Source organism: Cervus canadensis, chromosome 23 (assembly GCF_019320065.1).
Source record: "Cervus canadensis isolate Bull #8, Minnesota chromosome 23, ASM1932006v1, whole genome shotgun sequence".
In the NCBI taxonomy this organism is placed as follows: Eukaryota; Metazoa; Chordata; class Mammalia; order Artiodactyla; family Cervidae; genus Cervus; species Cervus canadensis.
In genome coordinates, this window is record NC_057408.1 from 10,545,473 (window position 1) to 10,667,368 (window position 121,896).

A 121,896-nucleotide genomic window follows, 5' to 3' on the forward strand; every position below is an offset into this window, starting at 1 on the left:
ATCTTCATAGCAGTAGTTCAAGGAATATTCTAAGTGTAGATTGCTAATAGACATAGGGTGGTTTAATGTTCTTATGAATTATTTAGTATTCATAAAATATATTTATTAGGAACCAAATTTCTGTATTTCAAATATATAGTCATTCAGTTAGCATGGACTCCTTTGCGTGAAGGCAAGCTCAGTCACTCAGTCATGTCCGACTCCTTGTGACCCTATGGACTGCAACTCACCAAGCTCCTTTGTCCATGGAATTTTCCAGGCAGGAATATTGGAGTGGGTACTCATTTCCTTCTCCAGGGGATCTTCCTGACTCAGGCATTGAACCTGCGTCTCCTGTGTCTCCTGTGTTGGCAGATGTATTCTTTACCACTGCGCCACCTGGGAAATCCATTGACTCCTTTAGGATCTTTAAAAAATATGTTTTTACTGTGCCAACACTTTTGCCTTTTTTTAGGTTTCTTTTGTCAACTTTTCAAACAATATGCTCCAATGCCTTTTTAGTTTATTTTTTAATTTTTAAAGTTTGGATTTTGTTTGTTTGTTTTACACATTGTTTAACACTTTTTGGGTTTTAAAGCATACTTTTAGTGTTTTTTTTGTTAATTCTACAATCATTAATGTGTATCAAAATTTGAAATAATATTATATGAATCTTTATAGTAAAAGGGGCTTCAATTCCTTTGAACAGATTCAATTTTCTTTCAAGTCGTATTTCCTTACATATTCTTAGAAGGTCATTGTATCCCAACTATTCCTTATTAGAGACCATTTTTTTTTGCATTTTATAAAATTCAAGAAAATCACAGGATTTGGTGGAATTTTTAAAAAATGTTTTATTTTTATTTATTTATTTGGCTGCCCCAGGACTTAGTTGAGGCCAGCAGCATCTTCAGTTGCAGCACGCAGGATCTGGTTCCCAGACTGGGGACTGAATCGGGCCCCCTTCACTGAGAGCCCAGACTCTTAGCCGCTGGACCACCAGGGAAGTCTCTGATGGGATTTTGTTCTTTAAGCTTTAGGTTTAATTTGGCTTATTTTGGATTGAGTTTAAGTTCAGCATAATAATTTTACCAAGTGATTTTACCATAGATTTTTCAGACACCTTAGCAAATTTCAGACATAGGCCATTCCTCAAATGCTTGAAATACATGCAAAATATCCACTTCCTTAAGCAGATTTATGTAACTGTAAATTTTAAAAGGCACAACAGGCAATGTGCCACGCATTACTTTGTAAAATAACTTGACTCCTGAATACCTCAAATTTGTTGTTCCTTGGTTGCTAAGTCCAGCTGTTTGCAACCCTGTGGCCTGTAGCCTGCTAGGCTCCTCTGTCCATGGGATTTTCCAGGCAAGAAGACTAGAGTGGGTTGCCATGTCCTCCTCCAGGGGATAGACCCGACCCAGGGATCAAACCTGCAATCTCCTGCATTGCAGGTGGATTCTTTACCACTGAGCCATCTAGGAAGCCTCAATACTTCAAATAGTTAAGAGTTAATGATTAAGTGTCTAGCCTATGAATTGCCTCCAGTCTATTAAGAAAAATAGTAAACATTTTTGAAGAAAATTATAACTCGATGTATGGTACTGTAGGGGCTTCCCAGGCAGTAAAGGATCTGCCAGCAATTCAGGAGATACAGGAGACATGGGTTGGATTCTTGTGTCAGGAAGTTCTCCTGGAGGAGGGCATGGCAACCCACTCTGGTATTCTTGCCTGGAGAATCCCATGGACAGAGGAGCTTGGTGGGCTACAGTCTATAGGGTCACAAAGAGTCGGACACGACTAAGCACACATGCATGCATCTCCTCATTTAGCACATCTTTCTTTGGGATCTAGTCTCCCCAGATTCTTTTTCTGACTTTTCACCTTTGTTTCCTTATACATCTTTTTGGCCCTTTCTCTGCATTGTTTTCTTTCTTCCGAATCTAGAACTAGCTATGTTTTTCCAGCTCTGACCTCAGCACAAACATCTGACTTGGGGTCTGCCGAAATCAGAATGTTTCAGAGCCTGTCTGAACAAATGAAATCCCCTATGCTTCTAACTTAGAGGAAGATGACACTCATATAAAGAAATAACAGCACTTTACGGGTTATTTCAAAAACTAAAATATAATAAATCTGTAATTCTGAGCTTCAAGTGGATGGTACCCACATCTCATCCAAGGTAGCTGATGTGTTTGCCTTGAGTTCATGGCAATTGCCAGACTGGATCTTTGATATCCAGGTTATTTCTGGTTGATTCAGGAGTCTTATATCTTTTCAGAGACTGCAGGAAAGATTTCAGTCATTCCATGAGTGCAAGTGGCCAGGCTTAGGGACAGAAAGGTTGGGAGTATCAGCTTTCAGCCTTTTTCTTTATGAAGAATGTAGAAAATCAACAAACCTCACACCATCAGTTTTCCCCCACATCTCTTACCCTGAGTGAGACTGCAGTGACCAGAACCCTGCCGTACCATCAACACTCATGACATTCCAACTGCAGGGCTCGGTCCTAAGGGAAGAGCCAGCAGCTGGGAATGTTTGGAGTACCTGGAATTTTGCCTCCGCATCAGCACTGTGCCTCTTGTCTAGGTGGTTGCTGTCCTCTGGAATTGTGCAGTGTGCAACCTACACAACCATACATAGCAGCTGTCCTCCACCTGCAGTTTCTGTACCCCAGATGCTCTCTGAGCATCTTCCACTGACTTCCTCAGCCCTCCTCTTGCTTCCTGGTGGCCCAGACCCTGTCTTAGGGAACTTCCCATGGCTTCTTGGCCCTCTGGGCAGGGATTGGAAATCAGCTCTTTGTGTGATCCTTAACCTTGTCTTGTTTCATACATCCTTATCTGTCCTTTACATGTTGGCTTTATAAAAGTTTGAACTATCATGAAAAATCATTTTCTCTGAAGTGGGAAATTCCAGTGACTGACATTTTATTTGTTATATATTTATTTGTTTTTTGTTATATATGTGTGTGTGTATATATATACATGTATATATGTATATGTGTGTGTGTGTGTGTGTGTGTATATATATATATATATATATACTATATATATATATAATATCCATTGTGTGTGGTCTGGGTCTTTTTTTTTTTTTTTTTTAATTTGGACTTGTTGAGTCTCAGTTACAGCATGAGGGATCTTTACTTACAGCATGTGAACTCTTAGTTGGGGAATGCAGGATCTAGTTCCCTGACCAAGGATCGATCCCAGGCCCCTTGCATTGGGAATATGGAATCTCAACCACTGAGCCACCAGGGAAGTCCCTGGCCTGGCTCTTGCTAAGAATTCAGTAACAGTTGTTATTTTTATTTTATTGATTCTCAAATTAAAATTTTTTACTGTTTACTGCCTTACTAATGACTTTAAACAGAAAATTTTAGAGTAACCTATTTTAACTAAAGAAATTATTCTCTAAGTGTAGAAATCCCAGTGTCAAAGAAATTAGTGTTGCGGGAAATTTTTAACATAAGGATGATATTAAAAGAATTGCTTAAGCTAAAAAAATCACGTCTGTTTGGTCAGTTACAGTATCAGGAATTCCATTATCAGGCAGTCGGTTCTTTAAAGAGTGGGAAGCTTATGCAATGCAGTCATTCTTAAACTGGAGGAAGCATCAGGATGAATCCTGGGCTGCACCCCTAAGTTTTTGCTGAAGGGCATTTGAGATGGGGGGAGAATTTGCATTTCTAACACTTTCCCAGGGGACATTGATGGTACTGGTCTGGGGGCCGCTTTGAGGACCTCAGGCTGGGGCAATAATAGTGAGTCAGGCAGAAGAGATATGGTTTCGCTGGTCTTGGACTCCCGAACATGTGAGATCTTGAGCAAGTTTCTTAAATGTCCTGGCCTGGGTCTTCTCACCTGTAAAACAGGGGGGTGGCCTGGACAGTCTCTAAAGTTTCCCTCCAGCTCAAATGCCTTTCGAGCCGAATTCTAAGCTGATCACATCAGATGCCTGGTGTCTCTCCAAAAGGGAGTGGGGACCAGTCATGGCCTCGCTGGGGGTCGGCTTTCTCTCTTTGCAGGGACCCCTGCTTCATCCTCAGACACAGCTCCCACTTTTTGGTTCAGAGGAGACGTTTCTCAAACCCTCAGACTGAATGGGTCCTGGGAGCACAGAGACGAGAACTCAGGAGCACTAGATGCCTCACTGCCAGCTTCTCAGCTCGCCCTGCTCATGAGTCCTGTCCTGTCCCTTCTTTACGGCAGAAGGAGTGCCCCCCTACCCGAAGGCAGGGTGGGGACCCCCACCCCCACCCCAGCACATTGCTTGCAAAACAGAAAAGATGCAGAGCCTGGAATCTTCCCTCCTGAGAGTGATGCGGCCACTCTGCTTTCTCCAGCTGATTCACATGTTCCTGTACAGATTGAATTTGAGAATCTTTTGCTTTATTCCAGGAACTTTGCTTCTCTGCTCCGAAATGGAACCAGGTTTTCAGGGGACCTGAAGCTTACAGAAAGTTGGGAGCACTTTCTAGAAAAATAATACAAAGTATGAATATCATGTAGGTTATAGGATCTTAGAAGGAATTGCTACAAGTGAGAGACCTTGAAGTTTATCTACTTTGCTGTAAATCCTCCCTTTTGAGGGTGCTATTGCTTTGTCCAGCTGATTCAAATATTCTCATATAGATTGATTTTGAGAATCTTTTGCTTTATTGCAGAAATTTTGTTCATCTACCTGGCACCGGGACCAGGTTTTAGGGGACCTGAGACTTACAGAAAGTTGCGAGCACCTTCTATTAGAAAAATAACCCAAAGTGCAAACATAATGTAGGTTATAGGACCTTAGAAGGAATTGCTCCAAGTGAGAGACCTTGAAGTTTTAAGCTTCATCTGCTCTGCTGTAAGTCCACTGCTACCTTCACCCACTCATTTATTTTCCTTCACTCTGTCCAAGCACTTACTGGGCGTCTACTCCATGCCATGCTGTGCTGTTGCTGCAGAACCCTTGGTCCTTCTCAGCAGTGAGGAGCGTGGGAACGAGAAAGACGGCTCAAGGGCATTGACAGTGAACTCAGTGGGCAGACTGCAACAAAATGGAGACATCTGAGATGTAAAAGGGGGAAGGAAACGGAAAACAACAAGAATGGGCTTAGATCAGATAAGAGTATCAGTTTGGTTCAGTTCAGTCACTCAGTCGTGTCCGACTCTTTGCGAGCCCATGGACTGCAGCACCCCAGGCCTCCCTGTCCATCACCAACTCCTGGAGTTTACTCAAACCCATGTCCATCGAGTCCGTGATGCCATCCAGCCGTCTCATCCTCTGTTGTCCCCTTCTCCTCCTGCATTCAATCTTTCCCAGCATCAGGGTCTTTTCCAATAAGTCAACTCTTCGCATGAGGTAGCCCAAGTATTGGAGTTTCAGCTTCAGCATCAGTCCTTCCAATGAACACCCAGGACTGATCTCCTTTAGGATGGACTGGTTGGATCTCCTTGCAGTCCAAGGGACTCTCAAGAGTCTTCTCCAACACCACAGTTCAAAAGCATCAATTCTTCAGTGCTCAGCTTTATAGTCCAGTTCTCACATCCACACATGACTACTGGAAAAACCATAGCTTTGACTAGACAGAACTTTGTTGGCAAAGTCATGTCTCTGTTTTTTAATATGCTGTCTAGGTTGGTCATAACTTTCCTTCCAAGGAGCAAGCATCTTTTAATTTCATGGCTGCAGTCAACATCTGCAGTGATTTTGGAGTCCCCCAAAATAAAGTCTGTCACTATTTCTACTGTTTCCCCATCTATTTCCCATGAAGTGATGGGACCAGATGCCATGATCTTAGTTTTCTGAATGTTGAGTTTTAAGCCAACTTTTTCACTCTCCTCTTTCACTTTTATCAAGAGGCTCTTTAGTTCTTCTTCACTTTCTGAAGATAAGAGTATAGTGTTGGATAATGTTTTTAGTTTTGCCTGTGATCTATATCAGGAAATAATTTTTGCACCATTAAGGCACAGCCCACAACCTGCATGTAAGTAACTAAAACAGTCTTCCATGGGATGGTATTTACCTCTTGTGACATACTCTGATGCTTTCTTTTTCATTTCTATTCCTTTATATTATATGCTACTTTTTTTTAAATTTGAAGTGATGCTGGTTGAGACAAACTGAATTGATTTTGCCTCCCATTTGTAACAAGTACAGGATGGAGGGTATCTGGGCGCGGGGTGGATTGCCTGTTATCGTGGGGTCCGAGAGGAGAGGGCGATAGGAATGAGAACAGGACAACTCGTCCCACAGATTGGAAGCTAGAGGGCCAAGGGGAGAAGGAAAGATAGAAAAACCAGGTGTGGATAGCATTGTATTGGCTTTTTGCCTTTAATGGCCTATTTTGGAACTGTGACAAAAACTGCCAAAATTCAGATCAGAATCAGAAATGTGAGCAAGAGGAGGTGGGAGAAAGGTTAAATGCAAAGAAGCAATATGTAGACAGCCGGATATCCTCTGACTGGGGACTGAGTAAATAAACACATGGGTGGTCTTGGTGGTTTAGTCGCTAAGTTGTCGTCCAACTCTTGCGACTCCATAGACTGTAGCCCGCCAGGCTCCTCTGTCCATGGGATTTTCCAAGTAAGATAACTGGAGTGGGTTGTCATTTCCTATTGCAGAGGATCTTCCCCATGCAGGGACTGAACCTGTGTCTCTTGTCTCCTGCATTGGCAGCCAGATTCTTCACCACTGCGCCACCTGGGAAGCCCAAAGTCCCTATACCTTTTCTTAACTTTAGACTTTTGAGCAATATGAATGCATTACCCCCTGAAAAAATTTAAGTTGAATTGTAACTGGACATTGTTTTCTCTATGAATTATTTAAAAATAAACCTCTTTATACCATGAAAAAAAAAAAGAAGTAACATGTGCCAGGAAATAACATTTTTTAGATTACTTTTGGCAGGGTCAGGGATAAATGAGGGAAGGAAAAATTACTGTTTCTTAAAAAGAAAACTGAAACATAAGAGATGTGGCAGAAATCACGGAGTAGAGAGAGTGTGGAAGAGAATGAGCACCAGTCAGAGGGAATGGATATGGTTGCAGGAAAACACTGGTTCTCAAGGCAGATTTCTGCCAACCATGGATGATGGAGGTAAGGAGAACACAGATGACGAGTCTTGTCTTTTGCATAAACATGTGGGTGCATGAAGAGAAAATGCATGAACCTGGAACGTCACAGCAGGAGGCCATCTGTTGTTAGGGTGCATGCAGATAAATAGCGAGAGGGAGTTTACAGAGGAGAAGAGAGGCCTAACGCACAGGGACCGTCACATGCACACAGCATAGACAATCTACAAATCAAAGGTAAGAATTAAGCAGAAGAAAACAAAAAAAATCAGAGAGCAAAGAAAAGCTGAGGGAAGACGCCCTGTTCTTGCCCTTCTTTCTTTCTCTCTTCTTTAACTCCTTTCCTCTCCTCTTTCCCTATGTTCATTATACACTCCTTCCTTCTTTCACTTTCTTTTTTAGAGCAGTTTTAGGTTCACAGCAAAATTGAGAGGAAAGTACAGAGTTATGGGAACTCCTCCCCTGCCCCCCTACCTACAAACACAGGCTCCCCCATTAGCCACACCCCCACTAGAGTGGTACATCTGTGATAGTGGACCCACATTGTCACATCAGAATCACTCCAAGTCCATCCTTTACATGAGAATCCACTCTTGTCGTACATCCTGTGGGTTTGGAAAAAGGTGTAATGACATGTCTCCACCTGTATCATATCATGCAGGGTGGTTTCACTGTCTGAAAAAATCATCTGTGTTCTACTTTATTTTGGGCTTCCCTGGTGGCTCAGCTGGTAAAGACTCCGCCTGCAATGCGGGAGACCTGGGTTAGATCCCTGGGTTGGGAAGATCCCCTGAAGAAAGGAAAGGCTACCCACTCCAGTACTCTGGCCTGGAGAATTCCATGGACTATATAGTCCATGGGGGTCTCAAAGAGTTGGACAGGACTGAGCGGCTTTCACTTCACTTCTGCTTATTTATCTCTCTCCCCTTCCTCCATCCCTGGAAACCATTCATCTTTTTATCATCTCCATAGTTTTGCCTTTTCCAGAATGCCACGGCATTAGAATCAAACCATGTGTGGCGTTTTCAGATAGGCTCCTTTCACATTTAAAGTCCCTCTGTGTCTTTTCATGGCTTCTTGGCTCGTTTCTTTTTAGTGCTGAATAATATTCCCCTGTCTGGATGTTCCAGGGATTACTTACCCATTCACCTACTCTGGGAGATCTTGGTGGCTTCCTAGTTTGGGTAATGATGACTAAAGCTGCTGTCAACTTCCATGGGCAGGTTCTTATGTGGACGTAAGTTGTCAGTTTCTGTGGATCAATACCAAGGAGCACAGGTACTAGATCATAAAGGAAGAGTATGTGGAGTTTTGTGAGAAACTGCCAGACTGTCTTCCAGGTTGGCTGTACCATTTTGCACTCCCACTCAGCTGTGTGAGAGTTCCGGTCAGTCTGGACCTTTGCCAGAATTTGCTGTTTTTAGTATTCCATATTTTGGCCATTCTGACAGGTGTGAAGTTAGCATCTCATCCTTGGATTTACGTATTCTTAGTGAACCCAGCTTAGCCCCAGTAATTACTGCTCTTTAAAATTATTCTCTTCAAATCAACTTTTAATAAATTCATGGCTGTGGTTTAGTTGCTAAGTGGTGTCTGACTTTTGCGGCCCCATAGTCTGTAGCCTGCCAGCCTCCTCTGATCATGGGATTTCCCAGGCAAGAATACTGGAGTGTTGGGGTTGCCATTTCCTTCTCCAGCAGATTTTCCTGGCCTGGGGATTGAAAACAAATCCCTTGCATTGGCAGGTGGAGTCTTTACCCCTGAGCCACCAGGCAAGCCCATTAGATAGTATTCAGTTCAGTTCAGTTCAGTTCAGTTCAGTTCAGTTCAGTTGCTCAGTCGTGTCCGACTCTTTTCGACCCCATGAATCGCAGCATGCCAGGCCTCCCTGTCCATCACAAACTCCCAGAGTTGGCTCAAACTCATGCCCATCGAGTCCGTGATGCCATCCAGCCATCTCATCCTCTGTCGTCCCCTTCTCCTCCTGCCCCCAATCCCTCCCAGCATCAGGATCTTTTCCAATGAGTCAACTCTTCTCATGAGGTGGCCCAAGTATTGGAGTTTCAGCTTCAGCATCAGTCCTTCCAATGAACACCCAGGACTTATCTCCTTTAGGATGGACTGGTTGGATCTCCTTGCAGTCCAAGGGACTCTCAAGAGTCTTCTCCAACACCACAGTTCAAAAGCATCAAATTTTCGGCACTCAGCTTTCTTCACAGTCCAACTCTCACATCCATACATGACCCCTGGAAAAACCATAGCCTTGACCAGATGGACTTTTGTTGGCAAAGTAATGTTTCTGCTTTTTAATATGCTATCTAGGTTGGTCATAATTTCCTTCCAAGGAGTAAGTGTCTTTTAATTTCATGGCGTGCAGTCACCATCGAAAGTGATTTTGGAGCCCCAAAATAAATCTGACACTGTTTCCACTGTCTCCCCATCTATTCCCATGAGGTGATGGGAGCAGATGCCATGATCTTAGTTTTCTGAATGTTGAGCTTTAAGCCAACTTTTTCACTCTCCTCTTTCACTTTCATCAAGAGGCTTTTTAGTTCCTCTTCACTTTCTGCCATAAGGGTGGAGTCATCTGCATAACTGAGGTTAGTGATATTTCTTCCAGCAATCTTAATTTCAGCTTGTGCTTCTTCCAGCCCAGCGTTTTCTTCATGATGTACTCTGCCATATGAAGTTAATAAGCAGGGTGACAATATACAGCCTTGACGTACTCCTTTTCCTATTTGGAACCAGTCTGTTGTTCCATGTCCAGTTCTAACTGTTGCTTCCTGACCTGCATACAGGTTTCTCAAGAGGCAGTCAGGTGGTCTGGTATTCCCATCTCTTTCAGAATTTTCCACAGTTTATTGTGATCCACACAGTCAAAGGCTTTGGCATAGTCAATAAAGCAGAAATAGATGTTTTTCTGGGACTCTCTTGCTTTTTCGATGATCCAGCAGATGTTGGCAATTTGATCTCTGGTTCCCCTGCCTTTTCTAAAAACAGCTTGAACATCTGGAAGTTCATGGTTCACATACTGCTGAAGCCTTGCTTGGAGAATTTTGAGCATTACTTTACCAGCGTGTGAGATAGGTGCAATTGTGCGGTAGTTTGAGCATTCTTTCGGATTGCCTTTCTTAGGGACTGGAATGAAAACAGACCTTTTCCAGTCCTGTGGCCACTGCTGAGTTTTCCAAATCTGCTGGCATATTGAGTGCAGCACTTTCACAGCATCATCTTTCAGGATTTGAAATAGCTCAACTGGAATTCCATCACGTCCACTAGCTTTGTTCGTAGTGATGCTTTCTAAGGCCCATGACTTCACATTCCAGGATGTCTGGCTCTAGGTGAGTGATCACACCATTGTGATTACCTGGGTCATGAAGATCTTTTTTGTACAGTTCTTCTGTGTATTCTTGCCACCTCTTCTTAATATCTTCTGCTTCTGTTAGGTCCATACCATTTCTGTCCTTTATTGAGCCCATTTTTGCATGAAATATTCCCTTGGTATCTCTAATTTTCTTGAAGAGATCTCTAGTCTTTCCCATTCTGTTGTTTTCCTCTATTTCTTTGCATTGATCGCTGAGAAAGGCTTTCTTATCTCTCCTGGCTATTCTTTGGAACTCTGCATTCAAATGGAATATCTTTCCTTTTCTCCCTTGCTTTTCACTTCTCTTCGTTTCACAACTATTTGTAAGGCCTCCTCAGACAACCATTTTGCCTTTTTGCATTTCTTTTCCATGGGGATGGTCTTGATCCCTGTCTCCTGTACAATGTCACAAACCTCCGTCCATAGTTCATCAGGCTCTCTGTCTATCAGATCTAGTCCCTTAAATCTATTTCTCACTTCTACTGCATAGTCATAAGGGATTTGATTTAGGTCATACCTGAATGGTCGAGTGGTTTTCCCTACTTTCTTCAGTTTAAATCTGAATTTGGCAATAAGGAGTTCATGATCTGAGCCACAGTCAACTCCCGGTCTTGTTTTTTGCTGACTGTATAGAGCTTCTGCATCTTGGGTGCCAAAAGATATAATCAATCTGATTTCAGTGTTGACCATCTGGTGATGTCCATGTGGTAGATCTTCTCTTGTGTTGTTGGAAGAGGGTGTTTACTCTGACCAGGGCGTTCTCTTAGCAAAACTCTATTAGCTTTGCCCTGCCTCATTTCGTACTCCAAGGCCAAATTTTCCTGTTACTCCAGGTGTTTCTTGACTTCCTACTTTTGCATTCTAGTCCCCTATAATGAAAAGGACATATTTTTTGGGTGTTAGTTCTAAAAGGTCTTGTAGGTCTCCATAGAACCGTTCAACTTTGGCTTCTTCAGCATTACTGGTTGGGGCATAGGCTTGGATTACTGTGATTTGGAATGGTTTGGCTTGTGGAAACGAACAGAGTCATTCTGTCATTTTTGAGATTGCATCCAAGTACTGCATTTTGGACTCTTTTGTTGACTATGATGGCTACTCCATTTCTTCTAAGGGATTCCTGCCCACAGTAGTAGATAAAATGGTCATCTGAGTTAAATTCACCCATTCCAGTCCATTTTTAGTTTGCTGATTCCTAGAATGTCGACATTTACTCTTGCCATCTCCTGTTTGACCACTTCCAATTTGCCTTGATTCATGGACCTAACATTCCAGGTTCCTATGCAATATTGCTCTTTACAGCATCGGACCTTGCTTCTATCACCAGTCCCATCCACAACTGGGTCTTGTTTTTGCTTTGGCTCCATCCCTTCATTCTTTCTGGAGTTATTTCTCCACTGATCTCCAGCAGCATATTGGGCACCTACCAACCTGGGGAGTTCCTCTTTCAGTATCCTATCATTTTGCCTTCTCATACTGTTCATGGGGTTCTCAAGGCAAGAATACTGAAGTGGTTTGCCATTCCCTTCTCCAGTGGACCACATTCTGTAGACCTCTCCACCATGACCCGTCCGTCTTGCGTGGCCCCACACGGCATGGCTTAGTTTCATTGAGTTAGACAAGACTGTGATCCTGTGATCAGATTGGCTAGTTTTCTGTGATTATGGTTTTAATGTGTCTGCCCTCTGATGCCCTCTCGCAACACCTACCATCTTACTTGGGTTTCTCTTACCTTGGACGTGGGGTATCTCTTCACGGCTGCTCCAGCAGTGACAATAAACATTAAACTTAGCAGTCTGGCAGTTCCTGAAATTTGCCTTTTTATTCTCCCTCTCCTGTGTCTTCCTTCTTTCCCTGAAAGACAGGACAGTATTTTCTTGTACTGATTTGGTATCTCTCCTCCTCCTCCTCTTGGCTATTTTTCAAAGCCTTTTGACCTTTGCAATTACACTTGCAAGTACTGTGGGCATCCAGGAGAGAATTCACTTGGGCCTGGAGATCTGAGTACAGTCAGCATGGCTGCTTGCAATCATTGCTCCAAGCTTGGGTACTCTTCTCTCTTAATCAGATGAATTCTGTCTTTTTAATGATGATCATGGTCCTATAATGAGCACAGGAGTAAAGCAGGAGTTAAATAGTGTTGCTTTTATTAAACTCTTTTATCCAGGAGTATCAGTTAACCTATTCTCAAGCATGTGGCAGGAAAATGAACAATAATTAGAATGGATGCTGGTGATAGGAACTTTCCAGGGGTGCTAGTGGTAAAGAACCCACCTGCCAAGGCAGGAGACGTAAGAGACGTGGGGTTTGATGCCTAGGTCAGGAAGATCCCCTGGAGGAGGGCACGGCAACCCCCTCCAGTGTTCTTGCCTGGAGAATCCCATGGACAGAGGAGCCTGGTGGGCTACAGTCCGTGGGGTCGCAAAGCGTTGGACACGACCGAAGCAGCTGAGCACTCAGGCGTGCACGATGGTGACACAAGCCCGGGAGACCTATTTAGGTCTGCCTGGTTGGACAGCACACTACTTTTATCTCCCAGCAGATCTCAGAGGCCACAGCTCTCTCTGGTTCTCATAGAGCTGCGGGCCTCAGCCTTATGAGTGTTGCCCTGTAGTTAGTTCCACTAACAACGCTGATAGGAACCTGTTGGAGCTCTGGCTTATCTTTTTCTGTATTTGTTTTTAATTCTGCAGTCACATTGTGAGCTCATTGAAAACAGACTCTTTCTTGTATCACTTTGTGTCACAGGTCACCTTAGTTCCCAGCAGCCTGTTTGTTATTGAGAATGGACATGCCTGTAACATTTCTATTGGATTATTCTTTAGGGCTCACATGGTAAAGATTCTCCCTGCAATGAGGGAGACCTGGGTTCGACCCCTGGGTCGGGAAGATCCCCTGGAAAAGGGAATGCCAACCCACTCCAGTGTTCTTATCTGGAGAATTCCATGGACAAGAGGAGCCTGGCCAGCTATAGTTCATGGGGTCGCAAAGAGCTGTACACCTCTGAGCAACTAACACTTTCAGTTTCTTTCATTCTTTAAAGAAAAAAGAACTAAGAATAAAAATAAAAAGGCATTAGGGGTTTGGCCTAAACTTCTGTTTATATAGAAGCACATCATTAAATGTTGCCATTTTTCTCCATTTCCCCAACAACCTCCACCCTCAAACATCTGCAATTTCTTCCTGGTCAAATAATATTTTAAGAGCTTAAGTGAAAGTCCAATATCCTGTCTCTGTTACTTCTCTGGAAACTTGTGCAAGGGAAAAGTCTGCATCGGGAGGTCACAATTAGTCTCTGACGGGCACTTAATTCTCAGAAAGATTTACCAAACATTCAATACTTCAGATACAGTTATAAAATTGCAGCTGAAAGAAAGATAGGGGGTCAAAGAATCAAAGTGGAAAGGAAAAAGCAACAACCTTTGAGATAAGCAGCTCAGCCTGTTGTGTTATCACATTTGTCTTGCAGAAATGAATGGTTTAATGGGTCCTACATCTCAGGTCAGCAAGCTTGGCTGGTTGATGGGGCTCTGGCTGTTTTTAGGGTAAGCCAGCTCACAAGCAACCTGCTAGTTTAAGTTCTAAAGGTCTCGTGAGTCATATTCCTAATACATTCCTGGGGAATTTCATTGCGCGGCTTTAAAAGCAGTTTATGTGCGCTGCAGTAATGGATAAACTAGCTATTTTGACACATTGCGAAAGAATGTTTTTGAAAAGAGAAACACTCAGTAGTAAAAACAGACAAATGATTGAGGGACATTTCACTGTAGCTCAACCCCGTGTTGATGTAGGTGTTTAAACAGCCAGTTCCCAGCTCGCTATTTAAATACCTATATCCTGAATTAGTTATTCACCAGGGGGAGATGCTGAAGAGAAGCAAAAATGATACAATTAAGTTACAAATATAGGAGATCCAGGCCCAAATATCCCAACCGTCCTCTTTTTCTTCTTTAACGAGTGTCATTATATTTTGATGTGTTTAATAATACAGCAGAGGTTAAATGAAACATGAAAAAGGGATGTACATTAAAATTGAGATAACTCTTCCTTCAGTGAAGTGGAACCCAGCAGATGTAGCCGCACACTGTAATTGCTGCCTGCTTCCTGTCAGTCTGATTAAGTTGCATTGTCCCAGCTCCAAGTGTAGGAATCAGTGGCTTCCCATAGGGCCCAGCATGGGACGACGGGCTGCAGCCGCGGTATAACTACACGCACCTCCTGCTTCTCCCGGTAATGGTGTAGACATACAATATACATTGATGACATATAAAATCAATAGGCTGTGGAGTGTATTAAGGGCACACTGTCCTCCATCTTCCCAGTTACATCCTAGGAAAGCCAAAAAAGCACTCACATCCTGGATTCTGAGGCTCAGCAGAACCATCTCCTGGCTCCAGGGCCAGACACTGGGGTGCTCATTAAAAAAAAAAAAAAAATTTGTTTGGCTGCGTTGGGTCTTCGTGTTGGCACAGGAGATCACTCGTGGACTGCCTAGTTATGGCGCACAGGCTCAGTCATGGGCGCAGGCTTAGTCACTCCACGGCATATGGGATCTTTAGTTTCCCAATCAGGGATCGGACTGGAGTCCCTCTCTTAACCACTGGACCACCAAGGAAGAGCCCCTGGGGTGCTCAGTTTTAAAGAAACGTAAAGGTTTAGATTGAATTTGCATTTGACCAGCTCTGAGGTCTGCCTGCTGCTTTTCAGTCTTCTCCTGAGTCAGCTGTGTACTGGTGGCTTGTGAACTCCCCAGTCAACGGACAGACATTTGGGGGGCACTGAAGGGAGTCCGGCAACCCACTCGGGTATTCTTGCCTGGAAAGTCCCACGGACAAAGAAGCCCGTCTGGCTACAAGTCCATGGGGTCGCAAGAGTCGGACACGGCTTAGGGACTAAACCACCACCACCACCAAAGGAAGTCCGGTGTTTTGCTAGGATGTGCAGCAGATTGGTACCAGAAAGTTTTATGATCCATTTGGGGAGACAACATCAGCCATGCTCACACTCAATTGCTCAGTTGTATCCAACTCTTGGCGACCCTATGGACTGTAGCCCATCAGACTCCTCTGTCCGTGGGATTTTCCAGGTAAGAATACTGGAGTGGGTTGCCATTTCCTACTCCAGCATCAACCATAGCATGGAACAGTAAGAGAACTGATCAAGATTTCAGGGAAGGGACAACTTAGTGTAGTCTGGAGTAGGGGGAGAGGGGTTTCATGTAGGTGGAACTTGAAATTGGTCTCGGAGGGTGGGAAGACATACCATGCTGTGGAATCCTGGTGACCACAATGCCCAGGTCAAAAAGAGCTTGGCGGGGACTTCCCTGGTGGTCCAGTGGTTAAGACTTTGCCTTCCAGTGCAGGGGGTGTAGGTTTGATCCCTGGTTGGGGAGTTAAGATCCCACATGCCTTGTGGCCTCAAAAAACCAAAACATAAAACAGAACCAATATAGTAACAAATTCAATAAAGACTTTAAAAATGGCCCACATTTAAAAAAATCTTATAAAACAAACAAAAAAACAAAAGGAGCTTGGGAGACCTTGAATGGCTATGTTTAACCAGATGGATGATATAGAAATAAAGTTAAAGTTATTTTGTGAATAGCCCAATAAAGCCACCGTCCTGCAGCGATCTTTCCCCTTCTATAAAAATAGAATAATGACCACTATCAATAAAAGCATAGAATAGTGATCGCTATCAATAAAAGCTCTCAAACTGATTTACTATCACTGAGAAAGTCTGATGTGCATTTTAAAGAATCCAGTTTAATAAAAGCCTAGTCACAATAGAAATAGTTGATAAGTGAAAGAAACGACATCGTTTGAGTTGGATATGTGGTCCATATAAAATGATTAGACTTAATTTTTTTGCTGACTGTGTTGAGAGATGTGTTGATCTCATATAAACATGGCCAACACTGATAAATGTCCAGTGAACCAAAAGATGCTATATTCTGTTGGTTGTAAACAATTTGGACTCCTCACCTGAAAGGGGATACAAGGACATTCAGTTCAGGGATCTGCCCTTAATGTGCTCCCTTAATAAGGCATGAGTGAGGAGATGAGAACGAGGGGTGGGATGGAGTTGGAGGTGGGAGAGAGGTTCAAAAGGGAGGGGACATATGTACATCTGTGGCTGATTCATGTTGATGTAATGCCGGAGACCTGGGTTCAGTCCCTGGGTTGGGAAGATTCCCTGGAGAAGGGAACGGCTACCCACTCCAGTGTTCTGTCCTGGAAAATTCCATGGACTTTATAGTCCATGGGGTCGCAAAGAGTCGGATCAGAACTGAGCGACTTTCACTTTCATAGAAGAAACCAACACAATATTGTAAAGCAATTATCCTCTAATTTACAAAGAATGAATTATAATTCAAATACCACCTAGACAGGGCTAGGAGGATATAGTCTAAGGAAATTCTCAGGAGAGAGAGATGACTTAATAGCTGCCAGCAATCAATGCTTTGATTTCTAACCATTTCCTGTTTGTAGGTTAAACTGCAGCTTGACTTCAAGTTCACGTCATTAGGTAGTATGTTTCACTTGGGGGCCCTGCAATTAATTCCTGGATGTCAACAGAGGTTTGACTTAATAACTTGCAATCTTGTGTGAAAATTTCAGACCTTGCAAAGGGAAAAAAAAAAAAAAAAGAAAAGAAAAATCATCCAGTTAATTACTGGTATGTGTGTGAATCCTTGAATTAACTTTGGAATAATTGTCGTCTTTTATATGTTCATAAAAAGAATATTTCCTTTGAGCTGCTGTAGGCTCCATTGACTGATTGAGATGGAGTTGACTGGATTCTTCTGTACAGTAGCTCAGATGGAGGGAAGCCCAGCTGTTTTAGATACTCTTAACAACTGCAACCTGTTTCCCTGGGTCTCACTGTTTCCCCAGCTCGTCCTCCTGTGTGACTGGAGGAATTCCGGAGATCCTTCAGAAATGTCAAACTCCCCCCTCTTAGGAGAGCTCACCGTGCTTACAAATACAACCCTGAAAGCAAAAGTGTTAGTCGCTCAGTGGTGTCCGACTGTTTGCAACCCCACGGACTGTCGCCTCCCAGCCTCCTCTGTCCGGGATTCTCCAGGCAAGAAGACTGGAGTGGGTTGACATGCCCTTCTCCAGGGGATCCTCCTGACCCAGGGATCAAATCCAGGCTTCCTGCATTGCAGCCGGATTCTTTACCAATTGAGCCACACCGGCTTCCTTGGGGACTTGCCTTTTCCTTTTCCATGACTCCAGGGACTGGCCTGGTGGTTCTCTGTCTTCAGCAGACTGCTCTGCAGTGGACGGATCTGATGGTCGTGGTCAGGGGACATGGGTCAGCTGCAAGCTCTTAGCCTCTGGGATGTTCTCTGCTCCTTCCTCAGTCTCAGTGCTTCCACTGAGATCTGATGGTTACCTCCTCCGCCAACACCAGCTTTCTAGAAAGCTCGTTTAGATTTGTGGTTACCGTCTTTATTCCTTGGCAGTCTGACAGAGGTCCTTGGTGAGACTGGTGGAACAAAAGGACGCCACCATCAGCGAGTTCTGAAATAGCTCTTCCCCTCACACAGCCAGGAACGCTTGGGTGAAGGAGACCAGCTCCACCCTTTCCTCCGCAGGCTGTACTTTCGGTGGTATCTTGGTCCTTCCTAAAAATATGTGTGTGTGACATAACAACGTACTCTGCTGCCCATAGAATCATCCCCACTCTTTTTAACATAATGCTATCTTCTTAAATTAAGTGAGGATAGCGTGTGTTAGAAGAATCTCCCTCTTAAACCCCAAAGCACAAAAAAGGCCAGTTGTGTGGTCAGTCTTTCTGGTGACCCGCCCTCATCCTGAAGCTATCTGGAGGTCTGCTGAGTTGACCTCATTAGCATAACAAGGACACTCCTGTGGCTCAAGAGATTCCAAGGGCTTTGACAATGCCCAGAAAAATTCCTTATTATACTGTGGGTAGACAGGGAGAGTTTCACTAATGGGCTTTCCAGGAGATTCAAGGGTAAAAAGGGTAAAAAAATCCACCTGCCAAGCGGAGACTTGAGTTCCCTGGGTCTGGAAGATCCCCTGGAGAAGGAAATGACCACCCACTCCAGTATTCTTGCCTGGGAAATCCCACGGAGAGAGTAGCCTGGTGGGCTACAGTCCATGGGGTCGTCAAGAGTCGGATTTGACTTAGTGACTAAACAACAAAAAGAAGAAGGTACCTTTACTTTTTTAGCAAGACAGTTGGCAGACTATCTTTCCATCTTGGTGGAAAATATATAGAAATGTTGGATGGGTAATGATATAATCAATGGAATTAATAGTTAAATAATTATATCCAAAGGATATTATGTAATGGATTAACCTGGAGAAATAAAAATTAAACTGGGCCACAGAAGATATGCCTATCAAATTTCCAGACGACATAAGACAGAGAGAGAGAGTGAACATTATAGAAAGCCAAACAAAAGCTCAGAAGCATTGCACCTGTGCAAGAAGTACTAAGACGTGTCTCCACAGTCATCGAGGACTGGGGCTCCCTTCTATTTTTCTGTGTCCATAGGGCCGGTCACACAGAGTCGGACACGACTGAAGTGACTTTGCACGTACACACGGACCATTTTGCTTTCCATTCTCAAGGTGACGGCTGGAGCTTCAACCACAACGTTCATGTTTTAGGCAAGCGGAAGAAAGACAAATAAAGGGAAAATGAGTATACCTCCCAGCTGCTTTAGTTTCCTTTAAAAAGTCATCCTAGAAGCTTCTACACACTTTCACTTTTAACTCATGGGCTTTAACTTAGTCACTTAGCTGAAAGAGAAGCTGGGGAATATTAATTTTTTGGAGGGGCTAAGCGCAGTGCTGTTTTACCTCCAACACCAATCGAGCAACCACCCACCCAAACAATAAACTTTGCCATCTTAACAGGCTGAAATAGGACAAAAACTAACAAAGTGAAATCACCAAAATGAATGTCATCTTGATTTTCTATTAAAACAAGTCTAAAAATGATAACCAATCTCAGTTTTAAGTACAGGTGAGGAAGTTTACCAAATAAAATACCAACAAATTTAATCCAGTAGTTTAGTAAAGGAATATTGACCAGAATAGGAATTATTGAAAATGCAAAGATGGTTTAATATCATAGTCCAGTTTGTCTTCTCTCTTGACTCAGGCTTTTTTTTTTTCCTTGGTTTTCATTCTTCAAAATGAAAAGCAGTGCTGCAGTAAGTTTACAGACAGTAGTGCAGTAAACATCTTTGTACATCTCTGAGGACAGTTCCTACTTATAATTTTTAAAAATGGGATTGGTAGATCCACATGCACTCACACGCTTATTCCATTTGGTTAAATCTGACCATTTGTCCAACCAGAAGGCAGTGTCAATTCACATCTCCTGGCAGTGTGTGGAAGTGCCTGTTTTTTCATAAGTTTGCCTGATCCTGGTGATTATGATTTAAAAAAACAAAGCCTTTAATAATGAGATGATAGAAGGGAAGTAGTTTTTAATTGTAGTTTTAATAGTATTTCTTTATAAGTAAAATTATCTTTCAAATGCCTTTTGGCTATTTTCCACCCCTTTTTCCATTGTTGCATTTTCTTGTCCTGTTTTGTCCTATCTTGCTGATTTGCAGAAATACTTTCCACATTAAAGATAATTGCCTCAGTTTGCTATTTACCTGTTACTATTGTTTTTAGTGTGTTTTCTCTTAGTTTTAAAAATTTGTAGGTTTAAAATTTATTCCAGTTTTTCTACTCTGTGATTTGTAACCTTTGTGTCATGTTATAAAAAGTCTTCCCTACAATCAGATTAAAATACCTCTTCATATATTTTCTTGTAGTATCCTTTCCTTCTTCTTCATTTTTTTCGTTTAATGCTAAATTCATTTGAGTTTTGCATTCATGAGTGGTATGAGATGAATACATGTTTTTCCCTACCTCAGTGTTTAGGCATTTTTCTGATACTTATAGAAATGCCCGTTTTATAATGTGTTAAAGTTTCATATATCTAGAAGTAAATTTTATTATAAACTTATAGGACATATATGAAGAAAATTATAAAACAACTGAAAAGCAATTCATGAAATTGGAGTAAATGGAGAGTTCTATTTCTAAACTGGAAGGATAAATATCATATAGATTCCCATTATTTCCAAGTTCATATATAGAGTTGCATGCCAGTGTGCTCGGTCGTGACTGTTTGCCACCACCTGTAGCCCGCCTGGCTTCTCTGTCCATGGAATTTCCCAGGCAAGAATATGGGAGTGGGTTGCTATTTTCTTCTCTAAGGGATCTTCCTGGCCCAAGGATAGAACCTGCATCTCTGTGTCTCCTGCATTTACCACTGCTTGACCTGGGAAGCCCAAATATATAATTAATGCCCTTCAAACAAAAATAGACTATTTTGGAAATGTACAAAATGATTTGAAATTTCATGTGAAAGATTTGAAATCTGAAATTTAACCAAGGAAAATTGGAAAAAGGAGGATTTTGAAAGGGACTTGACCTACAAGAGATCAAAATACATCATAAAGGTAGAATAAATAAAGTAGCAGGGTGAGGTCTTCAAAGAGAGACAGATAAGTATATGGAACAAAAAGCCAAGAAATAGTCTCTAGTGGTTAGTAACTGATAAAAGGGCACTTCACACCAATGAGGAAAATATACATTATTTTAAAAACGGGATGGGGGACTGGAATATTTTGATCCAGTTATTTTGGTAAAAATTTAGTTAGAGCTTTGCACCATACTCATGGATAGCACAGAGAGGTAAATAAGAGTAAGTTAAATAAGAGTAAAACGTAAGAAAACAATAAACTAGAAAAAAATTGTAAATAAGTGTGTATTTGACTTTATAGAAGATAGAGCCACTCTAAATATTTAGGTAAAGGAAAAAAATCACAAAAGAAAATTTTATATAATTTATATTATATAAAAAGTAAAAATTCCAAACATCAAAATACCATAAGCACAAATAAAAAGCAGATTACCAGCTTGGAAAAATATTCTTACTATATAAAGGTTAATTATTAGGTGCCTAGCCAAAATTAAAATGGGCAAGACAATATATTTGAAAACGAAAGACAAATGACCAATTAAGGTGAAAATGTTTTTCTCTTTGCCAATCAAAAGAACTCAAGCTAATACAATAGGGAGATACAACCTGTTTTTACCTAATTTTGCAAAGATTTAAAAAATGCTGATGGCATTGTTGGCAAGGGCAAGGTGAAACAATTACTTGTATGCTTCTAGTGGGAAAATAAATTGTTTCAGACTTCCTGGAGGACAGTAAAGCAGTATATATCAAAAAATTTAAATATGTTTTCTCATTTATACCTAGGAGTTCTATTTTTAGCAAATCATTCCAAAGAAAGAATCAAATATATATGAATGTATGAATTGCTTACTGTAGTATTATTTTTAAAATTTATTATGAAGCATTTAAAAGATACAGAAGGCATGAAGATTAATGCAGTGAACACCCATGTACCCAACATCCATTCTTTATCTGCTGATGAAGAAATAAATTGCTATCAGTACAGTCATTTGGCTGAGTCCCTTTGCCGTTCACCTGAAACTATCACAACATTAACTGGCTATCGCTGTTCAGTGGCTGAGCTACGTCCGACTCTTTGCAACCCCATGTATTGCAGCACTCCAGGCTTCACTATCTTCCAGAATTTGCTCAAAGTCATGTCCACTGAGTTGGTGATGCCATCCAATCATCTCATCCCTTATTGCCCCCTTCTCTTCCTGCCCTCAGTCTTTCCCAGCATCAAGGTCTTTTCCAATGAGTCGGCTCTTTGCATCAGGTGGCCAGAGTATTTCAGCTTCCGCATCAGTCTTTCCAGTGACTCTTCAGGGTTGATTTCATTTAGAATTAACTATACTCCAATGCAAAATAAAAAGTTAAAAAAAAAAGAGGTGAAACTCTCTGTATATCCTTCTCCTCATGCCTTTGCCCTCCTTCATCTCCAGAGGTGAAGGTGGTATTTTTAATTCAATATGGCATTATTCAATTATAAACTTCCTGTATGAACAAGCTTGAGGGAATTAAATAAATTACGATACCTTACTGGTGAAATATTATGTTAAAATAGTGAATACAAATTTATTTTTAATATTATATGTATGATACATACACATCATTTGACATTTGAAAAATAGCCTCAAAATTAAACAAAACTAAAATCACCCATAATTCCATCAGCCAGATACAACCATTATAACTTCTGTTGTAGTATCTGTTGTGTCATTTAATCTTTTTAAATAGAATTTCATTTTGTTTAAAAATTAAATCATGCTATACATACAGCCATATAGTTTGCTTTTCCTCTTAGGAATCCTTAAGAAAACTTTTCCATTTTATAGAATATCCTTTTAAAAATAATAGCTCTGTGGTATAGATGGATATTTACTCAGTCTTTTTTAATATTTTGTGTTATTCCAATTTTTCCTTATTATAAATGACACTGCAGTAAATTTCTTTGTTGCTAAATCTTTGCTATACAATAGTTATCTATTAGGTAATTTCCTAGAAAGGGAATTTTTGGCCTAAAATTCTAAACAAACACAGTGATTCTTTAGGAGAATATGTACTAATGTGATATATTGTTAATTGAAGAAGTAGACTACCCCGTAATATATGCAGTATATTTGAAAATGTTAAAAAGATGTATGCAAGTGAAGATGTTGAAAGGAAATATAGTATATTAAAATGTGAACAAGGTATCTCTGGACAGATGGATGACTTATTTTTATTTTTCTCTTTATGTTTTTCTGTTGCTAGTTTTTCTACAGTAAGCATATATGGCCTTATGATCAGAGACAAAATAATAGTTTTTGAAATAATTGAATAAATATTGGAAAGTTTACAGAAGTACAAGGTCCAGGAAATAAAACTTCACAACTCTTCTTGTGAGAAAGACCCGGGGTTCATAGTGAACCACAAGCTCAAAGTCAACAAATGCTAAAGCTGCTTAAGGATAAAATGTAATATTACATTGTGTGGAACAGAGCACAATAACAGTCCTTCCACAGTCTATATCTGTGGGACTAAAGATGCCACACTATACTCTGTAGAGAGGATGTGGTGTGTTTTCACAAGTGGCATGAGGTTGTTAAAAGGGGTCGGAAGCTGGTACAAATGACTGGGCCCAGTCATCCAGAAAGGCACCAGGGGCTGACTATATTGTATATCAACACAAATCCACCGTCGCTGGGGATGCCTGAAAACAATTTTTTTTTAACATTAGGGTTCTAACCCCCTTCTTGGCAGCTTTCTCTTTTGAAAGTGAAAGTAGCTAGAAGTCTGAACCATGGTGTTGAATGAAGAATGGTACACTCAAGTTGAATCAAGGCCAGTGTTTAACTCCAAAGGAATCCAGTCTGGGGAAGGGGGCATTCAGACTTTCAAGGGGATGATTAGAGAGAGGCAAGTGACTGCTCCGTGACTGTAGCTGACATGCTATTTTTGGAATAAGCTTTGGGAAAGGGCTCAGTCTCTGGCAAGAGCAGGTTCCCTGCTCAGGGCATGGCAGGAGTCCAGTCCTGGAGACACGCTATGGAACACAGGAAGGCTTACACTCCACAAGAATGCCCATGCCCAGGGCCTGTCCTCGTGTCTCTGTCATAACCAGGATGGTAAGAAGTGTCCAACGTCTATGTCTCTGGTGGTGGTGCTTTAGTTGCTAAGTCGTGTCCGACTCTCAGCGACCCCATGGACAGAGGAGCCTTGTAGGCTACAGTCCATGGGATTCTCCAGGCAAGAATGCTGGAGTGGGTTGCCATCTATTTCTCTACTAAATTAAAATTTTTACCTTGAATCACCATTTTATCTAGTGGCAGAAGATGCAGTCTGGTTAATCTTTGTTTACTGGATCACTTTTTTAAAAAAAAACTCATTTTGGGTCTATTTTCAGACACTTCAGGGACTGTTTCTCTCCCATGCCCCATGGTGAGGATACTTGATTCTGTCCTATCCTTCTTTCTGAGAGAGTCTTGCCCTGTTGGCAGCCTCATGGTTGGCATTCACTTGCCAAACCCTGTGGTCCTAACTGCCCCTTGAATTCCTCCCCACTTGTTCTATCCTGTGATGCTCTGGACGCCTCTCCAAAGTCAGGCCTTTGTCCTCCTCCAGGGAGCACGTCATCCCAGATGTCAGATCCTGGCTGGATCATGATTCCCTCACCTCCTTGTCTCCTCTGTGTGGGCTTGAGTAAAGCAACAAGTCTTCCTTTATGACAACAACTGTCCTATTGCCGTCTCATTCTTACGCAGTAATGGAGTTTAATAGACGGTAAAGAATCTGCCTGCAATGCAGAAGACCTGGTTTCAATCCCCAGTTGGGAAGATCCCCTGGAGGAGGGCATGGCAACCCACTCCAGTCTTCTTGCCTAGAGAATCCCCGTGGACAGAGGAGCCTGGTGAGCTACATACAGTCCACAGGGTTGCCAAGAGTCAGACACGACTGAGTGACTGAGCACAGGGTATGTTGGGGGAAATCACAAAATCTGGTTTCCTTCCTTAATTTCAGAAAGTTCAATAGCCCTAACTGCACAGAAAGTTTGATAAAAATCAAATTTCTGCATCAGTTTCTCTGGAAGCTATTTAAATTATTTTAAAGCAAAAGGAAAGGTAGAATATAAAACTGGGACAGTCTTCCGTTAGAGTTATCATGAAAAAGAAAATCCAGACAAGAAATGTGAATCCACTTCAAAAGTGGCAAATATCAAATTCTTTAAGGAGCGAACTGTGGGAACAGATGGGCAAAGGAACGACCCAAGTTTGTCAACCTTTTAAATAAGCTAACCAAATGACTGGCAAATGTGATTTGTGTCATATTAGAAGAGAGTGAGCTGACCAAGATCATATCTCAAAAAACAGTGACAGTTATTTTGATGGAGGGAGAAAGATCTGTCATTAAAAAAAAAAAAAAAAACAACCCAGGAAATTGATACTACTACTGATGAATTTCACTGAGTTCAGGGCATTTTTTGACAATAATAGACTAGAGAGAGAGACATTCTAAAATAGTGTCTGCCATAGTAGAGGCTGTGTTGAATGAACACAGTGGGGTTAGGTTAGTTTAAACTACAAGCATTCCAAATGAAAGTCACACAACAGTCTTAAACCTGTTAAACAAAGAGGGGAGGGATATTTTGGGAGCTTGGGATGGACATGTACACACCGCTATATTTACAGTAAATTACCAACAAGGACTTCCTGTATTTAAAAAAAAAAAATGGACAAGGGGCAAGAGAATGATAATACGTGAGACCAGATTGGCCATGTGTTGATAATTCTTGAAACTAACAGATGGATTCACGGGGATTTTATTACACTACTCCTTTCACTTTTGTGTGTGTTTGAAATTTTCCATAATAAAAAAGTTAAAAAGAGAAAAGTTAAAGAAGATCAATTCAATTCTTTGAAAGGAAACTTTTTGCTGTTGTTGTTCATGTGGGAGTTTCAAAGGTCTTTTTTGTAGGGCTGGTCCTCCGCTGGGATACATCACTGGCCAAACCTGAAGCTCATGATAATTGGTGTCTGTTCCCATTGATTGGTGCCCCTGGAGTCCTGGCAGTTTACTACTCTATTCTGACTAGCATCTCCGTATCTGTATTAATCAAAAGAGGTCTTTGACGCAGACTCACAGTGAATCAAAGGGAAAGGGATGGATGTTGAACTGATGGTACTGGAAAATCGGCCTAATATTAGGGGGAAAACATCATATATTCATCTCCCAGCACAATAAATTACAGAAGCAGTAAAGTATTAAATATTTTTAAAAATATATAAAAATAGAAGTAGAAAGAAAATAGGTGATGACCTGATTTTCTGTACAGCAACAGAAAACAAAGGAAATAACCATCAAGAAATGCATGATACATTTATCTAAATAAAAATGTAAATTTTTATGTCTCAAAAATCATAAAATTAAGATGCAAAGAGTAAAATGGGGAGGAGACTGTTCCCCACAATTACAATAAAGGACTGGTATAAAGGGTTTATATAAAGAGGTTATAAAAGCATTAAGGTCTCAATAGAAAAATGGGCAAAGGACATTAATAGGCAATTCACAGAAGAGGAAATGGCTGGGGAAATCTGAAAAAGCTCTTTAATGACAGTAGTCCCAAATAAATGAAAATAGAACAACAAACTTATCACATTAGAAAAGATTTTTTGGGCAATGATACTAGTCGTTACTAGGGACATTTTCAGGAGGCAGCATTCCTCAGGTGTTGCTGCTGAGACTGAAAATTTCTGTAACTGCTCCTAAAAATCAATTTGATCATATATTTTAAGAGCCTTAAAAAAGATTTATATATATGGATCTAGTAGTTCTAAATATAGAAGTCTACCCTACAAAATAGTCTTCAACTCAAAGATTTATGCACACAGATTTTCATTTTAGCATAATTTACAATAGCAGAAACCAGAATCTACAAACATTCAGCAAGAGAGGTAGGTTACACTGGTAGGATGCAAAATTAGCAGTCATTAAAAATGAAGTAAATTAGGAGTTTGGGATTAACATATACACACTATTCTGTATGAAAGAGATAACCAACAAGAACCTACTGTATAACACAGGGAACTATACTTAATATTTTGTAATACCCGAGAAAAAGAAAGACTCTGAAAAAGAAGTGTGTGTATATATATGTATATGTATACATGTATACATATATATGTGTATATACATGTGTATATATATTATATTTTGTGTATATGATCACTTTGCTGTGAAACTAACCTGAAACTAACACAACATTGTAAATCTATTTCAATAAATAATAATAAGAAATAAAAACAACTAAAAAATGAAGTAACAAATGATTTTCAGTGACATGGGGAAAATAAGTAGAAAAAGCAGAATGTAAAATTTTATAAACAATAGTCCCAGCTAAGGTTATTAAAAAAAGGTAACAAGACTGGCAGGAAAACACCAAAGTATCAACAGTGGTTAACTCTCTTATTGGTGGGAATAAATACTTATTTTCTTCTTTATAGTGTATTCTCTCATTTTATACTGTCTACAATGAGCATGTGTTACTTTCATAATCAGAAAAGACATCATTATTTTAAAAGAAAAATCTCTAGAATTATAGATTTTACCTGGCAGAAAATATCAGAGGAAACCATATTGATGAATTGTTTTGTAACATTCTTTAAAGAAGAATTTCACAGTTCTATTCAAACCCAAAGTAATACCCCCCCCTTTTTTTTGCAGAGCAGTAGTAAATAATAACTAGGCAAAAACTGTATATAATTAGTTTTTACAAAAATGTTTAAAATATCTCTGTTAAAAAACTGAAGAATAAAATGTCCTTAACTGCTCAAGGTTTAAGTAAGAACACAAACATTTTTCCCTTATGCCATCATTACTAACTAGTGTAAAAATTTCACAGTGGCATTTTGTTTCAGTCTTCATTTCTTGCAGTTTCTGAAAGTATTGTTTGATCTCAAGATCAAGACGATTTACGACGTGGAAAAAACTTGCTCCAAGCTTTTCATAATCAGTCTCCACCTTCTCAGACCTCCCTGGCTTGCTTTTATAGTTATCTGTCCCCTTCCCAGAGTCTCAGTAGATTCACACAGGAGTGACAACCCAAGTCTTTCCCCCAGAGCCAGCCCCAGGCAGATTTGTCAAGGAGCTGAAGTTAGTGGCACTTCCTTTCCGCAGCCCCACGTCTGGTGTGTTCCCACCCTCTCAAAATCTGCTCTCACATGCTTTAATCACACTAAGCTACGCTAACGCTTCTGAGCATCTACTCTATACCAGGCATCCTGTTAAAGGCTTTCGCCCATAATACTTTATTTTAGCCTCACGATAACCTTGCAAAGGTTTATTTGCCTCATTTTACGGAGGAGGATGCTGATGCCCAGAGAGGCTAAGAAAACCGCTTGTGGTTCACAGCTAGCCAGAGCTCACGTTCACACACAGCTTAGGTTGATTCAAGAGCCGTGCCGATCCGCAGTTGGGGCCAGCACTCTGGACTCTCAGGACCCTTTTCTAAGCTTTTAAAATTCGATTTTACAGATAGTTTTATCTGTTTCCCAACTAAAATTCCAATTGTTCTTAAATTAGAAAGAGTCTAACGCTTTACAGTTTGCTCCTCGGAATAGTAGGAATTTCCTAAAGAAGGAGGACATGTGCTTAATTATAGCTAATAGATCCATTAGTTGAAAAGAACCTTACTATGGATTTGGGCAGCACTGAGTTGTCTCAAATTGTCACACCTTCCCTGAAGCCACATAATGGGGAAACAAGAACATTCATGGGCTTGTCTTTCTTAACATCATTTCCCCCCTGGAATCTAAAGGTCATCCCAGAAGGTTATTAATGTCCCATTTCTCTCTGTAACTAATCAAGATTTGAAAACACTAATTCTCAAGAAATTCTTCCTTACCCCTTAATCAACTGTAATTCTGCTCCTCACTAGCTATAGGCCCTCAGGCAACTTACCTTGGGTCACTGCTACAGATTTCTCCTCTGGAAAAGGAGGATTGGATTAAAACTCATACCCTTCTCCTAAAGCTGTGGAAAGAATTAAATGAGATAATGCCAGTGAAGTTCTGGATAGATAGGTGGCCCAGGAAGGTTCACTTCCTCACTCCACTCCCCCCTCTCCTTTGTATCTTGATATTTTCTCTGTGTAACAGTCACTGTGTCCTCCTGAAGGTTTTCTTAACCTTTTTTTTTTTCCTCCAGGATACTAAATTCCTACCCCTTAATTCTTTTCCAAGAGACCTTCTTTTCCAATCGTGTACTTACTGCAACCTCTCCATTCCACATCACGTGAAATACAAGACCTAACAGGGTTTGGATAAAGCCAGACACAAATCTCTTTTCCAGTTCCCTTTTCACTTTAGCCCCTCTTTGTCTCCCCCCCAAAACCCTCCCCACCAAGCAACAACAACCAAAAAACCCAGAGTGGCAGAGAAAGGAGGCCTTCAAAGTTATCAATTAAATGATCTTCTTTTGGTGGCCAAAGAAAGAATGTTTGGCAAAAGGGTAGCTTGAAAGGAAGAAAAAAGAAAAACATGCTTTTCCTAACCAACTTCCTAGTCATCCTCTGTCAGCAGCAGCTGTAGGAATCCCTTCTCTGCACAAGGGCAAGGTGCTGTGGGGCCGTTTAACACCTGGCCCCAGCTCCGCGGAAAGCAGGCCCAGTATTAAACATCGAGGATCACAGAAATGTTTATGGTGATTATGATACAGTGAGCCGGGGGAACGAAATATTTCCCACCCAGTAATATTTAATGGAAATGCTTTTGCTGACTTGATGATAAGGAATCTCTTCCTGGTGGTCGAAACCAAGGAATAAGGAACCTAAGATTTTATAGCTGGAAGAGAGATGGAACTCCCACTTCCCGCGCTTAAGGAATATGAATTGTGTTCAGAAATCTTCCCACACTTCCTGGTTAGTACATCCACTGATTTAGAAAGTCCCAGGGGCTCTGGAAGTTTCTGATGATGGATCATCTTTTTTTTTTTTTCTTTCTCCCTTTCCTTCAGGGCTCTAGACAGTTGGTGCTTAAGTGTCTACAATTTAACGTTTCACATATCTTCCTTGGGCCGTCATATGTCTACCTATCCCGCCCAGGACATCTCCCTAAATAATCTCTGAGTGGAGAGGAACGATCGTCTCCCACGAGATTTATCTGAGAAGGGAGGTGCGCGGGGCCGGTCGAGTTCCGAGGCTCGGATTTCGTTCCGGGCAGGTCAGATGGTGCGGTCGGCGGGCCGAGGGATGCGCGCAGCTGTCCCCGCGAGAGGCGCGGCGCACAGGTGCTCGGCCTCCCGCCCCGAAGTCGCAGGGAAGCTGCCGCACCGACACGTGAGTCGCAGGCAATTAAATCTCGGGTGTTTCGACCCTGGTGGACAGAAAAAAAAAAAAAAAAAGAAGTCAACCACACCCGGGGCGACTGTGGCGATTAAAGCCCCGGCCCCTCTGTCGCCAGCCCTCCGTCCAAACCGACGGAGGGCCTCGGACTGGCACCTCGCGGCCCGAGCCTTCCTCCGCGGGCTGCGTCTGCGCCATCTGCTCGCGTGGTCTGCACCGGCTCGGCGGCGGGGGCCGGGCGGGTTCCGCCGGCCGTGGGGGTCGGGGCGGGCGCGGGGGCGGGCACCCCTGACCCCACCCGGCCGACGGTGTCCGCAGCCCCGCGCCGCGGCGGGTGCGTCCCTTACGTGCGCCCCGCGCGCTCCCGGGGCGCCGGCCTAGCGCCACGCGGTCTTCGCGCAAGTCGGGCTCGGAGCGCGGTCCTCGCGGCCGCCGGTCGCCCCGCCCGGTCCTCGCGGCCGCCGGTCGCCCCGCCCGGTTCCCGCCGCCGGCCTCGCCCCGCTGTGCCTCCGCCCGGGCGCTCCGTGCGACTGCCTGGCCGGGCCTTGTCCGCCGATCGCGCTGCGGCGCAACTCGCGGGGCACCCGGAAGGCGCCGGCTCCTCCGCTGGTCCCGCGCTTTCCGCGCGGTTCCGCCGCCTCCCACCCGCGAGACATCTCCAATTTGATAGGATCTTTGATCAATCGCAGCGTTTCCCCCAGGTGTTAGCTGCCTCAGTTTGTAACTTTTCTGCATTCCGTATGATTCCTTCTTTTCTTTCCTCTTTAAGGTTGTGGATGGTTCCAAGTTTGGACCTGGCATGTTAAAAAAAAATGTTAACTTACAGTTTTACAGGGGGATGCTGAGTGGGTTTTTAATTTACTGACAAAAGTCGTTCCACTGCATGACCCCAGGCTCTTCATTTTCTTCTCTGAATCTCAACTATACTTCATCTGTAAAGTAAAATTTAAATCATTTTTATCTCACCTGCCTTCAAGTAGAGGGTTGGTGAGATGACCTCGTGAAGGATCTTGCAGGGATCGCTAATGCTTTTGCGATCTGTAGATTTGAAATGTAGGATTAGAAAGATATCATTTTCTTTTAAGCGGTGAGTAAAGAGCATTTTCTGTGCAGTTAAGTGTCAGAAGCAGGGCGTCTTTCTCTCTCCCTCTCACCAGCTGGGGCATGGGGCTCTCCACACTCAGTGTCTGCCTGTGTCACAAACACGGAATCGGGGAGTCAGACCTGAGGATGACAGGTCTGTCCTGCAAGGATTACAGGTTAGTCCTGTAAGATCCTTTGTGCCATTGATTCTCTCCGCTCATACTGATAGTAGAATATTTAATTGTGTCTTTTGTGTATTTTGAACTTCTCCTCCTTTCATGTTTTCAGTCCTGGAGGGAGGGAGACTGAAAAAGAGAGAGAGGGGGAGAGAAAGGCAACTAGTTCTCATCTTTAAAATACCAAAAAAAAAAAAAAAAAAATCAATCGCATTGATCAATGTGGAAAACCAAAGGCCCAAATCCGTTCCATTACCCTCCACTGTGATTAAAATTGAAGTGTTCTTTAAAAAAAAATGTCATTTCAGATTGCAAGGAAGCAGAATCTCTTTCTCTCCTTCTCCCCCACCTTCTTTGCCTCTTTCTCTCTCTCTCTCTTTTAAGGGAGACATGGGAGCAGCTTAGGGATGTTTTTCTGACTGGAGAGTTTTTAAGAAGCCACCTCTCAAAGGCAGCTGAGACAACTGAACGCTGACTTTAGGGGAGCCAGTATGAGGAATGGACTGCAGAGCCCTCCGAAAGAAGCTAGACTATTTTCTACAGGATAAATCACCTGTGTGTGTGCGTGACTGAATTATTTCGTATATGTTGTTCCGACCCACCGTTTCCCTAGGATGCCAGGGCAACCTTCTGAGAGGGGGAGGAAAAGAAGGAAGATGTGTGAGCTCCCCCTGGTGCTCGTCTGTATTCAGGCGGATTGAAAAGAATTGTCAGGAGCACCCGTCTACACAAGCAGAAGGAAAAGTCAATGATCTGGGTTATTTCTTTGTAAGTGGCCCGCTTCCCCGCTCACTGGCCGAACATTTCAGAGTCTACATCAAGGTCTCCAGGCTTGGATTCTCTTAGACCCTTTATGTCACACTGTCCTTGTAGACCTGCCTTTGTTAGGTAATGTCATTTCTGTCAAGAGTTGGAAGAGAATCCATGCCTTGTCATAGCACAACTTGAAGTGGGAATTTGGCAGCTGTAGATGGGATTGCTCTTGGAATCAAATTGGATTACTTTTTTGTCCAGGATTGTTCTCTTTTTGGATGAATAATTTTCACACACTAATTTGTGTGTGTGTTTGTGCACGCAAGTAGATATCACAAAGATATCATGGGGCTCTGGTGCAAACCACCTTGATCAGTAAGTCCTTTAATTCTAGACCATGTCTCCAATCCCAGTAATGTCCTTACTTTTAAGAACTTTTTAAGCACCTGAAGTCAGAGACCTCCGAGGGCTCTGGTTGCCAGTAAAGGTGGTGGAGGCAGTTCCATGCGGTCTACTGGATAAATCCATCACAGTGGCCTTCAACAATTTGTCAACGTGTGTTTAATTAGTCCTGCATTTGGTCCACACTATGGGGAGTATGAGAAACACTGGGCTGGAAGAAGCACAAGCTGGAATCAAGATTTCGGGGAGAAATATCAATAACCTCAGATACGCCGATGACACCACCCTTATGGCAGAAAGTGAAGAGAAACTAAAAAGCCTCTTGATGAAAGTGAAAGAGGAGAGTGGAAAAGTTGGCTTGAAGCTCAACATTCAGAAAACTAAGATCATGGCATCTGGTCCCATCACCTCATGGGAAATAGATGGGGAAACAGTGGAAACAGTGGCAGACTTAATTTTGGGGGGCTCCAAAATCACTGCAGATGGTGATTGCAGCCAAGAAATTTAAAGACACTTACTCCTTGGAAGGAAAGTTATGACCAACCTAGACAGCATATTAAAAAGCAGAGACATTACTTTGCCAACAAAGTGCATCTAGTCAAGGCTATGGTTTTTCCAGTGGTCACGTATGGATGTGAGAGTTGGACTGTGAAGAAAGCTGAGCGCCTAAGAATTGATGCTTTTGAACTATGGTGCTGGAGAAGACTCTTGAGAGTCCCTTGGACTGCAAGGAGATCCAACCAGTCCGTCCTAAGGGAAATCAGTCGTGGGTGTTCATTGGAAGGACTGATGCTGAGGCTGAAACTCCAATATTTTGGCCACCTCATGTGAAGAGTTGACTCACTGGAAAAGACCCTGATGCTGGGAGGGATTGGGGGCAAGAGGAGAAGGGGACGACAGAGGATGAGATGGCTGGATGGCATCACCGACTCAATGGACGTGAGTCTGAGTAGACTCTGGGAGTTGGGAATGGACAGGGAGGCCTGGCGTGCTTCGATTCATGGGGTTGCAGAGTCAGACACGACTGAGCGACTGAACTGACTGACTGAACTGATGGGGAGTATAAGGCTTCCCTGCTGGCTCAGATGGTAAAGAATCCACCTGCAATGCGGGAGACCTGGGTTCAATCCCTGGGTTGGGAAGATCCCCTGGAGAAGGGAATGACTGCCTACTTTGGTATTCTTGCCTGGAGAATTCCATGGACAGAGGAGCCTGGCAGGCTATATAGTCCAGGGGTTCGCAAAGAATCAAACACAACTGAGCGACTAACACTTCTACTTATGGGGAGTATAAAAGATGTAGGAATATAATCCCTACTGAGAACTGGTTAGATTAGCTAAGGGACAAACTTCAGTGTTCATGAAAATAGATTATTAAGATTCATTGACCTCGTAAGTCAAGGCAGAGCTTTGGGTGCATTTAGTTTTCTGTGTGTGATTCTGGCTGCATGAGGGTCTTACCAAGCCGAAAATGGACCTGAAGACCCCAGCTCTCCTGGCGGCTCCTGGGCTTCTCCTTTATTCCGAGCTTAATCACGGAGCCCTGAAGCCCAACTCAGAAGACGGTGGCAAGCTTTTATTGATCTATCAATTCTTTATGATCTTAAATGCATTCTCCTCTCTGGCTTTTATTTCTCCCAACGCACCAGGCTCACTCCCCTTTGCTGGGCTCTTCCTCTTGTTTGGCTGCTTTCCTCCTCCCTGCCTCCAAGCCATCCAGTGCCTGCATTTTAAAAAGTACTTATTTATCTGTTTGGCTGTGCTGGTCTCAGTTGCAGCATGCAGGATCTTTAGATGCTGTATGCGAATGCTTAGTTTCGGCTTGTGGGATCTAGTTCCCCAGCCAGGGATTGAACTGGGGCCCCCTGAGTTGGGAGCACGGAGTCTTAGCCACTGGACCTCCAGCGGAATTCCCAGTGTCTACTTTAGAGTGAGGCGCACCTCTTTCCTGACAGTTCTCACCTGCACAAATTGCTCTCCTAACTCTTTCTGCACTTTTTGTTTGCACCCCGAAATGAGCTCCTCTTGCGGACAGCCCCTTCCCTGGTCTCCAAAACCTCCGGTGTATGTTACTCCTGGCCCTGAACCGGATGGTAATGGCTCTTGTTTCTTCTGTATCATCACGCTACCCAAGTGCGCCGATTTATTTAAGGAGTGCTCTGTTCAATGAGTAAAGTGAAATAATAATCCTGAGGGATTTTTTTTAATCTTAAAAAATTCTTAAATCCCATGTCTCTTACATGAAAAATTGTCAAATTAAGGAGCCATTTCCAGGATTTTAATTTATGTATTAGTTGTGCTTTGCCTCCACCCCAAAAGGATTTAAGGTGGGCTTAAAATATTAGGAAAACTAGACAAGATTATTAATTCTGTCCCTGCAAGCTCTAAAATCACATAGTCCTGGGTCCCAATTTAAACAATGGAGAAATTTTTTTTTTTAAGGTAAAAGGTGCACTTTCTAATATCTCTCATTTTCATGTTAAGGAAAAAAAAATCACAGATACAACATTTCAGAAATATTTTTGCGTCTTCTTTGCATAGCACACACACACACATACACACTCACACGAGAACTGTACTGGCAGTGAACATGGGTTGTTTAAAGTATAGCTATTCAACTGTCATATAAAGTGAAATCTATATTTTCTCTCCCTATATGACTATATATTTAACATCTCTATGCATATGTGTGTGCATACATATGTATATGTTATATACACACACTCCACATTATTATTTCAAGGGGGATTTTGCTCCTTCTGGCTACCAGCAATAACTAGTCAATATTTACACTCTTGAATATCGATGATGTCGTGCATACACGGAAAAGCTGTGGCAAACATCTCCATTTTCAAACAGAGTTTTAATTATTTGTGAAGACTTTGATTGTTCACTATCTAATGCCATGGATTGGTCCTCACAGTGTCAAGCGCACTGTCCAGATCTCCCACAGTATTATAAATAGGCTTCTAAAGCCGGGTTGATTGATGTTTGGCATAAAACGCTATTCCTCTGAGCACATATATTCCTTCTGTTCACCATTTTCATAGAAAAATACCAGGGCTGATTTTTTATTCAAATCTCCAATTTATGCAGGGTTTAAACTACTAAATACCTAAAGCCTTTTTTTCAGATCTTTTTTTTCCCCCTTTTCTATTAGGTAGGTAACTAAATCTTTTGCTTCAACACAAGTAAGAATTGGAGATTTAGCAGATTCCTGTGGGGGAGAGAAAGAGTTTATTAATTATATTGAGAATCAAATAATATGCTTCTTTGACACTAATGTTCCATCTTTCTCCACCCTGAGTACCCAGAGGGACAACTTTAAAGCCTTTATCAGGGTCTAGATTACCGCATTTATGGTTCCTTAGAAGAAGAAATTTAATGAATGGCATTCTGAGTTGAAGAGAGAATTCGAGATGTTTTAAGATTTAAGCTGCAACAATGGAATGAGTTTTTTCCAAGTATGTTCCAGAGATTGTAACATAAAACATCACTCAAAAAGTACAATAATGTACATTTTCATGAGTTTTAATAAATTGTTAATACCGATGAAATGTAAATTATTCCTTCACGGCCCTTATCTGGATGTAACAGAGTCCTACAGGATCCTTTAAGTACCCGTTTAAAGCAATTTACAAGATATTGTAGAGATTCCCAGCAATAAAGAATGATTAGTGATCTTGTTAAAAATTTTTATATTGACAATATTAAACCAAGTGCCTTATCCGGATTGAGCTGGTTTTGGCTGGTGTCTGTACTGGTACCTTTATCAAGAGTGCCCTTTTACTTTATAGGCTCTGTATTAGAAACAAATTTTACTTGAATACAGTTCTCTTACTTGATGGACAGCATAATATTTCAGTTCAGTTCAGTTGCTCAGTCGTGTCTGACTCTTTGCAACCCCATGGACTGCAGCACGCCAGGCCTCCCTGTCCATCACCAACTCCAGGAGTTTACTCAAACCCATGTCCATCAAGTCGGTGACGCCATCCAGCCATCTCACCCTCTGTCGTCCCCTTCTCCTCCTGCCCCCAACCCCTCCCAGCATCAGGGTCTTTTCCAATAAGTCACTTGAGGTGGCCCGAGAATTGGAGTTTCAGCTTCAGCATCAGTCCTTCCAATGAACACCCAGGACTGATCTCCTTTAGGATGGACTGGTTGGATCTCCTTGCAGTCCAAGGGACTCTCAAGAGTCTTCTCCAACACACACAGCTCAAAAGCATCAATTTTTCGGCGCTCAGCATTCTTCACAGTCCAGCTTTTCACATCCGTACATGACCACTGCATGATTATTACGTACCAGACACTGCACTGGGTTTATTCCATTGATCATTACACTAGAATTTTATAGCTACTATATGAGGAAGATACATGATTACCACTCTTCTGGTGGCTCAGAAGGTGAAGAATCTGCCTGCAATGTAGGCGACTTGGGTTCAGTCCCTGGGTTGGGAAGATCCCCTGGAGAAGGAAGTGGCTACCCACTCCAGTATTCTTGCCTGGAGAATCCCATGCACAGAGGGAGCCTGGCGGGCTACAGTCCATGGGGTTGCAAAGAGTCAGACACGACTGAGCGACTAACACTAAGCATCACTAAAAAAAAAAAAAAAAAAAAAAGGATGAAGAAAGTTGAGGCATACAGAGTTAAAAGTGATTTTCCCAAAGTTTCCTGCTGTCTTAATCTCTTCGGACTGCTGTCACAAAATACCATAGACTGGACAGCTTGTAAACAACAGAAGTTTATTCCTCACAGTTCTGGAGGCTGGGAAGTCCAAGATCAAGGCGCCGACAGATTCCGTGTCTGGTGAGAGCCCTCATTCTGGTTTGCAAACAGTATTTGCTGGTTATAACATCACATGGTGGAATTTACAACGAAGGGTACTGTCTCAGCTGCTTTTATAAGGGCACTAATCTCATTGTTGAGGGCTCCACCCTCATGACCTGTCCCCTTCCAAAGATCCTCACCTCCTGATACCATCACATTGGGGTTAGGTTTCAACATATGAATTCTGGAACATCAGACCACAGCACCTGCTTGGTAAATAGTGAAGGTAGGGACTGAATTGCAGTAGTACAACCCTGCTATCCACTATCTTTAAGGGGCCAATTAATGGACCTTAGGCTTTGCAGGGCATACATTGTCTATCACAGCTACTCACATCTGCTGTTGTGCAGAAGCAGTTCTACATAATATGTAAATGAATTGTGTGGCTCCATTCCGATAAAGCTTTGTTTGAAAAAAACAGGTGGTAGGCCAGATTTCTCCTATGTCTGTAATTTGCTGACTCCTGCACTGAGCTATTCTGCCAGCCTCCTCAGTGCAAAGAAAACCCACTAAGTGCAGCTAGCTTTAGGTCTCCATCCTCGGTGAATCCTCTGAGAAGGCAAAACCAGTGTGAACTAAGGGCCTTAGAAACTACCTCCAACCTTGGCACTTGACCCTAAACATCGTTGTTGGAGATTTTGGAAGGCTCCTCTTAGAACGTAATATACTTGTGGAGTGGAGTCTTGAATTAACTCTTAAGTCCCTATTATTGTTTCAGTGTGAATTAGAAATACCTAGAGTGAAGCTGGAGTCCGTATCTGCCTGGATTTCTGAAGGCCCCTTAGCCTTATCTACAGGACAGCCTTGCTTCATCTTCCAGGGATTATTGGAGCCCCAAATTACTCTTCATGCAGTCCTTGTTTTGTTTAATTGGACTTTTTTAGCATGTTCCTGTGGGTCAGTCTCGGCTGATCTGGTGACTCACTGGTTTTCCAGACCACTTAGGACTGAAGGTGTGTCTTATACTTCCAAGTCTTTAAACCAGTAGCCCAGGGACTAGGTCCTGCCCACCAACTGGCCAGATACCTCTCTGAAATTCTATTTTCATCAGTTCCTAGACCATCTATTAGTTCAGTTCATCCGTGACTGTGTGTTAGAAAGTAGATACTGTCTCTTCCTGCCAGTGTGGGATTCATTGTCTTCCCCATCAGATCTGTATTCTGCAGGACGTATTGAGCTTCTCAGTCACTCAGCTTATCACTGGCTGCCTCCCTGCCCCGGTGGACAGGCACCGGTCTAGTCCTGGGTCTTCTCAGTCGGCTCCGTTTACTGCATGTTGATGATTCATGTTTGGCCATGTGGCAGGAAAAACTACCTCCCTACTCTACAGCCTTGCCAAAAGTGAGACACTTCCTTTCTTTCATACTCAAAAGGTAAGTAATATGACCATAGAATATAGTTTTATAAGAGAGTTGCACAAGGGTTTGGCCTTACATTTCTCGAAAGTAGCAAGATAATGGGAACACAATCTTGGCCTGATTGGCAAAATGACAGATGCAACTGGGTGAAAGAAAAATAAAAATGATAGCTGATGATTAAGAAGAGCCGAGATTAAACTTCAGATGCCGTGTGACTAAAGATGTTTTCTCTCCTCTTTCCACTCACACATCTTTCTTAAAACTCAATTTTTATCATTAATCTCAGTGATGATTTTTGTATTAAAGAGCTAAGTGGAATTTTTAACTAAGAGGAAAATTCTCTGGTGTTGGATTTAATCCTTGAAATCAATCAACAAGTCATTTAAAGTCCTTTAAATCATCACAAGATGAAAGACCTCTTTGAATTTAAAGCCTAAGAAGTAATCCCATGTCTCGGGGGTGACCAAAAAGAGTGATTGTGAGCAGTGATCCCTGCTCTTAAGTAGATTATAGTGTCATTGCCAAGATAAAATGAAGACGTAAGAGACCATTAGACCAACTAAACAATATGGCGCTTCTAGTCTGTAAGCTTACAGTAGAGAAAGATGATGGAGCATCAGAGTAAGTGCTGTGTGGAGAAGGTTGGTTTTGAGCTGTGTGTGTGCGTGTGTGCTAAGTTACTTTAGTCATGTCCGACTCTTTGCAACCCCAGGCTCCTGTGTCCATGGGATTCTCCAGGCAAGAATACTGGAGTGGGTTGCATACCTTCCTCCAGGGAATCTTCCCAAGCCAAGCATCCAACCTGTGTCTCCTGTGTCTTCTGTATCGTAGGCAGGTTCTTTACTGCTGAGCCACGGATGAGCCTTGGGTTTGAAATAGGTTTATATCCGGTAGCCAGTGATGGTTTTTATACCAGGGAACAAGTTGAATGTGAGTTCCTTGAGGTTAGAGGTGGCTAACTGTCTTTGCTAGCTCAAGTCTAGGTCACACATCACGGCACACAGTAGGTGCATAAAAAAGTTTATTTAATATAAAAATCAAATTTTAGTGGTGCAGACTATGTGTTGGAGAGCTTGGAATCAGGAAAAAGATGATAATCTCTTTGATGACTAGAGGTATGCTAGATTATTTTTGCCAGCTAGGACCTGTAATCGCTAACAATACTGGGTAAGTGCTCAAAACATTTCCACTAAAATTGCAAGTTAGTCTTGGACATCAATCAGCAAGTTTTCAAACTCTTTTAATTATTTAAAAAAAATGTGAGCTTTGAATTTAAGGCAAAGAAATAGATCCCATTTTTTGAGTGAAAACCAAGAAAGGATCTTAAGCTTAATTTGCAAGGGAAGTAGCATGGTGGAAAATTTTGTGGGTAAGGGAGTCAGATCGCATCACATCCCAGTCACATCCCAGGGAGTAATATGGCCACACAGGTTCTTCGTACATGATTAGCTGGGGGATCTTTGGTAAGGTCATTGTTCTGTGCCTCAGTTCTGTCACTTGAAAAATGGGGATGAGGATGTCTTTCCAGATGGATTGTGGCGAGGATTAGCATATGTGAACATCAGCACAGGCTCTGGTCCAGGGCAGACCATTTCCTGACGCTCCTTTCCGTTTCCTTCCTCCTCCTACGGAGCTGAATTAAATGAGAGCCTCGACTCAAGTGAAGTCATGGAGTCCTGAATGTCCTGGGCTCCAAAGACTGGGGTGTCATTGGGTGATAAGGGTGAGTGTCTTGGATGCCTCCCCCGCCCCCAACATTGTGCAGGTCGGACCACAAGTTCTGAGCAGGAGGGGACTGCACTGCTGAGCACAGACAGGAAAACTCTGAGCACTGAATTAGACTTGTGGGATATTCTTGTTACAGCTCAGGAGGCAAAATGAGAAGTGGTAGTCAAGAAAGAAAAAATTTATATGCAATGGAAGGCAAACGAGTTGACATTTGTTGGTTATTAGGAACATCTAAGTGCTTTTGGTGGGCTTCCCTGGTGGCTCAGTTGGTAAAGAATCTGTCTGTAATGCAGGAGACCCTGGTTCGATTCCTGGGTCAGGAAGATCCCCTGGAGAAGTGATAGGCCACCCACTCCAGTATTCTTGGGCTTCCCTGGTGGCTCAGCTGGTAAAGAATCCACCTGCAATATGGGAGACCTGGGTTCGATCCCTCAGTTGGGAAGATCCGCTGGAGATGGAAATGGCTACCCACTCCAGTATTCTGGCCTGGAGAATTCCATGGACTGTATTGTCCATGGGGTCGCAAAGTTGGACACAACTGGGAGACTTTCACTTTCAAGTGCTTTGGATTTTTGTGAAATTATTTCCTCATATGTTCACTGATGGGTTAATACAAAAAATGAATCCCAATGGAAGCTTTCAGTGAGTCAGCTGTGTTCAGCTCAGAAGGAGTCCTTTTTCTTCTTGGTGAGCCAGAGGAGTGGGTCTGTTTAATTAAGGAGAAAAGTATTGGGAAAAATCGGGCCATGCCGTGATTTCTGCAGTGGTGGAAGCGAGTTTACCCAAGAATTGAAAGTGAAGCCTCTGTCCTGCCAGTGGAGGTTTCTCAAGCCTTCATGTGGGGAACCTGTATCGTCCCGGGGACCATAGACGCTGCCCTTTCACGCTGCCAGCTCGCTCTCACAGACCGCAGTGGATGTCACAGGAGACTGAAGTCTCCGTGGAGGGTGCTGCCCCACCAGGCCTGCCTCTTCATTTCCGGCTTCTCCTTTTGTTCCGATCGCCAGCCTTTCCTTGGGTGCCTCGTGGTATCCAGTGAAGAGTCATCATCGCGGCCCCTAAGGCACTCGGGCGTGCCGTGTGTTGGTTTGTCCTTGGCTGGTGTGGCTTATCCCGGAGACGGTTGTTGGGCTCCCCCTAGTCCAGATGCCCTGGTGCAGTGCATGGGTGCGTCAGGCCTGCTGAGCACCACCCACGTAGGCTCCATCTATTCATCTCCATGAACACCTCTTTCTTAAAAATGAAACCGCTGAGTAATTTGCCCAGGCTTTGTGGACTAGCAGATAAGAGATCCAAGATTAGAATACAGGTCTTCAGGCTCCAGGAATTTTTTTTCGGCAGACCACTGATCCTCAGATAGGGAAGCAACTTTCCCATCCCTCTGCCCCCACCAGAATGGCAGATCATAACGAGGGGGATGAGAACATAGCTTGAAAAGTCATAGTTAGATCATTCTAAGTACCTATTGTTTTCATGATCAAACTGCCAAACAGAATTTTCAAAGAAAATTCTTTGAAATTTTCTTTGAAAATTCTGTTGAGAATTTTCTCAGTTAGTGAGTAAACAACTGTGGTGGGTGGTACCAGTGCCCATGTGACATAGTGATTAGAGCTTCAGAGACACAAAGGAAAGTGAGGACTGTTGAATGTTCCTTGGATTTGCCGGCTAGAAAGGAATGGTGATCTTGCCAAGAGCGTTGCTCCAGTTCCACAGTGAATATGGAAGCTGAGTTGCAGGGATTAAGGAAGGAATGGGTAAGGAGAGAGTGCCGACAATGCAGGCAATGCAGAAGTGGGACTATGGAAAGAAATGGAAGTAGAACTTTTGGCAGGATCGAGGCACCTTCTCCCACTAGACTGGACCAAAGGTTCAACCTCTGTGTCTTCCAACCCCAGTTCCTCTCTCTCTTATTTAACGCAGTATGTTACTTGGCAGTTTATGTTAAAAAGCTAGAGGCATTGTATTTTAATATATTAATATATTTAACACATTGAAGATGTTTCTGGGTCCCGAGGTAAGTACATTTTCTCACTTGTTCTCTGAGGATGCCGCCCCCATCTCCTGCTCTCTGCAGCCTTCCTCTCCTCGTCCCCACCGCCACCCTCCCACGGAAATAGACAGCCAGACAGTGAATCACCCCAAACAAAGGCTGAACATACTTGAAAATCCTCCGGTCTTAGTGTAAGTCAGAAAGATTTGGATACGTGCTTGTTGAGCAAGTTTTTCTGTCTTCAGAGACTTAATCTAGTTCAGAACTTTGATTCTAGATTCCCAAGGGCAGGTCAGGGCAGGGGGAGAAGGTACCAGGGAAAAGGAGAGCAGGAGGTGAAGAAGCCCCAGGTCTCCACTGGGGCAGGAGCTCTCTGTCCCCCCTCTCCGCTGGGGGGCACGGAGGTCCACTCAGCACCCAGTGGTCCTCACTGCCAACCGGGGAGGGCCTCTTTGGGAAGGTACTGCTGCAGAGTTGGTTGGTGTGTTCCTCAAAGTTTTTTCCAGGCCTCATCTGATTGATTATAAGCCTAAGTGGTGGGACCTCAAGTGGCAGTAACAGGCAGAGGGACCTCCTCCTTCTTTCCCGGTGCCATTAGTTGGAACTGGATGGACATCTTCCACAAAATGAAAGACGTGTAGAGCCCACTGCCCTGCAGTGTAGGTGTTCATGAACTCGTCTTCTCCGCTCTACTGGTAAATCCTTGAGGGCAAAGATCGTCTCTCTTTTTTTTAACCTCTGCATACTTGATACGTGAAATAATTCTTGGCACAGAGCTTGATTCATGTTTGTTGAATGAGTAAATGAGTGAATGGCTGATTGATGGATAAAATAAGAGAAAAATGTTTAGAAGTAGACATCAAAAGAAATCAGAGAGACAGAGAAAGAGAGAGGGGAGACTGGTGTGTGTGTTAGTTGCTCAGTCCTGTCTGACTCTTTGAAGATGCTTAAAGAGGCAAGGATGATTATTTGAACAGAGCTGAGAGTGACTGGGAGAAGAAGGATTATAGATAAATCCAAGTTCTTTTGGAGCCTGGTAAAAGGGATGAGATGATAAATGGTGAGCCTCTGATACGTTGGGTTTAACATTTTTTTTTTCTTTAATAGCCATAGGTAACACTAAACTTATCTGCTTCATAGTTCTAGTTCTGGCCATAATGTTTGTCTAGTAGCGTTGACAGTTAAGAATTATCAAGATGGTCTAAGAGTCTATAAAAGATAAAGTCGTGGGGTCATATTTTAAGTGTTTCTGTATTCATATTTATAAAAGCATGTTACTGGCATCCTCATATCATTCTGTTTATCCTCTGAGAACAGAATTTGCTGTGAGAGCATGTTCCAAATGCCAGGTATAATTGTGTGTTCCTAGCCTGGCAGGGTACAGTCCACAGGGTCGCAAAGAGTCGGACACGACTGAAGCGACATAGCACACAGATGCTGGTAGAGAATCTGCCTGCGGTACAGGAGACCCAAGTGTGATCCCTGGAGAAGGGAATGTCAGTCCACTGCGATACTCTTCCCTGGTAAATCCCATGGACAGAGAAGCCTAGCGGGCTACAGTCCATGGGGTTGCAGAGTTGAACATGACTAACACACACACACACACCTTCAAGCAAGTTCCCATTTATTCATTCACTAATTTTTCACTCTGGTTCGTTCATTCACTCATTCAGAGGCATAAATTAAGCCCTCAAAGAGATGCTTTGTGGGTACCGAAGATCGATAAAAAAGGAGTTCTCAGCCTAGCAGGGGAACCAAACTCCTGAATGTATATTTAGGGGCCATGTGGCCGTGTCAATGTTGACACATGAGACATAGCATTTCTGACCCCTTCCTACCCTCTCCTGAGCCATCTCAACCCAAGACATTGGATTGACTGCCTCCTTTTCCACCTAGGCTGCCCTTGTCTGGGCCCTTCAGTGGAACCCCAAACTCTAGGAAGGAGGGGAGCTCTGAAGCTCTCCTTGGTTTTTTCCAGTCTCCCATGAGCTTCAATCTTGCCTCCGCCCCAGCAGCCATAGCTAGACCCCGTTTCCTCCTCTGGCCTTTGGCCCATTACCACGTGGTTCCCACGGCTGCCCCAGCCACACCTCTTCTCGCCATGGCCTTTGCACACACCTTGAACTAGCTGACCCCTTCCTTGGGGGCTGCTCTTGGTGTTGGCTCAGATCTTCTTCTCCCTTCCTCCTGGCAGCTACCCCCTTTCGTGTAATATCTTGTTTCAAGGTCTGCTGGCAAGATTCAGGTCAAAAGGGGCTCAAGACAGCCCCTCCCGCCATGCTCTACCACAGGCCCTGTACTGCCATGATGCTCGTGAATACCTCTTTCGGCAGAAAAACTTCCTTTGGATGCACTTCAGAAGGGAGGAAGGAGTTCCTGCTTCTGCTGGGGCTAGCCCAGATCCTGGACCTACTATACGGCCATTTGCAGGTTTCACCCTGAGGACTAAAGGAAGTCCAGTGGGATAAGACTCGACATGGACCAATTCATTAAAGAAGCCGAAAGCTCTGTGCCCGCTTCACAGGAAAGTGTAAAACTGTGGGTTCAATGACTTGATAGAATATGTATATATATAGTGTTAGTGGATGAGTTGGAAAAGGAAATCAGTATTTCTCCATCTCTTACGTTAATCCCCAGATCACATTAATAAATTCTGACATAGTAGACTTTCTGGTGTGAGAAGATATTTCACTTGAAATATGACAAGGTTTAAAAAATGTTCTTTATATAATATCACTCCTTAATTTAACGAAACATTTTAGATGACTTTGTTGTTAAACTGATTTGTCAATTTGCCTCATAAGGTTGTATTTCTCTCTGCAAGAATAACTAAAATATATAGAGATATCACAGATAAGGAGGGGAAACCCTTCAAACTTATATTTTGGAGAAAAATGGTCAGCTTTTTTGAAATCAGAGTACTGCAGTCTTTATTTCCAGCCTTCAAGTCTGTTAAAAAAAATTCGAATATATACATATATATTTTTTAAAGTAGGCAAAAATAACTTATTTATCGTCAACAGAGCATCATTGAAAATGCAAATTTTTGAGCTGATAGAAAAAAAGAATTGCAAATCATCAGTTTGTCAAACATCAACATCAGCTCAAACAAACCTGGGTTGACTTTTCAATAGGTTTCTGAAAGCTGGAGCGGTGGAAATTGCTAAAAGGGGAGGAGTCGGCAAAGATGCGTTCCCAGTCCAGGATAGCGGCATCTCGCTGCTGAAACAAGCTTCACACGTTAGCCGGCAATCATTAGGTTGGTGACTTTCCTGATACCCAGGAGATGCTTGCTCGAGGAATAAATTTCTATGTTGAAACATTTGACAAGCCTCCGTTCCTGATGTCTCACACTCAAGCCTTACTTTATAGTCACATCTGTTAGTTTAAAGCATTTTTAGTTTATTGAAGAAGGCTTCACAAAGAAAAAACAGATGATGAAAATCTCATCTGTCAAAACTGTTATTAAAACCAGTAACAGTGTGAAATTTTGTTTAAATTGAAAGCATCATTTATTTTTATCAAACATTTTATAAACAATCACATTTGAGAAAGATTTTAGGGGACCTGGAGAGCCCTCAACAAGACGCAGCTCATTATGTTGCTTTGTTGCTCAGAGATAGACAAAGCCTGCTTTCCTTTAACTAAGGGAGAGACCACAGGGGTCAAGACATTACCCAGAGTGGGGCTCTGCCATCTCGAGGAAGAAGAGTGAGCAGGAAAGAGGATGCACCCAAGTGGGAACTGGAGACCTATATCAAGCGGCAGACATAGGGGCCACCTTCCTTGTCCTTTTCGGATGGATTAATTTGGAGCAACGTGGCCTGTGCCTCACAGTCTCTGAGAGGGCTTAGATGAAGAAAGGAAAGGAAAGAAGAAAGGATATTCATGGAAAGAATGAGCAAAGCTTCCTTTCTGTTCTTCTGTGCAGACCGTTGATTTCATGCTCAGATCTGCTCCTAATATCAAAGGGTGCTTTCACAGCCAGGAGGAGTCCCAGCCAACCTCAAGACAGGGAACAAGACGAACATCAAGTCCGTTTAGCTGAATCTTCATTCAATCCATATGTCTGGCAACGTGGAGACAAAACATCCGACACTTCGCTCTTGTGTAGACTCAATCTTAGAATATACAAAAGATCCAGTTTCATGTTCTGAGCTGTGTCTCATGCTTCTTTAGCTATTTGGTGTTAGCAGCTTTGACAAAGAAGTCATGTCTGAGGCAAAGTAGAACCGTGTCAATCTGAATGATTTGTTCAAGGGGTGACCTTTCTCTCCTTTCTCCGACAATACTGTGCTTAATTTTGTCACACTTTGAGATCTCTTCCTGGGAGCCAGCAAAGGTTTGTCAGGGGGCCTGGGGCGCAGGAATTGGGGCTTACAGAGTGGGAAGGGCCCTGCAGATCATCAGCTTTCAATATCCATTCTTTTCTGAAGCTGACTGTTCTAAGAACGGGTCTGGTTCTCCTTGGATATCACTCCATTCTTAAGCCCTCCTTCCATTTGTAAAAGAAAATCTTACCTCTTACTCATCATTACCTCACTGAAGAACGCAGCTGCAGGGCATGAAGACCGCCCGCCCCCCACCCCCCAGCACTTTAAAGAAAAGGATTGTTGGGATCTTGCAGTGCTAAGTAGCTTCAGTCATTTCCGAGTCTTTGGGACCCCACAGACTGCAGTGCAGCAGGCTCCTCTGTCCATGGGATTCTACAGACAAGAGTACTGGAGTGGGCTGCCATGCCCACCCAGGGGTTGAACCCACAACTCTTACATCTCCTGCATTAGCAGGCCGGTTCTGTTAGCGCCACCTTGGAAGCCCACTAAAACCAGGCCTTCCCTCTGTGTCCCAGCTGCCTGTTTCACACATTTTCCAAGAGGTGAAAACTTCATGTTTACTTCCATAATAGCAGTATTACATTTTCTGGAAATGAACCTGGTATTTAGTGTTGTATTTTAGCTAAGTTAGTGTTTATATTCCTTGACCATTTATTCAGAGTTGCAGAAAAAAAAATTTTCATTAACTTTTGCCAGATGATTATATATTGTCTGTGTTAAACGTAAACACAAATGTCTTGCTCACTGGTAAACTCTTTTCTGCTCATTTATTTTTGCCGTGTGCTTATTACAGGAATGGCTTGTAAGTGCCACTCTTAAGAAAATTAACAACAGGAATTAATGCACCTTTTGTAAGCTCTGAACGTCCTGTGGCCCCAATCATTTTTTATTTTTTCCTCTGAGCTCTGTATTATGATGTCCTCTGAACCCAATATCATTCTAGCCATAAATTATATTCATCCATGGAAATATAAGCTAATTGGGAGAAAAACTCTATTGTCATTAAAAGATGCATTTCCAATGAGAAGTTTATTTGTTACATTCAGTAATTTTAACATCAAAATGTAAGATATAGTTACATTATTTGAACAATTGTGGCTTACTAACTCTAATGATAATTAATTCAATCCAGAAAAAATTTTGGTAATAATCTGAGATTTGGACTATAAGGAAGGCTGGATGCCAAAGAATTGATGTTTTCAAACTGTGGTGTTGGAGAAGACTCTTGAGAGTTCCTTGGAAAGCAAGGAGATCAAACCAGTCAGTTCTAAAGGAAATCAGTCCTGAATATTCAATTGGAAAGACTGATGCTGAAACTGAAGCTCCAATACTTTGGCCCCCTGATGCGAAGAACTGACTCATTGGAAAAGGCCCTGATGCTGGGAAAGATTGAAGGCGGGAGGAGAAGGGGATGACAGAGGATGAGATGGTTGGATGGCATCACTGACTCGATGGACATGAGTTTGTGCCAACTCCAGGAGATGGTGAAGAACAGGGACACCTGGCAAGTTGCAGTCCCTGGGGTTGCAACCAAACAGCAACAACAATTTTTCTTTCATGAAACAAGAACAATTTAAATTTTTCATATTCATATGAAATATGTATTCATAAATGCATATTCTTGTTGCAGAGAAGTGTGAGTCAACGACCAGTAAAAGACTTTCAAGCATCTTCGTTAAGATACAATTCCAGGAGAAATTAAATAAAATGTAAAAATAAGGTCAAAGTGAAAGTGATATAAACTTTCTGTTAAAGAAGAGTTTGTTTAATATGGTGGTGGATGTCAAGTGAGGACGTGGGTCATTCAAGGGCTTGGTGGGAGCTGGATGGCACGCTTCCACCCAGGAAATTGACCTGAGTTTATCAAAGGAGTTTACAGATATTTCGGTGGTATTATGTGAAACCTAACTGGGGGTGAAGGGGCACGGAGGAGCCTCGTCCTAAGGGAGTAAAGGGTGAACAGTCACTAGCCAGCGGAAGTGACTTTATCTCAGGAAGGAGCTGCTCTGGAGCAGCTGTGGTCTTGGGTAGAAGATGGAGCAGACCCGTGTTCTAGAAGGATGGAAACTAGGACGAGGCAATGCCCTGACCTTACTCTTTTCCTGTTGTCCAGTCTTTTGCCAATGCCTCCCATCGGTCAAGGGCTTCCCTGGTGGCTCAGATGATAGAGCATCTGCCTACAATGCGGGAGACCTGGGTTCAATCCCTGGGTCGGGAAGATCCTCTGGAGAAGGAAATGGCAACCCACTCCAGTACTCTTGCCTGGAAAATCCCATGGACGGAGGAGTGTGGTAGGCTACAGTCCATGGGGTCGCAGAGAGTCGGACACGACTGAGCGACTTCACTTCACTTCTGCCATTGGTCAAACCCCACACATGTTGGGTTCTAACACTAGAAGTGAAGACAGCCCTTAATCTTTCGTTGTTAATGATGTTATGATATTCGCTTCAGGTTTTGTGTGGATGTCTATCATCAGATCAAGGAGCTTCTTTTTTTTCCTTTTCTTTTTAAAAAAAAAATATTATTTATATTTATTTATTTATTTGGCTGTGCCAGTCTTAGTTGCAACACGAGGGACTTTAGTTGCCACATGCAAACTCTTTAGTTGCAGCACGTGGGATCTAGTTCCCCAACGAGGGATCAAACCTGGGTGCCCTGCTTTGGGAGCATGGAGTCTTAGCCACTGGACCACCAGGCAAGTCCTGAGGAGCTTCTTTTGTATTTATAGTTTTTGAAAGTATTTGTCATGAATTTTGTGAAAAACTTAACTGCATCTACTGAAATAGCTATGTTTTCATTTTTATCCTATAAATAATAATATTGATTATTATATTATACTATATATAATATAGTATATATTATATAACCTTATATTTGTTTTTAAAAAATTTTTTTATGTATTTTTTAATTGGTGGAGAATTACTTTACAGTTTTGTGTTGGCTTCTGCCTTACAGCAGCGTGAATCAGTCATAGTTATATATATTTATTCCTTCTCTCCTGAGCCTCTCTCCACTCCCCACCACCCTACCCCTGTAGGTCTTCACAGATCACCAGGCTGGGCTCCCAGTGTTATTTAGCAACTTCCCGCTATTTTACACGTGAGAGTGTGTATATGTCAGTGCCACTTTCTCAATTTGTCCCACCCTCACCTTCCCACACTGTGTCCACAAGTTCAGTCTCTACTAGGTTCATCATATAATGCAACGATTTTACAACGATATATTTCTGTCCCCTATCACTTATCCTTTGTGCTACTGTTATCATACTTAATATTTCTTCATTGTTATAAACTCCATCATGAGTTTTTGTTGTTTCTGCTTTAAAGTTTTTTTAATTTTTTTTTAAATCAGGAAAAAATAGTTCTTTATATTTCCCAACAAATTTATCATTTTCATTGTGGGTGGTGGTGGTTTAGTTGCTAAGTTGTGTCTGACTCTTACGACCCCACGGACTGTAGCCTTCAGGCTCCTCTGTCTGAGGGATTCTCCAGGCAAGAATACTGGAGTGGGTTGCCATGCTCTCCTTCAGGAAATCTTCCTGACCCAGGGATTGAACCCACGTCTCTTGCATCTCCTGCATTAGCAGGTAGGTTCTTTACCACTAGTGCCACCTAGGACACCCTTCTTGAGTCTTTACTGATATTCAATGACATGTTTCCACTGTAACCAATGAGGGGAAAAATTAGTCCTGGCCCTTTGTGAGCACTGGGAATTTTTTAATCTTACAACTCCCTGGTAACTGTTTATTTCTCCACATGTTGTTCCTCCCCCAAATTGTGGAGTTTTATCATATATACAAATGGTTAGCATTCAGCTAAAGGCTCAAGACACCTATTCATATGTCTGGAGCCCTTTCTCTGTGTAGCTTTCTTTTCTCTGATTTCCTCCCTTGAAAATTTTAGCTGATCTGTGACTCTGAACTCTCTCTCTCCAACTCAGCAATGCTACGAAGCTCTTCTTGAGCTCTCACTCTCTGGACTTCAGGGTTACAAATTACCTCCAGGTGCCCACTCCAGTGTTCCTGGGCTTCCCTTGTGGCTCAGCCGGTAAAGAATCCGCCTGCAATGCGGGAGACCTGGGTTCAAAAGATCCCCTGGAGAAGGGAAAGGCTACCCACTCCAGTATTCTGGCCTGGAGAATTCCATGGAATGAATAGTCCATGGGGTCTCAAAGAGTCAGACACGACTGAGCGACTTTCACACTTTCCGAGTAGTTGAAAGACCCACCTTATTTTCTCTCCCCCCTGCCCCCAGGGGTCACAGTCCTCTGCTGCCACTTAGCTGGTGTCCTCAGACAGCTGTCTCATATTTTTTTCAATTTTCTGGTTGTTTATGGCAGGACAGTAAATCTGGACCCTCTGACCTTCTTATGATTGGAACTTAAAAGTTCTGTGTCATCTTTGATTTTTTTTTTCTCTTACCTCCACATCTGTGTTGTTTGTATTCCCTCCCAAGTCATATCACTGCAATTCCTCCCACCAGCCACCTCCTTCCTATTGCTTCAGTCCACAGGTACTTGCTTCCTCAGTAATCAAAAAAATCTTTACCTCGTCTTCCTACTTCTGGACTCCATCTCCCAATCCCACCGTCACTCCCTTTGCCAGAATGATCTTCTTGGAATTCTTCTAATTGTGATTTTTAAATCTCATTTAAAATCTTCAGTGACTCTACTTGGTAGCAGAGTAATTAAGCAGTTTTTTTTTTTAATGTTGGTGTTAAAGCGACTTTATGCTCTGCTCTTTTGCTTTCATCTGCCATTACTTCCCTTCGTTTACCTCTTTATATAACTTTTTCTACTAGATTTTCTCTAGTTACATAGTAACAATCTTCCTATCTTTGTGATCAAGACAAAACTGAATGTCTTTCCTGATGCCCTGCTGGATCTCGTTTTATAAAGTATCCCCATCCTTCTCTGAATTCTGAGAGTAATTTGTTCATACCTCTCATGAAACTTTTGACTTTGTCCACCTCTATCATAGCTCTTTATGACTTAGTGCTGTGGGCATCAAGTATTGTTTACTGTGATTCCCCCCTTCCCCCCTGCCATTTTCTCTCTTATAACAAGTGATAAAAGTGAATTTCCTTGACTTAATGCCAAATAAAGTGTTGCTGAAGATATTACTGCCTGACTTAACATCTTGTCATTGAAAAGTCCTCTTTCCTTCCAGCTGGGTTCTTCGACTTCAGAACCAAAGTCTAGTGTTGACCTTTCAGCTAAGATTGAAAACAAGCCTTATGTGGCATAGTCTGTGTTATCTCTATATTACCATTTGGTGTCACATATCACGTATCACATCACTAATTTGATATGTTGTTGTTCTTTCCACCTCTTTTGTGTCCTAAGTTGTGTCCACCTCTTTTGTGACCCCATGGACTGTAGCCCACCAGGCTCTTCTGTCCATGGGATTTCCCAGGCAAGAATACTGGAGTGAGTTGCCATTACCTTCTCCAGGGGATCTTTCTGACCTGTGGATTGAACTCACATCTCCTACATTGCAAGTGGATTCTTTACCAATTGAGCCATCAGGGAAACTCCTTCCTTACTTTTATTTCTGTCCATATTTATGCTGTGAGATGTGTGTATTTCTCACTAGATTGTCAGCTCTACAGAAGTAAGGCTTTTATTAGCCCTTTAGTACAGTGTTTTGTATATACAATTAGAAATAATATAATAGGATTATAAGAACTCTATTTTCTGAGACATGCACGCTTTCACACTTTGGTTTACTGAGTGAGCATGGACCATCACATATTAACAATGTGATGTGTATATGATTTTAGTTAGTGCTCAATATATGTGAAATTATATACAAAATTTGAATGTAAAAATGCTAAGGTCTCACTGACTGTTACCTGCTTCATGTTAGAAAATAATATCAGAATATTAGTTCTAATACGTATAGCCTACATCTGATAGAGATCCTTTAATTTCTGTTTCTCGAATTAAAAGAATTCAGTTTTCTCTAGAAAATGCTTGTTTCTCTCAACCTCATTATGAAAACATTTTCTGCATACTTTGCCTAAAATTACCTTGTTTTTCGTTTTAATTACACAACTCCAAATCACTTTTCCTCATTAGTATTTGATAATTATAAGCAAAGAAGCAAATATAAGAACAAGAAGTACATGAGCAATGCAGTCATGCATTTTTTCCTTCTCTCTGTTGATAGCACTGATGAAGTGTATTTAATTTCAATCTGCTGAATGACCACATTCATAATTCGTGTTCATTTCCATTTCAGGATGATTTCTTTCCAATTTGAATCAATATACATAATTTTTCCTTAAGCATACATGTCCACATTCCTTTAAACTTGTTTTTGTCTAGGGAAGGAGAAAAGAAATTAACACTCATTTTGTATCTCCTTTTGACACAGACTGTTTTTGGCACTTGACACATATTATCTCATTTGATTCTGTGTCTAATATTGGGAAGCTGGAGTTATTATTCTTATTCTAAAGATGAAAAACTGATGGCGATAAACCAACATGCCCAAGATTGTTTAATTAGGAAATGGCAGAGCCAGAATTCAATAAAACCATCCTCTTTTGGTTATTGATTTTAATGATACTCTGTTGTTTATTTTCAAGCAAAGATTTTGCAAGAAATTCACAGGAATCTAGAAAGTTGTGAACTTAAAAAAAAATTGGTTTATTTAGTAGTGTGGGTGAAGTCCATGTGTTAAAATGCTTCTCAGAACATGACACTTGAACACGCTCCATGCTAGAGTTTCGTGATGTCTCCAGATTTGCTGACATGTAAAGATAGACTTCAAAGGGAAGCATTCTGAAATCACGTTGTGAAATTATTTCTCTCTATGTGGGCTCTTGATTTTTTTTTAAAGACAGTGATCAGTTCAGTCAGTTCAGTCGCTCAGTTGTGTCCGACTCTTTGTGACCCCATGAACTGCAGCACACCAGGCCTCCCTGTCCATCACCAACTCCTGGTGTTTACTCAAACTCTTGTCCATTGAGTTGGTGATGCCATCTAACCATCTCATCCTCTGTTGTCCCCTTCTCCTCCTGCCTTCAATCCCTCCCAGCATCAGGGTCTTTTCCAATGAGTCAATTCTTTGCATCAGGTGGCCAAAGTATTGGAGTTTCAGCTTCAGCATCAGTCCTTCCAATGAACACCCAGGACTGATTTCCTTTAGCATTGACTGGTTGGATCTTCTTGCAGTCCTAGGGACTCTCAGAGTCTTCTCTAACACCACAGTTCAAAAGCATTAATTCTTCAGTACTCAGCTTTCTTTATAGTCCAGCTCTCACATCCATATATGACTACTGGAAAAAAAATAGCTTGACTAGATAGACCTTTTTGGCAAAGTAATGTCTCTGCTTTTTAATATGCTGTCTAGGTTGGTCATAACTTTTCTTCCAAGGAGCAAACGTCTTTTAATTTCATGGCTGCAATCACCATCTGCAGTGATTTTGGAGCCCAAGAAAATAAAGTCTGTCACTGTTTCCATTGTTTCCCCATCTATTTCCCATGAAGTGATGGGACCAGATGCCCCTGATCTTAGTTGTCTGAATGTTGAGTTTTAAGCCAACTTTTTCACTCTCCTCTTCCACTTTCATCAAGAGGCTCTTTAGTTCTTCTTCACTTTCTGCCATAAGGGTGGTGTCATCTGCATATCTGAGGTTATTGCTATTTCTCCCAGCAATCTTGATTCCAGCTTGTGCTTCATCCAGCCCAGCATTTCTCATGATGTACTCTGCATATAAGTTAAATAAGCAGGGTGACAATAGACTACTTTGACATACTCCTTTCCCGATTTCCCAATTGGGAAAGGCAGTGACAAATTGATCTTAAAATCCAGCTGAGAATTCAGCTAGGTGGAAACCATCTGTGCATTTACCATCACCCACAAGCGTGTTAGGTTTGGGTGACAGTAGTGGAGACTGTGATCACATTCATTTCCACTCCCGGCAATTTAGTTTCATCAAACAAGCCACAGGTTTCCCCAGGGAGTTTTGCTTAGCTGGGTTGTGAGTTGCTCCTTTTGGAATTATTAAGTCTGTAAGCATCCCACTGAGAGGCTATAACATTGTGCGCTATGATGATACTTAGGGTTGCTCTTGTCTTAGTGACAACTTTAAGAGTGAAGCACTGCCTAGGAATTACTGGAATCAGCTCTAGAAAATATAAATTATAATTTCAAAGTAGTTACGTGAACTCAGTCAAGTCACTTAACCCTCGATTCCTAATCTTGGCTTTTTCTTCCACAAAATAAAGAAATTGAACAACAGCATCACCAAAGGAAGTTTCCATTTTTAAATTATTTTTTCCCCCAAGGGAAAAGGTAATAATGTAATGAAAAAAAAATTTAAATCGTACAGAAGAAACACGATAAAAAAATAATTCTTCCAGTCTGGTCTCCTAGCCCTTTTTTGATGCAACCACTATTAACAGATTGTGAGTGTGTTGATGCATATTTTCTATGCCTATACAAATATATACACATATGGCGTATAGTCATATGTGTGTGCTCTGCACTGTTTTTTTCTCTTTTTAATCTCAAATGGGAATATACTGTACTCACGGTTCATCCCAATTTTGTAAAATGGCATACGTCTTGAAGATATTTCCATATCATCATATTTAGATATATTCTGTTACTTTTAGTGATTGCATACTATGTCTTTGTGGATATGCCTTGATTTATTTAATTAGTTTTCTACTGATGGACATTTAAGTTTGCCACAGTGGGCATTCTTCTATATATGATACTGCAAGATTACAAAGGCAAAAGGATACATAAAATGGACTTCTAGAAATAAAATTACTGGTTCAAATTCTTTCAAAAAATGATGGTAGGATATTACACAACAGATTTTTTTAAACATAATAACCTCTTTTGAAAAAAATTCACAAATTTATAAAAATTCAAATAAACAAGAATAAAATAAGAAAACAAGTTGTTCTAATTCACAACCATTTAGAAATTACTGTTTTTTACATTAGTTGAATAACAGATATTTATTAATGTTTATGTAGAAAGCTAGATAGATAAAATTTAATTGAAAAGGACCATGATATATGTGCTAACTTTAAAAATGTGTTGCCTGCAGTTTTTATTTGAATCTAACAGAATAAAATAAAACTGAGGTAAAACTGAAGGAATTTCTACATATTAGATAATTGTTTCATTACCACGAGAGATATTAGTTTCTTAAAATTCTCCCTAAAGTTAAAAAGGAAGATTCCAGAAACACTGCGGATGGACTCGACTCTGAACATGGTATTCCATTTTGCTTCCTCAGAGGCACCTGGCTCCAGAATTTGTTGTTTAAAAAAATTTTGTTGAGTTCTGTAACTTCACAGTCTAGTCTGTAATAATCATTACCTCACTTTTGGTCATATTTTTATATTTAATGGGTTCAGAACTCATATTTTTAAAAACCATGGCTTTTCTATTTTGGGGTTTTCTTTTTTGATTTATTTCTTGATTACCTGGATTTAATTGGCATTATTACTTTTTCAAGAAGGAGTCAAATTACTATTTTTCTAGGTGCTTGAATGTTTGAGAACATGACTGAGTTGTTTTTATAAACACAGGACAAATTGGCCAAGTGTATTATTCTTACGTTCCTCATTTTCCCTCAGAATTTTCTGGGCATTACTCTCTTACAGACTAGAGGGTTGCAGTGGAAATGGTCTGACTTCCCCTTTACTCTTTACCATGAAAATGACTTGCTTTTTCTGTGTACATACCTGAGCTTTTTTTTTTTTTTTCACACTAAAATTTAAAACTTTGAATATGTCTTGATGTAATTTTTCTTCTGTGAAATTTTCTGAGAATTTGATGTACCTGGAAGATCTGCACATCTACTTCTTCCTTCATTCCAGGGAAGCTTTTCTTACATTGTATTTTGCAATACTTTTCTCTTTCATTGGTAAAAATTTTCTAATTTAACATAATTATTTTATGTTGACTCATTTTTTGGTCCTTCGCATCTACTGTCTTCTCTCTAATCTCTGTTTCCTGTGCAGTTTGTCTGTAGTTTTTATCACCAGCAATTTGATTTTTCAGGCATGTAGATTTTTCTCTTGCTGTTTCTAATATTTCTATTAAATCTGTAATGCTGCTTTTTGGTTTTCAGGTTTTTCCCCCAGCTATGTACATTCCCCTTACTCTTCATTTTGTATGTTTTGTTATATTTTTCCTTTTCACTCTTGTTGAAATTAATTCATATTCTTATTAAGTTTTCTTCTTCGTCTCATTGTGGTTTTTTCCCCACGAGAAATTTTAAATGTCTTTTATTAAATTCAAATACCCCAGTTCATTCTACTTACTAGAGATGGTGCCTATCTTTCCATTACTGGAATTCCATTGGAAAGCAGAGGAGCTTTTGTTATCATGGGGTTTTGTTCTCACTGTTTCCCCAGTCTGCTTACCCACCCCCTCAATATGTTTCTCTCTAAACTAGGAAATATTCATGAGATTAAAAAAAATTTTTGTCCTCTAGCATTTTCCCCTAGTTTCATTTCTGAGCCTTGAAAGAGTGGTGATAAGTGGTGAGGGCAGCATCAGCGACTTTTATTTACTTCGTTGGCCACAACGTTTTGAAGATTATGGTATGAAGTCCTTATTCCATTTCCTTGGCTGTTTGCTAATGATACTTTTTTTTTAATCTTTGTTTTGAGAGTTCTTATTGCTCATTTTGTTAGATATGTGTGTGGGGATCCTTTAGTCTGGCAGTGCCATTTATATAAAAATGCTCTCCATTGCAGATATTGGGAATCATCTTCCAAAGTGGTAGCACGGACATGCGTTGCAGTGAAGGAGACTGCAGATGGGAACTGCCACTTCTCAGTCTTTGCTAATGAGATATGTATCATTTTACTGTTTTCATGAACAACTCTTGTGAATATGTTCAGGTGGAAATTCACTTTGTTACTGATTTGTAAGAGCTTTTTATCTGTTGTGTGCAAAGGCTTTTGCAAACATTCTCTCCAGTTTATCATTTTTTCTTTTGACTTTATGCTGATGTCTTTGTTCATATTAATTGCTAATTTCTATGGCACCAAATGATACCAAATTTCTCTTATATTTCAGACTTTTGTGACTCGCTCAGAAAGGCATCCCTCAAGACTAGATTTTTTTTTTTTTGGTGGGCTGGCTGTGCCCCATGGCATGTAGGATTTTAGTTCCTGGATCAGGGATGGAACCCAAGTCTCCTCTTAACTGCTGGACCACCAGGGAAGTTCCAAGACTAGATTTTTAAACAGAAGAAAAATTAGATTCCTGATCTTCCACTACTCGCCCCCCCAACCTGCCAGGCATGTGCGCGCACACACACACACACACACACACACACACACACACACAGACACACACACACACACACACACACACACAGAGCTAAGCCTGAGTCTATGGGCAAGAAACTAGCACGTGTATTTTAAAAAGCTTTCCCTGGCTGAGACTCACTGGACCTTGACAGTCTCTACTGTATTGATATCCTCAGATAAGAAAGTAACAAACATTTTGTGAGGGCAAACGTGCACTACAGGAATTAATTTAAAAAAATATATGTTTGCAGTTCAGGACTTCATAGCTAACGTACAGAGATTTTATAAAGTACAATTTATTTCCACCGTTGAAAGAAAAATGGTAAAATTTAATGATCTCCTTTGTTGGAAGACTTTGTTGAGATCAGACTATCAGAAAAAGATAATCAGAAGGACAAATACTCCTTCAGAGTATTAAAAAATATTTGGAGAAAAGCATGAAACAAGAATGGGTTCTTGCTAGACTGGAAGTCAAGCATATCAAAGGGAATAGAAAGGGAAGAAGGGGGAGAATGAATATTTACTGGAGCCTCATTGCCACCGTTATCTCAGAAACACATTTTATCAAAGGGGAAAAAAAAGGGCTTGGTAAAATGATTACAGACATGTGCCATCCCATCCTCTGAAGTGGTTCTATTAGAATATCCTGTAGTTCTCGAGGATGTTTCATAGACAGGATATCGTTTCTGTTCAAAATGATAAGGTGCAGAACATGTAGCCAAGTGAAATTAGCCAAGTGGCAGAACATTCGCATATAAAATAATTTATAGTTCACCATGAATGTTGTGAAATCTGGGACGTGTACAATGCTGAGTTATGAATTCAGCCCTTGTTAATGTTTCCTTTGCAAGATGTGATGGGAAACAGCTATTAAAAATACTAGCGTCACTATTTATTCAAAGATTCCACATCACCAGAATAAATTGCCTAAGAGGAAACATCTTGTTCATAATGATTTGGAATACAGAGCTTAAAGTTTCACGCGCGGAATGTTTAGCTTTATAATAAGGAAGCATTCATAATATGTGTGTGATATTTGTTAGCGCTAAAGATATAGCTAAATGTTTTATGAAAGAACTAGTGTGCACTTGATTTTACAATAAACAGTTAAAACTCCTGGAGTAGATTTGATGCAAGTGGAATGTTTGCTTAGATTTAGCAGCGAGGAATACTGTAAATAATTCATGGGGTGTAATTTGACTCGATATTTCACTGGCCTTTGAGGTCTGTGGATCTGCCTTTTTTCCCCATGTAACTGTTTTCTCCTTCAGGTAGCAGTTCCTTATAGTTTGCAGTTCAGCTCTGGGGCCAACTGGAAAGTAAATTCAGATCAGCTGATGAAAATGTGTGTGATAGATCAGAGGGAATCTTGTGCCTTCTTGTGCACAGTCATGAAGGCCTTCAGAGTTACCACCTACTCCCTTTGAGAAAGATGATGAAAAAGAAGAGGAGGAGGGCTGCTCTCAGATGGTGCCCATTGGTTCTTGTTCTTTAGTGGCAGAGGTCTCTGCCTCTGACTTCCTTTCCAGCAAATCAAGCGTAATTAGGTGAGAAGTTTAAAGTGAGACCAAAAAAGTTAAAAAGCTAGTGACTTAGGGCCATTGCCCCACATCATTGCAACTGATGTGCTCAGTTGTTCAGTCAAGTCTGACTGTTGTGACCCCATGGACTGTAGCCGGCCAGGCTCCTCTGTCCATGGGATTTTCCAGGCAAGAATACAGGAGGGGGTTGCTGTTGCCTACTCCAGGGGATCTTTCCGACCCAGGATCGAAGCCCCGTAATCTCTTGAGTCTCCTACCTTGGCAAGCAGACCATGGCAAAGGATTAATCGTACATTACTAACTTGAACTGTGATGCCCAAGGCCATCTCTAGGGACTGTGAAGGGCTCTACCCTTCTTCCCTTGGCAATTATATTAAGGCAAAATCAGGTCCCAGAGAAGACCAGGGGCAGCCTTGAAGGGGAAATGGGGAAAATGTGAAGGGAGAGTGCAACCATTCTCCTTAGTGTGACTGGGGGCTTCACCAAGCTTTAGAGTTGCCAAGGCCACCTTCTTCTCAGCCACCAGCTTCCTTTGAGAATAATTCTTGGCTACTTTCCTTAATTTCACTTAAGTTATTAGGAATCTAAATATATTTTTTTCAGTTTTAGTGGTTTAGTCAGTTCAGTTGCTCAGTTGTGTCCAACTCTTTGTGACCCCATGGACTGCAGCACACCAGGCCTCCCTGTCCTTCACCATCTCCTGGAGTTTGCTCAAAGTCATGTCCACTGAGTCAGTGATGCCATCCAACCATCTTGTTCTGTGTTGTTCCCTTCTCCTCCTGCCCTCAATCTTTTCCAGCATCAGGGTCTTTCCCAATGAATCTCTTCTTCACATGAGGTGGCCAAAGTTTGAAGTTTCAGCTTCAGCATCAGTCCTTCCAATGAACACCCAGGACTCATCTCCCATAGGAGGGACTGGTTGAATCTCCTTGCAGTCCAGGGGACTCTCAAGCGTCTTCTCCAACACCACAGATCAAAAGCATCAATTCTTCAGTGCTCAGCTTTCTTTCTTTTAGTGATTGTCAAACTCTAATGAGGTGCTTGATTATTTTGTTTCTTTGATTTGTTTTTGATGTTTCTTTAGACATTGTTTAGAGATAACCTATCCATTACATGCAGTTTGAGTCCACAGATGTTTTTCCTTTCTAGCATGAGTTGTGTTGAAGTAGGCTTCTGAGAGGGGCTTCCCAGGTGGTGCCTGTGGTTAAAAAAACCTGCCTGCCGATGCCACAGATGTAAGAGACTTGGGCTCGATCCCTGGGTTGGGAAGATCCCCTGGAGTGGGGCATGGCAACCCACTCCCAGTATTCTTGCCTAGAGAATACCGTGGACAGAGGAGCCTGGCAGTGTACAGTTTGTAGGGTTGCAAAGAGTGGAACACCACTGAAGTGACTTAGCATGCATGCAGGATTCTGAGAGGGTGACTGCCAGGCCATTCCTCTCCATTTCAGCCTCCACCACAAACACATAGAGGGAAGGATACTCCCCAAGGCCTGCAGGAAGGGAATAACCTCCACTAAGGGATAAATCAGAGGAGAAATAATCATTTAGAAAGACGTTTATATCAAGGGCACTAAACCTTTAGTAAGACTAGTGCATAAAGCCTTCCTTACCGGCCTTCACATGTCTGTGATGGAGAAAGGTGGACTGGAAAGTGTGTTTCCTTCATGAGCATCCTCCAGATAGGATGCAGTTAGCAACCGCTCTGGGAGCCAGGCGAGGGGAAATTCTCACCTTGGCTCCAACACCAGTTAGCTTGTGAAGTTGGCCCGTCCACCCTCCAGCTTCCTTAGGCATCAGCTGATTCTAGAATCCCTTCCAACTTCAGTCTCCTCTTGTTCGAGGCGAGTGTTTCCTGAATTGCAGTCAGACGTATCCTAAAACGGCCAGAGGGGAGCTCCCCCTTTTCAGTGGAAGAAAATGTGTTCCTTTTAATGTGGACCAAGGGAATAGTTTCTGTGCCCAGATGTGGGCCTGTAGAGACCAAAGAATTCTGAGGAGGGAAATCTAGGGAGCGGGGTTTTACTGAAGTATAGAGCCTAGAAGGGACTTCCCTGGCGGTCCAGGGGTTAAGGCTTCACCTTCTGGGGCTTCCCTGGTGGCTCAGTGGTATAGAATCTCCCTGCCACTGCAGGAGACACGGGTTCGATCCCTGGTCCGGGAGAATCCACGTGCTGTGGAGCAACTAAGCTCTTGTGTCACAACTACTGAGTCCACATGCCACAACGACTGAGCCCGAGCACCCTAGAGCCCATGCCGCACAACAAGAGACACCACCACGGCGAGAGACCCGCGCACCGTGACTGGAGAAGACCCACCACTGCCAAACAAACAAATAAATAAAATTACATATTAAAAAAACTCCACCTTCCAATATGCAGGGGGTATGGGCTCAGCCTGTGGTCGGGAAGCTAAGATCCTACATGCCTTGTGGCCCACCCCCCCAAAAAAAAAAATCAAAACATAGGAAAAAAACCAAGAGGCACTATTGTAAAAAATTCAATAAAGTCTTCAAAAAATGGTCCATGTTAAAAAAAAATCTTAAAAACAGAATAGAGCCTAGAAGAGGAATGTATCGGTACCATGATACCATCATGGTGCTCCTACATGGTGGAAGGCACGTTACATTGTATCATACAAGAAGGGTCTCACAGGCCACAGGACGACCCTTCGGTGCTTTCACCCTATGAATGTCATTGTTCTGCTGCCTTCAAGAAATGACCTTCACATGTGTTGACCTGCAGACCACCTCAGCTCATCCAATCCACCCTCCACAGCACCCCCTTGCTCCTTCAAGACCCATAGAATTCCCTCTCCCGGTCTTGACTCCTAATCACCCGAGTACAATCATCTAATGCAATCAATCAGACCAAGACCAAATTCCTTTAAGTAAATGAAAAGAAAACGATGTTTAAAAAGAGAGAGAGTGAAGAAGGATTCAGCAGGTAAATCATCATTTCAGGCCAGGAACCAAACTAGAGGCACTGACATATTACAAAACCCAAGATGTCAAGAATCTGCATGTTATCTCGAGAATCCTTAGGAATGTATTAATGCTTGGAGAACTCTCCGCTGAAAGCAAGGTATTTGCCCAGACAGGGCCACCTGCAGCTCTGCTTTGTAACGTCTTCTTCCAGAAGCCAGAAACTTGGGTTCTGAACCAGAACAGAGGCTCACAGGCCTCTTTCTGAGCCACTGCTTTGTCAGACAATGCTGTGATTTTCTTTGGAGCATGTCCACTGGGGCGCTGACGAGGATGGAACCTATTTAGCTCACAAGTCCTGACAGTTTCATAGCCAAAAGGTGGGTTAAAAGGCAGTTCATCAAAGTTCAAATCATGATAAGAGCCCTAGCATGAAATGGGAGGCTGGACCTGCCATAAAGAGAGGTATTATTTTGGGAAAGGTTGGCATGTTTATGATTCTTGAGGCTATGTGAGTTCAATTTTTCCCCTTAAACATCTGCCACAGGTGCTGGGGAAACACTGCTTGTGTTTTTGTATGAACATGGTGTAAATAATGTCCACTTTCAATAAACCCCTAAAACCAAAACAGCTGCCATTTGGGGCTTAAAAACAACTTGTGACTTCCCGTAAGTCTGAGTGACCTTATCACCATTCTCTAATACTGAGAAATGTTGCCCTCATCCCCTCCGCACCACCTCGCCTTTGGTCTATAGCCCTGTAAAGTTCATAGCACTTCTCTCTGTTTTTCAGAATACGTTGCGTTGGTTTTAAGAAATAAATAAACAACTTGTCCTAGATCTTTAGAGGGGGTTCTGAAGCTGGAGCACGTACTGCTGTCTGGGGAAGAAGGCACACTCTGCTTTGTGATTAAAAAAAAAAAACAAAAACAACAGAAAACCAACTCTTTAAAACACTTCGGTACTCAGAGGGGCTTTAGAAAAATGCGTGTGACTCTTTGTTTCTATGTGTTTGTTATATGTTGTAAGTCACAACAGCTTGGACTTTACCTTCTAAATTCTTCTGTGATTTCCTAAAGATTTGACCCAGGACAGGAAGCAATCTACAAAGCCGATGCATGTAATAAATATTACCTCTGAGTTTTCAGGCCTTTATATGTGTTCTCTTTCTTAGCCATAGCAGATTTCCTTTTTTCCGCTGCAGTAGATTCAAAAGTTTTCCCTTCAGCAAGTCCTTCTTGTGCCGTGGGAGCAGGTTGGTGACATCCAAAGGGGTGATGGATTTCTCCTCTCACTTCTAACACAAATAATGCAGTTTATCTCCTTTAAGATTTTACTTATTTACTTATTTTTTACAATTTTATTTCTGAAGATAAAATGGGAGGGACTTCCCTGGAAGTCTAGTGGTTAAGACTCCATGCTTGCGGTGTAGGGTGTACGTGTTTGATCCCTAGTTGGGCAGTGAAGACCCCTACATGCCTCATGGCACAGCCAAAAAAAATCTGTAACAGTCAAAAGTAAAAAAAAAAAAAGATAATATGTGAAATGGTGGAAAAAGAGAATCCAGAACATTTTTACACATTATGGGATTTGATACGTGTCCAGGGACTCTTTCATAGCTTAATACTCAATAGATAGTTGGGATGCCACAGGTGCTGCTGCTGCTGCTAAGTCACTTCAGTCGTGTCCGACTCTGTGTGACCCCATAGACGGCAGCCCACCAGGCTCCCCCGTCCCTGGGATTCTCCAGGCAAGAGGACTGGAGTGGGGTGCCATCTCCTTCTCCAATGCATGAAAGTGAAAAGTGAAAGTGAAGTCGCTCAGTCGTGTCCGACTCTTTGCGACCCCATGGACTGCAGCCCACCAGGCTCCTCCGTCCATGGGGTTCTCCAGGCGAGAGGACTGGAGTGGGGGCCACTGCCTTCTCCACTTGACAGGTGACTCTGGTAAAGGATCTACCTGCCCGTGCAGGAGATGCAGGAGACGGGGATTCGATCCCTGGGTCGGGAAGATCCCCTGGAGGAGGAAATGGCACTCCAATATTCTTGCCGGGAAAATCCCATGGACAGAGGGCCTGGCAGGCTGTAGTCCGTGGGGTCACCCAGAGTCAAGCCATGGCTGAGTGACTGAGCGCAGCATACACATTAGGTCCTTGAATGGAAGCCTGTTAACTAGAATCACTAGTTTACCTGGTTGAGATCCCTGGTCCTGCTGATTGAGCCTGGTGGCCTCCGCTGGGGTAGTTTTGCTCCCCTGATCCCAGGGGGACACTCGGCAGTGTGGTTCATTTGTGATAATATTGGCAGAGGACGCGCCTCCATCTGGTGGGAAGAGGCAAGGGAGACCACTGAGTGTCCCGCAGCATGGCTCTCACAACGAAGAATTCACTCATTAAATGTCAGCAGTGCTGAGGCTGAGAAGTTCTGGGGGAGAAAAGTGATGCTGGGGTAAACATGGGGTTAAAGGTGAAGAGTTAAAGAGGGTGTGAGAGATTAATTTGAAGATTGCTATCTTCACATGCCAGGTCCTAGCCCATCATCATACAAGAAAGAGAATGCTTCTTCAAGGCACCAGAGGAGACGCTTATGCAGGGGGAGACTCGGGGACCAACCCGAGGGAGTACCCCAGACCTCCGTGTTGTTTTTCCCTTTCTCCCAGAAATCACTAAGCGGCAGAACCGATGAAGGATATTTGTGTCATTTGCAGAGCATCTCCATTGCCCACTCCCTTGTTTTTTTCTAACTTGTTATAACACTTGTTTAATGTATAAAATATAAGCTAAATGGTAGCCATTTAAATATTAATAATATGAAAGTGTCTACAGTAAGACAACTTCTTCTCCCCCGTCTTCAATCAAGACCCCGCTTTGCTGATGTCACGTTACATCAGCTGTAGATTCTGTAGAAACTGTAGATTTGTGAGTGGAATTTTACTTTACACTCTGCCCCCAAGTAATGCATTACTCCGATTTTTTTTTTTTTTTTCATTTAACAAAGATGTGGTAGATGCTTTTGGAACTTAACTCATTTGAATTGACCTTGTAATTTTTAAAATTGGCTGTGTAATTATTCATCCAACCTTTCCTCCCCCTCTTTTGATCAACATTCCTATTGTTTCTAACTTTTTGTCGTGGCAAACAGTGCGACAGTGAACACCTGTGTACATATAGCTTCAGTACTTGTATACTCACCACTTGGTATCCACCTCTTCTCAGATAAACCTGTGAATGTTGAAATCCTTATATAAAATGTTACATAGTATTTACATGTAACCTCCTCACATCCTCCTGTCTCCTTTAAATCATCTCTAGAGTATTTATAACATCTAATACAATATACATGCTGTGTAAATATTTGCCACCAATGGCAAATTCAAGTTTTGCATTTTGGAATTTTCTGAAATTGTTTTTTTCATATTTCCAATCCATGTTTGGTTGAATCCCTGAGTGTAAAACCCAAGGATACAGAGAGCCAACTGTACTCTTATTTACTTAATAGTATTCTTATTTCTGTTGGATTCAAAATGGGATGGCTAAGAGAAAGGTAAAATATTTTTTAATCTAAAAATTGCTGCTGTATTTCTTTAGATGTTTTAATAATGTGACATCAACGAGGTATGAGTGCTTATTTCCCCATGATTTTGCCAGTAAAAGTTGTTAGTAATCATCTTAATTATTTAATAGGATCTAGTACGCTAACGGAGAAGGCGATGGCACCCCAGTCCAGAGTTCTTGCCTGGAAAATCCCATGGATGGAGGAGCCTGGTAGGCTGCAGTCCATGGGGTCGATAAGAGTCGGACACGACGGAGCGACTTCACTTTCACTTCTCACTTTAATGCATTGGAGAAGGAAATGGCAACCCACTCCAGTGTTCTTGCCTGGAGAATTCCAGGGACGGGGGGGAACCTGGTGGGCTGCCGTCTATGGGGTCTCACAGAGTCGGACACGACTGAAGTGACTTAGCAGCAGCGGCAGCACTATGCTAACATCATATATGTGCAAAGATATCCTAATATCATAAAATAGTCACTATAGTTTTTTGTGTTATATTTGTATATATATATATATATACTCACATATATATACATACATATATATATATCTTTAGTCTAGACTTTATGTATGATGTGAAATAAAAGCCTAATTCTATTTTCTTCAAATGGAAAACCAGTTGGCACAAACTATTGTATAACCGATCATGTTCCCATAGATTTAAATATGATCTTTATCACATACTTTATTTCCATAATAGCAGTGTTTGTTTCTGATCATTTAATTATATTACACTGGTTATTTTCACCTCTGCCGTTACCACACTGAGTGTTACCACACTGTTTAACTCTTATAGCTTTATAATAAATTTCTATATCTAGTAAAACAAGTTGCTCTTTTTTTCTATTGCTTCAAAATGCACATAATACAAAATCGATCATTTTACATTTTTAATTGTAAAGTTCAGTAGCCTTAAGACATTCACATTGTTGTGCAACCATCACCACTGTTCATTGCCAGAACTTTCTCATCTTTCCCAACTGAAACTCTGTCCTCATTAATCACTAACTCCCCGATTTCCCCCTCCCCCCGGCCGTTGGCAGCTGTCATTCTGCTTTCTTTCTCTATAAAACAATTTGACTACTCTTGTTGCTGTTATTTAGTCACTCGGTTGTGTCCAACTCTTTGTGACCCCATGGACTGCAGCCCTCCAAAGTCCTCTGTCCATGGGATTCTCCAGGCAAGAATACTGGAGTGGGTTGCCATTTCCTTCTCCAGGGGATCTTCCCAACTCAGGGATCAAACCTGGGTCTCCTGCACTGCAAGCGGATTCTCTGCCACTGAGCCACCAGGGAAACCTTACTATTCTAAGGAACTCATATAAATGAACTCACATAAATGAACTCATACAGTATTTGTCCTTTAGTGACTGGCTTACTCACTTAGCATGATGCCCATGGGCTTCTGTGGTGGTTCAGATAATAAAGAATCTGCCTGCAATGCGAGAGACCCAGGTTCAATCTTGGCACCTTATAAAAAATCATTTGACCATATCTGTGAGTATTTATTTCTGGGCTCTGTATTCCATTCCATTGGTCTGCATGTCTATCTTTATGCCAGTGCCACTCAGTTTTGATTACCATAGCTTTACAGTAAGTTTTTATCTTGTTATTAAAATTTATTTATTTTCCAAAAGTATCATGCCTTTTCTTGCTCACTTTCCCTTCAGATTGAAGTGTGGAGTACTGTCTCAATTGATATTTTGAGCATTAATGTGTAGACTAATTTGAAAATAACAGAGTTTTAGTTTTACAATATTGGTTTTTACCATTCACAATTATGGTAGTTTCTCCTTTTAGTGAGATTATTTTTTGGCTCTGAATAAAAATTTTAATTTGCATCCTTGTCTTGCATATTTCTTATTAGTTTTATTTCATGTATGAGTTTGTCTTAATTTTATCTTTCTTAGTTCTGTTGATTTTTAATGGAATTTTTTCCATTACATTTTTTTATTGGTTATTGTTAGTGTTGAGAACAGATTTTTTTTTTTTTGAGAACAGATTATTTTTGAATTTTGTTGTTTTATCTGATAATTGAACTCTCTTACTTGTTTTAATATTATTCCATTGTTTCTCTCTCTCTCTCTCGGTAGGTTAGATAATCATATTGTCCACAAGTAATGAAATTTTACTTTTTCAATATTCTATTATTTGTATCATTTGTTGCTTTTATATCTTATTGTCTTCTGGTGCCCAGTGCATTGTATTCTGTGATAGTAGTCATGGCAAATATTTTTGTTTTATTTTTGAATGCCAGTGTGTCTAATATTTATTATCAAGAGTAATAACAGCTATAGGTTTCTGATTGATCACCTTCATAAGTTAAGGAAGTGTTTTTCTACATTTGGAAAAAGATATTGAACTTTAGTATATAATGTATTGGCATAGATTGAAATAATCATTATTTATTTTTAATTTATTAAGATGCTAAATTATGTTCTCATTGTCTTAATTTTGAATTATCCTCATGCTTCTGGGATAAACCTTTCTAGGTATACTTTGTTTTCTGTTTTAATACCTTGTTAGGTTCAATTTAGCAATGTGCTGTTTAGAACTTTTTCATTTATATTCATGAGTTAACTGATGTCTAGTTTTCTTTCTTAATTTTGATACTGGGAGTTTCTTACCTTGTGATATGTTTTAATACTTTCATTTTTAGCTTCCCAGTGGTGCTAGTGTTAAAGAACCCACCTGCCAATGCAGGAGACAAAAGGTGTGGATGTTTTCCCTGGGTCAGGAGGATCCCCCAGAGAAGGGCATGGCAGTTCTCTCCAGTATTCTTGCCTGGAGAATCTCTTGGACATAGGAACCCGGTGGGCTATAGTCGATAGAGTCACAAAGAGTTGAATACAACTAAAGTGACTTAGCACATGTGAGTATTAAATAACAGAAATCATCTAGTTTTTAAAGTTTGAACAACAAAACTGGAGGAGGATTAATCTTTGACTAAATTTTCCATTTATTTTTTGGTTATTGATTTAGTCAGGTTTTTTTTTTTTTTAGTCTTTCTTGACTCAAGTTTGAGCATTCACACTGTCTTAGAAAATTATCCATTTCACCTACATTTTCAAGTATGTGTGCATAAATTTTATAAAGTGTTTTCCTAAGGTTTTAACATTTATTATTTCTATAGCTAAGTACCTCTTATTTCTACTGCTGTTTGTATTTTCATTTTTTCCTGATTATATTTGCCCTGCTTACTCTTTAAGCAACACTTCTTTGCTTTTATTGACCAAGTAAACTAATTATTTTCTTTTCTATTTTATATCTCTATTTCTATTTATATACTCACATCTGGTTTTTATCCTTTTTTGTGCATGTGGGGAGGCTCATTTGTTCTTTATTTAGCTGTTAGTATGAGTGCTTTAGTTCACTTATTTTCAGTCCTTTCTTGTTTTCCATAAGATTCTATGAACCCCTAAATTTTGATGTGTGGTGCTCTCAGTATTACCACTTTATAAATAGTCTGCAATATAAATCATCAATTTCTTTTTAATCCATGACTAATTAGAAAACATTAAAAAATTTCTAGTGGATAGACTTTAATTTGACCGTTTTTTTTGTTTTTAATGTTTAGCTTTGTTGCATCATAGCTGTGGGATATGGTTTGCGTGATTTCTACTATTAAAAACTCTTCTGAGAATATTTTTGTGGCCAAATATATCATCAGTGTTATAAATGGTGTTTGGAAAGGATGTTTAGTCTGCTTCCTTTATTACAAAATTTTCCATATATTTACTAAATCAATCATGTTAATTGTGCTATTCAAATTCTCTCTCTTTTTTGGTGTGTTTTTTCCTATCAGTTTCTGAGAAGTATTAAATTTTCCATTATGATATTACATTTGTCAATTGCTTTTTGTATTCAGACAGATTTTTTTTTTAAATGTAGTTTGATAGTTAGCTGTTAGATGTACTGACTTTCCCTTGTGGAGTGGACTGCATTTGTCTTATTTACTGCTGCTTGCCTTGACTAACTAAATTGTTACTCCTCCTGCTTTATATTGTTAGTATTTGCCTACTATATCTTTGTCGATCACTTTATATTTGATCTTTCTGAATCGTTTTGTTCTAGGCATATCTCTTGGAAACAGATATACCTGGGTTTTGCTTAAAAACCTAATCTGAAATTTTGTCTTTGAATTGGGAAATTTATCTGTCGCCATTTACCAGGAAAATGGAAACATTTGGTCTCACTCTGATATCCCTGGTTGGTTTCCTATTTTTATGTAAATTAGTGTTTTTACCTTTTCCTGGAGTGATTTCATTTTCTTTACTGTTATTTTTTTGTTTACTGGTTTGAAAGATACACATACTACCACTGTTATCTAGGGCTTATGCTTATTTCTTAATAACATGTTTGAACATATTCCATTTTGTCATTTTCTAACATGAGTTAGTGTCTCTCACCTCCTCCTTAAACAAGATAAAAGTGTGAAGCTTGGCCTCTTACCTCTTTTCTTCTTTAGTTCCTCCTCTAATTTGATAAGAATACCATTTCATTTTCATGTTTGTCTTTAAATTTTGCCTTTATTTTGTAAGGATTATTTCCTAATAATTGAATTAAGCTTCAAAACACCATTATGAAAAATTATTTTGCTGTAGTTGGAAATTTTTTGTGGTCCTTAACTTAATCATCACTTCTTGAAGCTCACATCTTTCTTCTCCTTGGATTTGTTTTTAATTTTTCTGACACAAAACTCTTGAGTAACTTTTTAAAAAAGGCTTTGTGGGTGGTACTGATTTCTGGAATATCTGTAAATGGCTTTATTGAGTTATTCGGCTTAAGAATCAATAGCCCCAATTTTTTTCCTTCTAACTTTGAAGATATTTTTCCACTATATTTTAGGATTCCGCTTTTGATTATTTTTCAAGTGAAAGAATGAAAAGCTGTCCAGTCAGTTGTTTAGTCCTGCATCTACTCTTATGTTTTAGGCACAATATTAGGCTACAGAAATTTAGAGAAGGTAATACTGATCTATAAGTGATTGTCTGTGGAAAGAAGAGGAATCAAGTAACTGAATTTGCTTAAAATAATTTCTTTTGCAGGGGACACATTTACACTGGATAGTGACACGGAAGCAAACATTTTTGTTAGAGAATTTATAATCTTATCTAGTCCATATTCTGGTTCTTGTATAAAAATGTTACATGGAATTTGATTAGATAAATCTGGACTAGATTAGAACTGCATAGAATTCGAGGAAATAAATATATTGCGACAGCTATGTTCATTGCAACAGCTATGTTCATTGATTTCTGTGCTGTCTGTGGCTGCTTTCATAATATGGTGGCAGAATTGAGTATTTGCAACAAAGATTACGAGTCTTCCGAAGTCTGAAATATTTACTGTCTGGCTCTTTACAGAGAACATTTTCTGACTCTGGTCTAGAACACGCGTCAGCATGAATCAGCGCTTCTGTTAGTACACCTCCACGACCATGAAGGTAGGTTAAAACACCAAATCTTGACTTCCTTAGGGTGGCTGATGAGATTAATAACAAGTTCGGAAACTCGGTTGGCCTGTGTGTTATACAGAAAGTGTGGAAGCTTACCTCTCCGTCTTGTACTGTTGTTAATAATCACTTGCTCTTTAAATTATTTCCTTTTTTCAGTCTTGTTTTTCTCTCATGTTCTGGGAGTTGTGCAATTCAGCACTGCGATTTCCATCCTCTGACTGCGTGATGTGAGGGAAGCTGGCATGTTTGCTAATGTGCTGTTGTGTGGGCTCCGGCTGCTGATTGCTTTTGGCCTAGGTGCTGTGTAGAGCTCCAAGGTTTGGCTTTGTGAACACTGCCTGGCAAAGCGGAAACATTTTGTGAAATTTCACAAATGTCACACACACCCGCACACACACACATTTTCAATTGCAAAATTCACCCCCTTGGCACACAGTTTTCCCCAGGTTTTTGTTCTTCACAATAAATCTTTAACCATCGTTCTTCCTACGGGGGCATTTTAGTGGGTAGACTTGCTTTTGCTTTGATAAAACTTGCACTTAAAAGTCCTTGGTTTCCAGGGTGTTCTGATGATTTTCCCTTTCTCAAAAATTTAATGTGATCTTTTATTCCAAAGAGAAAGCAGCTTTATTTCAAGCCCAACTGTTCCCTCAGACAAAGATTCCCTGATTTAATTTCCAGCAAAAACCATTTTTCAAGATGGAACCCACAGAAACCAGTCTCTCAGATTCACCACCCTGAAATCAGAGTGAGACACAGGGAGTTGAATTCAGAGAAAAACTGGGCACGTTTCATTCTTTTTGTGCATGAATTATAGCATCTAAAAAAGTATAAGAGTGCTTAATTCCAATAAAAGTGCTTCTTGGTATATCTTTCAGTGTTTCCTTCACGGGTAGCTAAGAGCTCTTTAAAAACAAAAATGAGGTCTTTAAAAACTTTAGAATGAGGGGAGGGATGTTATTGTCAGTGGATCACAGATGAACGTTAAACTAGGGAGAGGTAAACTTTTCTCTTTTTTTAATTAAATTTTATTTATTTATTGGCCATGCTGCGTAGCATGTGGGATCCTAGTTCCATGACCAGGGATCAAACTCATGCCCCCTGCACTGGAAGTGCCAGAGTCCTAACCATTCGACCACCCTGGAAGTCCTAAACTTTTCTTGAACTCAATCAAGATGTCACTGGGGGCTGAGCAGACTATGAAGTTTATGGTGTATCTGTTCTGAGCATTTGCCGATTTTAAGGATATGCCTCTGGTTTAAGAAAGTCCTTCCAATTCAACTCTCTAAATTAGTGTTTCTCCCTGGCCTCATGGCTCTGGTTTACAGTTGCGTAGCACCCTTACTGTTATTACTGACAATGACCCCTCACCCTCATCTGTTCCTCTTGACCGCAGGGTCCTTGCACCTGTGAGCTGCCATCCTGGCAGCCTTGATTTGACGGGCTCGGCTCTCCACTATGCTTGCCATGCCCTTCTTGGTTTAGACCTTTTCTGGTAACCATAATTGGGCAGTTGTCTGGATGCAAGGGATTCAGGTGCAACCAAGCCAAATGGGACGGCCTCAGCCACACTGAAACACACTATATTTACCGGAGAACAGACGGCGCACTTGAGAAACTCTAAGGAGAAAATTAATGTCTTTATTTTGTCAAGTTATAGATCCGGCCCCAACTGTTTAGGGGAAAAAAAAAAAATAAAATGTTTCATCCAGTGCTCAGTGTTCTGGGATAATTGTTCAGAATTTGTCAGGGAAATGTTAAGAGTTAAAAATCTGTGCTCCAGAGTTATACTTCCTGGGTTCAAACAATGACTTTGCTCAGTGACTTTGGACAAATTACGTAGCTACTCTGCCTCAGTGTCCTCATGTGTAAACTAGGAAAAATATCTACTTCTGTGCCATCCAATTCAGTGTACACTAGCCCTGTATGATAATTTAAATTTAATTAAAATTAAGTGAGGGTAACAATTTATTTCTTCATTTGTACCAGCCACATTTCAAAGGCTTAATGGACAACATATAGTTAGTGGCTACTGTATTGGAGAAGAGAAAGTAGAATGTTTCTAGCATAAAGTTCCATTCTATATCAAAGGGTTGTTGTTGTTGTGCCCGACTCTTTTGCAACCCCATGGACTGTAGCCCGCCACGCTCCTTTTTCCATGGGATTTCCCAGGCAAGAATACTGGAGTGGGTTGCCATTTCCTTCTCCAGGGGAATCTTCCCGACCCAGGGACTGAACCCGTGTCTCCTGCGTTGACAGGCGGATTCTTGACGACGGCGCCACCAGGGAAGCCATGTTGAAGGGTTGTAATGAGGAGTAAATGAGTTAATAGATCTAAAGTGCTTAAAACCATGCCCGGCCTGTAGAAAAGGGTCAATATATCTATCAGCACCATTATTTCTATGCTTCTCTCCTTTCCTAACGCTTCTTCAAAACGGCAGCTGGGTCTACTGCAGAAGAGTAGGTTTACTTCACTTCCTGGTTATTAGTTTTTTAAAAGTTTTATTTCCTGTACCATCTTGTAAGTTTCCACGGGGCAGGGATTTCTTCTTTCTTAAAGAGAAACATTGTCATAGAGGTGATGTGAGGGCTATAGAGTCAAGCAGTCTGTTTTCTGCCACTTAGTAACTGTGTCCTTACACAAGTTATTTACTCTTTCTCAATTTCTACTAATGTGAGATAATAATATTTAATAAAATCTTCGAAGGTTGTTGAGAGAATTCAGTGAATTAGCGTAAGTACTTAGAATGGGACCTGGCTTTGTTAAGTTCTCAGAAAGTATTACCTCATATTCATATTATTATTTCTGCTCTGTCCTTGACTCTTTTCCAAAATGGCATGGGATACTAGTGGAGAAAGTGTTTGGTTCACTCTTTACTGGTGGGGGGGAGTTGTGGGAGTCTTACTGCTCTTCTTGGTCTTTGGGATGATGTCTGTTTATCCCTAAGCTGGGAATGGAATTGAAAGTGAAAGTGAAAGTTGCTCAGTTGTGTGGGTAGCCTTTCCCTTCTCCAGGGGATCTTCCCAACCCAGGGATTGAACCCAGGTCACCCATGTTGCAGGCAGATTCTTTACGAGCTGAGCCACAAGGGAAGCCCAAGAATACTGGAGTGGGTAGCCTATCTCTTCTCCAGCAGATCTTCCTGACCCAGGAATCAAACTGGGGTCTCCTGCATTGCAGGTGGATTCTTTACCAACTGAGCTATGAAGGAAACCCCGGGAATGGAATTGGTGGTTGACTTAATCTGTGGTTCAGTGTGCCTCAGCCTAGCTAGGCGTCTACAATCCCAGCTTGCTGGTATGGTCATCCTTTGGGTCTCAATGATACCAAGATCCATTGTGTCTCTGCCATATCTTGCTTTTGGTTTCTGATTGGTAGTCACTCCCAGCCTCCACTGCAAAGTCAATTTCTATCTCATCATGGCTGGTCCCTGGGCGTTCCACTCTTCTACACCAAGCTTTCAACCCCATTTGGAAGAGCTTCAGAAACTTCTGGGCATCATACATGTTGGATCCACAGGTTGATTTCACTACAGGTAGTCTGAAATGGGGTTCAGGACAAAATGCCCTGCCCTTGATACTCTCTTCAATTTGCCAGAACCTGCCCCCAGGGAATTCAGATGAAAATTATCCCTGTCATACTCTAGTAGTTGGTCTAAGCCTGTTTGATCCTCTTAGAGGATGAGGTCATCCAGGGCAGGTCTCGGTGAAAATGAAATTTCTTATTCAGACATTCCTTAAGACTGACAGCCACTCCAGAGTGCCTTGAGGAGTTTTCGGATCATTATCTGACTCTCAGCCTGGAGATGCCTTGATAATGACTCCGATCCCTAGCACTTAGTCTTGACTTGAGGTTAGAACCTGGCTTCGGGCTCCTGATTGTATCCAGACATAGCCAATGACCTTATACTCACAGATTCCATCCTTAACTGGTAACTGGAATTCTGGATTAGTGGGCTGAAAAGTTAATGGAGGAAGGCAGGAGATATACATGCATCAAATACTGTGAAAGTAGAGTTGGTACTTTTGGCCGCTGGTTGGGTGTGGGAAGTAAGGAAGAGAAGATTTGAATCTTTAACTTCAAGGTGTTCAACTTTGTGATTGGGAAGACCAATTACATGGAACTGATTGGAACTCATGTGAGTTCCAAACACATGGAACTGAAATACTAGCTATATAATGAATCTTGGCTGACTGTTCCAATGGAATTACTTGTTTTTGTTTTGTTTTGTTTTTTTAGGTTCTGAGAAAGTAGGTCCAAGGGCCAGAAGTAATGTTGACATTTATGAGATTGTGTCTGATATATAACTGTGTTGAAAAATATAATAGGTAATAAGTTGGATATCTTATCATAATATCAATAACTGAGCTTTTCAAATAAAGCCATACATGATTGAAATAAAAGATAAAAGAGATTCTCCTCAGGAATAGTCATTTTTCCTTCATGACTTGGTGATCTGAGTAAGAAACAACATCATTATTAGAGTTTAGTGTGTATCTCAGAAAGAAGAAGTTGCCTTTCTCTTTCTTAAATGAAAATTTGCATGGTATGTAAGATTTTGGGTGCTGTCATGGGAGAGTAATATACCCCCAGGTGCATATGAGTATTATTTAATGATGATGAGTACTTGATCATTGATTTTCAGAATGGTGTTTATACCTACCCTGGTAATAGTAATGATTGATCCAAAGGCCAAAAAAAAAAAAAAAACAAAACCTCACTATTAGATTTAAGAATAAGAAGTTATGCCTCCTAGAAAAGGGATCATTTTTAGTGGTTGTGGAGAAAATGTTGAAATAACTAAAAGAACATACGGGGAACTACCAGCAGACCAATTCATGTGTTGTAGCTATTTAACTGAATTACAAATGCAAAATGCATTCTTTTCCCAGTTTCATTCCATTTAAACCCAAATGGCTATGTGAAATGGTGTCATACACCTGGTGAAAAGCTTTGCTTTTTAAAAATCTTATCGTTTCACCAAAGCGCCTGGTGTTGAACCAACAACAACATTCTTTCTGTATTTTTTTGAACGACTTTACATTTTTCAGAATATTCTCTCTGTAAAAAGACTAAGCATCAAAATAAATTTAGTTTAATCCCGCCCCCCCCCCACCCCGCCCCGCCCTGCCCCTCGGCTCTTTTGACATCAGTCATGATGCTGGTCATTGTCAGGAAAGAAAATGAAGAGGGTTTTTTTTTTTGTTTTTTTTTTTTACCTTAAACCCAGGAAAAACAAGGAGTAAAAAATATTTTTGTTGTTTTTAAAAGTGGAAGACTATGTTGTAAAACAGTAAGAAGCACTCTTCCAACTGCTAAGAGGATGTAACCAAGAACGGAGGATCAAAACCCACAAATTAAAAACTTGGAACTAGACTTGGGAGGGCAACATGAAGAAAAACAGAAATAATGTTTAGTTGAGGCAGGAAAATAAAAACCTTGAGCTCTCTTGTAAAAACAGATTAAAAATAATATTTGGTGTATTGGGGAACATAGGCTATATTTAGTTACAATGAATTATATAAATTGGACACTGCAGACTGTTGGCCCTTGAGCCACATCTGGTATACAGTTGTGTTTTCTTTGATTTACCCACTCTTCCAAAAAAATTCCTATTGGCTACCAACATGTAAAACTTGGAGCATTCACATTAAAATTAAGATCTTTTTTTTTTTTTTTTTTTAAGTTCTTTGGAAAAAGAAGACTCTGGCAGCATTGGGCCTGAGCTTCTGCAAGGTGTCAGCTGGCAGGAACAAGAACCAACTGCTTCCTTTAGGTGGGGTGCGTGTCTTCCGGCTGATCCAGGCCCCACCGCCCCCTGTTGCCTGCCTTAGGATGGGCCCGTTTCTCTTGTTTTTTGTTACCTGGTCAGTCTCGTTGGTCTTCCGAGCTTGTAACTCTTCTAGGTCGTTTATTCATCTTGTCATGATGGGGTTATGCATGCCTATGAAATGCCAGGCTGTGACTGTGGGATTTACACAAGCGCCTGGACTGGCGTGCAGTCAGATACAGGGCGTCTGGGGGTGGTTCTGGGTGAATTCCTCTCTGCCCTGCTATGCTTTGCTGCACCTGATTGCTCTAGTCTGCTCTGACTTAAATATCAGTGGGCTTGACTTTGGCTTTCTGTGACTGGTCAGTCCATTCAGAACGGAGCCAGTGATTCCAGAAACATCCTGGTTTTTGGTTGGCTTGATCTGTGGGATTGGATCTGGGAAATACTCGCCCACTCACCATTTCCCTTGGAGAGTTCAGTTTAGTCACTCAGTCGTGTCCAACTCTTTGCAGCCCCTTGGACTGCAGCATGCCAGGCCTCCGTGTCCATCATCAGCTCCTGGAGCTTGTTCACACTCATGTCCATTGAGTTGGTGATGCCATCCAGCCATCTATCCTCTGACATCCCCTTCTCCTCCCATCTTCAATCTTTCCCAGCATCAGGGTCTTTTCCAATGAGTCACTTCTTTGCATGAGGTGGCCAAAGTATTGGAGTTTCAGCTTCAGCATCAGTCCTTCCCATGAATACTCAGGACTGATCTCCTTTAGGATGGACTGTTTGGATCTCCTTGCAGTCCAAGAGACTCTCAAGAGTCTTTGCCAACACCACAGTTCAAAAGCATCAATTCTTTGGTGCTCAGCTTTCCTGGAGAAGGTAAGGACTTTAGCTTACTCCTTGTTGAAAATGAGGACTCAGTGAAGGATAGAGTCAGTCAGTGGTCTGTATTCAAATATCCCTTGTTATGGGCAGTGGTATCACAAGGTGTTAAATATAGAATGCCACAGTCCATATAAACAACGCCAGAATGACTTAGTAAACTGGCACATAGGTTAGAAACATCAGTGAAGACCTTGTGGGATATAAAGAAGTTTAATTTCCCCATCATACTTTTAAAGTGTCTTCCAAGTAAGAATCTATCTTGTAATGGTTCTGGCCTTCAGGGTAATTATGATTTAGCTGAGAAACTGGGACACATGTGTTAATGAGCAGTAATAATATACAGCAGCATGTATGTGCCAAACAAGTGTTACAGATGGTACGTGGTGTAGGGGTTCGGAGGAAAGAATTTTTGTTGCGGGCTACATCATTTGGGGAGAACTTACTGGTTTTGTTTATTTTTTTTTTAAATTTTTCGCTGCACGGCATGGTGTGCAGGAACCCAGCTCCCCAACCAGGAAGCCAACCCAAGCCCCTTGCATTGGAAGTGCAGAGTCTTAACCCTTGGATCGCAGGGGAGTCCCAGGGAGAACTCGTTAAAGAACTGGCTCGGCCTTAACATGTATTCAAGAGCAATTCCGATTTCGGGTGTATCAACAGTCATTTAGAGTAATTATTCAAGGGGGTGGTTCTGAGGCAAAAAGATTCTCTCAGAGTGTAGAAACCGTCAACGTTCTTCAGTAAAATTCAAAACTCTTTAAACTCACTGGCTCCTCAATCAAATGAAATACGCGTTAGAAAAGAAAAGAAGAACCAAGCCAGTCCATCATCAGCTAGTCTTTCAGCCTAATTCTCTGCTTGGAGAATTGGAGGTTTTCAGCTAGAGACTGTGTTTCTACTTCAGTCATCCTTTAACCGCTTCGTTTTAGGAGGAGACGGGTGTGTTGCCGGCGGTCGCAGAGCTGGGACGGTCTGGGAGGAAGTGCTCCGGGTGGGAGGTACATGTCCTCAGGCAGCTTTGGAAGTAGGAGCGAGCCATCCTGGTTCCGAGCCTCTCACCGGGCCACGTCTGCCTCCCCTGGGTGCCTGGGGCAGCTCTTAAAGTCAAACTGAGTGACACAGACATCAAGATTTATAGAGAGACAGAGCTGGGCAAACCTATTTTTGATTTTCTCTAAGTAGATTTTTCTCATGGCGAATTACCTTCAGTGATGCATATTTTAAATTCTTTTTTGATAGAATTAAACAATCCAATCATGTCATTTGATGGCTCTATTCACAATTTACTTCTGGACCCCATGCAGCCCCCAGGTGGCCTTTTAAGCGAAAACACTTAATTAGTTCCTGCAACCTTAGGGAATGTGGAATTACAAATACTGCTAGATTACTAAAGCACATGTCTGGTTCATAATTTGTCTCTTCTGCTCATTTCCATCATGCAGTCAGTGCAATAGTGTAGAAGACAGAAATACAGACAGCAAGGGGGTGCTTTTACTGTATTCCTTGAGTCAGCTTTTAAATAAGGTCCATTAATTTATTCCTAACGTAGAATATTTAGAAAATGATGAAATGCATTATGGAGCTCATTTTTGTAACATGGCCCCATCATTTTTTTGAAGAATTATAAATTTCTAGAAGTTAAGATACTCCAAGAATAAACAGGACTGTGGAACCTCCCACTCTTTATATTATTTGCATCCCCAGACAATCATATGCATATCTAAGAGATGGCCAATTAGTATTAGGAATTCATTGGTACCTAAGCAGAGAGCTTATTCATGTACTTTAACATTTTAAATATCACTCTTTCAAGTACAACTTGTGACTAGTTTGTTATGAGAATCTGAGGGCATAAAAAGTTCAGGTTTATTTGAAAAAAAAAAAAAAAAAGATTTTTGAATGGAGAGAATTCCAAAAGCTGAGGAAGTTAAAAAAAAAAGTCAGAAATATTGCATTTTCATGACCTTTTCTTTCATGAGTAACTCAGAAAATTTGATTCAAACTTTCCAAAATAAATTTTTTTTTGGCTTGAGACTAAAGCTTAATAATTTTCGGTTCAAAAGGAGCTGTTGGTGGACTCCTTTTTGACAACATGAGAAAGGGAAGAAATTAGGGCCCCCCAAAGAGTACTAGTTTTTGCCTTAATTAGGGAACAAGGACAGTGGCACCGTAATTACTGGAAATGAGCATCCACATCATCCATGTTATTTTGCCAGTAAATTTTTGACTTTCTCTTCCAAGGAAAAATGTGTATTCTGAAATGAAAAATCCCTTTTGATGTCACTAAGCCTACCGTCCATCTATGCTTTGTCTATGGGGAGGAAAGGGATGTGGGGTGAGCGAGATAGAATATATGTTTTAAATCATGAGATGGAAATCCAGACAGAAAGGTTGGAAGGGAGAGGAGGGTCTTTGGAAGATTAGAAGAGATCATGAAGAGAGTGAGAACTTGGGACGTCACGGCCACTTTGCAGATACCTCTCCACACTCTCCAGCTCCAAAAGCAAGACACACTCCTGAGATCTCATGGATGGATGAGAGCATAGGAGGAGGACGCAAGAGGAAGGAGTTTTCTTGAAGCTCTGCAAAGAAGGGGGAGGGAAAAGGGGCTGGAAACTGTTAGCAGTATTCTGCTGGAGTTGTGTCACTTAGTTCCGTCTTGTCTCCCCAGCCCACCAGTCTGGAACAGAAGTCAGCCTCCAGCGCCCCGGCAGACACTGGTGAGCGCTCCCGCTCACCACAGCATGGCGCGAGGCCTGAACGCCGGCCCCAGGAGCCAGAAATGCTGCAGGGCCTGCCAGGGCCCACGCTGGCTCCTCGCTGCCTCTGAATGAACTGCTCTAAGACCAAGGATGAGCTGAGAGATGAGAAGGCCGGAGAACTGGGCTACAGGGGGCGTTGGGAAGCCCCGGACACGTCTCTGGCCGTGTGGGGCTGGTTCCTGGCAGGGGGAGCGGTCCATGACTCAGATCCGCAGGCGGCTGGTGGGTGGTGGGCCTCTGATTTTCTCCTGGGGGTGGAGGAAAGCTGAAGCAGTCTGTTAACTCTTCAGCTTTGCGCCGTTTCCTCAAAACTGCCCCCCACCACGGGCAGCTGGGATGGTGGCTGGGTCTCCATAACACAGTATGAGTTAGGAAAGGTTAGTCACTGTTCATTGTGTGGTTCCCTTACTGCACGTCCATTAATTAATTGATTTTTAAAATATTTACTTACTTGACTGCATCAGGGCTTAGTTGTGGCACATGGGGTCTTTGGGGCATCACATGGGACCTTTAACTGTGGTGCAAGGATTCTCTAGTTGTGGTGGGCGGGAGGGGTTGTAGCTGCTCCACAGCATGTGGGGGTCTTCCTGGACCAGGGATCGAACCCATGTCCCTGCAGTGGCAGGTGATTTCTTAACCACTGCTGCTGCTGCTGCTAAGTCACTTCAGTTGTGTCCGACTCTATGCGACCCCATAGACGGCAGCCCATCAGGCTCCTCCATCCCTGGGATTCTCCAGGAAAGAACACTGGAGTGGGTTGCCATTGCCTTCTCCATTAACCACTGCACCACCAGGGAGATCCGTCTTTAATTTACATCAACACAGTCAGCTGAGTGTCTGCCCATTGCCAGGGACATTGCCGCACATTGAGAGGAGACAAAAAAACACTGGGTTCTTGACCTTGAGATGCTCACTGCTTAGTGTGGGAAACAAAAAGTTTGATATAAAGTATTAACCAGAGGGACAGAGCCTTGCCTGAGAAGACCTTGACTCCAAGGAGGGGCCTTTAGCTCAGCCAGGCTGGTGGGAAGACAGTGACTCATGAAATTGGCAAGTGATGAGAAGAGGGTGGTAGGTCTAAAAAAAAAAAAATGGGGTTACTTAGCTCTTCCTTTCACCAACGTTTTAGCCATCTTCTGCACATGCCCTTGCTTTGACTCAGTCAAAATCTTGGAGTTGGCACCACCAGTGTGATTAATCCCTGTCCTAAATTCCCTGGGAATGACCCACTCCTATCAGACTGCTTATTACTACCCAAGCCAGAAACCCACAGGGCCATCCTAACCCCTCTTTCTCTCTCACCCCGCACCAACTGGTGAGTCTGTTAGTCACCAAGTCCTGACTCTCCTTGCAAATACCTTTGGAACTGGACCCTCACTCTGCCCTGTCTCTGCCATCTCCACCTTTTCCCTAGTTCTCATCTGCCCTCATTTACACTGCCCTCCTTAACTGACCCCTCGACCCACTCTCACTTCTGTTAACCACTGCTGTGAAGGTGATCTAGAAAGAAATTTTACCATGAACTCTTACCATGTTACTCTGGTGCTCAAAATCTACCAGTGGTTTCCTTCTGCAAATAGAATAAAAATCCAACTCTTTATCCTGATCTAAAAGGTCCATTTAAAATAGTTGAACATGTGTGCTCAGACTCTTTGTAACCCCGTGGACTATAGCCCACCAGGTTCCTCTGTCCATGGGATTTTCCAGGCAAGAATACTAGAGTGGGTTGCCATTTCCTTCTTCACGGGCTCTTTCTGACCCAGGGATTGAACCCGAGTCTCCTGCATTGACAGGTGGATTCTTTACCACTGAGCCACCAGGGAAGCCCATCTGATGAAACACAGCAATGAAAAAGAATATGGATGTTTACCATGTCATAGTTATACTGAATGAAAGAAACCAAAAAACAAAACCAAGAGTACATACTGTATATATTGGTTTGCTAAGGTGGGCACCACAGGCTGAGCTACTTAAACCATAGAAATTTATTTTCCCGCAGATCTGGAGTTTAGAAAGCTGATCTCTAGGTGTCGGCACAGTTGTTTTCTTCTGAGCCCCTCTCCTTGGCTTGCAGGTGGCCGTCTTCTCCCTCTGTCCTCCCTCTATGTCTGTGTCCAAATCCCCTCTTTTTAGAAAGACACCAATCATGTAGGATTGGGGCCCACCCTAATGACCTCATTTTAATTTAATGATCTCTTTAAGGATTTGAATACGGTCTCATTCTGAGGTACTTGGGGTGAGAACGCTTGGAGAAACAAGATTCATCCCATAACCCTGCAAGAATCAGTTTATGTAAAAGTATAGAAAATTCGAGCCAATCTATAGTAAGAGGTGGAGGGATGGATTCTTCAGTTCGGTTCAGTCACTCAGTCATGTCCGACTCTTTGCAACCTCATGAACTGCAGCACGCCAGGCCTCCCTGTCCATCACCAACTCCCAGCGTCCACCCAAACCCATGTCTATCGACTCAGTGATGCCATCCAACCGTCTCATCCTCTGTCGCCCCCTTTCCTCCTGCCCTCAATCTTTCCCAGCATCAGGGTCTTTTCCAATGAGTCAGTTTTTCGCATCAGGTGGCCAAAGTACTGGAGTTTCAGCTTCAGCCTCAGTCCTTCCAATGAACACCCACGACTGATCTTCAGGATGGACTGGTTGGATCTCCTTGCAGTCCAAAGGACTCTCCAGAGTCTTCTCCAACACCACAGTTCAAAAGCATCAATTCTTTGGTGCTCAGCTTTCTTTTTTTTTTTTTTATTTTTTTATTTTTTTATTTTTTTAAATTTTTTTATTAGTTGGAGGCTAATTACTTCACAACATTTCAGTGGGTTTTGTCATACATTGATATGAATCAGCCATAGATTTACACTTATTCCCCATCCCGATCCCCCCTCCCACTCCCTCTCCACCCGATTCCTCTGGGTCTTCCCAGTGCACCAGGCCCGAGCACTTGTCTCATGCATCCCACCTGGGCTGGTGATCTGTTTCACCATAGATAGTATACATGCTGTTCTTTTGAAACATCCCACCCTCACCTTCTCCCACAGAGTTCAAAAGTCTGTTCTGTATTTCTGTGTCTCTTTTTCTGTTTTGCATATAGGGTTATCATTACCATCTTTCTAAATTCCATATATATGTGTTAGTATGCTGTAATGTTCTTTATCTTTCTGGCTTACTTCACTCTGTATAATGGGCTCCAGTTTCATCCATCTCATTAGGACTGATTCAAATGAATTCTTTTTGACAGCTGAGTAATATTCCATGGTGTATATGTACCACAGCTTCCTTATCCATTCATCTGCTGATGGGCATCTAGGTTGCTTCCATGTCCTGGCTATTATAAACAGTGCTGCAATGAACATTGGGTGCACGTGTCTCTTTCAGATCTTGGTTTCCTCAGTGTGTATGCCCAAAAGTGGGATTGCTGGGTCTGGCCACAGGCAATCAGAGCAGAAAAAGAAGTAAAAGGAAATCCAGATAGGAAAAGAAGAAGTGAAAACTCTCACTGTTTGCAGATGACATGATCCTCTACATAGAAAACCCTAAAGACTCTACCAGAAAATTACTAGAGCTAATCAATGAATATAGTAAAGTTGCAGGATATAAAATTAACACACAGAAATCCCTTGCATTCCTATACACTAACAATGAAAAAACAGAAAGAGAAATTAAGGAAACAATACCATTCACCATTGCAACAAAAAGAATAAAATACTTAGGAGTATATCTACCTAAAGAAACAAAAGACCTATACATAGAAAACTATAAAACACTGATGAAAGAAATCAAAGAGGACACAAACAGATGGAGAAACATACCGTGTTCATGGATTGGAAGAATCAATATTGTCAAAATGGCTATTTCTACCCCAAAGCAATCTATAGATTCAATGCAATCCCTATCAAGCTACCAACGGTATTTTCACAGAACTAGACCAAAGAATTTCACAATTTGTATGGAAATACAAAAAACCTCGAATAGCCAAAGTAATCTTGAGAAAGAAGAATGGAACTGGAGGAATCAACCTGCCTGACTTCAGACTCTACTACAAAGCCACAGTCATCAAGACAGTATGGTACTGGCACAAAGACAGAAATATAGATCAATGGAACAGAATAGAAAGCCCAGAGATAAATCCACGAACCTATGGACACCTTATCTTTGACAAAGGAGGCAAGAATATACAATGGAAAAAGACAACCTCTTTAACAAGTGGTGCTGGGAAAACTGGTCAACCACTTGTAAAAGAATGAAACTAGAACACTTTCTAACACCATACACAAAAATAAACTCAAAATGGATTAAAGATCTAAATGTAAGACCAGAAACTATAAAACTCCTAGAGGAGAACATAGGCAAAACACTCTCCGACATAAATCACAGCAAGATCCTCTATGACCCACCTCCCAGAATATTGGAAATAAAAGCAAAAATAAACAAATGGGATCTAATTAAACTTAAAAGCTTTTGCACTACAAAGGAAACTATAAGAAGTGAAAAGACAGCCGTCAGATTGGGAGAAAATATAGCAAATGAAGAAACAGACAAAGGATTAATCTCAAAAATATACAAGCAACTCCTGCAGCTCAATTCCAGAAAAATAAATGACCCAATCAAAAAATGGGCCAAAGAACTAAACAGACATTTCTCCAAAGAAGACATACAGATGGCTAACAAACACATGAAAAGGTGCTCAACATCACTCATTATTAGAGAAATGCAAATAAAAACCACAATGAGGTACCATTACACGCCAGTCAGGATGGCTGCTATCCAAAAGACTACAAGCAATAAATGCTGGAGAGGGTGTGGAGAAAAGGGAACCCTCTTACACTGTTGGTGGGAATGCAAACTAGTACAGCCACTATGGAAAACAGTGTGGAGATTCCTTAAAAAACTGGAAATAGAACTGCCATATGGCTCAGCTTTCTTTATAGTCCAACTCTCACATCCATACGTGACCACTGGAAAAACCATAGCCTTGACTAGATGGACCTTTGTTGGCAAAGTAATGTCTCTGCTTTTTAATATGCTCTCTAGGTTGGTCATAACTTTCCTTCCAAGGAGCAAGCATCTTTTAATTTCATTGTTGCAATCACCATCTGCAGTGATTTTGGAACCCAGAAAAATAAAGTCAGCCACTGTTTCCACTGTTTCCCCATCTATCTTCAATGAAGTGATGGGACCAGATGCCATGATCTTAGTTTTCTGAATGTTGAGCTTAACCCAACTTTTTCACTCTCCTCTTTCACTTTCATCAAGAGGCTCTTTAGTTCTTCTTCACTTTCTGCCATAAGGGTGGTGTCATCTGCATATCTGACGTTATTGAGATGGATTCTTAGAAAGTATAAAAAAATTTGGGGGAGGTGATGGGTGTTTTCATTATCTGGTATTGGAGGTGATGTCATGGGTGTATCCTTATGTCAAAACGTTGTACACTTTATTTCTTTTAAATACTGTTCGTGCTGTGTGGCTTGCAGGATTTTAGATTCCTAACCAGGGAGTGAACCTGGGCCGCGGCAGTGAACACAAGTCCTACCCACTGGACCACCAGGGGATTCTGATTATATTCTGATTATATTTTCCTGACTATATTCCACATTAGGTTCTTAGAAGATAGCGAGCATAATCCCTTCTGTTCCACGCTAAATCCTTGTTGCTTATCTATCTTGTGTGTAGTAGTTTGTGTCTGTTAATCCCATTGTAATTTGTCCCTTTCTTCCTTGCTAACCATAAGTTTGTTTTTCAATGGCTATAATTCTGTTTTGAAGATAGATTTGTTCATATTATATTTTTGATTCCATGTATAAGTGTTTAGTATTTATCTTTGTTTTACTTTGATAAGTATAATATTCTCTGGTCCATTCATTTTGCTGCAACTGGCTGAGTAATATTCCACACACACACCACATTAAAAAAATAATTTATTTATTTTTGGCTGCGCTGGGTCTTCATTGCTATACAGGCTTTTCTCTAGGAGCGGCCGGGGGAGCTGCTCTCTAGTTGTGGTGCGGGGGCTTCTCATTGCGGAGGCTTCTCCTGTTGCCTAGCATGGCCTGTAGGGTGCGTGGGCTTCAGTGGTTTCAGCCTGTGGGCTCAATAGTTGTGGTCCCTGGGCTCCAGCGCACAGGCTCAATCGCTGTGGCACAGGGGCTTAGTTGCTCTGCGGGGTGTGGGATCTTCCCGGATCAGGGATTGATCAGGGGCCAATATACGTTCCTTGCATTGGCAAGTGGATTTTTTTTTAACTACTGAGCCACCAGGGAAGCCCTCTATTACATTTTAAACCAATTGGCAAGACATATTTATGACAAAGAAATGATTGGCAATGATGGAATATTTTTACAGGGATCATGAAAAACTCCCAAGTCTGTTAGGACTGGAAATTGGCTGAAGTGCTCCTGAAAAGCTGAAAGCAAACTCAGAGTGTGCCCAGTATAGTTTAAGGCGTGCTTTGAACAATGAAATTGGCAAGGCAGGCTCACTGACCTCTCTCTGGACCCCTTTGGGGACTCCTTAAAATAAGATGTGCTGTTATTTTCTCCTCCAGGACATTTCAGTGGATCCTCAAAGCTGGGAGATCTTTGGGAAAATCTCTCCAAATCAGGTGGGTGGTGAATCGAATCAGCTTGCTGTCCATTGTCCAGGGCACATTAGGGCATCCATCACCCTGGTCCTCCTCATCCTGGAACTGAGGATGAGACATGCTGGGAAGTGGAGTTTAGGCTTAACCACCTTTGTTATAATAAATGCAGGGATTTGGGGTTGTAGAAATACCTGATGGTTCACAAAATGTCATTTTTACTGTTTCCCCAGGAGGCTTCTCATTACCTCTAATTACCATTTCACTACAGTAACATTCAAAACCTGTATAGAATTTTATAAGCCTGGAACATAGTTTAACCAGAGCGTTTGAGCAGTTTTGCTTTCCCTTGGCTTTCAGGGCTAAAGCCCTGTGGATATACCATGGGAGCAATGGTACAGAACAGGTTTGAGGTTTTCTGCTAAGACTTCTCTTTCCTCACCTCCTTCAGTGATGAGGGCGCATGCTCCATGTGACAGCTGTGGGTCTTCCAAGACACCCAGCCATTGAAAGAAGGGCAGTTACCTCTCTTCTCTTTCCATTGCCAATTTCAGTCTCTGGAGGATATGGAATTATTACAGCCCCTTCCTGACTGTTGCTCAATAGGAGAGTAGCTGCCTGGGGCAGAAGGACAAGGAAGGAGCATATAAAAGTCTCTTTTTCCTGTCCTTAGAAAGTCACATAGCAATCTACTGCACATAAAGTAGGGTGAGTCTGATGTGAAGTTTTCCCCACTTTGATCTACTTTGCGGAAACAGTAAAGATTCATTGCATCCTCTGAGCTCTTCACATTAGATCATGGGTTGGCCAACCTTTTCTTTAAAGGATCAAAGAGTAAATAGTTTATACTTTTGCAGGCCAACTGGTCTCTCTCAAAAGTACTTATTTCCACGGTTGGGTTTTCACTGTAATGACAGTAAAAACATGAAAACAGCCGTAGACAATACATAAGTGAGTGAGCATGGTTGTTTTCCAATAAAACTTTATTTCCAAAAACAGGGGGTGGCTGGATTCAACTCACAGCTCATAGTTTGCAGGTACCAGCCTTTAGTAGATGATAGTAAATAAGATTCATAGATTTCTTCTCTTTGTAGCATTGTCCTCTTCTTTGCCATCGATGTTTCTAGAGTTAGTTCTTGATGAATTATATTGTGGGACACATTGTATTAGTATAATAATTAAAACTTGGAAAGGACGCTGCATTTGGGTAGGATGTTATTTCTACAAAATAAAACTCAGTTCCATCAGAGCTTAACCTTATTTGATGCTTATGTGAAAAAGCCCAGGGAAAGTTAATGCAAAATTTCCTCCTTGGATAATTTAAAATGTAATTATTCAGGATTTCTCATGTGTGTCATATTTTACCTTGTCAGTTTCCCAATGCTCAGCCAACTAATGATAATATCCTTTTTTTCAATTTTTCTACACAGATGATGACAATCATAATAGTAGCTAACGGTAATACTCTCACTTCCTTATTCCTGGTTATGTCTCAGGAATAATCTTTAGAACCATTTCTTCAGGATCATCAGGTGTGACCCAAGTCTTTTCCTGAAAATTCAAATAAAGGTTTATAAAAATCTAAATGACACAGTCTATCTGATAACATAGATTAATGGGAACCAAAGAAAGAAAAGAAACATCCTTTGTAAAACATTTGTTAGGTAAGGGTTTCCCTGGTGGCTCAGACGGTAAAGAAGTCACCTATAATGCCGGAGACCTGGGTTCAGTCCCTGGGTTGGGAAGATCCCCTGGAGGAGGAAATGGCAACCCACTCCACTGTTCTTGCCTGGAGAATCCCCATGGACAGAAGAGCCTGGTGGGCTCGTCCATGGGGTCGCAAAGAGTCGGACACGACTGAGCGACCAAGCACAAAGTAGTCTCCATTTGGCAGTTCTGACAACTAGCCGAAGCCTTTGACTGTGTGGATCACAAGCTGGAAAATTCTTCAAGAGATGGGAATGCCAGACCACCTGACCTGCCTCCTGAGAAATCTGTATGCAGATCAGGAAGCAACAATTATAACTGGACATGGAACAACAGACTGCTTCCAAATTGAGAAAGGAGTACATTAAAGCTGTATATTGTCACCCTGCTTATTTAACTTATATGCAGAGTACATCTTGAGAATTGCTGGGCTGGATGAAGCACAAGCTGGAATCAAGATTTCTGGGAGAAATAGCAATAACCTCAGATATGCAGATGACACCACCCTATGGCAGAAAGTGAAGAAGAACTAAAGAGCCTCTTGATGAAAGTGGAAGAGGAGAGTGAAAAAGTTAGCTTAAAACTCAACATTCAGAAAACTAAGATCATGGCATCTGTCCCATCACTTCATGGCAAATAGATGGGGAACAGTGGAAACAGTGACAGACTATTTTTTTGGGCTCCAAAATCACTGTAGATGGTGACTGTAGCCATGAAATGAAAAGACGCTTGCTCTTTGGAAGAAAAATTATGACCAACCTAGACAGCATATTAAAAAGCAGAGACATTACTTTGCCAACAAAGGTCCATCTAGTCAAAGTTATGGTTTTTTCAGTAGTCATGTATGGATGTGAGAGTTGGACTATAAAGAAAGCTGAGCACTGAAGAACTGATGCTTTTGAACTGTGGTGTTGGAGAAGACTCTTGAGAGTCCCTTGGACTGCAAAGAGATCCAAGAAGTCCATCCTAAAGGAAATCAGTCCTGAATATTCATTGGAAGGACTGATGCTGAAGCTGAAACTCCAGTACTTTGGCCACCTGATGCGAAAAACTGACTCATTGGAAAAGACCCTGATGCTGGGAAAGATTGAAGGCGGGAGAAGAAGGGGACAACAGAGGATGAGATGGTTGGATGGCATCATCGACTCAATGGACATGAGCTTGAGTAAGCTCTGGGAGTTGGTGATGGACAGGGAGGCCTGGCATGCTGCAGTCCATGGGGTTGAAAGGAATTGGACACGACTGAGCGACTGAACTGAACCCGACAATGAGCTAGGTTCTTAGAGCCCCAGTGCAGACTCTTTCCTAAGCTCATGTACCCACGCGACAGTGGATGCCCCACTTGGGTGTCTGATACATGTCATCCCAGTAGTAACTGAGCTTCCCTTGTGGCTCAGATGGTAAAGAATTGGCCCACAATGCAAAAGACCTGGATTAAATCCCTGGGTTGAGAAAACCCCTTGGAGAAGGGCATGGCAACCTAGTCCAGTATTCTTGCCTGGAGAATCCCATGAACAGAAGAGCCTGGTGGACTACAGTCTGTGGGGTCTCAAAGAGTCAGACACAACTGAAGTGACTTAGCATGGATGCATGCACCCTAGGTTACTGCCATCATTTGATACTACTGATGATTCTTAATCCTGAAATGCCTCTGAAAGTTGATGAATTTAAGCACATCTATGGATTTATGGAGAAAGGTTCAATTTCTATAACATTATTATTTTAGTCCTTGCTTCTTTCTTTTGCTAGTGGAAGCAATTATAATTTTGTTTTCTTGGAATGTTACATGAAAATACAGTTTTCACAGTGAGGGAATCAGAGGTAGATCCTGTTTTCATGAGCTTGCCATATTTAAGAGGAAGTAAGGCTAATGATGCTGGGAGGGATTGGGGGCAGGAGGAGAAGGGGACGACAGAGGATGAGATGGCTGGATGGCATCACCGACTTGACGGACATAAGTTTGAGTAAATGCCGGGAGTTGGTGATGGACAGGGAGGCCTGTCGTGCTGCGATTCACAGGGTTGCAAAGAGTTGGACATGACTGAGCGACTGAACTGAACTGAAGGTTAAAGAAGAAAACAAAAGTGTTTAAGACAGTGTATCGGTATTATTAACATGTTTCTTCAGATGTAACATGCATTGGGAATTCAGGAGAGGAGAGGTCAAACATTGGAGCCAGAAATTAAGAGGATGAAGTTGGGAGATGGGGAGTATTCTTATGGACTGAATCTTGGGAAGACACTGGATATTCCATGTCATGTGTATGGATAGCCACTTACTGAGCCTTCCACATTTTGTCTAAGTGGCTTGTCATTGTGTGAATGAAGGATAATTAGGCTCTGGTTTGGGGGATATTTTAGTTCTTTTGCCATATAAATTCACTTTTAAAATTCTGTGCTCACGTTGAGGGCATTTCATGGTGACTTCTAAACTTTTTCCTCTTTTTCACTAATAATATATATTGCTGGCCCTTTATTTATTTATTTTTGTCATTTTTTCAGCCTGCATAGCACCAGTGTAGGTAGGTCAAATGAGGAAGGATGATGACATAGGGAGGCTTCTTCCAACAGAAATGGGCATCGGAGTCTTCAGGCATCAGATCTCCCAGTGCATAGCCATAATGATGAGCTGCAGGACAGAGCTCGCAGGAAAAGGAGAAGGAGGGCAGCAGTCGTTGGAGGCTCTGTTGTTTCACAATCAAGAGGATGATGCTCTGCCAGCTGGGTGGGGTGCCAAAAGGGGACCAAAAAACCAGAGGTAATGTCATCAAGGAGAGAAACGGAAGTGGCTCACCTCTTGGGACATTTCATCTCCACCGGAGGGAGTTCTCGGGACCTCCCTGGCCATCCCGGGGTTAAGACTCTGCCTTCCAATGCAGGGGTTTGATCCCCCGTCAGGGAGCAAAGATCACACAGGCTTTGCAGTCCCCAAACCAAAACCAAAAGAATACTGTAATATATTCAATAAAGACTTTAAAAATGGTTCATATCCAAAAAATTAAGAAAAGTAGTTCTCCCTGACAGCGTGTGTAATCCCCCGATGCTTTCAGGAAGCTGAGGCACTTGAGAATAGGATTCCCAGGGACCTTTGTCCCCAACACTCTCCTTGCTACTCCCCATGTATTTTTTAAAGTACCAGGAAACCCAAGAGAACCGTAACTTACAGTTGTGTGAGTTCGTGCAGATTAGCCATTTGGACAGGTCAGACTGTGGTATTTGAAGCTGTTCCATGGACGGACGTCATGGGGCCCTGGGTAGGAGCTGGCACCCAGAGTCTTGGAATGACAAAGCTTACTTAGGTTGTGCCGGATCCTCACCTTCTCTCGCTGTTAATCAGTTTCTGGCATTATTCTACTAATGACTTTCTTTAGAAAATGGGAAACGAACTGGACTCAGAAGCATGAATGACAGCCCACGACTGTCATTGCTTTTCAGAGCCCACATGACATTGTATGATTCTGTATGTTTGGGGTGCAGAGAATTATCATCACAGTTGAGCCCAGCACACAGTTGACGCATTCAGCTCTTTAACCTCTTTTCCAAAACCCTGAGTTCATGTGGGTTCATTATCAAAGTGTTCATTATGTCTAATTATGCCCCCCATTTTTCTAAACACCACAGTTACAATGATAAAATGAAGTAATAGATGTGAAACAGATTCATGCCATCCCTCCTTTAGAGTGCCTCCTCTCAATACCTCAGCAAATATTCGTTGTGGGACATTTGGAAACCCCTCAAAAATTATATGGAAGGAAATAAAAATTAACTGCCGTGCCTTTACCTAGTGAAAAGCACTGGTGACAGTTTGATGTGTATGCAATACAGTTTTGTATCCTTTGGATAGTTTGCAGTTTATCTAGATGATAAATTGGTTTCTATTGTTCTAAGTTGTGTATATCTTATTTCTCCTATTAGAGTGGAGCTCTTTGAAAGAAAGATCAATGTCCTGCAACAACTAGCATTGTATTTTAAGTTAATTTGCATGAGTGGTTGCGATTGCTAATTACTACTGAGTATCCATTCTCCCCTTCCTTCTCAATAAAGAATGCTATTAGACAGCAATAATCCCAGTTTAAAAAACTTTTCTAAAAACCAAAGACACTCTATTTCCCAGACATTCTTGTAGACGATGAAGCCATGAAAAAAGTTGGAGTTATTGGGTAGAACTTCTGGGAAAGTTCCTTAACTCAGGTGGCAGGCAGGTATTTTTCATTTCCTCTTTTTATTTCATCTTGCCTGAATTTGAATGTATTGGCTGGAGCTATAGCAGCTGTTTTGGGATCATAAGAGAAAGGTCAAGAAAATCAGAGGGCCTTTGACCCTGACACTTTGAACCATTAACTGAACTAACATTAAAATTGTTGACACAGACCTTTAGTTACATAACAAAAATACACTCTTGTGTGTTTAATCCACTGTATTGCAGTCTAGCCAGCTGCTGAACTCAATTCCAAACCATACCATCATACCACTTTATTTCAAAAAAGGTTTTGACCGCCAATGCCTCTTTATACATCATTGTATTTTCAAAAGCAATAGGCATTGTGTATCTTCCCAGTGGTAAGTGTTCTATAAATGTGTCTTGAATGAACTCTAGAGAGTTTAAATTCAACCTCACCAATAGCCTCATCTTCCTCCAGTGCCTGACTTTACCGTTTTCTTGAACCCAAGCAGTTACTTTTTTTTTTTTTGAATCAGAAAAATATAATAGTTCAAATCTATAACAGGTATTCATTCTGGGAAATGTCCACCTAAGTTTTTATTTATTTTGGGATAGCCTTTCTTCTGTAGCATCTGATGTTTTATTTCTCTCAATTTGATGATCATTAAGTACTACACCATGAAAATAATACTGTACAATTTTCAATATGTTTAACATATCAAGAACTCAGTAACTATTTTGTTCTCCTTTTACCCACACTTAGCATGGGATAAAAATAGTCTAAATGACTTAGGTTCTAAAAATAATATTGAGATGGGAAAGAAATGTCTTGCTTCCCATTGCTAACTAGTCTCTATCCTCAAGATGTATTAAAGGTTTTATTTAGTGTGGCAGCTCTGCTTAGTGGGTGGAACGCAGTTGACTGTCTGGAGAACTGTGTTAAGTAGGATTCTGCAGCCACATTAAGGCTCAGCTGTCAAAAGGGCAGTAACTGGATTAGCTATCCTGTTGTAGACAAGAGGATAACTAGTGTACCTGGTATTTGCCATTCCACATGTGTGTATGTGTGCTAAGTCGCTTCAGTCATGTCTGACTCTTTTGAGACCCTATGGGCTGTAGCCCGCCAGGCTCCTCTGTCCACGGGACAGGGATTCTCCAGGCAAGAATACTGGAGTGGGTTGCCATGCCCTCCTCCTTCCTGACCCAGGGATTGAACCTGCATCTCTTAAGTCTCCTGCATTGGCAGGCAGGTTTTTTTTAACACTAGTGCCACCTAGGAGATCATCCCACATACCAAGATAGATTTACTTATACACACATGCACATGTGCATACACACTCACACACACACACACACACACACACACACACAGCTGAAAGGCATCATGTTCTTTAGAAGGAGTTCCCTAATCCCAGTCTTTCTCTGCCAATCTTTTCCCGCCCTTTTATATTTATTCAGTCTAATTTTTGTATTCATGTAATGTATATACACATACTGTATGTGTGTGTGTGTATGTGTGACACATGTATATATATATATATTTTTTTTCTGTGTCCCAGTTTAGATCAGATTCCTTAGGCTAAATCATGCATCTATTCTGAGTTTGTCGTTTATAGAATTACTAGAATCACAACATGGTCACACTGTATGCTAGGGTAAAGTTTCCTGATGACAGCATGCTTCTGAATTCACTGGATAACGATCAGTGTGGTATTGTTTATATTTCATCCTTTCTAGGAGGAGGAGATGGTGGATGGCATGTTAAAGCCCCTTTCAAATATTCAAGTGTACAAAGGCTCAGGCCAGGGGTTGGCAAACTTTTCCTGTAAAGAGCCAGCTAATAAGTATTTCAGTCTTAACAGGCTGCATAGTCTGTCACACAGCTAGGCGGTTCTACAATGGATAGTTCAGAAGCAGCGGTAGCAGCAGCAGACAATATGGAAATGAGTGGGCATGGCCACGTGCAATACCACTGGGGAGGGTGGGAAGGTTTGGCCCCTAAGTCTAATTTGCTGACCTCTGCAGAGGGAGTTCGAAGACTGGGAAGGTTCCCTACAGGGCGCTTGTGTGAACTTCAGTTTATGTCTGCATGTCCTTTAATTATCTGTGACGTGATGATGATGATGGTGCCTATCTTCTAGAGGTGCTGGGAGGATTAGATGAGCTGATAGTAGGTGTGCCTAAATGGTACCATATCTGGCCAAGAAATGGACCTCTCAGTTGATCATCCGGTTGTTTTATCCCCACCCGCGCTCTCGCCTCACCCACCTGCAGGCTCAGGTGAGTGGAGCGTGTGAGGCGGCAGAGCTGGTAGAGATGGACAGCAGTGTCCCCCTTAAGGAGCACGCTGATGCTGAGCCCCAGGCCACTCTGCTCATGGGGGACAGGGCTCTTCTTATCGCCAGGTCTTCTGAGTTTTCAGGAGGGAACAGAAATCTGTGTTTTAAGTACAAGATTCCACTTTCAAAACTTTTGCAAACTATTTAAAATTTTAAAACATGGTAGGAGCTTAGAAATGATCATCTAAGTGTAAGGGTCAAGAGATGCCGTTATAGGACCTTTGGGGCATGATTCCCAGGGTCAGGATACTAAGTAAACAGTATAGTTCGGGGACTTGGAAACAAGTCAATATCCAGCCAGGCCTCACATATCCCGTGCTTAAGTGCTAAGCTGTCAGTACTTCAATTAACCATCATAACAACTGGATTCGTTTACTTGGTGGATGCTAAAGACTGTGTCCTCTGTTCCAGGCACTGGTCTGCACAAAGGGCATCTAACAGGAAACGGGGCGGAAAAAAAGTCCCTGCCTTCATGGAGCTTTTATTCCATGAGATCAGTAGGTTCATAAAAATACATGTAGAGGATGAGCCTTCCCTGGTGGTCCAGTGGTTACAATTTCACCTTCCAGTGCAGGGGATTCAAGTTCAGTCCCAGGTTGGGCAGCTAAGATCCCACATGTCTCATGGCCAAAAGCCCAAAGCATAAAACAGAAACAATATTGTAACAAAGTCAATAAAGACTTTAAAAATTGTCCGCATCAGAGAATCTTAAAAAATAAAAAAGAATATATGTGGAGGAACTAGTAATGAAGAGTGACCTTTAGAGGAAATGACGCTGAGAGCAGAATCATTTCTTCCTGGAGTTGGAAAGGGTGGCAGAGTTATCAGCAAACATGAAGGATTATAATAGGAAGACTACAAGTTAATGACATAGAGGTATCCTGACTGGCTGTGCTCCGGGTTCCCTGAGGATAAGTAGGAGGAAACCTGAGCCATTTCCAGGGCAGGGGTTTAAGTAAGATACCAGGAAGAACTTCCCAAGAGCATGGTTGTTAAGGAGAAGCAGGTGGCTAAAGTTGACTGAGAACTCTCTTCCCTGGAGAGCTTTAGGAGTGGCCAAGTCGACATTCATCCAAACATAGAGTCTTCGTGGAGGCCAGGAATTGGACTGGAGCCAGGAGGCCTGAGAACCTTAGTGAAAGATTTTACACTTCTAAATTTCTGACTTAGGTCTACAGAGTCATCGTCTTTAAAGTGAAAAGCAGTTTGTGCCTAGAAAGATTTCTTCTCTCATAGATGAAGCTCCATGGATGAGCTCATGTAAGGAATGCATTTTTTTTTTTAATTTTAGCAGTTTCTATAAATGGGTTTTCTAAACCTCAAGCTGAAGTTGTTACCACGACGGGGAACATGGAGATAATTTTTCATTCTTTCATGCTATGCTGAATGTCAGCAGTGGAAGCTCCTAAAAATAATCATACCTTGTATTTATATAGCACCTTTCCCGGATGTTCTCAAACTGCTTTGCAGACATCATGTAATTAATTCCTATAAAGCATCCTGAAGACAGTGGTGTAATATCAAGTTAATATTTGTCTTCTATATAGAGGTAATGCATTTTTAACTTACACATTATATTTATTTTTTGTTCGGTGAACTCTATATCAGGCATAGGGTTTGCTGCCTGAAACCACTTTCTGGTTTCTGTTTTGCATGGGTTGGCAAGCAGGAAAGATGAAGAAAATAAGTGCAGATGAATAAAATAAGTTCAGGAAGGTAAGAGCACATGAGAAAAGAGAAATTCACACCAGGCTGCCGGAAGTTGGTGAAAGTGTCGATTATTTCTAGGGTTCATGGGAAACCATTACAGGAAGATGGGAAGAGAGAATGGAAAGGGGATTCTAACAGGCCCCAAAGCAGTCTTTTTAACTTACTCAGACCTGTAAGTGACGGAGAGCAGGCCTGGAACATGGTGGGTGATGCCCTCTGTTGACTATTGTTTCTGGGCCAAGTCTCCCCTTTCTCAGCCCTCTTCTCCCCACGGGGCCACACAACTTCCCTTTGACATGCCTTTATCTTCATCTTTCTCAGTTCATCTTTTCTGCACTTTCAGAAAAGGTTCTAACAGGAACCCACTTGCCATCAGTCATAAGTACTTTAGTGTGAACTTAGGCCAGGACGACCTCTGTCAATCATTTCGACCCTTTACGTGTGCCTGAGTGCTGAGTCACGTCAATCTTTGTGAGCCCATGGACTGTTGCCTGCCTGGCTCCTAAGTCCATGGGATTCTCCAGGCAAGAATACTGCACGGGTTGCCACGCCCTCCTACTGGAGGTCTTCCCGGCCAAGGATCAAACCCTTGTCTCTTAAGTCTCTTGCATTGGCGGGTGGGTTCTTTACTGCTAGTGCCACCTGAGAACCCGTTTGCTGTTAGCCATGGACACTGTAGTATGAACTTAAGCCAGGAGAACCTCTCCCAATCATTTTGACCCTTTACACCTCACCTCTAATTTTGCCATGCAAGGGTTAAGTGAGTGAATTTGCACCCCACCTCTTAGAATAGCACCAGACTTGTAGTAAATGTTTATGCAAGTTGTTATTAGTAGTGTTGGCAAAAACATCAGGCCTGGCTGAGCGGCGATGATAGTAGACTGGCTTCCTGCAAGCGTGGGTGCATCCTTCAAATCAGACTGCAAAGGGGTAGCCTTGGATTCCCTCAATGCATCAAACCCACCCTGGCAGCAAATACAGCAAAGGAACTGTTTCCCCGGCCCTAGCAGATGGCTGGAAAATGGACAGAGGAGGGAGGGAGGGAGGTCAGATGTGAGGTGTGTTACTGGGAGGGGGGATGGGGTGCTGTGTATGCTGATAAATTGGACAGAGAGGAAAAAGGGCAGGGAAACTCTGCGGAAGACCCCCAGGTCCCAGCTTGGAGGGGTGGGCAGTCAACTGCTGTGGAGCATGGCGTATGGGTTTGGAAAGGGAAACTGTTTACGTAGGCTCCAGCTTGTGGCTGGCCCAGCAGGCTGCCCGCAGGCTTACAGCTGAACATCACAGTCGTGGCACGCTCCGCTCGGGAGGAGCCAGCACGAGGGGATGGCCAGGGACGTTTCCGCCAGCCCAGAGGTCCTGGCGCCGCCCTTGAGTGCTTTCGCATTGGCAAGACTGGTCTGATGATTTTCCGCAGGCCAGCTCAGTCTTCCATGCTCATGGACCCAAAATTTAGCATCTGTACTGGGTCCAAAATTCCTCTCATGGACTCTGATAAGCCCTTTCAAACCAGCTGAAGACTTAGCACTGTATCCACTTTCAAGTGTGAACAAGGCCTTGAGTTGTCCAGGCCCTAAACCTGAAACGTACTGTCTGTTTTCAGAAAGTTCTTCTTCAAGCACCTAAGCTGGTCTTGGCTCACCCGGAAAAGAAGACATTCTTGAGCCAAGGCCTAAGGCTGTGGAATTCTGCCCTTGGCACTAAAGCAGAAGCCTTAAATGAGGTATTCAGAACAACCTTAGCTGCATTAATTCTGCCTTGATGGAGTCACCTTTGATTCAAGGCCATCCAAGAATGCAACGGACATGGTCCTTTCATGCATCTTAGCTGCAAGAAAGATATTTTCTTTCTGAAATTTAATCAGTTTTCTTAAACAAAAGGAAAGTCATCTCGACCCGTTTCATTTAAAAATGGAAATTTCAAAGAATTTGAAAACAGATTAGCCTATGACATGTTGGATACCAATATTAGCATCTATTTATGCTAGCATTAGTATCTATTATCAGTGTATGAAGCAAAGTTGAATGTTTAGTTTTCTTAAAAGGACAGAAAGTCTACCATTTTTTTCCCCTGAAAATGTTTGTTTTCTGGCTCAGTAATGGAAAAGAGGGGCCTGGCCTTATGTAGAATTGGTTGACAGTTAATAATTCTTCATCAGTTCTGCATCAGTTCTTTGAGGCTAAGCCTTCTTTATGGTCCAACTCGCACATCCGTACATGACTACTGGAAAAACCATAACTTTGATTAAATGGACCTTTGCCAGCCAAGGGTGATGTCTCTGCTTTTTAATACGTTGTCTAGGTTTGTCATAGCTTTTCTTCCTTGGAGAATCTTTTAATTTTGTGGCTGCAGTTACCGTCTGCAGTGATTTTGGATCCTAAGAAAATTAAATCTGCCACTGTTTCCACTTTTCTCCATCGATTTGCCATGAAGTGATGGGACTGTCTACCATGATCTTAGTTTTCTGAATGTTGAGTTTTAAGCCAGCTTTTTCACTCTCCTCTTTCACCCTCATCAAGAGGCTCTTTAGTTCCTCTTTGCTTTCTGCCATAAGGGTGGTATCATCTGCCTGTCTGAGGTTGTTGATATTTCTCCCGGCAATCTTGATTCCAGCTTGTGATGGCATTTAGTATGATGGACTCTGCATAAAAGTTTAAAAAAGCAAGGTGACAATATACAGCCTTGACATACTTCTTTCCCAGTTTTCAACCAGTTGGTTCCACCATTTGGATGCCACCATTAGGATGAGAATTACCTGAAAGCTCTGGGTGCAAGTGACAGAGATGCAATTTAAACCAGCTTGAGACAAAAAGGGAATTTATTGGCTCTACTAGGAAGTTTGAGGACTGGGTATCCCTGAGCTTTTCTGGGTTTGGGGGTGCAAACAATGCCTTTGAAGGCTCAGGCTCTCTTGCTCCCTCTCTGAAATCTTATTTCTTCCGTGTTGGATTTTGCTTAGATAGTGTTGCTCCACATTTTGTCAAGGACAGCTTCCAGCTACTTCAGGCCTCCATCACTCTTAATGCTTAGTTATTAGGCTCAGGCTGGCTTAGTAGCTGAGAGATGGGGAGGAATGATCAGATAGGGATGCAGTTTGGATGTCCAAGGGCAGGGGGAGGAGAGGGGAGGAGGAGATTTGACTCAGGAAGGCCAATCAGAGCCCTTTCCAGTGACTGATCCCAAACTTTGATTCCCTGATCTATCATTAACACCATTACCTTATCAGAATGCTCCCGTACTGTTGGAGGGAATGTAAATTGGTGTGGCCGCTCTGGAAAACAGTATGGATGTTCCTTTTAAAAATGAAAAATAAAGTTGCTATATGATCCAGCAATCTCACTCCTGGGCATATATCTGGAGAAAACTCTAATTCAAAAAGATACATGCACCCCAATGTTCACGGCAGCACTGTTTGCAACAGCCAAGACCTGGAAGTGACTCAAGTGCCTATCAACAGACGATTGGTTTAAGAAGATGTGTACACACACACACACACACACACACACACACACACACACACACACAGACAATGGACTACTACTCAGCCTGAAAGAGAATTAAACTAGAGAATACCATATTAGGCGAAATCAGACAGAAAATGACAAATATTATATAATATCACTTATACGTGGAATCTAAAAAAATAATATAAATAAATCTATTTACAAAAGAGTAGCTGACTTACAGACTTAGAAAGTAAACTTATGGTTAGCAAAGGGTAAAGAGAGGGGAGGGATAAAATAGTAGAGGATTAAAAGATGCACACTACTATACATAAAATGGATGAGTGACACGGCTTTCCTGTATAGCACAGGGACTTATATTCAATGCCTTGTAATAATCTATAATGGAAAATAATCTGAAAAAGCATATGTAACTGAATCATTTTGCTGTACACCGAAATAACACAGTATTGCAAATCAACTACACCTTGATTAAAAAACAGCATTCCGTTATCAACACTCCTAACACTCTGCTCCTCCCCCTGTGTCCCATGTCGCCATCGGACGCGGACATCCTCCTGCTCTTGTGGCATCGTCTCTACCTGTGCTGTGAGGGCAGCAGACTTGTGCTTAAGGCAGAAGAAACCATGTGGTGCAAGAAAGTGGCCAATCCCGGCGGAGGCAAGAGTTCTGTTTCCATAAGAGGCGTCAGCTGCCGGGATCCTAGAACAACAGACGTCCATGCAAGGGTAGATCCGTGCAAGGGTAGAAGCTGACCCGTGCATTAATGGATTCTCCCCAGCACCTGCCCACGAGGGCGGCAACCTGGTCTTTCTGTACTGAACGTCAGTCTTGGATCTGTATCTTCTTCACGTGCTTTGATTCTCCAGCAAAGCTTAGGTTCAGCCCCTGTGAAGTGGGCAAATCAGACAGCTTTGTCTAGAGTCATCATCCCAATACCTTGTCTCATTCCTATCTACTTTAAGAAAGTGTTTACTTATTTATTTTATTTTTGGCTGCGCTCGGTCTTCATTGCTGCACACGGGCCTCCTCTGCTGGCGGTGAGGGCTTCTCATTGCAGTGGCTTGCTGTAGGGCACGGCCTCCGTGGTGGTGGGCTTCAGCAGTTGTGCACACGGACCCAGTCGTTCTGGCACTCGGGTTTCCTTGCTCTGTGGCATGTGGGATCTTCCCAGACCAGGGATCAAATCGATGTCCCCTGGATTGCAAGGCAGATTCTTAACCCCTGGACCACCCAGGGAGGCCCCTATCTACTTTTTGATATGAACCAGGAATATGATAGTAGATGGCTGTCTTCGAACATGATCTCAGTATTTTGATGTTTTAACCTTGGAGATGGAGAAGGCAATGGCACCCCACTCCAGTCCTCTTGCCTGGAAAATCCCATGGACGGAGGAGCCTGGTAGGCTGCAGTCCATGGGGTCGCTAAGAGTCGGACATGACTGAGCGACTTCATTTTCACTTTCATGCATTGGAGAAGGAAATGGCAACCCGCTCCAGTGTTCTTGCCTGGAGAATCCCAGGGATGGGGGAGCCTGGTGGGCTGCGGTCTATGGGGTCGCACAGAGTCGGACACGACTGAAGCGACTTAGCAGCAGCAGCAGCAGCAGCAGAAGCAACCTTGGAGACAATAACAGAAGGTACCATCTCCGTTATCTAGTAAGCGTTTGCTTTTGTTTTTGTTGTTTTGCTGAGTGCCCAGACATAGAACATAAAGACTATATTTTCAAGTCTTCTTGACAGCTAGGTGTGACCATGTAGGTTTTGGTCTCTGGGGCTCGAATGGAACTTGGGTGGACACGCTCTGAGTCATGCTCTCCCTTCCTCCTATTCTGTAGGCTGGAAGGTAGACACTGTGAAGCCTCATTCTGAGTGCTTCAGTTGAGGGCAAAGTCTTAATGATGACCACACAGCAGGAAAGAAGGGACCTGGGGACCCGACTCTGTGTAGCCTTGTGACAGCTGTTGGTTCTGGCAGTCTCCCAGAGCAGAACCACCTCGTCACAAGGATGGGAGAGAGAAATAAATGGGAAAGAAAGATCATCTTTTATCTTGCTCAAGCCACTGTTATTTTGGATTCCTGTCACATGTGCTAAGCCTGTATTCTAACTAAAACAGTGAACCAAGAGCTTTTATAGAAACATTTGGATTAAGCAATCCAGAAGGTGCGGCAGTGAGAATTGGGTTAAAGTCTAAGAGAGCTTAGATTATCTTAAATAATTACTGTCTTGATGTTTGGGGGAGGAGGGGATGTAGCTTAAAAAACATAGACAGTGATAAAAAATAATTGAACAACCCGAGAGCATGGCATTTATCATGCATTATGGAAATAAGAGACTTAGGAAATTTTTGAACTAGAAGGAGTGGAAAAGTTCACTTGGTCTCATCACTTGGCCCAATCACTTCGTTTTAGAGCTGGGTGTCTCAATTTTGGCACTGTATTGACATTTTGGGCTAGATAATTTGTTGTTGCTGGGGCCTGTTCTGTGTATTGCAGTTGACTGGCAGCAACCTACCAGGCTCATCCACCGGATACCAGTAGTAAATGTCCATCTCCACCCCACCCCATGTGATCATGACTATTAAAAGCCAAAAGGCCCCTGTGGGCAAGGGGTTGTCAAATTTGCCCCTAAATGAAAGTACTGTCACAGAGATCGAGAAATTGTGACCCAGCCAACTAGAGTTAATTCCTTCTATATGCTGCTCTATTAGCACCTTTGAAACATGCAAGTCACTTATAATACTGATTTAAAACTTCAGAAAAACACTGAAAGAAAGGTACTTTAAAATAAATAAAAATGAAATAATAGTAGTAACTGGATTTTTATGAAAGTCAAGCTTCTTAGGCGTCCTCTTAATCTTCATGAAAACTCTAGGATTCCCCCATTTCAAAGTGGAGAAAACTGAACGTCATCGATTCCAAGTGAACTTATACAAAGTGATCCATCTAAGAAGCTGAAGATCTCGTGTCTGGACCTGGCTTCAAACCCACACTCTTAGTACTTTCACATAAAGGGAATAACAAGCAAAGCATTTTGCCATGTTGAATCATTTTATCAAGTCATCAAAAGTAACCTAAATATCTGGATAGATTCACATTTTCCTTAATAAACTTATGTATTTCTTTCATTCAATAAAACCAGTTATTGAATACCAACTATATGTATAATATTGAAGGATTAAAAATGAAAAGGTAAAAAAAAGTCTACATTTATTGTCATATGTATTAATTCCTTGAATGAATTCCTCGAATCCTTGCAATAATGCTAGGATATTGGTTTTATGATTATGATCATATCATAGATGGAAATGGAGGCATCAGAGGTTTAAGTAAATTGCTGAAGCTCACACAGATCTGTAAGCAAGAATCGGGTGGAGAGGGCGGTGGGAGGGGGGATTGGGATGGGAAATACATGTAACTCCATGGCTGATTCATGTCAATGTATGACAAAACCCACTTTAATATTGTAAAGTAATTAGCCTCCGACTAATAAAAATAAATGAAAAAAAAAAAAAGAACAAGGTGTTAAATCCAGGCATTTTGACTCTCTAATTGTTTCCAAGGCTGCCATAACAAAGAACCACAAACAGTGTGGCTTAAAACAAAATGAAGTTGATTGTCTCCCTGCTCTGGAGGCCAGAAGTCGGGTGTCAGCAGAGACATGTTCCCTCTGAAGCCGATAGCAGGGTCCCTCCTTACCTCTCTCTAGCTCCTGGTGGCATCTGGCAATCCTTAGCATTCCTTCACTCCCAGCTGCTTCACACTCCAGTCTCTGCCGTCTTCATCACAAAACCTCCTCCCTGTGTGTTCCTGTCTTACCGGGCTATCTTCTTGTAAGCAGACTAGCTCTATTGGATCATGCATTCATGTGTGCGGATTTTGTCAGTCGTGTCTCTTTGTGAACCCATGGACTATAGCCCACCAGGTTCCTCTGTTCTTGGGATTTTCCTGGCAAAAAGTATTGGAGTGGGATGCCATTTCCTACTCAAGGGGATTTTCCTAACCCAGGAATCGAACCTGCATCTCTTGCCTCTCCCACACTGGCAGCTGAGTTCTTTACCATTAGCACCAGCTGGGAAGCTCATATTGGATTACAGCACCACCCTATTCCTTCTGCTTTCCAGGTGGCTCAGTGGGTAAAGAACCTGCCTGCCAGTGCAGGAGACATAAGAGATGTGGGTTCAGTCCCTGGGTCAGGACGATCCCCTGGAGAAGGGGATGGCTGCCCACTCTAGTATTCTTGCTTGGAGAATCCCATAGACAGATGAGCCTGGAGGGCTACAGTTCATAGGGTTACAAAGAGTCAGACACGACTGATCAACTGAGCGCAACGCACAGCACCACCCTACTCCTCATTGAAATTGACCGTATCTGCAGTGACCCCATGGACAAGGAAGGTCACATTGCAGGTATTGGGGGTTAGGACTTCAATACAGTCTCTTTCGGGAGACACAATTCAACCCATAATGACTCTTAACCACCAAGCCATAGTGTCATCTTTTTCCTTTTAAAATATTATTTGTTTGTTTACTTAGCTGTTCTGGGTCTTAGCTGTGGCATGTGGGATCTTTAGTTGCACCATGCAAACTTTTAGTTGTGGCATGTGGGATCTAGTTCCCTGACCAGGGATTGAACCCAGGCCCCCTGCATTGGGAGCATGGAACCTTAGCCACTGGACCACTGGGAAAGTCCCATCATGGTGACTTCTTATAAGAGAGATGCAATCTTTGTCTCTGGAAGCTCACAGGAACATAGGAAATAAGGCATGTGCATGAGCAATAGCAACCATACAGACTAGAATAATCTGATCAGTGTCACAAAAGATGGTGAAAACAACATTGAGCCATGGAAATTCTGAGAAGGTGAACAGATTTAACTGAGGCTGGGGAAGGAGGTGCAATGGATAGGCCATCACCAGGAGGGGTCCCTAGACAGATGAGGGGAGGTTTAAGGACAGACAGAACTGCATACAAAAAATGCACTCAGCTGAGAAAACTCAGGGCTTATTCCTAGAATGAGATGCTACCCAACTATCCACCAAGTCTACAAACCAGGAGAGAGTGGGCCATAGAATCACAGCTTTTCAAATCAGAACTTGACCAGATCACTTAGCCTAGCCTTCTCCTTTAAGAAGATGACAGTATTGCACAGCTGGGTTGACTGAAGCCAAGAGGGGTTAAGTGGCATGCTTTTATTGGCCAGTGATGGAGAGTGGTGAACCGGGACCCAGTTTTTCTCTCTTCTCCTTGCAGCTTTCTATATTTTCTATATTATAAAAAGCTACAAAATAGATTGGAGAGGTATGGTGAGGGGCTGAATGCCAGACTGAGTCACTAAACTGAGTCACAGAGTGACAGGCTTTCCATGCAGTGACTTTGTTTCCAGAGGTTTGCTGGTGGACCAGGGGCTGAAGGAGAGATGGGACTGACGGGAAAAGGGAGGGGCTCCTGGCAGTTCAGAGTGGTGCGATCAAGGGGGCTTGAGCTGTCCCTGGGCAGTGAGAAGGAGCAGGTAGAGGAAAGAGCATCTTCAGAAATAAGAGACAGAAACTCTTGAGTGTTTGGATGAGTTTGGACAGGAGGCCAGTTTTGAGATTTGGAGTCCCGAGATAATCTAGTGCCATTGATAGAAGTGGAAGATTCAGGGGGTGATAGAGGGTGATCAACCATCCCGGTTTGCCTGGCATGGAGGGGTTTCCCGGAAGCCAGGACTTCATCACTAAGACCAAGACGTCTGCTGCTCTGCTGGCTCAGTTGTGTCCAACTCTTTGTGACTCCATGGACTGTAGCCTGCCAGGCCTCTCTGTCCATGAAATTTTCCAGATAAGAATACTGGAGTGCGTTGCCATTTCCTACTCAAGGTGATCTTCCTGACCCAGGGGTCGAACCCATGTTTCTTGCGTCTCCTGCATTGCTGGCAGATTCTTTACCATTCTGAGTCACCTGGGAATCCCAAGACCAAGACATTCCCAGTCAAAAGTTCCTACAAGAGTTGGTCACTTAAAGGAGAAACAGGTTTTGCTTTTATAAAATTAAAATAGTTCATATTTTATCTAAATGTGTTAGACTCTCAGTCATGTCCGACTCTTTGCTACTCTCATGGACTGTAGCCCACCAGGCTCCTCTGTCCATGGAATTCTCCAGGAAAGAATACTGGAGTGGGTTGCCATTTTCTTTTCCAGAGATTTATTTATCTAAATATACCAGTAAAGTAATTATTAAATTTAAATGACTACTAAAAGTTGATTTAGGGCTAGTTAACACAAGATTTAGATTTATAAAGTCTGAAAGTAGGACAATTAGCTCAACAATACCTTTCAGATCTAAAATTCTATGAATCTATGAATCCAGCCAAGATCACTAACCAGTCCTTAACTAATCATATGTACCATGTGGAAATCATATGTGCTTGTGAAGGCCACAAGGAAAGAGTTCATTTTGGAGACCAACATATTGGTAGCCTCCTGCCTTGTGTATTTCACAGTCAGAAAGTTCTGTAAAACCACAGGGTTCCCTTTGCTTGGGTATAAAAAAATGCAAGTTGTTTTTTTTTTTTTACTTGAAGTATAGTTGATTTTCAAAGTTGTGTTAGTTTCAGATGCGAAAAGGGATGCAGAATATATATGCATATATTCTTTTTCAGAATCTTTTCTATTATAGGAGATCACAAGATATTGAATATAGTATCCTGTGCTATACAGTAGGTCCTTGTTTATTTTATATACGATAATGTGTATCTGTTAATCCCAAACTCCTAAATGTAACCCTCTCCTTTCTCCTTTGGTAGGGGTAAATTTATTTCTGTCTGTGAGTCTATTTCTGTTTGGTAAATAAGTTCATTTGTATCCTTTTTGGATAATACTTTTCTCCCTTTGTTGGGGGAAGGGTCTTGATCTTAGGGTTGTTCCCATCAATTCCGCTCTGAGGATATCATTAGTGATGCTTTCACTATTTGTCTGCTAAATGACTTGAGTCACCAGCTCCCATTTCACATAGGGACCTCAAAGGTATGTTGGAAGAGCTCCTGATTTCCCAGGCTCTTCCTGAATCTTATTTTAGATAGTAAGAAGTAATTTTTCAGTGCAGTGCACGTGAAATTAAGCATGCAACTGCTATTATTAATGGGACTTATACATCTCATTTCCCCCCTACACAGTAACATATATGCATGTGGGACGCTGAGGCTGTGCTATAGTTGTTCTACCAGGATTTTATAATCTGTTATCTGTCCCTTGAGATAAATGCACAGTTCATTTTCTCATGGAAGGAAAACTGAGCCTTGGTCTCTGACCTCTCTAAGGACTTGCTCCCAAGAATCTCTTTCTGGTGGTAAGTATTTGAGTAGTATGTTTTATTTTTTATTTTTTTAAATACATCTCCTTTTCATTGGAACATGCTGAAAAATAGATATAGTCCTTTCTTTTGTGATGTTGTGAATTCAATACCGACCAAATTCTGCACATCACCTCAGCACGTGAGGCCTACATAGCCTCTGTTTATTTATAAATTGCCATGTTTTATGACAAGAAAAGCTCTTCCACATTGCTTTTGTTCAATGCCTCAGTGGTGAGGGGAGATGCCTGTTCCCTGAGAGGTTAAACAGTTTTGGTCTTTGATGCCTGAATTTTGACTAGAAAAAAATTTTTGACTTAAAAAAAAAAACAAAAACAAAACAAAACCGGGACTGGAAACTATTAGTGGCCTGGTAAATATTTCTGGTGACCTCATCTGTTCTCACCCTATCTTGGTTGGTCTAGTTTGGGGGCAGTTTGCGAGTTTAGTGGAAAATCGGGATCAGTTATAGTGGACGAGTGAAATGGGATAAACAGGAGAAGAGCGAAGAGGTGGCAGCTCGCAAGAGCAAGAAGCCAGTGAAAGTATCTGGCATAAAAGCACATCAGTGGCCAGGCATGATGGTACCACCTGTGATTTAGGAAGGAGGCTTACTTCTGTGCCGTTGAGCACTTTGTGAGTTTCTCTTGGCAAAATTATTGATTGTGGCTCAAGGCCTACAGGTGAAAGCCATTACTTAAACTATGAACTTCAGTAACTTCCAGCTTAATCATCTGGGCAGGCTTAGCTACCAGATCTTTCTGCTGGGAGCAGATCCACCGTCCAGAAGGCCAGTGTCGTTATTAACGCTGCTCACAGCGAAGTTCTTTTGTTTTGTCTTCTCCGTGTTCCAAACTGACAGTAAGTGTAACTGACATCAGCTTAGGAAATAGGAAAAAGATGTAGGACCCAAGCAGATACTTCTTTCCGATCCAGACCGGCTCTGAAATCTCTTAAGGTGCTTGGTTGCCACAATTCTCCCCCCACCTCCAAAGGAATTGTTTTTCCTATCTTCTAAGTTTCTTTTTTCTTTTTTTTCTGAAGAATTTAAACTTGGAAATATGCTCCACCACGGAGTGAAAACTACCGAACAAGTCTCTCCAGCTGCTCAGGATGGTTTTGCAGCCATTCATTTAAGTCTCTTCCAGCCTTGAAAAGCTGCCTGCTTTGGGGCTGGGTTTGCGCGCCACCCCGTTTTGTATTTTCATGGTCGCTTTTAGCAGACATGTGGATCATGGCATAGAGCTCTATACCGTGTCTCCCACATCACGCCGGTACGCTGTATGCACAAAACCCTCATCTTCCGTGGCATAAACTCCACCAGCACCTCTGCCAGAGATGAGCGGGCAAGAGCCAAAGCGAAGAGGGAACAAATCCACCTGTCACACTGCTCCTGCCACTCTCCCGCCTGTCGACAGCATCAGGGTCATTTCGAAAGCCCTTTGTACAGTAAACCATTTGTTTCTTATAAATGCATGTTTAGATGTCAGGGAAAGTGACATCTATTTTCCAAAAAAAAAAAAAAATCACGGAGTAGCATATCCCCTGTTGTCCTACCATGCAGGCAACAGCTGCGGAGAAAACAGAATATTTTAAATAAGTTAGCAAAACAGCAGCCCCCTGGGGACCCTGGCTCCGCCTTAAGTATGTTAAACAAAGCACCTTAAAAGGGCTGAGTTTTATATACATGTAAGTTGTTTAATTCCCAAGGACACTCTTCTCCCCATCGAGAATGTGTGCCTGTGTGTATTTTTTTTTTTTTCCCTTTCTCAAGAACTTTTCTTTATGGAAGGTTTGTGTGCCGGTTCAGCGGAAATTATACGGCATCTTTTCTTCAAACAGAGCTGCATTAATGTGCCAATGCCCTTTATTTAATGCACTTTAAAATTCTGACGCGCCTTTTAAAAAGTATGAGTTGTGTTGGGAAAGTCTAATCACCGTTCTGCATGAACGGAAATGTGCTATTTTTGCAAGGGGAGTGCTGGGAGTCGGGTTTGTAGCAGAAGGGTGTCTCTATAGTACAGATGTCCGAAGACACTGGTGCGTTTTGTTGCCCAAATCAACCCGCTAGAAATGTTACTTCTGCCAAAATTAGTCAGAGGAACTTCAACTCATCATCATTTGAGCAATTTGGGACTGAGCAACTCTGAAGACTGCAGGGAATATTTAGAATTCATTCTGCAGAAACTCAGCTTGGAGGGCAAACTTTCTTTTGCACTCCAGAGTGTGCATCTATTCCGCAAGATTATGCTGTGTGCCTGTAATGACTTCATACAGATTTTTTAGAAGTCTCTTGGGAGCCTATCGTTTTGGTTTGCTGATCTAATCCATTTTCCTTTCTTCTCTCTCCCCCCCGCCTCTCTCTGGCCGCCTCTCTTTGGCTCTTTCCCCATTCCAATCAGTATGTCCTTTTGAAAAATGTTTTGTGGAGGTTGAAGTTCCAAGGACATCACTTTCCCTCTTTGAATAAAATGTGCCCTCTTGTTTGAATGCAAACTGCCTGTGCCCTGACTGAAACATCAAAAAAACGGGAAATATACCCAGTGCACTCAGGCAAAATTGGTGTGTAAGTCTCTTGGAAATGTCTAGTAACAGGTGCAGTCAGATAGGCTGGCAAAGCATTCTGGTTTCATAACAATTACTAATAAGAAAATAAACGTTAGGTATGCATTATTTAAAATATTTTGTGGGTTTTTTCCTACTAAAGAAACCCCCAAACTGATCTGGTAAACAATTCTATAGCGTTCAAAACCATAATAATAATAAAAAAAGAAGCCATCCGACTCCATCTCTCCCAGCTTAAGCTCTCTTCTTTCTATTTTAGCGAAATTTGCATGTAGATGTTTGTTCCTACAGAAAGAAAATACATGCAGCTTTTTACCCAAATCTTTGAAAATCCGTGTTATCCATCATGTCGGTAGGAGATTCTTAGAACTGTGGCTTTGATGATTATACAACCATATTTATTACATGCCTTCCATATCCTCAAGGAATGTCAGTTGTCATAAACCAGTAGGCATGCATACATATTTCCCTTTTTAGTAAAAGGAAATGTTTGCCAATTATTTAGAGATTTTGGGGTTTCTATGAATAAGGGTGCTAGACAGTCTTAGGACTGGCTCAAATGCACTTTGGTAAGAAAAGCTGCTTGCTGTATTTGGAGATTTCAAAAACAAAGCATTAATTAAGAAATTCTGACTTAATTTGCCTGCATGCAGTCAGAAACATACCTACGTATGTGGCAATTTGATCATTTCACATTGTTTGCTATCTGTGCTATTTTGGGTAGAATCTGCAAAGAAAAGGAAATAATTTTCTTTCATAACCAACAGAAGAGCATACTATATACCAACATCTAGTAACTTTTTTTTGTTAGACTTTGGATTTCTGCATACTTCGTGGTGTCCAAGTTTTACAGCATCCAAAGCCAAAACATCAGGTTTTGTATAAAAGAGGGTAGCCATGTTATTGTTGTCATTGTTGTTGTTTTGGTCGCTGAGTCGTGTCCAACTCTTTGTGACTCCATGGACTATAGCCCGCCAGGCTCCTCTGTTCGTGGGCTTTCTCAGGCAAGAACACTGGAGTGGGTTGCCATTTCCTTCTCCAGGGGGGTCATGTTACAGAGATCTTTCATAAATTGAAACCAATAGAATTTAGGGGAATGTAGAGTATAAGGATTTGAAATATATCAGGAGAGTGGGGTGGGAAGGAAGAAGCAGAGGAAAGCCAAAAGCGGGGGGCAAGGAGGAAATCGATCCAGTTCAGCAAAAATGTTTAAGAGCCTTAAATTCTAAGGAATGTATTGAATTCACTGCACAGCAACGTGAAGTGTTTGCGGGAATGGAGTTCTAATTTGACACACTCTACAGGATTTCTAGGGATTAAGGTTGAGAAAACTTGAACACAACATGGGTCTAGATATTATCAATGCACTAAAATAAGAAAATGACTACAGGTGAGAAGAAACAATCAATTCTGAGCCCACTTTGAGAGGCAGAGGAGGAAGACGAGACAATGGCTTCAGTTCTTTCCATTCGTGAAAGCTCTCATTCCTCCCACATGTCCGGATGGGATTTAAATTCCGAGAAGCTCGGGCTGTGGTAAGCCAGCCACATTAAGCAGGGGACGGAGAACAAACTCCCTTTAGGCCAGTCACCTGTGAGGCTGGGTGGTAAAGCAGAAAAAAAATTACTTTCCGCTCAGAACGTGTTGGTAACTTCAAAGCATCAAGGACTAAAAGTGTTGCAGAGTCTGTGTGTGTGTGTGTGTGTGTGTGTATGGTGTGTGAAAGAGAGAGAAAAAGAGAGAGAGGAGAGAGAGACCAATGAAACGGATGAATAGGAGAGAGGAGAGAGAGAAGAAAGTTGTTATGATGAGTGAAATTGAAGAAAGAGTTCCCTTAGGAACATCCATATATTCACATATTAAGGAACATATGTAAAACTATATAAATGGAACCTAAGTATTTCTAGCTGTGTAATTAAACCCACACACACACTACTCTGTATACCTGTGTATGTGTGCTTGTGACTGCGTTTTATTGTTATCGTTTTTTGGTAAGGAAAAGGAAATCAGCGTTGTTTCACCAGTGATATCATCGAATGTGCAGCCCCTGGCCCCAAGCCTCCTGACTCCACCAATTAGCCTTGTTTAGCTTTTCATTACCCCCATTGCTTGACCTGCTTCCATGCATAATAGGGTTAATCGTAATGAGATGAAATCTTCTGGTTCTGTTCATTGCTTATACAGTATGTCCTCCAGACTTCCTTCTGACGTGAGGGCGTCAGGGAATGCTGCTCATCTGCTCCACTGTGCTCCCTCTGCTGGCTTCTCCGAGGGGACGGGAAGATCACTGGCTCACACGGAAACAAGGACTGTTTGGGAAGGTGCACATACACACCCCCCCACACACCCCTAGAAAAACAGTACCAGTGAAGTGAGAGTTAGTTCTGTACCCTTTCGACCACAGAAGCGCCATCCGCATAACATTTTCTACCCAGAGTGCCATGATCCCCGGGGTATAAAAGCCTGGGGTAGGGGTGGGGGCCAGGGGGCTGGAGGAGGAGATGCCAGCTATGTTAGAGCCGAGGCTTGGTTAGAAGCATACAAGTCCCACCTCGTGAGTTTATTTCATCTCCTCTGCTTGCTGCTATCTGCTAGTTCCTAAAGGGGAGGCGGAAGGGGGCGGTGCTTTATCCTGTGAGTGTCCCCCAGCATGAGCGCAATTTGGTACAAATAAATTGGTCACATTTCTTTCCACATGTGGAACTGGGCCTGAGACTGGGTCATGGAATTAGTTAAAAGATGTGTCTGCTTCTTAGAATCGCTTGATTCACGGGAATATATGGTTATTTATTCAAAATGCATCAAGTGAAAACTGCTGAGTTGATTTTTCAAAATGAGTTAGAAAATTTAATAGAAAAAATTTAGGGAGAATTTTGAAAATGTATAATATATAAATTTTTATTTAAAAACACATTCCATTTAGTAATAAAATTGGTTCAACAGCTACTTAAACTTCTAAGTATATTTTAGCTACAAATCTAGACATTAGGAAAAATCAGGCAACTATGAAAGGTTTCCATAAATGGATGGATTACGTTAACCTAACATAAAGTGTGTCTTTGTCTTGAAGTCAGGAAAAACTGCCTTTTTCTCTGAGGTACACAAAATAAGTTTTCGCCCTTTGTGGAAAGATTAACAGAGTTAAGTCTTAGCTTCAGACTTGGAGCCATTAGGAGATTTTAAAAAAGAAGAAGAAGAAAAGGAAGGAAGGAAAGAAAAGCATGGAATAGAAGCGCCCTGTCTAATGTATAAATCAGTCTAAATTTTTAATGAAGTTTCCTAATATACTTGATCATATGGCATACAATTTAAATATACACCTCCTTACTCAAGGAGTTTCTTAGGGGAAAAAAAAACACACAACCAAAAAAGATAAAGCGAATAAAAGAAATGAGTCTATAAAAATCTGAATAAATAGGAATTTATACTTTATTTAATGCCAATCTGCTCCAAATTTTATGTTTGTTATGTGTACTCGCGTACATGTCTGGCATCGGCATTTAATGAATTGTTTTGGTATCGAAATATACTCTCTTGCCATTCAAATTCATGCAGACTCTACTTGTCCTTCAAAAAGGAAAACATCCTGTTTTGGTTAATGGGCTTAAAAAAAACAACAACAAAAGTAAATTGTGATAGCAATTAGGTTTCTCAGTGAGCATGCTCAGTGGGTCTCTCCTGGTTGCTAGGCAACCAGCTGAAGGTGTGTGGCAAGAGAGGACCCCAAATGTAAAAGCATAAGCACCTTTGGCATAGGTTTCACCTAGTCTAGAAGCCCAAGCTCATTTATCTAATTAATGGTGGGATATCCTTGGGTCACTTTGATGGCTTCCCTTTTCGCATTTTTGGGGATAGGATTGAGGGTCAGGAAGGGATAGAGTGGAGGATCCAGCGGAATGGGCTCAAGAACCATAGTGAACGTTTCCCGAAAAAGCCCTGTGCTTGACTTGGGTTGCAGGTTTGGAGTGTGCGTGTGTGACAATTTATTTTCCATCTCGAGGGTCGCAGTTAGCTCTAAACCCCTTGGGCTGCCTGGTTGGTACCTCCCAGGCACAATTTGAATCCCGCCTCGCATCAGCCTAACCCTGTCCTTTGGACCTTTATGTCTTTCAGATAGAGCCACTTTCACATCCTCGAGTCACAGAGCAGAAAGCTCCCAGTTAAACCACAGCGTTCCATTAAACGTTGCCACCCGTATTCAAAAGCCCATTTGTATACCCGAAGAAGCACTTACAGCAGTTCAGAGACCGTTGCCGTGAAGTAAAAATGAATCAACTTTTAGAAACCACACAGAACGCTCCGTCTTTGGTAAGTACAGCCCTGTCTCCATCAGCACCTCTTAAGTAGCAACCCGACCAAACACCTGGTTCGGTCCACAGTGACAGTTCACTGTCTCTCCGGTGGTAACAATTTAGAGGCATGATGCTAAACAAGATATATACATGATGTCAAATATTGGCTGCACACATCTAAGCCAATCACTTCTAAATAAATTAACCATGGCACTGCCTAATACGATCCACCTGCTTTCTTCCCTCCGTTGTTCCAGACCCTACCTGAACCCCCCTTTGATTAAATGTCAAAAGCTTGCCTTGTGCCTACAGATTTCACTGAAGGCGGATAACAGAAAGGTTCCTCCTGTGACTCCATAAAACTGAAATAAATTCCACTGGCATCTTGTAAATTTTTATTTTCTAGAATGACTGCAGGCCCCATCTGCGGCCCAGCTGTTATTAGAACGGAAAGCGTTGGCCCTTCTGCATTACAAAACAGCATAGAACAGTAATTGCCAGTGGAAGAGATTAAGTGTAGACACTAAAAATGTTTACTCGCAATGAATATGCATAACGATGGGTAGGAAACAGCACTGGAAGATTAAAAAGAGAGAAGGGTTTGTTTACAAGGCTGGGAAAAAAAAAGAGAGTGGAATGTCATTTGGCCCCGAGCCTGAAATAGGAACGAAAAACCTTTGGGCAAGGCATTAGGGAGAAAAACAGATGGTTTGTGAACCTTTTATTAGATAGAAAAATCATTAATCAAGCCCAGGCTGGAAATGGCAGGGTTTTTGGTAGTTCATATTTTAGTTTATTTTTTCTTAAAGTGACAGTATACTTTTTTTTTTTTTTTTTGTCTTTTTGGGACAGTCATCTATGGATCTTATGTCACTAGGCACTGCTTTTGTACAACATTCCACATTAAAGCCAACTTCATGTTAGGTTAGTGTGAGCCCTGATTTGTTATATGGAGAAAATTCCTCCAAAGGGTTTCACATTTCAGCACCTGTTTTGCCTGTATAGCAATTAAAAAAAAATTACAGCATGAATATTTTTTTTTCATTCATGTTCCATTCCTTTGGTTTCTGAAACTTGGGAAGAAAATAGAGAAGGGGAAACTTTTGCATGTAAGGCCTTGCTGACTAGGTTGATTTATAGCAGTTTATGCAAAATACGTAATAACAATAACAATAATTACAAATTGATTCATCTCCTGAGAGGGAGTTCACACCATTTCATTGGAAAAAGTCATCAAGAGAGTGGAAGGGTCCCCTTTGAAACTGTACTCGCCATAAAATTAATCTGTGCCCTTTGTGCTGGAAGAGGCTGCATTTTACTGTTTTTTTAAATAATGGTAGTGAAAATCTCGGGGAAGGACATGTCATTGAGAGTACAAAATCCTGGAATTAATGGTACAGAGTCCATCATCTGCTACTAGCCAGTCACAAACTCTTAAGAAGTACCCTATGGTGGAGAATTATTGTTTAAATGAAATACATGTAACAGTCAAATACTCTCATTAACATACACTGTGTGTATTTATATATACAACTATATACACAGACACTTGGGTGTGTATTATATGTTCAAGATTTGGAATGTGATTGCTGTATAAACTTCTGGAGTGGGATGGCAGGGTAGGGCAATATCAGAATAAGGATGCCTATAGCCAGACCCAGAATAAATCTTCATATCACAGTCCTGGAGTTATGCCATGGTCTACCATGTACTTGGAGCTAGTAGTGCATTTCTATTTGGTTGGCCAAAAAGCTCGTTCAGATTTTTCCATGCCATCTTATGGTAAAACCCAAACAAACTTTTTGGCCCATCCTACTTTGGGAAGCTCCTTTTCTCCCCCCTCCCCGCCCCGAATGTTTACTTATTTAGCTGTGCTGGGTCTTAGCTGTGCCAAGTGAAATCTAGTTTCCCTGATCAGGAATGGAACCTGGGCCCTCTGCATTGGTAGCATAGTCTTAGCCACTACACCTCCAGTGGACTCCCTGGAAAGCTACTCTTCAGCTTATGAAATGTGCTTGTTCCTGTTTTGTGTATTTCCTACTGAATAGGGGCTTGGATTCATCTGGATTGTTACTCTTAGACCTAAGTATCCTTAGGTCTGAGAAGTCCATGAATGTGCAGTGGGACAATTTCTTTTTAAGGAATGAGAAGGTACTTCAAAAGTATCTCATTCATGGTTTCACTCTCCTAGTAGAAAGCAGTTTCAACAACTTTATTCACTAGTAAATATCAGCAACTCATAGGGCAATCATTCTTTGGCAAAGCATGCTCATAGATAAGCCACTGGTTTCCTTCCCTTATTTCCCATGAGATGAATTTTGGAAGTCAAGGCCAAAGAACAGCTGCTACATCATCTAAATTGTCCTCTGGTCCGCACCTATCTTCAGTATTAAGGAAATGAGACCCGGTGAAATGTCACATGAAAACAAGGAGAAGAAGAGATTCTCAGACTGCGGGTCTCTGTTGTGACGTCATTACTGTGCGCCTGCTCCGATCATCCTCCTGACCATCTGAGCTGCGTTTCTTCCCTTTCCTTTGCCACCCGTTTCCTTCACGGACCTGCTTACCTTCGTCATTGTCAATAAAGAGCGCCAATGAGAAGCGAGCTCAGCAGTGCCCTTCTGCACAGATTCTCAATCAGCGCCAATCTACCACCTCAGTGTCCTGGGTTGACATTACAGAAACAGAAGTTCAAAGACATGGCTGATATCCTCCTTTTAAAAACACTTCAACGATGCAGTCAGCGATTTCTGTTTTCTGACATTCTTTTTCAAAAGAGATGCTTAAAGCAAAAAAGGTTTCCTGCCACGAAAATGACATTAATATTTCGTAAATCAAGAACGAAGATAATGTTTTGGCTGCTGCAGAGACGTTTACCTTATGTCGTTTATCTAAATGCTTTTCGATTCAAACATGACACAATTTTTGGACTGGCTGTAACCGGAAAAAACAATTCCAAGAACTTTCTTATTTCAGAGCCTGAAATTCTTTAGTATATTCCTCACCAGAATTCACTGTGGAGGATACAGCCTTTCAGCTCATTGAAAAAGACTTCCCAAATAATAAATCTTTCCCCACGATCATTTGTAAGCACTAAACCAAATAATTTACTAAAGTCAAGACGAGACTTTCAAATGAAAACTGTGTAAACATGTTTGTTAACTTTTGAGTTAACTGCATTGTTACCAGGGATAAACTATTTTCTGTATTGACTTTTGAAAGAACTGATATGTTTAAAGATCAGACATTTTGTCTAAAGTGAAAAAAGAAAACGTTTATAGATAATAAAGCCCTATCGAATGAACCTCTCTCTGCTAGTGGAAATACTAAAATCACAAAAGCAATCATGAATTTCAAAGCTTTTCACCTATTTGAAAAGTGTAAGGAGGATTGAGGTATTGCAGGCTGTGCCATAGGGTAAAAATATGATGTTCTGGTATTACACACAAACACTGTCGATTTTTTTCTTATGAGTTGCTAAAAACAAGCATTTTATCTCTGACTCTTTATCATATTTTATCTATGGTTAATGAAATTTTTTTTTCCTTCTAAAACCTTAAGGGTTTTACCAATTGATTTTGACACATTTAGATTTGGAGAAGGAAAACACACTTACAGAGCAGCTATTTCAAAACATCGAGGAGAATAACAGTTGCAAAAAGACAAAAAAAAAAAAAAAAGCATTAAGGTTCTGCCATAAACCATTCAACAGCAAACGGAAGACTACAATTAAGGCCAAGCTGCTTCTCCAGGGAATGCTGAAGAACAATTTCTTTTCCGACTGTGGATAGGATTGAAGAACTGCCCACAGAGTTCCCAAGTCCTGGACTAATAACTTCCTGCAGGAGATGAGCCCCCTTGAAGCTGTGAGGGGCTGAAGGTGGCTGTGGCTGCCGGGAGGAGGGAGAGGGCCAGGGTCTGGAAAAAGAAGGCACCACGGTTGTTGGAGGAAGAGTAGCTAGGATCGCTATGCGTTAGCTGTAGCACATCATTAATAACGATGATCAAAAGAAAGAGGAGATCTTAACAGCTGCATTAAATTATTATGGAAATTGGCATTTTCAAATGGATTCAGGGTGAAACAAAAACAAAAGAGCAGCTATGGATGGGATGGGTCACGTTGGGAGGCCACAGAATAGTTCACAGAGGTGGAGGAACTGTGATCGAGCAGATCCTTCTCTTCTTTGGCTTTTCCTTACATTGATAGAATTTACAGAAAAGATGGTCTTCCCCACAGCAACTGAATGAAGAAAGCTGCTTCAATGAGATTGTGTTCTCTGGAAGGCATAAGAGATAGTCAATACTATAAAACTATGTAAATATCCTAACTAGAAGACCTGGATGAGAGACTGCCGCAATCTATAACTTTAACAATAATTAAATATTGCTAAACCTTAGTTTTGAAATAAAGAATTTTTTCAGGGAAGCAAAAGATTTTGACACAATCTGACTTCGATGTAAATATTCTGTATTAATAATAAAAAAAATAAAGTACATGTGAGGAGCTGCTCTGTCCTATCCCAAGAAAAGGAAATGATAAGAAAAAGTAATTTGGAGTTGCAGGACATTGGAATCGTTGATTTTGAAGGTGTTTTCTAAGTCCTGTACTTTTTCTCTCAAGAATTATTAATCCATTAATCCTTTTTTATGTAGATATAAAAAGTCATGGTTTAAGGATTTTACTGAAGTTATACAATTCTCAGAGTATCTGATGAAAAGGTGAAAAACGGTCAGACAATGAGGTGGATGTTTTTCTCTGCAGACCTGAGAGTCAGAGACTGGCTGTATGTTCTCCTTGCTGTGTGGAAGTTTTGGTTCCTGGTGTAGATCTAACCTGGACCTCTTTCATTACAACAGAGGAACTATGAAAGGTCTCTTTCTCAAAACTTTAGAATGAGGGACAAATGCTTGGTAATTGGTTACTAGTACCACAGGCAAAACGAAATCCTCCATGAAACACTTGAAACTTATACCTCAACCAAGAAAAACACTGCAGGTCAGTTAAACTTTTGTTCTGGAGGTCAGTAGTATACATGGGGTTTCTTTTATACCTTGCTACAGACTTCAGAAGAACATCAGTTGACAGAAGGTAAGGAATATTTTTAATTTGATGGCCTTGGACGTTGTGATTGTTTGGGAAGATGAAGCCTCATCCAGTTGTATTTTTGGCAGTAGTCGTGTCCACTTTGGATGCACCCATGTTCTTTGGCTCTGCTGAGTGCAGTCTCTCAATTGCAAATATACCTTCTGGACTATTAGAGGGAAAGCCTTCCCGGGAACTTTCCCAAGAGCCAGCTGCCATCATGGTAGTTGGGACTTCTGGCTATCACAGTGTTATCTCTGGACAGGAAGAGAGCCACCCTCAATTGCCTAATGTGTTGCCTCTTGGTTGTTCTCTGATTCCTGAGTGTTTTTGACTTACAAGCCAGTAAGGACCTCCATAGCCACAATGAGCTCAAGAATCCAGTATTTTTGTGGGTCTCTAAGTTTTATTTTGCAAGTGTGCATGAGCAGAGTTTTGATAAACACTTACCTCCTTATCACTTTTCAGTCCTGGTCACATATTGAAAATTATCTGCAGATTTACATTTTAGAAAATGTACCAGGGCTTCCAGGTGGCACAGAGGTAAAGAATCTGCCTGCCAATGCAGGAGACACAAGAGATGCAAGTTTGATCCCTCGGTCAGGAAGATCCCCTGGAGAAGGAAATGGCAACTCACTCCAGTTATTCTTGCTTGGAAAATTCCAAGGACAGAGGAGCCTGGTGGGCTACACTCCATGGGTTGCGAAGAGTCAGACACAACTGAGCATATACACACACATCAGATGTTGGAACCTCCAACCACCTGAGTGAAAATCTGGAGTCGAAGCCCATGCTTCTGCATTTTAATAAAGCTTTAATGGTAATTCCAATACACGGCCAGATTTGAGAACTCTACCCTATATGGGCTCATGAACCAGATCATATATACGACCTTAAAACATTGGAAGGTGAAATGTTTTTGGTTCTGTTACTTGCCAGTTGACTGTGAAACACTCACACAGTAAATGATATACCATGAGTCTGAAAGAATGCATATACTTCAAGGAGTGCTCATGCTCTGAGAATAATTTAAAGATCTAGTCATTTCAAGCTCCTGGAACACGGGCATCATTGTCATCAGGGTATAGATGAATATTTAGCAGATATAATGGGAATATCCCAAATGGGCTTTGTAATATCCAAACAGCTTTGCCCTGTTGCATCTGTTTGCTGGATTTATCTCAGCCTGAAGACTTAGCAGGTGCTTTCTCCACCTCAGCTTCCTCATCATCAATGGTGCTTTTGTCTCCAAGGAATGATTTGAGACCAGAGAACTGCCAGGCTGTGGAACTAACAGCAATATAGCCCTTTAAAAATACTATATGCACCTTCGGGTCCAAATGTCTTTCATTCATATTCTGCAAGAGGCTGCATTTCCCTTCCAAGAAAGACTTCTGATTTTTTTAAAAAATATGTTTACAGAGTGGGAAAAAATGTGGAAAGATAAGGTCTTCTGGGGGGAGTAGATCATCCCTGAGAATGACTTGGAATGAGTTTTCCTGATGAGTTATGGGAGCATGAACACATATCCTGTTTTCCTTCTCAATTCAGAGAGGTTTTCACAGAGATGCCTGTTTGCTCTAGCCCATTCATTCTGTTTGCACTTCTTT

General features: G+C 41.8%; 1 long non-coding RNA gene across 1 annotated transcript; it reads left to right on the forward strand.

The window, feature by feature from the left end:
* Window positions 1-30,118: 30,118 nt before the first annotated feature.
* LOC122425404 lies at window positions 30,119-115,124 on the forward strand. The gene is made up of 3 exons (XR_006264836.1): window positions 30,119-30,220; window positions 71,552-71,631; window positions 115,025-115,124. It is a non-coding gene; the product is annotated as an uncharacterized LOC122425404 (long non-coding RNA).
* Window positions 115,125-121,896: the final 6,772 nt, after the last annotated feature.